The 144,179-nt window shown below is 35.6% G+C and overlaps 3 protein-coding genes and 1 non-coding gene across 5 annotated transcripts in view; 3 read left to right on the forward strand and 1 right to left on the reverse strand.

Moving 5' to 3' along the window:
• The first annotated feature begins 1,460 nt into the window (after window positions 1-1,460).
• Window positions 1,461-51,861, forward strand: LOC117316586 (E3 ubiquitin-protein ligase UBR5-like). 2 transcript variants are annotated; one of them, XM_033871249.1, is made up of 48 exons: window positions 1,461-1,649; window positions 3,478-3,604; window positions 4,046-4,119; window positions 4,692-4,817; window positions 7,078-7,255; window positions 7,870-7,929; window positions 8,508-8,742; window positions 9,133-9,350; window positions 9,663-9,785; window positions 10,779-11,047; window positions 11,599-11,725; window positions 12,088-12,233; window positions 12,669-12,802; window positions 13,569-13,690; window positions 14,359-14,475; window positions 18,191-18,457; window positions 18,957-19,148; window positions 20,698-20,779; window positions 21,234-21,356; window positions 22,665-22,824; window positions 23,225-23,518; window positions 23,735-23,975; window positions 25,738-25,829; window positions 26,266-26,412; window positions 26,806-26,993; window positions 28,755-28,881; window positions 29,705-29,810; window positions 32,054-32,220; window positions 32,445-32,625; window positions 33,490-33,663; window positions 34,115-34,358; window positions 34,638-34,787; window positions 35,628-35,741; window positions 36,251-36,501; window positions 37,132-37,363; window positions 37,657-39,067; window positions 39,904-40,062; window positions 41,040-41,259; window positions 42,211-42,390; window positions 42,737-42,806; window positions 43,797-44,098; window positions 44,362-44,492; window positions 46,065-46,289; window positions 47,367-47,595; window positions 47,841-47,966; window positions 49,441-49,585; window positions 51,197-51,282; window positions 51,640-51,861. In XM_033871249.1, exons 1-48 carry the CDS (start codon window positions 1,588-1,590, stop codon window positions 51,850-51,852), a joined length of 9,147 nt encoding a protein of 3,048 aa, XP_033727140.1. In that variant the 5' UTR covers window positions 1,461-1,587; the 3' UTR covers window positions 51,853-51,861. The 2 variants fall into 2 exon arrangements, with proteins under 2 accessions (XP_033727140.1, XP_033727141.1); XM_033871250.1 differs by having other exon boundaries at window positions 26,806-26,927.
• Window positions 20,181-20,453, forward strand: LOC117317210. Its single transcript, XR_004530151.1, has one exon. It is a non-coding gene; the product is annotated as a small nucleolar RNA U85 (small nucleolar RNA).
• Window positions 51,862-58,036: 6,175 nt separating the features above from the next.
• LOC117316593 (probable peptidyl-tRNA hydrolase 2) lies at window positions 58,037-69,098 on the forward strand. Its single transcript, XM_033871257.1, has 6 exons — window positions 58,037-58,191; window positions 61,530-61,665; window positions 61,991-62,083; window positions 63,778-63,989; window positions 64,998-65,112; window positions 66,409-69,098. The coding sequence occupies exons 2-6, from the start codon at window positions 61,546-61,548 to the stop codon at window positions 66,493-66,495; spliced, it is 627 nt and encodes a 208-aa protein (XP_033727148.1). The 5' UTR covers window positions 58,037-58,191; window positions 61,530-61,545; the 3' UTR covers window positions 66,496-69,098.
• A 2,787-nt stretch (window positions 69,099-71,885) lies between these two features.
• Window positions 71,886-144,179, reverse strand: part of LOC117316587 — a gene marked incomplete at its 5' end in the record, with an annotated part of 91,067 nt that continues 18,773 nt past the window's right edge. Inside the window, 19 exon segments of the mRNA XM_033871251.1 lie at window positions 71,886-74,591; window positions 75,622-75,735; window positions 77,595-77,664; window positions 78,590-78,675; window positions 79,235-79,327; window positions 81,499-81,623; window positions 81,974-82,070; window positions 82,536-82,655; window positions 83,280-83,380; window positions 83,720-83,822; window positions 84,666-84,867; window positions 85,539-85,573; window positions 85,575-85,659; window positions 85,882-85,988; window positions 86,541-86,705; window positions 87,484-87,701; window positions 89,762-89,800; window positions 122,988-123,056; window positions 126,691-127,677. Of these exon segments, the coding sequence (XP_033727142.1) occupies window positions 74,460-74,591; window positions 75,622-75,735; window positions 77,595-77,664; window positions 78,590-78,675; window positions 79,235-79,327; window positions 81,499-81,623; window positions 81,974-82,070; window positions 82,536-82,655; window positions 83,280-83,380; window positions 83,720-83,822; window positions 84,666-84,867; window positions 85,539-85,573; window positions 85,575-85,659; window positions 85,882-85,988; window positions 86,541-86,705; window positions 87,484-87,701; window positions 89,762-89,800; window positions 122,988-123,056; window positions 126,691-127,677 (2,948 nt within the window).

Consider the following 144,179-nt stretch of genomic DNA (forward strand, 5'->3'; position numbering starts at 1 on the left):
GACGCCATATTGGAGAAAACTTGAAAACCAGACACATAATTATCGATAATTTCTATTTGAAATCATCACCAAGATCCAATTATGTGCTTTAATTTTATTAATATCAAAGTGCAGAAGTGTCATCAATATGAAATATATCACAATTTGCTGTCCAAGTGTTTGTATTTTGAGTATGAAAGTCAAGCACAACGCAGGAAAGATCGGCGGGAATCTCCAATTTTCGAAAAGTCCCTGGGGTTTTCGAGAATACGGATAAATGACAACAATGTGCGTGATAATCAAGACCACATTCCATAAGTATGATAGTTTTTGGTTAATGTGGTAACTTTTGTAGTGGCCTAGATAAAACAATGTGCTTTTTGTGTGCGTTTAAAATTGACGATGTTTTGGTCGGACGTAATGGCTGCTTAATTACAAAACTTGGACATGTCGAATAGGACCCAATGGATTTTAGAAAATACGGATAAATGGAAACAATGTGCGTGATCAATAAGACTATATCCCATAAGTATGATAGTTTTTGGTTAATGTGGTAACTTTTGTAGTGGCCTAAATAAAACGATGTGCTTTTTGTGTTCGTTTAAAATTGACGATGTTTTGGTCTGACGTAATGGCGGCTTAATTACAAACTTGGACATGTCGAATAGGACCCAATGGATTTTCGGAAATACGGATAAATGGCAACAATGTGCATGATCAATAAGACTATATCCCATAAGTTTGATAGTTTTTGGTTAATGTGGTAACTTTTGTAGTGGCCAAAATAAAACGATGTGCTTTCTGTGTGTATTTAAAATGACGAGGTTTTGGTCTGACGTAATGGCGGATTAACCAGAACATGTCGAATAAGTTCCAATACTACGATACACACATGCGCATAGCCCGATTTATCTGCGCTCGCGTGTGTTTGATAGGAGACAGGACGCTCTCGATAAGGGATATGCTTGAGTGGTCACGAATAAAGGGAGCCACTATGTGTACGGGGAAATAGCGATGTTACTAATCTCTGTATATATGTCTCTGGTCGAACACATTGTATAGTGTCGCAATATTTTTGTAGGCTTTCACGTGTCTCCTTTCACTCTGTGTAGGAATAAACATTTCATCTACATCAATATGTTCTATAACTAGACAGATCTATTTTAGTAATAGCTATAGGCCTACGGTTTATATGATACAAGATTCATTACGTCAGTCAGAGACGTATATACCAAGTCTCTGCGTCAGTGGTTGCTTAATACAATATAACCTTTATATTTTAGTTTAAACAACTTTTATCATATCTAAACCAGAGACTTATAAATCACCTAGATTTACCATGTAATGTCTCTGTTGAACTTGTCCAAAAAAAAACAAAAAAACAAAAAAAAGTTGCAAGACTGATGATAAGAGCACATGTTGCTTCTATTCGGAACATTTCGGTCATATCGCTTTCAGCAATAGTAGACCAATCAGAATGGTCTTCACCATCGGAAGACGGCAAGATGGCGCACATGTTAGTGTGGCGTCGAGAACATTAATTTTATATCACTTAATTATCATATTTCTAGACCATTTTAACATTCAAGATTTAGCCGTTTTGTAAAGATGACTTCTGTCCATTGCGTGGTGCATCCATTACCAGGCACCGACGACCAGCTTAATGACAGGTATGAATTGAACGCAGGCGTTTCAATGGCGATTCTTTGTATAATTTTATCAATAATATGTCTGGGCAAAACGATCAGATGTCGTTGAAAGAATAGGAGGAAACGCGACAGAAACTTTATTTAGTTTGTATCTATCCGTCTGCTGATTAAATACGTGGTCGACTTGTTGAGATTTTGATCTTTCTGGTGTTAGAAACGTGCTTACAAAATTATAATAAGTGTATGGGGTCAAGTGCCAATGGAGAAATTCAAAATGGAGTATCCATAGGAAGAAATAGTTTAAAAATTGTTAATCATTCAAAATAAACATCAGTTGAAGAGTTATCCGAGAATGTATGAAATGTCTCGAAACCCAAATAATTACCAAATAATTAAGTTTAATGAAGATCATTTTCAAAAAATGCTATGGTGCTGTATATCAATAAAAAATCAATTCAATTAAAACATATTTTTACAACATGTACAGTAGATTATAGATGACAAAGAACACTGATCATACACTGAAAGGGGTTCTATTTAATGGAAAATCCCAGTTGGACTAGCTCGGAAGTGGTCCACAAAAATTGGAATAATTCATTCCCATGATCTGATTTATTGCCCCGAGTCAGAATGAAGAAATCTGAAATGAAAAAAAATACCTTCATGGCTTGGTGTTACAATTGTCAGTTTTTAAAAAGATTTTTGAAAATGATGGATAATGAAGAATTTTTCTTTTGTCAAAATGATAGGGATGCATGTGAAATCTGGTAAACAGATTTCTGCTGTAATTGGTACAAGTTTTAATTTTTACTCACTGTGACACAACTTACAATCAAAATTTTGTAGCCAAAAGCATATTGAATTTAATTTATTTAAATGCCTTCACAAGGGAGCTGACATCTGGATTACTTGTCTAGTCCGATCAAGCTAAAGGGAGCAGTATATTGCGGCTAATATTTACCAGGGTCACAATTTGATTGAATATATTCAATCAAATTGTGACCCTGGTAAATACTATTTAATATTTATATATATATAAATTGCACATACAAATCTGTCGTGTGTAGGCCTAACATCTAAAATGAAAATCTTTCATTGGATGCTGTATTGGCAATATGAATCACAATTCTTTGACTTTGTTCATTGCATTAGAATATTGTCTTTAATTTATGGAATGGGAAGTTCAAACTGCCCACTGTCTTCAATTTATTGGAATGGAAGGTTCAAACTGCCCACTGTCTTCAATTTATTTGAATGGGAGGTTCAAGTCGCCCACTGGAGCATTCCGCTGAACATGCAATGATAAATTTGCAGGATTCAGATACCAATCCACATTTTCCCTTGTTGTTTTTCTGTTGGATCAATATCACTTGGTTTCAGTGAAAACATTAAAATATCTGTTAAAAGCTAGAGATTTAATCATTGTTATTACTACTAGTAGTAAATTGATATCTGACATGTAGTACAGGGAAATTATCACATCCACTTTTAAAATCACAAGTTTGCTTGCCATGATTTGTTGTAACCAACCAATATTTGTACAATCTTATTAAGTTTCCATTTCTTAAAAAGTTGCTGATGAGCTATAAAAATTATGACAAGTTTTGTGTAAATCTTGTATGAAATGGAGTTAATGGACACACATTGATTCATTGAACTGTACTACTGACATCAAAAAATCTCCAGCTGAAATGTGTGTAAAGACGTATTGGAAATTTAGAAGTCACTGGATCCAGATGATTCAAGCTGAAAACATGTACAACATTTTCCATAAGAAATCCTGTTTCGCCATGATCTGTAAGAATTGTTCTAACTGCAGGTTTTACAGTCTGTTAATATTCTGTTGTAGATTACGAGAAGTAGCTGAGAAGATCAGTCACCATGGCTTTTCTAGTCCACTGGCATTTTCCGCCATCAGAAATCTGACAGTTGTACAGTGTGTAGTTGGACCAAACTACATAGCACTACTACTTGAGGTTGGTGAAGTTTTAAAGAAATTTTATTTAAGAGTGAAAATCTGGTTGTGCTTCAAGCTGATCTGTTTTCTAGCAAAAATGCTGATGATAATTTGTTGATATTTTACTTGTCAAATGTATTTTTGAGTCCAAAATGGAGATAGACATTTTTGGATGTTTTACTCAGGTATACATGTATTTCATGTCCAAAATGGTGATGAATATTAGTTTACATTTTACTTGTCAAATATAATTTTAATTATTAATATCATCACAAACACCTAATCTTGTGAAAAAATTTCAAAAGGTTGAAATAATATTTCCGGTTAAGAAAATATGGCAATTCTTGAATCACCCAGGATAACAATGATGTTGTAACGTTACAAATTAATGTAGTATTATACTATACTGTGAAAGAATACCTATCACTTAAACATGTTTTTTTTTAAATCTTTTTTTCAGGATGGAAGAATTTGTCGTATTTCTTTTGCCGTTGTCAATGACCGATTGGATCTCAACAAATCTGAAAACAAGCCGTAAGTATCTACTCAACATCATACTATTGAATTATTTGATTTCCATTGATTTTTCTAGTGCAGAGGTTGTATTAAAGGCACTCCTTTCCAAAGTTGCCAAACAATTTCATTAAACCTTCCTAAAGCAAATCGGTACTACTGAATGTATAAAACGTTTTCATTGATGTTTGCAAATGATTGGAAGAATGAAAGGAGAAAAGATAAACTTACTAGAGCCCATAAAGATCATACAAAGAGATTTTATGGGTTTTTTTTCCCCAGAAAGACTACATGTTTTAGTCTATAATCCTTATTTATTTACCTTAAATTTGATTTATTTTGATATTTTTCTGGGGGCTTTTTGGGGCCGATAATGGGCCCCATTGCCAATTGAAATTATTTCCTATTTAGGCCAAATTCCCAAAATTAGCAGTTTACTCCTGAAAAACTCTTTCCCAATTCACCAATTTTCTTCCCAAAATGAGGCAAAAAGGCCCCATCCCAAACTTGGGAGAAATAACCCTGCAATTAAGTTATGTTGGAGTGAGTTAATGAAAATAATGTCATGGTGACAAAAGTTTTTCTGTTTTTAGAACGACAAAGGTGAGTCGTCCTGAACGTGAGAGGACATCGGTGCCTAGAGCAGGAACACATGTTGTCGACAGTCCCATGGTACTGGTGTCGGATGTCCTCGGATCCAATGCTGAACAGACTGCCGGGTAGGATTTTAAAAGAATTGGAAAGTCATTATACATTTGATCATGATCAGTGAATAACAGAGATATGACTCACATTATTCATTTTATCCTTGACATGCTCGTAATTCAAAAACTTCAGAATAGAATCGATTCTCAACTATTACAAGTCTACCTTCAAGATACTTATTGTGTTGACTTCTAGCAAAAAACTTTTGCATAAGCTACCATTGCATTATATAGGGATATGCTAAAGGTATAAGTTTCATTTCTAGTAATTTTGTTTTAAGATATATTACATTGTATCGGTATCTGGTAAAAGGTCTTTGATGCTAAGTTGGATATAAATTTTTCATTCACGTCTCATTAGATCTATGATTGGGGATTTACCCTTGGAATGTTGATCCCTAGTTGTGTGTAGTTGGGTGTATCCTATAGTATTCCAATTGTTTCCTGTGGGAGGTAGATTCAGAGAAGGAGGGGTCTGTCCCGACTGTTAATGGTATTCTACATCCTGTATTGAATGTGGTTGGAGGCTAAAATTGAATACAACTCCTGAACTCTCTCAGGGCTTTTCCTGTTAAACATCTACCCCCACCCCAGGACTCCAGGTTAAGGGGTACCAGTACCACCTATAGAATGTATTTAATAAATTACATAGAAGTAATAGGAAGGCAATCCAAACATATACAGTGGACCCGCGATAATCCGGACGCCGATAGTCCGGAAAACTCACAGTCCGGACGGAAATGCACGGGAACGGATTTCCGTAACGTTATTTGTACTCACCAGTCCGGAAATTCGGATTCCGATTCCGGAAGCCCATTTTTGGAACGGAACGTACTTTTCATTAGTAAATTTCCCTCAATAATCCGGACGATTTTTTCACCACGAGGAGAAAAAAATGTCGGGGCAAGTCACCCGTGTCGACAGCTGTACAGACTATCGCTTGACACTGTTCGTAGTCATAGCGACTGCTGCCAGGTCATAGCCCCGGGTGTTTACCTGTGTTACAATGTGTAGCTTTTGTTTTTATAACGGTACATTGCTTTTTCTCTACGACCTAAATGTTACAAAATTTATGCACAAACATACAGTACGTGATACGATAATTAGTCAATCTCAAATACATGTAATAGATTTATGATCGGTAATTAACACTTACTTGTATTGGGTAAACACGGATATCGGCTTTGTAACACCGTTACGTGAAACGACGACTCATTGAAAGATGCATGTTATTAATTACATACACATTTACGTATTAAGCAGTGATTACAAGAACTGGGTTGATAACACACAAATTAGTCAATAGTCGTCTGATACTGAACTAAGCGTCACATTGTTAAGTGAATACGGGTTTAATAATTATCGGACATCTTTGGTAGTTCTCGCTGGTGTCGCGTACTTTTAAATAGATAGCTTGGGGTTTCTGGTACGTAAAAATCATAAAAGAACATGGTCTGACGGTAAGTTGTAAAATCCGGGTATTTTATTAAAGGTATTTAACGTTTGTAATTTCTACTTGTTTGTGAACCTCCGGGACGTGACACATGTGTGTTGTTTGTAGGTCACATATGCCCGCTATAAATAAAACAACTTTCACTTTACATGTTCTTTTAAAAACATAGTTTATTTTTTACTTTCTACAAAACAAAACAAGAATCATATCAGAAACATAAGTATATTTATTGTTAAAAAGTCTGACAATTAGACGTGTTTATGAAACGTCCCGGATTGTATATAATCAAGGGAGATAACTCTTACACGACAATTTTTTTGACCTGGTAGACGAAATTCAGCAGTCCGGAAAACTCGTAATCCGGACGGTTTCGACTGGGAACGAAGGTGTTCGGATTATCGAGGGTCCACTGTATAGAAGTAATTTATTGTGCAGTCCTGGGGACAGGTAGACATTTTAGTGGAATAGCCCTCAACATTTTCTAATGTCCTGTATGCATTTCTTGATTGGAGAAGAAATTTGATTCTCATTAGATCTAGTTCACATTTACACCAAGTCATAACATCAAGTTTAACACCTGATCATATTCTGGTGGTCATTGATAAAGGTTTGTAGTATCAAAGGTCGTACTTTACCACTTCCTCAGAAAAAGTTATTATGGTATTTACAATTACATACAATGTACACCATTTACTGATGACATTGATAGTGATGGGGTATATCCATCTGAGCCATTACTCACTTTCCTTTTATTGGATACGGAACAGTTTGATTAAGTTTAGATTAATGTTATAATAATTTAATAATCTTACAACTGTACAGACGCTGGGGCACTGCAGTAACTACGGCTGGTGGGGCGGTGTCGCGCAATAACAACCAACAGGCCTACAGTCGCATGCAGAGAGCGGTTCATGTAAGCAGAGGTCGGAGGTCAGGGGTCATCGTAGGGACACGACCTCTAGTCCCTGCTTCTGTCGTCCCAGAAGACCTCATCAGTCAGGCAAGTTTTTTCTTTATCATAAATAGGAGTCTTAAATTATTAATTCAGTATGACATGGTCACGACTCATGAGTGTAAGTTTCTATCGCATAACCCATATTGATGGAAATATAAATTAAAACCCTCAAATTGATTCCTATGACAGCCAAATTTTGTAAGAAGTATGTGTTTCTCTACAGATACAATCATCTGACATATTTTACTCTGACAGTATGTGTTTCTTTATAGATACAATTGTGTGTCATATTATGACATTATTTATGACGCCATGATAGTGGTATTACACTAATGTCGCCAATATTTATGACATGGCCGTATTACATAATAGAACAGGCCAGTTATGTGATAAAGCATTTTTGAAAATTTATGTAATAGAATGTTTTTTATTCTAATTTCTGCTGTTGATTGAGAGCATATTCCTTGGTCTTGTGGTAAACAATTAGTTCAGGATGATATGTGATACATTAGTATATTGCTTTGATGACTGCTAAGGAATCTGTAAGAATAGATTTGTTTTGGGTTTGTCATCCTTCCAGAAGACATCATAACAGTGGACGTGTATTGTTTTGTAGCACAACAGTATTTGTCAGTAATTTTATACATTCTTTTTTACAGTGTCAAGTGGTTTTACAGGGAAAGTCAAGAAACTTAATTATCCGAGAACTTCAGAGAACAGTAAGTATTAAGGTTTTAATGTAGTGGTGAGTTAAACTTCACATCACAATTCTTCAGTCTCCATATTACAACAGCGAATACAATTAAAGTTGATATTAATCCCCAGTAATTCATTTTGATAAAAAAAAGTGTGTTAGAAAAGATATTCAGAATCCCTTAAATGTTTCAATGTATTTGAAAATCTTATCATGGAATATTCAAAGTTAGAATTTGAATTAACACTACAGAATTGTAGTATCTCCCCTAAAACACTTTGACACTCTTACATTTAAAACATTTAAATATTGGAGTTTTTGTAAACTGTAGGAGTTTAAATTCAAATACATTTGCACATTAATATTAAGAAATTCAGATACATTGTACTTTAAAAATACAACAAAGCAAGTATTTCAATTTGAAATGTTAATGGTTATTACGTTTTGACTCTTAACTACAGAGTTTTGTTCTGTTTTGATTCCAAACTACTGAGTTTGTATGTAAAAACATTTTGTATTTAAACATTACAAAATGCTATTCTGAAGTGCTTAAATTATCAAATCATTATATCAGTTTGTAAGAAGAGATGTTATGTGTTGTAGAATTTAGATGTTAACCTGGCCGTAAACAACTTGTTAAGCCGTGATGATGAGGGAGAAGCGGATGATGACGACAGCCAGGATTCGTACATGCCAGATGATCTTATCTCTCTCCTTGACTCGGGGATACATGCTGACCATCCAAGCGTGATCATTGATGCGGACACCATGTATAATGAAGATGTGTTTGGGTACTCCACTCTCCGTACCAGGGGCTCGGGAACGAGATCGAGGCTAGGTATAATCTTGAATATATCTAAAGAATAAGGTCTCACACCTTTTCGAAATATATCATAGTGCCAAATTTAACTCACTGTACTATGTTTATCCAGCAATAAGCCCAGGGCGCAAACACATTGACTCTGATTCCAAGGAGGGGTGGGTCTATTACATGACTATGGGACTCTGATTCCAAGGAGGGATGGGTCTATTACATGACTATGGGACTCTGATTCCAAGGAGGGATGGGTCTATTACATGACTTTGAAATAGTATTTGTTTGCATTTCGCTGTTAGATCTGCGATAATCATGCATTGGCAGGCTTACTACCAGACATGGGCTAATTGCCTAAAAAAATCAACATTGCTGTTAACTTTTATTGAATGGTAAATGATGATTACATTTAAGGTGACAGAGAAAGAGATTTGGACCGTGACAGAGAAAGGGAGTCAATATTCCGTATCCGTGACCGACGACGACTTGACACCACTTTACGTGATGAGGCTCTGAAAGCACTAGATCGTGACAAGGCAGAAAACATGGAGGCAGAAAATCTGAAGAAACAGACTTTGACCGGTCAAAGCCCTGTCGCTTTGGGTGAGGAGCTGCAATTCTGGACTGAAAAGGTATTGTATAAGGTTGGAAATAGATTTCTCTGGTGAAAAATTATTTACGCAGTATAGCACAAACAAATGTTTCTGGGCAGAATGGGATTTGGCATGACTTCCGAAGGGGGAGTTATTAGTGAGTCATCCAGATATCAGTTTAGTTACTCTTTGTCAAAAATGTAACACCTTTTAAATGAACTTTCACTTGTAAAAGATTGGATATTTTACAGCTAAAAATGTTTTACTTTCTGTAAAAGAGCTATATTTTAAAGCTAAAAGATCAACTATGATCAACAGCAATGCATTTTATGTTGACCTGTATCATTCCAGGAAGGAAATTGTCCCAAATTTTCCCACATTGCTGCAATGCACTCTGAGCTGGTTGCTGTAGGAACTAATGGACAGCTCTACAGCTGGAGATGGAATGACCCTGAACCCTACAAAAATCTAGATGTAAGATTTCTTTGGAATATTGTAGCTTGTTCCAACATTTAATTAGAAAAGAAGAGAGAGAAAAGTTATATATATTGTGTACCCCGATATTGAACATTTTAGTCATCTTTGAAAAATAATTAAATTTAAGTTATTACTTCTAAATACTGTAACATACTTAATTTGAAACTCAAATTGTATAGCCTAGCCAGATTAAAACAGATTCGTAGAATGATGATTTAGCTCTCCAACAATGATTGTCATAGAAACCAATGTAGATAAACTACAATTAGCACATAATTTGCATTGGCTGAGTGCAAAAAAGCTAAAATAAGCTTACTGCTAAAATTTACAGTTGGTCGTACTTTAAGGAAACTGTTGGTGCAGTACTCTGTTTACTCTTGGTATAATACTGGAAGTTACCAGAGTAGACTGCATCTAAAGACCAATTTTAAGCATAGGTCCCGTTTAAGGGGTAGGCCATGACTTCAGTAATGGTTCAGTAGGTTCATTATATCCCGAGCTTGGATACCCTTCAGTATGCAGGGCGATTGAGGAATAGGGACAAACTAAGCAAAAAATACTCGATTGTAACAAGCTTTGGATAAGTTAGGTTTTCCAATTTTTATTACTGTCGACCGTTTCGCCCGTACAGAGGGCTTCTTTAGGACAAAGATTTGGATATTTTAAAGTATTATTAGAAATGTGGGCCCATATGCATTTTTAACCGTGACATCAGTTATAATTTTAGACATTGTGACATCATCAACAATGGATAGTATAGTGATGTCACCAACAATAGATCATAAATTGACCTACAGTTTGCTTAAAGACAAAATTAATTTGAATTATTTAAAGGAAACTAGAAATTCAGAGATCTGCACAGAGAAAACAAATGTAGATTAAGAATTACCTCAATGACCATGAAACAAATTATTTAGATTTTTCAATATAATGTCTGCAGGTATTTGCAATGGAATATGTTATTATTCATAAACGATTTGAATTTTATAGAACCCAAACCTGAAACACCCAAAGGTCACGTCTCTGTGCTTAGTCAACGAGAAGATTGTTGGTCTGTCAGCATGCAATGTACGTGCATCTGTGTTCACCGAGTCGGACAAAGTTGCCACCTGGGTTGACGAGACTTTGAACACTGTTTCATCAAAACTGGAGCATGTTGCTCAGACATTCCCAGAATTCACCACAGACAAAATCGTCTCGCTTCACACATGTTCACTCTACACGTGTGCCAGACTGGAAAGTGGCGCCCTCTACTGGTGGTAAGTAGGAATTCTCGCTGATCAGGTGCAGACAACTTGTATATTATTTCTGTACTTGTTGACAAGAGGAGTTCAAAGTCTAGATGAGTTTCCAGATTTCTTTACGATGGCAGTAGATGATCAATATTGTGTCTAGGGCTATACTATTAAAATACCTATCTAGTGGAAAGCCCCAGCTTTGTCAAACAGAAACCACTGAAAGAAGTGATTCCGTTCAAACAGTACTATACAGGCACAATTTCTCCACCGCCCAGAGAATTTCTTTTATTTTTGAAGTTTTTCTGTAGGTTACATATTTTACTGTGATAATCCCTAACAACTGTTGAAAACCCCTAACAACTGTTGAAATTCACCTCATTTTCAAGTAACACAGTTATATTTCATACACCACAAACCTTAATATCAATATAGTGAAGCTCCTGGCTTAATGGTGTAATGCCTAATGTTTTTGTGTTAGAGGAACCCACAATGTGTGACATATGGTTTAATTCTATGGCAATTCAATTGTGTAACATCTTTTTGACTCTACCAAAACCATGTCTTCCATACAGGGGCGTCATGCCATTTGCTCAGAGGAAGAAGTTGGTGGAAAGGACAAAATCTAAGAAAAAGAAGACAAAAGATGGCCCAGCTGCCGCATCCTCTTCAGGGACCAGTGATATTGTCACAGGAACATTGGTGAGATTGGGTAGAATACTAGCTGAAACATGTTTATTTTTGTCTTGACTATGTATCAGTTAAAAGTGATTCATCTCTAATGAAGAGTGATTTAAGAATGATTGAAAATGTGAGTAGACAGTTGTATACCCAAAGTTTTAGATTTACCGCTATCACCACCCTCTACGTTCAGCCCACTAGGTTTGTTTTGTACAAGAGACATAGCTTTGTCAATCATAAATTTTTAGATGACACACTTTCACAAATGTTTTGCGATATAGGCAGGACTTAAAGTGGTGCCTATTTTGGTGGCCATGGTGCCTTAGATTCACCATTGGCAACCAGTAATTATGTAACGGTTGATAACAAAGTTTTAATTATAGGTTTGCCTGCGGAGTTCCCCAATGTACCATGCTGGTGCACTGGCATTTGCGACAATTGATGGTGTGCCTAAGGTTGGTCAGTTACTTGGATCTGCCTGGTCACTGAGCGATACCTGTCGATTCAAACTCATCAAGACTCCACCTAGGTAAGTCCACATAAATGAATGCAAACACAATTAATGTTCCGGGTATACTGTTAGAAGGATGGCAGGATATAGCAGGCTAGCTAAGGACAATGGAACACCTAGGGGATATACACTGCCATCTGTAAAACACTTGTCACACTCCTTTGACTTGTTGGTATATAATGACTGCATAATTATGAAAATATCCAGTGTTATTGGATTTATAAATAAATTTCTTTAAAAAGTTCAGATTCATCCACTTGTAGTGACCATGCTAGTCAGCCCAGCTTCACTCAGTTCAACTATGATCAACAGCGATGCATTTTATTTCGACCTGTATCGTTCCAGGAAGGAAACTGCATACAAAAATATCCTGTGTTATTTGATTCATAAATGAATTTCTTTAAAAAGTTCTGTTTACTAGTGTATCTTAAAGTTATGTTTTGTGTTTTTTAGTGAACCTAAACCAGAAGTGAAGATGGAAGTGAAGGTCAATGAGAGCCGCATGGAAATGCCGCCTCCTCCTTCTCCAGATTCCTCCACATGTAGTGACCACAGTGGCCCCACGCTAGTCAGCCCAGCTTCACTCAGTAAGCACTTGTCATTTAATGGTCAAATTGTTTATGTCTTGTCTCAAACAGAAAATAAGTCCCGGAAATGATACCTCCTACTAATTAAGGGGTGTGACCTACTTATTAAGGGGTGTGACCTACTTATTAAGGGGGTGGGACCTACTTATTAAGGAGTGGGACCTACTTATTAAGGGGTGGGACCTACTTATTAAGGGATGGGACCTACTTATTAAGGGGTGGGACCTACTTATTAAGGGGTTAGAGGGAGTTTTGTAGTAATCACATTGTGCGTCCATGCATGATAACCTTGTGTACACCACTCATATTTATTAAGGGATGGGACCTACTTATTAAGGGATGGGACCTACTTATCAAGGGGTGGGACCTACTTATTAAGGGGGTGGGACCTACTTATTAAGGGGTGGGACCTACTTATTAAGGGATGGGACCTACTTATTAAGGGGTGGGACCTACTTATTTAGGGATGGGACCTACTTATTAAGGGGGTGGGACCTACTTATTAAGGGATGGGACCTACTTATTAAGGGGTGGGACCTACTTATTAAGGGGTTGGAGGGGGTTATGTAGTAATCACATTGTCTGTGCGCCCATGCATGATACCCTTGTGTACACGACTCATATTCACACGATAGCACCACACTATCATGTACCTGATTAGATTTTGGTGGTCATCAATTGAAGTACCAATCCGCATTCAACTTTGATAATCTGCGATATACTTAATGTATCCATGAAATCATTGTCTTTATTCTTTGTTAAACAGAGAGAAAGAAAGCTCCAACTCCAATCAAGGAGGTAGAAAAGAAGGATGAAGAAAGCTGGCCTTTAAAGAATGTGATATTTGTTGAGGATGTGAAAACTGTACCTGTCGGAAAAGTTCTGAAGGTATTTAGTCGTAACATATACAGGAAAAAGACAAAATAGTCCAGCTCTGTTATCTTGAAGTCAGTTGGGTCATTTATATAGTTGTAGATAGCCTGAGTATTCAAGGTAACTGAGTATATTTTATATAGAATTTTTACTTTTAACGAATTTTTATTTTAACTGAACTTTTACTTTTAACGAATTTTTACTTTTAACTGAACTTTTACTTTTAACAAATTTTTACTTTTAACTGAATTTTTACTTTGTGTTAAGCAGGGTCTTTGATTTATCAGTTTGACATATTAGTTTTTAATGAAAATTAGTTTTTGTTATAACACTTTGTTAAAAACAGACATGGTAAGGGCGATTCCATTAAAATATCTACCTGACCCCAGGACTCCAAAATAAATCACTTATATCCATAATTGGTTTTCCTTCCTATAAGTTCTTTGTAATTTATTAAATAAATTCTAGGGTTTGGCATCCCTTAACAAAACCTGTAGTCCTGGGGTGGGATAAATGTTTTCCTGGAATAGCCCTCAATTGTATTTAATATATGTAAAAGGAAAGTAACTCCATGTTTATTCATACTTGATTTCCACCTTTGTGAGAAGTTCACCTTTTTGTGAGAATGTCACACCTGTCTATAAAGACCACTAGTCTGTGAATGTCTACGGTCTATTTATCAGGTTGATGGAGCGTATGCTGCCGTGAGGTTCCAGGTGAAGGACAACCCAGAAGCAGGGAAGGAAGACCTGACCAGTCTGCTTCAGGACTGTCGACTTCTCAGGAAAGATGACCTACAGGTGTGTGGTAATGTTTGGGCGATGATGGGATAAACTTGATTAACCCTTTGCCACATGTAAGCGCCTCTGGACGCCTTTACCCCTTGCCACATGTAAGCGCTTCTCGACGCCTTTGCATTATCTCCATGTAAGCGCTTCTCGACGCCTCTACGTTATCCCAATGTAAGCGCCTCTCGACGCCATGCCGGTTCGGTAAACTTAGACATGGAAAATCCCGTGATTGAGAGCGACACCTATCTGGAAATCCCTGATACTATTTTAAGAAGATACCAATGCATCGACCAATCAGATTTGTACACGTCATTCATACGAAAGTTTTTGAATAAATTAACCTAGAAAGTGTGAGTCATGAGTGTAGAAAAGTGTGACAACAACGAGGCGTGATGGCGGCTGTGGCTACGATTTTGCGCGACGTTTTTGACGACGATGATGATAATTTAGAGTTCGATGGTTTTGGACCTGAATACATTGAGTCAGATATTGATCTTAACGATGTTCTAAATGAACTGTCAACAGATAACGAGTCCGAAAATGAGGACGAACGGCGACTAGTTGTACTGCCGCCATTACGTAATGTTGATCGAGATTTTTCGCCGATCACAGTAAATGATTTTGTTAGGGAAACGGGGCCAGTACTTCCAGAAACTTCTGATGTTGATACTGCAAGTCCCATTGATTATTTCTACCTTTTCTTCAATGAGAATCAGTTTTCCACCATAGCTCGACACACTAATAACTACGCTCGCTGGCATTTGAAAAACGAAGGTAGATTTGACCCAAAATGGTCGGACACATATTCCTTCGTCGCGACATCGGATATAAAATATTCTAGGCTTAAGCCTGAACTGTTGAAATGTTCTTGTGAAAACTTTGAAAATTCAGTTTGTTTCATTTGGGGGTTAATGTTGAATCATTTCATGTACAGGAATTCAATGAATTATAAATTACATTGTCAAAATATTTTGAAATTTGTCTGTTCTGTTTGTATACAGCTGATTTCGTGGTTATGTGTTGTTGGTTTTATAAAGAAAATAGCACAGAATTAAAATTTAAGAAATTCTGAACATAATTCTAACTTACTAAAAATGTCTAAAACAACTATTTCACTTTCAAAATTAGGTTTAGAAAAATTAATCAAAACAAAGCTTGATTTCTCAAAAACTGCCATTGAGATGGTGTATGTATATTTCAGTCAGCGCAATAATGTTGCATTGCAACAATGTATCTTTGCACTATTGGCACAGAGTGCTGAAGTGTTATAACCTGCATGTGGCAAAGGGTTAATGATCATTATTGATCTCCAGTATATTGCTGATACCCTGTGTTTAAGATCAAAAAAATTTTGACAGCCCATATATAGTATACATAATAAAGAGGTCAATTGTTGACACGTTTCATATACAAATTCTTGGTAAGGTCAGTATTTATAGATGCGGTGCAACTTTATTTGTATATATGAATTTTCATATATGTATATATTTGTAGTTTTCTTTTAGGATTTAAACACACAGCAGATTATTTGATCTATTAATTTCAATCAATGGCCATTGATCGAAATTAATAGATCAAATTTCTGGTCATAACCATTAATCTATAGTGGATTAGAAACCTTGCGTCCCATTACACCAATAATCTATAGTGGATTAGAAACCTTACGTCCCATTACACCAATAATCTATAGTGGATTAGAAACCTTGCATCCCATTACACCAATAATCTATAGTGGATTAGAAACCTTGCGTCCCATTACACCAATAATCTATAGTGGATTAGAAACTTTGCGTCCCATTACACCAATAATCTATAGTGGATTAGAAACCTTACTTCCCATTACACCAATAATCTATAGTGGATTAGAAACCTTACTTCCCATTACACCAATAATCTATAGTGGATTAGAAACCTTGCGTCCCATTACACCAATAATCTATAGTGGATTAGAAACCTTACGTCCCATTACACCAATAATCTATAGTGGATTAGAAACCCTACGTCCCATTACACCAATAATCTATAGTGGATTAGAAACCTTGCGTCCCATTACACCAATAATCTATAGTGGATTAGAAACCTTGCATCCCATTACACCAATAATCTATAGTGGATTAGAAACCTTACGTCCCATTACACCAATAATCTATAGTGGATTAGAAACCCTACGTCCCATTACACCAATAATCTATAGTGGATTAGAAACCTTACGTCCCATTACACCAATAATCTATAGTGGATTAGAAACCTTGCGTCCCATTACACCAATAATCTATAGTGGATTAGAAACCTTACATCCCATTACACCAATAATCTTTAGTGGATTAGAAACCTTACGTCCCATTACACCAATAATCTATAGTGGATTAGAAACCTTGCGTCCCATTACACCAATAATCTATAGTGGATTAGAAACCTTGCGTCCCATTACACCAATAATCTATAGTGGATTAGAAACCTTGCGTCCCATTACACCAATAATCTATAGTGGATTAGAAACCTTACGTCCCATTACACCAATAATCTATAGTGGATTAGAAACCTTGCGTCCCATTACACCAATAATCAATAGTGGATTAGAAACCTTGCGTCCCATTACACCAATAATCTATAGTGGATTAGAAACCCTACGTCCCATTACACCAATAATCTATAGTGGATTAGAAACCCTACGTCCTATTACACCAATAATATATAGTGGATTAGAAACCCTACGTCCTATTACACCAATAATATATAGTGGATTAGAAACCTTGCGTCCCATTACACCAATAATCTATAGTGGATTAGAAACCTTGCGTCCCATTACACCAATAATCTATAGTGGATTAGAAACCTTACTTCCCATTACACCAATAATCTATAGTGGATTAGAAACCTTGCGTCCCATTACACCAATAATCTATAGTGGATTAGAAACCTTACTTCCCATTACACCAATAATCTATAGTGGATTAGAAACCTTACGTCCCATTACACCAATAATCTATAGTGGATTAGAAACCCTACGTCCCATTACACCAATAATCTATGTGGATTAGAAACCTTGTGTCCCATTACACCAATAATCTATAGTGGATTAGAAACCTTACGTCCCATTACACCAATAATCTATAGTGGATTAGAAACCCTACGTCCTATTACACCAATAATCTATAGTGGATTAGAAACCTTGCGTCCCATTACACCAATAATCTATAGTGGATTAGAAACCTTGCGTCCCATTACACCAATAATCTATAGTGGATTAGAAACCCTACGTCCCATTACACCAATAATCTATAGTGGATTAGAAACCTTACGTCCCATTACACCAATAATCTATAGTGGATTAGAAACCTTGCGTCCCATTACACCAATAATCTATAGTGGATTAGAAACCTTGCGTCCCATTACACCAATAATCTATAGTGGATTAGAAACCTTGCGTCCCATTACACCAATAATCTATAGTGGATTAGAAACCTTGCGTCCCATTACACCAATAATCTATAGTGGATTAGAAACCTTGCGTCCCATTACACCAATAATCTATAGTGGATTAGAAACCTTGCGTCCCATTACACCAATAATCTATAGTGGATTAGAAACCTTACGTCCCATTACACCAATAATCTATAGTGGATTAGAAACCCTACGTCCTATTACAAGTGGTTAGATTTTAAGGAAGCATTATAACTATATAACTAACACATATTTTGATATACTGATTTTTTTCAAACAGGTTGTGAAAAGTGCGAGTGCGCCGCGGCTGCCAGATTGTTTCCAAAAGACACCTAAGAAAGTAACAATCTCTGAAAATGGTCAGATCTTGGCAGTGGCTGTCGACTGTGATGGGATCCATGTCATCTGTCGATCTGGGGCTCGTCTTAGTTACCTTGTGTATAACCTGACGACAGGCAAGGTTGAACAAGACTCAGTGTTCCCAACAGATGCTCAAGCCTTTATGGGTAGTCACCGAAGTGACATTACCCTACATAATACAGGAGATGTAAGTACTGCAGGATTGCAATTAGTGATGTGGCTATCATTCAAAGTAATCATAATTTGAAAAAAAAAAATCCCAAAAACTTTATTTACAGTGTTCGGTGATGAACATAAACAATTAACATAACTTTGATCCTAAGTATAAACAATTAACATAACTTTGATCCAAAGTAAGGACTTGGTTTAATACAGGATGAGGGAAAGCACCTTTTAGAATTCCTGATTAATTGTACAGTGGTATATTTCTGCCATCTTGTTATTTTAGGTTGCATTACCATAACGAGAATATTTTTAGATAATTATTGTTACAATCTTAAGTATCAGCTATAAATGAAGAATGCTCCTGGGTATATAACACTAGTGACATCATCAAAAAATTTAACATAGGGGAATTCACTAGAAAACAGGCCGATTGTTTGATAGAAAATATTTATAGTGTATTCAGCCAAAATTAAACGAACATTTCCCATGATTATTAATAAAAATGGTTTATTTTGCTACAGGAGCTGCTGGTTCAGCTACAGGACGGAAACGGCGCTATCTATCCACTGGCAAAGGATTGTACAGAGGGAATCCGCGATCCTCTCTGGTTAAACCTACCTCCAGTCCGATGTCTTGGAATGCGAGTACAATCTCTAAACAACATGATACCCAACATGAAGAACAAGGCAGCTGTACTAGTGCTTGCTGTCGAGGTAAGGATGTTAGTGTGTGTCATTTGATTGTGTAAATGACACACAAATGAATTCCATCTTTAAATATAAATTAATATTCAGCACAAGTTGGAAAATTTCTGGCTTTCCAATACCTTTTAAGATTAAAGTCAGCATCAAAATATCTTTCTTGTGGTTAGTGTTGACAAACAAAATTGGTGGGAATAGCCCCAGCCAATTTTAAACTGGATCGACTAAATACAGCATATTGGGGGATAGATTTTATGCCAAGTGTTTTGGGTTCAAATACACAAATGTGTATGCTATCCACTTATATTTTCTGCTGATATCTTACTTTATTTGCTTCGTTAAGCATATTTCCTGTTGATTTTATGATGTGCACAGATATTAATTTTCAATCAGTGCAATGTGAGCCTGATTTTGTAAATCAATCCCACTATATCTATAAAGAATTCTAATAAATTAAATAATTTATGTTTGTTTATATGGTAAATTAATTGAGGTGATCAATTACCATGATAACAGAAGTATGTATATGCCTTTGTGTCAATTTTATTAAAAAAAAGTAAAATGAAATCCTTTGCAAAATATCCCTTTATGTAATGGATACAGTATTATTAAACCAAACTGTTCAGTGATTCTGGTGACATCATACAGCTGTTTTGTCCTTCAGGGACTTGTCAGTGTTTCTGGGGACCCAAAAGTGAGGAAAACCAGAAAGAAAGTTCGCAAAAAAATAAAAATTGTCTGAACAAATGTTTGAATATAGAAGGGGAGGTGCATTAGATTTAATTTAATTTTTGTAATTCTTTGGATATTGGATAATTTCCTGAATCTGTGTCAGTATTCATAAGAATTTGAATGTTGTATGTAGGGTAATAGGACCATATGTAAGTATCGAAGAGGAGAAATATAAGGCTCATAATCTGCACTCACAATGCATGTGTATATACCAGGTATGGGTAGTGTCATGTGTGATATAATTTGTACTAGTTGGGTCATGTTATGCTTCATAAAATTTGAAGATGAAAGTTTTCTTAAATACAACTCTTCGTCAAGTGATGAAAATCGTGCGTTATGAGGTCCACTGGAAGTAAACCAGAGTATTTCATTTTGTCTGTAATCTTGATGAGTATGTCGCAGACTGCATACTCATTGTAAGGCCGGACATAGACTAAGGGGGCAGGATTGCGACCCCTGGGTCGTAGGTATGACCCTGGGGCATCGCCCCTAGCCCAACAGAGATGGGGGGGGAAACGGGTGGGGATTTTTTTTTTTTTTTCAAACCGGTGACCTATGACCTTCATCTTTAGTAATCTGATGACAAGAGTTGTTTTAAGGGAAAACTTTGTTTTAAAATACTTGTTATTATATATATTTAACAATGTACTTAGAATACAGTTAGTAACAAAATACTGAGTAACAAAATACTGATTAACTTATTCAGGTATCATATAGGGTTGTCGATTAAAAATCTGCCTTTTATCTTGAAATATTGTTGATCTTTTGGGGCCTTGTGTAGGTCAAATTGATAAAAAAAAACTTGAGACTGACTTTTTTTCTGCCACAGCTACAAGTCCTGATTCCCCACATTCTCCGCTGTAACCTTGAGAAAGTCAAATCTATTCTTGCTTCCCTAGAGAAAGAACCAGGTGAGTCAAAATATCCAAATACATTGTAAAAAGTTACATAGATTTAGGATTCATCCGACCATGAAAAAAAATAAAGAAAATCACTTTTTCTATTTTAAATGCTTGTCACAATTTCTTCAATGATCGATAATTGATTATTGATCTGTCATGAACAGAAAGGGATATTATTCACCAAAACATTCATAAAAATGGGAGAATAAAGGTAAATATGTCTTAGAAGTATTGTTTTAATGCCGTTTAAATGTTAAGTTTAATAGATTTTGTATTTGACCATTTATTCACATATTAAGTCTTAAGTAAAATCTCAATTACTCTTAAAAATTTTCAGGTTAGAGTTCAAACATGATTATAAAAAAATGATTAGTCATAGTCCGAGGTAAAAATGACTGATCATTGAATAGTTGGAGCAGCACAGTAAACATTGGTAAATTTTGAATCTAATTTGATGTTTCAGGGACAGCGTCAAGTCAAAAAATGTTACAAGATGTGCTCCGTGAACACTGTGATGGTAACAGAAACATCATGCACACGTGTGTGGCAATGTGTGTTCCTACGTCAAACAAAGACTATGACAATGGTGAGTTTTACAATGCAATGAACGCCGATTGTGACATTTGTAGCAAATATTGATTTTGGATTACAATATAGGTTTATTTTTGAAGGGTGGTGTTTTTCTGTATTTCAATAATAGAACAAAATTGCCAAAGAATGGATACATCAAAGTCTTCAAAGTTTTTGTGTTAAACTCTCCAAAAATATTTGAACCTTACAAAGGAACATTAGGCCATACGAAATAAATCAATTGGTTCTCAGGCCCACCCACATCCAAAAACTGTTGCCGCATTATAAATTTTATCGCAAAACCAATAAAATAAAATTGTCCTAATGCCCCATAAATGTGGGGGGGGGGAAAACCCGGAAAAAATTGTTCTGCATTCCGGTTTGCGCTTTAGTCTTGTCAATATTTCAAGTGTTTGAACGAAAAGCAGTTACAAGCGCTAAAGATACCTAGGTGATGGAAACGGCTGACTACGGATGATGGGTTTGTTATCCGTGCAGAATCGGAAAGGATCAACAATGATACTGCCATGGAATATGATTGGGGGATTTTCAGAAGCTTTTACGATGGCAGAACTATACACTTTGATAAAGGATTGGTCCATGGTGATTGCGACAGGAACGTTTCCCGACAAACTGAAAGGATGTCATGTTTTGTTTTTGTAAAAAAAATTTTGCTGTTTCTTGTTGAAATTAATTAACACAGAAGTTGTTTTTGTCCAATAAAATCATTAAAAAAATACTTTCATCCCTCATCTATTTTTAAAAAAAATGGCCTGAGAACCAACTAATTAATTTTAAATGGCCTTACATGTATTTCCTACAAACTTAAAAATGTGACAAAATTTTTGGGAAATTCCTTTATAAGGAGGATGATTAGAAACACATCAATAAAAATTTAGAAGGACTTTGTATAAAAGTCTGAGTCATTTGTATTATACACCTCTGTACTAATTATTCATAAATTTTAAAGATATGACAGGACATGTATCATGTCTTCCCATTAAATATGATATGGAAATGCTTTAAATGTCAAGAGTCTTGTAATAGAATCTCCAGGTCACAATATAGAAAACATTTTGATAAAAGCTGAAATATATTTGCATCACTTGAAGAATGTATATTTTATAGATCACTCTGACCTTTATTGCTAAGTACAAGGTCACATGAGTGCATGTCAAATTTACACTTAGTGTTTGCTAAGTAGAGGAGATAAAATAGACATAGGAATATAGAATTCAGCATCAACAACATTTCCTTTGAGAAAATTTTTTTTTAATTAGTTGTGTGCTGAATAAATGAAGTGTGTTTGTTGTTTTTTCGATAGATACTGCTGCAGCTGGGACGACAACAACTACCACTCCTACCACCACTACAAGTACCAGTGCCTTCACATCTGCTCTGGAGGCCATTAATGCTGTTAGCAGCGCTGTCGATGCTCTCGCTGCCATACAGTCCCGATCTACCACCGACCCCAGCTCTCGCAGGTAAGCTCCTGCATTCTCACAGAAAAGCAGAGAATCATCAGTAAATTGAAAAGTGGCTAGACTTTCAACAGAATGAAAATTTTACGACTTTTTGTTTGCGTGATTTGTAGAAAAAAATGTTATGGAAAAGTATGATTTTTTTACCAGAATAAAAGAAAGAAAAAAAAATTATGGAAAAGTATGGGTAATCTGATTGTGAATATCCAGGCTATTGGCTTTGTGCTTCAGTAATGAGAGTGTATGTCCAGTTGGATAATTGAGAATTCATTTTTTTTGTCATTTTGTAATTTGCTTTCTCGGCAAGTAAAAGTTATTAACTAAAAGAAGAGATTTAGATTAATCTACACTTAAGTAGCAGTAGTACCAGTTGTACATTTCAAGTCTCCTGTGTTACTGACAGTGTGACCCTGCGTGAGATGATGCGCCGAGCTTCATCTGCAGCACGAGCTGTGAGTGGTATGGAAGTCAGGGAAAGGGAAGAAAGAGATGAGGCTACCATAGCAACACCAACCATTTCCTGGAACCCTGACCCGCCCCCTAGCTACGAGTCACTGTACCCTGAGGTTAGCACCATCTCCATGGCTCCAGTCAAGCTAGAGGAGAAGGAACGCCGCACCATTGCTGTTCAGATGCTGCGCCTTTTGTGTGATTCACCCGCTCTGCAGCCTCATCTTCGGGATCTCCTCTCTGCTAGGTAAGTTTTCAAATGCCTCCTACAACTTTTTTACTAGAGTGTACTTGGTGGGGGGGGGGGGGGCATGTAGAAATACTGAGGGGTACATGTGGTGGGGAAAGGAGACACAGGTTTTTGTATCACTTAATTCCACTTAAAGAATCAATTCTCTTGTTTGTGTTAACTAATGTTCTATAAGATAATAACAAGCTGTGATTTTATCATTGGTTATGACAGGAATGCTGAGGGATGTACACCATTCATGCAAGCCGTGAAAGGATGTGCCTATGCAGGGGCCATTACATTATTTGAATGTGCAAAGAAGATCGCTAGCTGTGACTCAGGTGAAATTGACAAACCATCTTTGATGAGTATGGTCTACCCGACAGGATCAAGTCTAGATAATTCACCGCTACAAGTGTTGTGTTGTAATGATACCTGTAGTTTTACCTGGACTGGCCGTGAGCACATTAAACAGGTAAGACTTTCACTTAAACTTCCCTAGATGCCTAGACCATCTCTCATTGTAAGGCTTGATATTGTCAGGGAGTTGAGTGGTGCCTTTCAACTAGGTGACTAGGGTTTCATTCCTAATTCAAATTAAAATGGTTCGGGGATCACTTGCTCAACAACATGGGTTTTCTCTGGGTATTTCGACTTTGACATGACCCCTAGTATATACAGTCAAACCTGTATTAAGTGGCCATCCAAGGGACCGACAGATATTGGCTGCTTAAGACAGGTGGCTGCTTAAACCAGGTTGGCCAGAAATGGCCTGTTGCCCAATTCTTTTTTCAACAGTTTATTGAATTTATCATTATAATGCACTTATTGATATTGATAACAATATACCATGTACAATGTATTTTGAAATGAAAACCAACAAAGATCAAAGTTTTGATGAATTTGATGAAAATACCTGGCCATGTGATCATATTGGATGTCTACTTCAGGACAAAATGGCCGCTTAATACAGGACGATACAACGACTTGGGGTAGATTTTTGTGGCCGTTGGCCACGTTAGACAGGTGACCGCTTATTTAAGGTTCATTATATAGTGTTTTCCATTGGGCGGACCACAGACTGGCCGCCTAACGGAGGTGGCCGTTAGGGACAGGTTTGACTGTACTTGCATTCGGACCAAGAAGAATGATTATATAAAGTTGACATCATTTTTTTTGCGTTATGATTTTATAAAGTATATAAAAAATATTGATAGTTTTCTGTAGACTTTTGGGAGTATTGTATTTCAGTCCAAAAAACTGAGTTTTGACTCGGGTTTGAATGGACATGTTAATTTGATGTTTAGGGGTTTCTAAGAAACGATCAATTTTACATAATGAAATTGCTTAATTCTAAGTGTCAGCTGAAGGATACATGATTGTTAGCTGACCTGGTCAGAAGGACCAAGGTGAGAGCTTATGGCATACCATGTCGTCCGTTGTCCAGCGTCTGTCCTTCAACAATTGACTTCTTCTTAACCACTGATCAGAATTTAACCAAATTTGATAGGAAACATCTCTATTTAGCTGGGATTCCAATTTATACAAATGATGGGGCTGACCTCCCAGGGGCCTGAGGGGCAGGGCCAAAAGGGGTTCATTCGGCAATATTAATAATAACGACTTCTTCTCTGGACCTAAGCTATGTATGAGATTGATGTTTTCCCTAGGAGGCTGGGATTTAAATTTATACAAATGATGAGGATGACCCCCTCAGGGGTCTGAGGGGCAAGGCAAAAGGGAGCAATTTGACTATATTGCTATTTTTGAAGCTGTTGAGATCCCCACCCCTAACCATATATAGCATTTCTGGGCATCAAAAGATAAACACATTCATGTTGTAAATATTGGCCCTGGAGTCTTTCTCCATCATTGAAAACTTATTTCCTTTGTTATATCTTTGAATCTGTTCCAATCCCCACCCCATAACCATATATGGCATTGCTGGGCATCAAGAGATAAACACAATCCTGATGTAAAAATATGTCCAGGGATCTTTCCCCACCTCAAGGGACTTAGTTTCTTTAAACACAACCATGTTGAGACTGGACTTCGTTTCTGGGTCATATCTTTGAAGCAGTAGAGTTCCTCAACCCATAACCATATATAGCATTGTTGGACATCAACAAATAGCTCTTATTGACATTTGGTCAAGTCAGCCAGGTGAGTGAAACAGGCCCTTTGGGCCTCTTGTTGTATTGTGTGGCATTGTATAATATTGTATGTTTGCTGTGTAGGACATCTTCGAGTGCAAAACCTGTGGACTAACTGGGTCGCTGTGTTGCTGTACAGAGTGTGCCCGAGTTTGTCATAAGGGCCATGACTGCAAGTAAGTATTAAGCTGGTCGCTGGAAAGTCAACCAATTTTTTTTGGTCATTTGTTTGCATCCCAAACATGGAAGTAAAGGACTTTCAACAGTGTTGACCAAGAACTAGGGACCACTAAGTTTAAGTAAATAATGTAGTCTGTTAGTTCATCCTCTAGGCTTCAGGAGGATACACAACAACTCCTGATGCCAGGTTCCAAGACAATATTCTGCCTACAGGTCATTTATTACTTGGTACAGGATGTTGGTATTTTGCATGAAAGTTGAAAAAACAAAAACAAACGGGAGAAATACCTCTCCTCTCAGAGTCTCCCAAGAGGGATAGAGAGGGATCTACAATGTGGACTGAGTAGATTCAGCTTTTTCCTTTCTTCATTCTTTTGTAGATATTGTGTACCTGGAAAATCTAATTTAAAACAATGAATTTACTTTGTACAGGATGAAGAAAACATCACCAACTGCATACTGTGATTGTTGGGAAAAGTGTAAATGTAAGGCGCTCATTGCTGGACAGCAAGGGCCACGCTTTGACCTCCTCAACAGACTCTTGTCGGAGACTGACCTTGTTGTTCTGCCAAACAGCAGGTATGTAAATAATAAAAAAATATATATTTACAGGAATAACAGCATAACCAAATAATAGTTATTGTTTTGGATGGTCCAAATTTTCCAAAAGTAAAGGACTTAAAAATATTTCATTTTGTTTCCGCTAACATGCCAGAAAAAAAATAGTGTAGGTGAGTGGGGAAATGTTATTTTTGAGAGAGTTTTTACTAAGGCTATATGGGTCAAGAGATTTGTTAATACTTTGGCTTTTTATATTGATTTTCTTTATGGGAAGAGGAAGTATTTATGGTAATTAATATCTTGTTGAGTTACTTTCTATTATTAGATCTGTTTGCTATGAAGGAAATTTCATTCATATATTTGTTTGAATCAAGACAGTAGTACTCATATCATTCTTCAATGTTCATACAGGGGAGAGAACATTCTATTGTTCCTTGTGCAGACCGTGGGCCGACAGGTTGTCGAGCAGCGTCAGTACAGGGCATCACGGCCTCGAGTTCCAGCCCCCCGCAAGCCGATCCTTCCCGACATAGGTCAGTGGACCCCAAGGCCCACTGGACACAAATATAACAAAACTAGCAAATCCCAGCAAGCCACAAGTAATAAGTATTCCATTTTTCATAGGGCCATGCCCACATACACTGATATTTATACTAGAATCTGACATTAACACAGATTCTAAAGGTAGTTTTTGACATTTGCAACTAATTCTACTTTGATGTATACTATCTATAACAATCAATAGAGCTGAAGAGTGATTTTATCTGCAACAAAATTTAACATTTCTACTTTCATTTTAGGTATAATTTGCTTTAATAATGATTTTGTTTTCTGCATGACAGGACGTTACGCCTGCCCTGTACATTTCTATGTACAATGCTTTCCGTATCTAGATTAAACACTCTATTATATATTGTGTGATGGTTGTTCAAACAGATCATCTCCAATTGCTCTGTTAAATCCTTTGTTGATAAAACTTGGTTTTCCGAGATGTAAACCTGTCTCCACTGTATACTGGTGAAAGAGCTACACTTTATACCGTATAATGCTGTAGGTCCACCATGATTGTGAGCAAATCTAACACAAACATATCGGCTTTGTATCAATAGACTAATGATCAAATTAATGACTAGCTGTTTACATCTAACTAAATTTTCATTAATTAACAGTCAACATTTTACATTACTTTATGGGAATTAAGACCTAATGAACTCAAACCCCAGTTTTATTCTTAGAGTTTTGAAAATGTAGGGAGAAAGCTATGTGTTTCGATTCTTTTCCTCTTGATAAAATAATATTTGTAGCTATACTTTGCTTCATCAATGATTTTTAGACCTAGAAATGTAGACCTAACTTGCTTATATTATATGCACAGTAAAGTGAAACCTGTCTTATCTGAAACCTGAGTAATTTGACAATCTTTTTTATTCAACATGACACTGTCATTCATTTTATAAGGAAAATCAGAAATAAGTCTGGTATTTTGACAATTGTTAAATATGGCTATATTATATTATGCTGTGTCTGATTAAATATTTTTCACTGAAATTTGTGTCAGACTATGCAGTATTTAACAGTTACTTGTGTCACATTATGCAGTTTTCACTGTAACTTGTGTCAGATTTTGCAGTGTTTAACTGTTACTTGTGATAGATTATGCAGTTTTTCACTGTAACTTGTGCCAGATTACAGTTTTTCAAAAATAGAAAAAAAAATTCCATCGGGACCCGAGTTGTTCAAAAGGTGATTAGCTTTATCACTAAATTAGTGGAAAAACCATTTTTCCTTCACTTGAAAACATATGCTTGTGTATTCCTTAAAACAGGCAAGTAGGAAGAGACTAAAGAGTGCTATAGAGTTTCATAAAAAAAAAATTATTTAAAAAAATTTTTTTTGTCAAATTAGTATTACCAGAATTTTTTTTATCTGGATTTTACAGTTGTTGTTGAACTGTGATTAGCCTTATCACCTCTTGAACAACTGGGCCTGGACAATTTGAGTTTAGTTAAAGTTTTGTTTAATCAAGATGTCTAAAGAAACATTTGTTCCCTAAGCGGCATGGTAACAAAAGCTCTGCAGAAGTTATGCTGATTGATGATCTTGTAAACAACGTTATATAAATGGACATTACTCACAAAATATTTATAATAGACCACCTAATGAGTGCATACTACATCATAGAAAAGATAACCATTTTATCAATATATTCAGTGAAAATGGAATATGGTGATAAAAAGATATTTGTCAATGTCTATTGTCTGAAAAGTATTATGCAGAAAATGATGAGTGTTGAAGGTTTCATTGTTCAAATTAGATGTTAAAACATTGAAGTTTACTGATCATTACTTGTTTCGTTTCAGATGTTGAAATGCCTGAGCATGACCTTGACCCTCCACGGTTCAGTCGACGTGCACTGGAGCGGATCCTGAATGACTGGACAGCAGTCAAGGCTATGATCCTGAGTGGGAAGAAACAATCCAGAACTAGGTATGGAGTCTACAGTGACTACTCTACATATAAAGAAAGAAATTGTAGAAATTCTTGCGGTGTGATATTTGTTTTGTCTATGATGAAGTCGCAAGGCAAGACTGGCGTTACTTTATTCAACCAGTACAGCATTGTCACCAGCATTTGACTTTAAAGTTTTGCATTTAGATCCATTGCTCAAAAGTATATGTCTGACTTTAACCAAATCTTTGTATATAGTTGGATCTCATAGTGGAAATCTCAACACAGCCTTCAATTACACAATATCATCAAGAATGTATGGTTCAGTTACTGGAAATTAGGGCTGTTGGGAATCTGGATGTTTAAAGTTTCTCAAAAAGTCTTAATGTTAATTCAACCAAACCTGGAATTTGCATTTGAGTATAACCATCTAAACACACCCTACAGATTACATGAATTGTAGTTTAGTGCTGTATTATTTGGCTTCACACCCTTTTATGATTTTTCATAAAGAAATGTATTTTGAGAATTTTTCCAGTGCAATAAAGACATGAATGGTTTCAAGAATTGAGGCTCTGGTATATAACCAGAGTTGTTTTGTTTATCTCTGTCCAAACAACTCCAGTGGTTAGAGGTATTAAAGTTCCAATGATTATGTCATAAAGTCCAATGATTATGTCATAAAGTCCAATGATTATGTCATTCTTGATATACTTTTAAAACTAGAAGATTGTGAGTAAATGTCTCATGGACTCCTAGACAGATTTATTTAGTTGGTGACAGTGGGGAGATGTATTCATTTGAACACCTGCTTTGTTTTTACTTGTAAATTTAAGCATTGTGTGTACTATTGTTGTTTCAGTTCCCCGGATCTGATGTATGAGGACCAGCTCTATCTTGACAGTCAGAGTGGCACTGCCAGATTGGACAAGTTCACTCACAACCTCCTGGTCAAATGTAGTACAGAGGTAAGACTGACAGGCCACGAAACAAAAGTTCTTTATATATACCTCTCTTTATCACATCAATATGGCAATCTAGAAATTCTTAGATCAGTGTCCTACCATGGTGTCTCTGTGTTTGTATTGTTAGATCAGCGTCCTACCATGGTGTCTCTGTATTGTTAGATCAGTGTCCTACCATGGTGTCTACGTGTCTGTATTGTTAGATCAGCGTCCTACCATGGTGTCTCTGTGTCTGTATTGTTAGATCAGCGTCCTACTATGGTGTCTCTGTGTTGTTAGATCAGCGTCCTACCATGGTGTCTCTGTATTGTTAGATCAGTGTCCTACCATGGTGTCTCTGTATTGTTAGATCAGTGTCCTACCATGGTGTCTCTGTATTGTTAGATCAGCGTCCTACCATGGTGTCTCTGTGTCTGTATTGTTAGATCAGTGTCCTACCATGGTGTCTCTGTGTCTGTATTGTTAGATCAGCGTCCTACCATGGTGTCTCTGTGTCTGTATTGTTAGATCAGTGTCCTACCATGGTGTCTCTGTGTCTGTATTGTTAGATCAGTGTCCTACCATGGTGTCTCTGTGTCTGTATTGTTAGATCAGTGTCCTACCATGGTGTCTCTGTGTCTCTGTATTGTTAGATCAGCATCCTACCATGGTGTCTCTGTGTCTCTGTATTGTTAGATCAGCATCCTACCATGGTATCTCTGTGTCTCTGTATTGTTAGATCAGCGTCCTACCATGGTGTCTCTGTGTCTGTATTGTTAGATCAGCGTCCTACCATGGTGTCTCGTGTCTCTGTATTGTTAGATCAGTGTCCTACCATGGTGTCTCTGTATTGTTAGATCAGCGTCCTACCATGGTGTCTCTGTGTCTCTGTATTGTTAGATCAGCGTCCTACCATGGTGTCTCTGTGTCTCTGTATTGTTAGATCAGTGTCCTACCATGGTGTCTCTGTATTGTTAGATCAGTGTCCTACCATGGTGTCTCTGTATTGTTAGATCAGCGTCCTACCATGGTATCTCTGTGTCTGTATTGTTAGATCAGTGTCCTACCATGGTGTCTCTGTATTGTTAGATCAGTGTCCTACCATGGTGTCTCTGTATTGTTAGATCAGTGTCCTACCATGGTGTCTCCGTGTCTGTATTGTTAGATCAGCGTCCTACCATGGTGTCTCTGTGTCTGTATTGTTAGATCAGCGTCCTACCATGGTGTCTCTGTATTGTTAGATCAGTGTCCTACCATGGTGTCTCTGTATTGTTAGATCAGTGTCCTACCATGGTGTCTCTGTATTGTTAGATCAGCGTCCTACCATGGTGTCTCTGTGTCTCTGTATTGTTAGATCAGTGTCCTACCATGGTGTCTCTGTGTCTCTGTATTGTTAGATCAGTGTCCTACCATGGTGTCTCTGTATTGTTAGATCAGTGTCCTACCATGGTGTCTCTGTATTGTTAGATCAGCGTCCTACCATGGTATCTCTGTGTCTGTATTGTTAGATCAGTGTCCTACCATGGTGTCTCTGTATTGTTAGATCAGTGTCCTACCATGGTGTCTCTGTATTGTTAGATCAGTGTCCTACCATGGTGTCTCTGTATTGTTAGATCAGTGTCCTACCATGGTGTCTTTGTATTGTTAGATCAGCGTCCTACCATGGTGTCTCTGTGTCTCTGTATTGTTAGATCAGTGTCCTACCATGGTGTCTCTGTGTCTGTATTGTTAGATCAGCGTCCTACCATGGTGTCTCTGTATTGTTAGATCAGCGTCCTACCATGGTGTCTCTGTGTCTGTATTGTTAGATCAGCGTCCTACCATGGTGTCTCTGTATTGTTAGATCAGTGTCCTACCATGGTGTCTCTGTGTCTCTGTATTGTTAGATCAGTGTCCTACCATGGTGTCGCTGTGTCTCTGTATTGTTAGATCAGTGTCCTACCATGGCGTCTCTGTGTCTCTGTATTGTTAGACCAGCGTCCTACCCTGGTGTCTCTGTATTGTTAGACCAGCATCCTATCATGGTGCCTCCTGTAGATGCCTCATCCTGTTTACTGATAATAATTTATTTGCTTTGATAAAGATTATTTAATTTGCTGGGTTAAGTTGTGTTTCCTTAAAGAATGTAAAGGAAAATATTGTATTGGAATTTTCCCTAAAAAACTTTCCTGTAATATTGCACGACTTCTGCCACAGTGTTGTTTTAAAAAGGGGGAAAAAACAAAACTACTTCTTGTCATAATATTACATGCTGTTTCTTTTAATAGATGCTTGACACCTTGCTCACAACGTTGATTCGGGAGATGCAAAATGACAGTGTTGAGGGTAGAAAGGCTGAAGCACGCACCATCGCACAGAGATTTCTACGCTCCGTTGCCAGGATCTTTGTTGTGTTCAATGTAGAAATGACGCCCTCTACTAACAAGAAAAAGAGGTGAGTTTTGCTAGGTGACAAATATTACTTGTATTAATTACATTTGAAGGTTGGAGGCATCTTTATAAATATATATTGAAAAAAAATGACTCTACTCCCCCATTTGGTGAATTCTGAAATGGTCATAAATATTTATTCTTATTGATAACATATTTGGACCATAGATGTGGCCGACATTAAAACTCCATTCCTATATCTGATACATTAATGATTGTATTCCACAGTTCCACCTTGACATCCTGCCAGCCCTTGGTGAAATGTAAGCGAGCATTCCAGGCTTTGATTAACATTGCTATCGAGGAACTCTGTGAGATTGCCAACTCTCTGATTGCACCTGTCCGTATGGGTGTCACGCGACCCACAGCTCCATTCTCCCTTGTTTCAGCGAATGGGGAAGCAATACAGGTGAGAGTTAAGGGACGTGTAGTCTTTGTTGTCTAGTGATGGTTATTATACTCCCCACTTAGTAAAGGGTGGTAATATTAAGTAATCACTTAGTGTAGATACGTATGTGTCAATTAGCATACATATGTATGTGTGTGTGTGTGTGTGAAAGCATTTATCTGTTTGTGATATACTTGTGTACACCTGGACAGATTTAGTTCATATTCATACCATAACATCACAGCAAGACATTCTACACCAGATTAGCTTTTGGTTGTCATCGGCCAAGGTTAAAGGTCAAAGGTCACAATTGACTTGCAGAAATTTCTGGTTGTGAATCAGACCAAGCACAGAACCATATTTTGTAAGATCAGAGTTTGTCTTAAAATCATTTTATCCCCTGTCCTTGATTGAAAATTATCGAAAAGAAACTTTGGTGATGTTTATTCAAAAACAAATGTTGTATACCTCAAATGGGAAAAGTTCTGACATCCTGTTTTGAACCTTTGAATTTTTAATTGAATTTACAAAGATAGCATGATAAATTATTGATTCCTGAATATAATGATTCAATGGATCCAATCATTTTCTTCTGCAATTTATATAGAAAATTATTAATGGTCCATTTCATAGTTTTTGCCTATTCAGTTTATACCTCATTGCCTTTAAACTTTTGTTAGAACTGAAGATTTGTACCATCAGCAATCCATGATAATTCTTCCTCAATGGTTTTAGATACTCAGACAGAAAAAATACTTTGATCAGGTATTAATATTGTATTGATAGTGTAATAATAAATATGATTGTATGCCAGTACGGTTATGGAACTTGATTTCCATTTCACTTATTGAAATGTTTAATTGCATTAAAACTTTGGTATAACAGGGAAGTGAGGAGGTCTTTAATGTCGACCCGATCCCTCCGCGGTCAGAACCGTCGGACACCGACACGCATCCTGTTACAGCCTACATACCACACCCTAGCCAAGCACGCCGCCAGCCAGCCCATCAGAACACTGACCGCGATGATGATGATATCATGGCCGCAGATGTTGAGGAGGTAAGGCTCATGTTACATTCCAGGATAGATACTAAACAGTGAATCCTGTCTTAACTAATATCCTGGAGTGTCCAGATTACATAGGCTTTGTTTCAGACATGTTATACAGAGTTCAGATCAGAAAAGTACCTTCACTTATGTGAATTTTAAGTAATTTTGAAAGTCCTAATTTAAAGTTCTAAAAAGTCTACCATGTTACATGTAGTCTGCAAGATAAATGTTCTTGTTGTAAAAAACCATAAATTAAGAAGACGACTATCAAAAATATTTTTTAATGTCAACTAAATTAATGTCACCAGGAATGATGGAAACTTTGAAAGTGTTAAGACATGAACAAATTTATTTCTAATCATTTATGCTCAAAATAGAAATATCTTAGACGGTAATAAAAATTCTTGATCAGCTTGATCAGCCAGATAAATCTGTAAATACTGTGATTTGTTGTGTACAGGTTGAAGTGGTTGATGGAGGAGAGGATGAAGGTAGTGACCATGATGACCGTGATGATCACCAATCAGAGCACTCGGATGCAGATCATGGCCAGGCTGAGCAGGAGGAAGGTGTTGCGGAGAGTGATATGGATCTTGACCTCCTCGCCGAGTCAGATAGCGACAGTGATAGTAGTCATAGCAACCAGGATAACGTCAGTGTACAGCGAAGTGCTGTGACTGCTGCAACAGCAGGCTCAGATGCTGGTGTGTATGATTTCAGACAAAAAATAATTTGTATGTTTTTATGGTTTAAAAAAAAGTTAATGTCATTTGGGATTTCTGTAAATGTTCTATTAAAGCTATCTCAATGCTTGAGCATTAATGCAATTGGAGAGTGTCTGAAACACAGAAAAGGGCCACTTTGAGAAGAAAATAGAATTTGCTGTGTACAGTTTTCAGTTCTCTTAGCCTGAGAGTGTTGATCAGTGCAAATACAAAAGGTATTCTAGTTGTCTAAATATGTTGACCTTTGACCTGATTTAGGCCTTGGTAGCTTGGCTCACTTCTCGGAGGATTCGGGTGAATCATCCAATCAGGAGGACGACTATGAGAGCGACGGTGATCAGAGTGACCAAAATGACGCAGATGACATGAATTATATTGATGAACAGCTGGAACGATGTAACACCTCAGGTAATTAGTCAATTGTCATCAAGGGTCATGTCTGGTTATTGTAAACAGTATGTGTCGTCCTACCTGTCAACAACCAATGTCGTTTTGAAGCAGGTATTTTTGGAGTAGGGTGTCTAAGGAAATCTTAAATGAGAGGTTTGATGGGATATAACCACAACAGTATATAACGGTCTATGGTCCGTTTCCTGTAAACTGCACCATTAAGTAAAGATTCAACTACATAGATCCTAAAAAAAACGTAGAGCATGTTGATAGATTGTTCAACACAATGCATTCCATCTCTGCTGCACCCTATCTAACTAATGCTTAAGACATAGATATATACAATTGATACTGTCAATATCACAGTGAAGAGTTTCCAGAAGCTGTCTTTGTTATGCAGTCACATGGCATCTGTATACCATATTTATTCGCAAATAAGCCCCTTCATCTTCGTAGGATTATCAATTTTAGAATAATAAGTTAAAAGTGGTTTACAAAGAATGTCTCCTCTTACTTAAATACTACACCCTTACACTAGCTGAGGGACTTACTTAAATACTACACCCTTACACTAGTTGAGGGACTTACTTAAATACTACACCCTTACACTAGTTAAGGGACTTACTTAAATACTACACCCTTACACTAGTTGAGGGACTTACTTAAATACTACACCCTTACACTAGTTAAGGGACTTACTTAAATACTACACCCTTACACTAGTTTAGGGACTTACTTAAATACTACACCCTTACACTAGTTAAGGGACTTACTTAAATACTACACCCTTACACTAGTTGAGGGACTTATTTGAGAATAAATACCGTATATATATAGTAATATATGTATCTTTTCTAGGTACTCATGGTCAGAGAACTCTCCAGGCTCCTCAGACAATGCAATGGGCCATCCGACAAAGGGAGGCAACCACAGCCCGTCCTCCACCTGCCACGGGTACTACCACAAATACAGGTAAAATATTGTGGTCCTAACAGTTTGGCTGAAATCAAACCTTTTGGTCTATGTTGCTTTCAGGTGAGCCGGAAACTGCTTTTGGGGCATTTACAGGGCTATTATGATTCATGCCTGAAATGTTACCTTGAACAATCGACAAAACGTTTTTGTCTGCATTTAACACAAAAGCTTCCAAACACAGCTCAACTTCCTCTACTACATTCACCAATACTTCGCAATGTGTAACTGAGAATATAGTTTATTTGAAGCAAATTTGGGGATAGAAAAAATAAATGAAGTGGTAACATAAAATTCATAGCAAAACTAAAATGGAAACATAAAAAATGTACGGATTTATGAAAAATATGTGGATTTGCATAGCAAGAGTCAGATTTCTAAAATATACAAAACCCATATTTAAAGGACATAATCATTTTGTCAGATTCTTAAAAGACTAACTGAAAATTTTCCAGATTACAGAATATGAAGATAAAACGTGGTTAAGATGAATTATTTATGTCTTGAAGGAGGAAGTGGAGGCTTAATATACATTGACCCAACAACTCTTAGACGAACAACAACAGTCACTACAACAACCCCAGCCGTACAGGATACAGCCGTCACCATGACAACCACAGCTAGCCAGTTGGCTCGTGCATTTGGGATTGTGGTGCGACAGATCGCCGACCTACTAACAATGTTACAGGATTATCATGCACTGGCGCCCAGTTTACCACGTGTACTCGATATAACTGATCAGGACTCTATTGACCTGCAGGTAAATCGTGTTCTATAAATTTAATAGAGTGTTTTATAGATAGAAAATGGTGTTCTGTATTTAGAAACTGCTTTAACCAAAGTTATTTAATTTGGGAAAAACAAAAAAAATTATCTATCATTCATCCCATCCCTGGTAATGTGCTCACTGATTTCTATTGCAGTTATTTTAAAAAGGCTGTCAAATCTTTATCATTGTCCTGCAAAAAGCCATTCTCTCCTTTGTGTAGTCAAAAATGACCATTGTTGTGGACTGACTGTTAAACTTAATCAATCAAACCTTTCTGTGAATTTTATGTGTTGCCATCTGAGCTTATACATTGCACTAACAGTTAATGGGGACATATATCTCTTTGTGAATCTGTGTATCTTTGTATCAGTCCAGGTAAGATCGCGTACAAGATATCTCAGGTACGCCTTTACAGATTTAGTTAATAATCACATCAGAACACCACATAATCCAAGTTCAAAACCTGATAAGATTGTGGTGGTCATCAGGCAAGGTTACAGGTCAAAGGTTACACTTGACCACTTGTAAGAGAGGATAGGGATATATCTATGTCTGCCGCCTCTCACATAGTCTGTACTGCAGGATACATGAAGTATCAGAATATTGTCTATTCCCTTTCAGCTCTACACAGAGGACCATCTGAAGATTACATGGGAATGGTTAGTAGATGTTATGGATGCCACTGAGGCACAACTACGGTTTGGCTCAGCACTCAGCCATACCACTGACCCCGCCAACCCAGGTCATCCTCTCCATAGTAACTACGTTCGTACCATGCGGGACCGCACGACCCGCGAGGAGAACCGTATATTACAGGTCCTGGACAGACGCCGTGCACGATTTGGAACCATAGGTAAGTGCAAGTGCTATTCCGGTAAAATAAAAATTTGACATTGTCTGCAAAATGACCACTATATTGTGGTTTCTGATTGGTTGAACTTTAGATATTGTCCAATTTTGATGGAAAATTATATGGAATGTACAGTTTAAGACCAGAAACACAATACTGACATCTGTGTTGTGATTGTCAAAAAAGACTACAGGCTTCTGATTGGTCTGATTAAGATATCGCCTATTTTAGATGTGTTATGACACTACAAGCAACACTTAATGTCCATTGATGTAGTTCTATTTTTTGTTTCACAGGTTCTGATGGAAATGTTGCACGACGGGACTTCCTCAACTATGCTTTGTCCCTAATGAGATCGCACAATGATGAACACTCAGACACGCTCCCTAGTCTCGATATATCTGCCATGCGTCACGTTGCATATGTCTTTGATGCACTGATTTACTACATGCGCAGTAGCACTGACACAGACAGTGAGGTGTTCCGTGATGGAATCTCCGTAATTTCCTGGGACCATGATGAGAATGAAAATGAGGAACATGAGGATGAACCGGTAAACAACAGTCTGTCAATGGATGCGGAGAGTGTTGATGGTGAAAGTGATGTAACTGCAAAATCTGGACGAAAACATTCATTCTTCCATCGAACTGACTCAACAATTTTCCTGGGATGTCCACCACCTGACCCTTTCCAGACACCTCTTGTGGAAGCACTGCCATTAGCTGATCAACCCCACCTGCTGCAACCTAATGCACGCCGTGAGGACATGTTTGGTATGATACACCATTCCGTTCCGCCACACAAAGGGAGCGCCGATTCAGGCGCTTCACAGTCCTCGCCACATCGAACTCATTTTGATAAACTTCCGGTACGAATGGGATTTGCTAGTCGTTTGTCCGAATCATCTCAGACAGCCGGACAATCAAGTGGACTTGTGTTTTCTGCAACAGGAGGTGTACAACAGCCATCCTTGACCCCTGACCTGGGATTTAGTAACCCAAGTGTAATTGTGAAACCATCTAATGCATCCAGTGCTGGGGCCACACCAGTGCCCATGGATACAAGCAACAGAGCTAGCGTTGAAACGATCGTTCAACAGGCTACCAATATAGTCCTACAGGGCAGTTCTTCACTGGGGTCAAGTTCTGGAATCTTGGGGTCAAGTTCTGGGGTCACTTCTGCTCTGTCTGATATGGATACAGAATCTCCAGCATCACCAGTCTTATCTAAAACAAAGGTTGAAAATTTGGGTCAAGGCCAACAGGCAAGTGTTATTGTTCATGCTAGCTCGTCCTCATCCCAAACTCCCATGATGGCCCAGCCTCCATCGTCGCAAGGTGTTGCACTGTCACATGATGTTCTCATGATTCCAGCCAGATCGGACAGTATGACGTTTGGTGCAGGGAACCGTAGCAACCCAATTATAACTTCGGCAAGTAGTGAACTTACTCTGACTGGACTTAGCAATCTTGATCAGGGGTCGTCATCTTCAGGTCAAAGGTCATCAACCCAGAGTCAAAGTTCAACCATGGATATTAGCACCAGCATGGATTTGTCACAGGGGTCTATGCTTCACAGCGGAGAAACCTCATCTGCCCCGACAGGAAGTAGTCTATCAGCTCCTCCTAGTGGCAGTTTGTCAACAGGACCCAGTATTCCATCATCTGGATCCCTCTCGACTCTTCCGTCATCTTCCATTGGCACTAGGTTTGAGAGCTATTTCAATGTCATCTTGAGATTTTATTGTGATGATCATTTTACTTAAATTTCATAATGGAACAGGTGTATATATGTAAATTTTTAAGCATTGATGTTATTTTTTTTTAGTTTCATCCGGGTATGAAACAAATTTTGTTTGCAAACTGTATGAATCCGCCTATGATTACGCGGATTCTTACAGAAGTTTGCAAACAAAATTTGTTTCATACCCCGATGAAACTAAAAAAAAATTGACATCAACGCTTATAATTAATTTTTGAAAATGATTTTCTAATTTAAAACATGTTTTAAGTATAATTTTACTGGTTTTAAATGGGATTCTTTTTCTCAAATCAATACGCAACGTCAATTGTTGTATTGTGACGTCACATTTTTCACGCCATTCTCGGAATTTCTTTCATAGAAGAATGAAAAGAATTTTTGGACCAATCAGATTTGAGTATTTACCATGAAAACAAAGAAAAAATTAATTATATGATAATGAATTGGTAACAGAATTCATTTTAAAATAAATTGGTAACAGTCTTTGATTTCAAGATTTGATAATGAAATTCTCTGTTTTGCGTAAATTTTACAAATATTGTACATTTTTTCTTGGGCTCACATGTACATTTTATTTTAAGATTATTGTTTATTTACTTCACATAGACCCCCGATATTCTTATTACACCACTTCCAAGTTCCTTTGTCCATGGTAGATAGTACTATTTCACTTAAAGTAGATCTGTTATCTCTCTGTAATCTTGGTGACACGATTTGAAGTTCCTGTCATGACACTCCATTTGATATATTTATACAATACTTTGACCTCTATATTTTTGTAGTCTTGGTGACACAATTCCAAGTTCCAGTCTGGACGCGCCAGTAGATATTGTTGGAGCTCATGAAAATGTGTCCAACACAGTTGTTGTGGAGACCTCTCAGACTGGAGTACCTTCCCCTGCCACAGGAACACAAGCTCCTAACAGGCACCAGAGTAATGAGTAAGTCAAGACTGAATTATTTGTGAAGGAAAAGATAATTATGCCCACACTTATTAAAGAATTTGGTTTTGTGAAAAGCCAGGGTCAATTAAGCAAATGCCAGGTTTTGGAGGTGGAGGAAAGCTGAAGTACCCGAAGAAAAACAACCGACCTACAGTCAGTACCAGACATCTGCTCATCCTAGGTTCCAAACTTGCAACCCAGAAGTGGAGGGCAAGTGAAAAAGTGTCACGACACCTTAACCACTCTGCCACCGCAGACCGCAGTGAAGGAGGGGAAGGGGTTATGTTGTAATCACTTTGTGCATCCATGCAAAAATTGTGTACAGGGTATCTCATTAAATCCTCGATAGATTTAGTTCATTTAAGCATTGAACAGCTTTCAGTTGCCATTCATATTGACTATGAATGGCAACTGTAAGCCGTTCAATGCTTATATTTACCATCTGCGATTTTTTATTTGTCGTGCGATTTTTTTTTTTAATTTTCAAATTCAAATTTCAGTTGGCAGTTCATAAGCTGGTGAACTCGCAACTGAATTGGTAGGGTTATATAGTGGCAGGGCCATACAATGGTAGATATATTCCCTTAATAACATAACACCATCAAATTTTACTTCAGATTAGAATTTGAGGATGATCAGTCAAGGGTAGTCATTGAGTTCCAATATATACCTGAATAAACACTGATAATCATTGGTCAAGGTATCAAGGATAAATGTTGTGCTTCAACACTTTCAAGACTGTGTACCTGCAAACATTCAACAAAAGATACCTGATGTTGATACCATAACATCACACCAAGTCCCATCAAGGTTAAAGGTCAAATGTCGCTTGATCAACGTTAAGGGGGTTAGGTTGGGGTATATATATGTAATAATCCGCTCACTTTTTTTTGTCTTTTTGGGCAGTTTAGAAAGTCCCCACTACATTGTGTAATGTTTATATTGGTAACATTCCAATCTTTTAAATTCTTCAGGCAGATGTATATTGGTCACATGACACTGGTGTCACATGACGTATTGCTGGGACGATGGCGTCTGGCCCTGGAATTGTTTGGTGGTGTATTTTGTGATGATGTGGGAGCAGAGCCAGGATCTGTCATCAGCGAACTCGGAGGATTCCCAGTCAAAGAGAGCAAGTTCAGGCGTGAAATGGAGAAGATACGAAACTCACAACAGAAAGATCTCACATTAGAGGTAATTATGATAGAGTGTAGCTGCTGTCACTCTCTCACAGAGATTTCCTGTCTCTATATCCTCTAGTTTGTAAAAACAATTAAAAAGTAAAAAGATTTGCTGACCTTTTTTTTCTGATATGTTGTCAGAAGCACATGTATTATATGTTTAGGCTTAGAATGTGATACTATACAGTGACACAAGTTAGGGGAGAATCGTCTTTGGTTTTGAGAAACGGTAGGATAATAACTTGGTTTTGCAAGAATTGATAATATGAGGAGAAAAGAGCTGTTACTTTGTGAGAAATGACAAGCTAGAAAAAAATTTAAAAGATTTGAAATTGTGATTGCCAAGAGGGGAACTTTGGTTTGTGAGAACGGACATGATGAGAACTTTTGTTTGTGAGAATTTTACAAGATTTAAACTTTTTGTCCTGGAGAATTGACAACATGAGAACTTTGTTTTGTGATTTTTTTGTGAGAATTAACATAATGAGAGGATGTGGTTTGTGAGAATTGACAACATGAGAACTTTGGTTTGTGAGAATTGACAACATGAGAACTTTGGTTTGTGAGAATTAGCATGAGAGCATATGGTTTGTGGGAATAGACAACATGAGAACTTTAGTTTGTGAGAATTAATATAATGAGAGCATATGGTTTGTGAGAATTGACAACATGAGAACTTTGGTTTGTGAGAAATGACAACATGAGAACTTTGGATTGTGAGAAATGACAACATGAGAACTTTGGTTTGTGAGAAATGACAACATGAGAACTTTGGTTTGTGAGAAATGACAACATGAGAACTTTGGTTTGTGAGAAATGACAACATGAGAACTTTGGTTTGTGAGAATATTAATTGACAACATGAGAACTTTGGTTTGTGAGAATTGACAACATGAGAACTTTGGTTTGTGAGAATTGACAACATGAGAACTTTGGTTTGTGAGAGCCTGACTCTTTGTCATAGGTGGAACGAGACAGGAACCTGTTGATTATCCAGGCCTTCAGACAACTCAATACGCTCTTCAACCGACGCACCAACAGCAACAGTCAGCCATTAGCTGTTCACCGGGTCAAGGTCACATTCAAAGACGAGCCTGGTGAGGGCAGCGGTGTTGCCAGAAGCTTCTACACCGCCTTGGCTAATGTGAGTTGTCTCCCCTTAGAAAAATCTTCTGTGTACAACAATTCAGTTTGGATTTGTATATAAGCATTTCCCAAAATATTTGTAGAATGACAATTTTGGAATATTGGAGACAAGTTTTGAAGTATATTGATTGTTTTTACAAGATACAACTGTCACAGTAACCCAAAGTTTTAGAATAAAATAAAACCAAATGTCTTCAGACAACACGGTCTTTAAAGTAAGAGGACTTAGATAATAAAGTAATACAGAAAAATAGTTTGTCTTGGTGTTTCGTCAATATTGATGAAAGCAAACCCATTTTATACTTGGTCTATCTTATCAGTTTTGATAAAATTTGTGTTTGTAGGCGGTGCTGTCTCAAGAAAAACTTCCAGCGCTGGATGGTGTAATGGTTGGAGGCAAGAGTCTACAGTACAGTAAGTACCTGTACTACTTTTACGTTTACCATCAGGAATTCCCATTCATGTAGATCTTGCTGTCTGCAACTAGTTATCTCAATTATCTCAGAGAATCAATTGTACAATTCATGTCATTGTGATCCTTAAGAACCCAAAAAAGAAGTTACAAATAGTCTGGTGTCGCAGTGGTAGCATGCTGGCATTTCATAAAGACGTCACTTTGATATTCTGATCAGATGTTAAAAGGTATAGGGGTCATCTGCCCAACCATGTGGGTTTTCAAATGGGGTCCGAAAGGCAAGTGAGTATATGCCATGGCATAGTGCTGCAACGATATGTATTCACTCGCCGAATACGCTTCTGTTGCCATGATGGTTTTGGGCAATACTTAATACAGTGCAGAAAACTGGAAACGGCCTGATCCAGAAAACCTTGGGCGTACCTTGATGCGAGAAAAAAATACCATGAACCGAACCGTGCCATTTACACTACGATATATATTTCCCATAGAGGCCCTGATATTGAGACTGTAGCATGCTGGGGTGAAGGCTTATCAAGTTTTTTCAAATGAATGATCTTGACTTACATTCAAGTCATGGGGTGAATGTGCTAAAATCTTTAAAAAGGTTCTTATCAATAGCAAAAATGTCCAGAGACCTGATCTTGGGCATGCTAGGATGAAGGACTTCCAAATGTGTTTAAATGAATGAACTCGACCTACATTCAATGTCACAGACATCAAATTTGTCTTAAAGGACAATTTTTCAATGACCAACATATCCAGAGACCTGATATTGGTCCAGTAGTATGCTTGAAAGAAGGGCTACAAAATTAATTCAAATCAATAAACCTAGCCTACTCTGAAATTTGAATAAAGTTGTAATCAGCTTAGTATCTGCATAAATGACCTAGATCAACTTCAAAGTTGGATCAGAAGCAGATAAGCAATACAGGCCCATTGCGGCTCTTGTAGGTGTTTCTCCATGTATTTTATTTCTTTATTTTCAGGTTTGATACAAAGAGCTCGGTCGCGTGAACGTGAACGAGACCGACAGAGAGCGGCCGTCCAGCGACAGAGAAGTCGAGACCGTGAGACTCGACGTACACTCTCCTATGATGCCCCACCATTCTACATGCCAGCTGAAAGCGCCACAGCTAATCCTGCGACCACACCCCCTAGTGTTGCTGTACCAAACCCCACAGAGGGGGCAGGGGTGCCCCCTCCCGAGGGCAGCAACAGTGACACCATATCACAGTATCGCAGACAATTGGGTGAACGCTTGTATCCAAGGGTTAGGGTTTTACAGCCAGTAAGTCAATACCGTGAAGTTTATTAAATTATTTCGGTAGATAATTAAATAGTGACTCTGTAGTGAAACGCGAGATATATAGCATGACAGATAGCCACTCTTAAGGTGATGCAAATTATATTTTGTAACGTTGCATTATGTCTGAAGTTTATTTTCTATTCGAACTTGAGATATTAAGATATTGATATTAACCTTTGTTTCGTAACATTGTCAATACTTTGGTTTCTTGTGAACTTTCATATATCTTTTGACCTGTATTTCAGTCACTGGCCCCCAAAGTCACAGGAATGCTGCTGGAGTTATCCCCGGCCCAACTTCTGTTGATGCTCACATCAGAGGAAACACTACGGCAACGTGTGGATGAAGCTGTCGACATCATCCTCTCACACGGCAGGTTAGCAAGTGATTCTAGAATAAAATTAATGTGTCAAAATGTTAATTAACTTTTATGCGCACATCAAATTTCCACGGATGCGCCATGGTATACTGTCTGCATCCCTCCCTTAACAATTAGTTAAAACTTTGAGGAAATTTTTTCCTCCGTGGGCTACAGTTAAATATGATATGTGTTATCGTCCCAATTTTTGGCATAAATGGTCTTGTGGGTCTGACAATTATTGTATGGATTCGATTTGTAAAACAATTTTGACATGTTGGGGCTACTCTTTGATATTACACAATGTATTTCAATAGGGCCAGATGGCCATATTATCCATCCATTTGTAGTGCTTGTTTTAAGACTTTTGAAATTAGTTTAAGGTTTATGAAACATGTTCCCAAGTAGATGGCTGCTGTAGCAGGACCCAAATGTTCTTATCTTGCTTTGTGAAACCTGCCCAAAAGGTCACCTGCACATAACAAAAACGTCTTATAAAGGTTACCTGTCCTGTACTTAACAAAACCTCTATATAAAGGTCACCTGTCCTGTACATAACAAAACCTCTATATAAAGGTCACATGTCCTGTTCTTAACAAAACCTCTACATAAAGGTCACCTACACATAACAAAAACTTCTTATAAAGGTTACCTTTCCTGTACTTAACAAAACCTCTATATAAAGGTCACCTGTCCTGTACATAACAAAACCTCTATATAAAGGACACCTGTCCTGTACATATTATAACCTCTATATAAAGGTCACCTGTCCTGAACATAACAAAACCTCTATATAAAGGTCACCTGTCGTGTACATAACAAAACCCCTATATAAAGGTCATCTGTACATAACAAAACCTCTATATTAAGGTCACCTGTACATGACAAAAACCTCTATATAAAGATCACCTGTCCTGTACATAACAAAAACTTCTTATAAAGGTCACCTGTCTTGTACATAACAAAACCTATAGAAAGGTCACCTGTAGTGTACATAACAAAACCTCTATATAAAGGTCACCTGTCCTGTACATAACAAAAAACCTCTATATAGAGGTCACATGTACATAAAAAACCTTCTATATAAAGGTCACCTGTATATAACAAATAACCTCTATATAAAGGTCACCTGTATATAACAAATAACCTCTATATAGAGGTCACATGTACATAAAAAACCTTCTATATAAAGGTCACCTGTATATAACAAATAACCTCTATATAGAGGTCACATGTACATAAAAAAAAACCTATCTAAAGGTCACCTGTATATAACAAATAACCTTTATATAAAGGCCACCTATGTATAACAAAAACCCTTTTTTTTTTTTTATAAAAGTCACCTGTACATATCATCAAAAACCTGTCTATGAAGGCCACATGTTTTTGGTCTTAATGTAATACGATTTACTGCTGAAGAATCTCTATATAAAGGTCACCTGCCTATTAAGGCCATGTCTCTCTGTTCCCTTGAGGTTTGACAGTATTTTTTAATCTTTTGTTAAACAATGCTGTAATAGTTTTAAATGAAAATATTGATTTGGTTTTTGTCTTTCAGAGAACTTAATATTTTTATTTTTTATCTTTCAGAGAGCTTAGTGCTGAAGCACTACTTGACCTAGATATATTTAATTTATCCTCATCTGACAAGAAAAAGAAATCAACCACATCTGATCGTCGTAGCGATGTCGAGGAAGAAGATGATTTAGAAGATAGTGCCCCATTATTCTGGCAACCAGGGAAACGAGGATTTTATTCTCCAAGACCGGGAAAAAATACATCTGAACGGCTGAATGCCTTTAGAAATGTTGGACGGTATGAATTCCACCTCAAAATATCTTCTTACTTTGAAAGTAATAATACACAAATATGTTAAATGAATTTCTGAAATCTGACTAATATTTAATGGAAATTGGCTTTTTAACTTTGTAGAAGACAGGATATCAGAATTTTATAGGGAGGTGTCATTATCTTTTAACTTTGTAGAAGACAGGATATCAGAATTTTATAGGGAGGTGTCATTATCTTTTAACTTTGTAGAAGACAGGATATCAGAATTTTATAGGGAGGTGTCATTATCTTTTAACTTTGTAGAAGACAGGATATCAGAATTTTATAGGGAGGTGTCATTATCCCAGATTGCGTACTTTTAATTGTTCCATGGATTTCTATTTGCTGTTTTGTCTTACTTGAGATGGACTCGTGAAGCGAGACATAGGTGTTACTTTTCTGGCGAAGCCGGCGGTATCAGAACTTACCACAAAATACTGTTTTAAATCTATGTATATAAGCATGAGCACTCAGCACATGGTTTCTATTATCATTGTAGCTTACACTTGATTGTTAGACTTTTCTAGTTATCAAACCAATGTTCAAGTTTCTGTTTAGCTGTCTATTGAGCTAAATTTCTCTCGAAGTAGGTGTGCTGTCATAACCAAATCTGGGAGATACTTATATCTGTGTATGGCAATCCCAACAGATAATTCATATTCTGAGTTTTCATCAAAGTTTAGTGTTAAATAAACTTAGAGATGTGGGGACAAGCAAGACATATATTATTACATGTCATTCATGTTTTCATTGGTATTGTTTTCATAATGTTTTTGTTCTATCAAAGACAATACTGTCGACAGTAAAAAAAATTGTTTTTTACAGTACAATGTATTCTTAAAATTATATTGATATGCTCAATGTGAATTACCAATAAGCTCAAACTTGTTACTGCCGGTGAGTCCTTTCATTTTCCAGTAATATTGTGTGTGATAAATATCTCTTTCATTTAGAACACTTTGTCTTGTTCTTGACTGTTTTGTTACGATGTTTTTATTAATTACCTGGCAGATATTTCTACAATCTTCGTTGTTGTAATGAAACTCCTTTTTTTGTTCACAGGGTACTCGGTTTGTGTCTATTACAAAATGAATTATGTCCACTTTTCCTCAATCGACATGTTCTGAAATACATCTTGGGGCGTAAAATCGGCTGGCACGATTTGGCATTTTTTGATCCTGTCATGTACGAGAGTCTACGCCAGCTCGTCCAAGATTCTGAGATGAGGGATGCCTCTCTTCTATTCACTGCCCTCGACATGAACTTCTGTGTAGAGCTGTGTGCTGAAGAGGTAGGGGTTCTGTCAAGTATTCAAACAAAATAGAAATTTTGGAATCAATAGACTTTTTATTATAAGGCAAAATTATTAAAGCACTGTGAGGTGCAAAAAATATTAGAAATATGTCTATATCTTTTTTGTTCAATGAGATAGCCACCAGCTACTACAATGGAATTGATAGCTAATTTGATAGAGAATTAACATTGTAATGTATATCAAATAGTAACTAAGATATCCTTTATTATGTATTATAACAGGGAGGGGAGCAAGTTGAGCTGATGACGAATGGGTCGGATGTTGAAGTGAATGCTCAGAATGTACATGACTATGTACGACGTTATGCTGAATATAGAATGGTTAAGGTGGCCGATAAGGCACTCAAGGTGGGTCTTTTTAATGTTTCATTTGTAACATGTTGCTTTGCAAAATCACAAATTCTTTACAAGTTACATAAATGTAGAACATACAGAATCAGATATAGAAGCAAGTATTATATGTACTTTAACGTAATATTTGAAAATAAAGGTTTCTCATCGTTCATAAACTATATTATGTATCTAGACCATAATCAAGAAGGTTAAAGTTCATTGATGTTGACAAGCCTTTGTTTTATTATGTTCACCACGTAGTCATAGACTGGTTTGCCTGTTGTCAGTATAATGGGACTGTGAGTGTCCTACTGGATGTCTTCTGTAGTTTGCTTCAGTGAGGTAGCACTTTAGAGTCAACATCAGTTCTGCACTATCACTAGGAGAAAAACACAAACACTTTGCAGCCTTACAAAACACAAACACTCTGCAGCCTCACAAAACACAAACACTTTGCAGCCTCACAAAACACAAACACTTTGCAGCCTCACAAAACACACACACTTTGCAGCCTCACAAAACACAAACACTTTGCAGCCTCACAAAACACAAACACTTTGCAGCCTCACAAAACACAAACACTTTGCAGCCTCACAAAACACAAACACTCTGCAGCCTCACAAAACACAAACACTCTGCAGCCTCACAAAACACAAACACTATGCAGCCTCACAAAACACAAACACTTTGCAGCCTCACAAAACACACACACTTTGCAGCCTCACAAAACACAAACACTTTGCAGCCTCACAAAACACACACACTTTGCAGCCTCACAAAACACACACACTTTGCAGCCTCACAAAACACAAACACTTTGCAGCCTCACAAAACACACACACTTTGCAGCCTCACAAAACACACACACTTTGCAGCCTCACAAAACACAAACACTTTGCAGCCTCGCAAAACACAAACACTCTGCAGCCTCGCAAATCATACACTACATGCATCTCGCATGGGAGGCTGTGGCCATCCTTAAATGACCATAGTAGTTGATAGGATGCTAAAGAGTACAAAACCAAACCAAATATAGTCACATACCAATTAGTTAGGATCTCTGTTGAGTACCGCTAGGTATCCATCCAAGGATATTACCGCTAACGACAGGAGTGTTGGCTCTCCTACCTCTTATAGTTTCTTATGTGTTTTTCATAATGATGATATCCATATGGTATGAATTTTGTTATGTCATCGTCTGAAAATGGTTTTTGTGTGGAAAGAAAATCTTAATATGTTATGTTGATGATGCATACAATTTCTACCTCAGAAAGTACAGTGTCCGTACCAAGTATTTTCTCCATATGGAGGTAGGGAAGTGTTTAGAAGTACAGTGTCCGTACCAAGTATTTTCTCCATATGGAGGTAGGGAAGTATTTAGAAGTACAGTGTCCGTACCAAGTATTTTCTCCATCCAGAAGTACGGATTTTGCTATGTCAGATTGAAGAAGTTTTTTTTTCATTCTATATTTTGGGTTATCTTATATAGAACCTGCGCCTTGGTGTATTTGACGTAATACCATCCAACTCCCTAGAAGGACTTACATCAGAGGACCTGCGTCTGCTTCTAAACGGTGTTGGTGACATTAACGTGCAGACTCTCATCAGCTACACATCGTTCAATGATGAGAGTGGTGAGTGAAATAATGAATTATTGCTGTACCTTTATTATGATGTACTGAGAAGAGGAAATACTCATCAAATATGAAAAAATCTCTTAAAACTATTAGAAGAAGGAATACTTATCAAATATGAAAAAATCTCTTAAAACTATATATGTGTACTGGAAGATGTTCAACTTTCACAGGTAAAATTTATATTTTCACAGCTGTGTATGGGAAAATGGCTGTGAATTGGAAATTCACCTTTCACAAGTAAAATCTATTTCCACAGCTGTCAGGGTTGCCACCTCTCACGTCCTGGGTTGGAGACTCGCGATATTGAAAGCTTTCTCCCATGAAAACCTCACTCATGCGACGTGAGACAAAATTTCACGTTTTTCAAAAATTTCTCCCTCCATCTCACATCAAGCCATTACTAATGTACCAAATTGTATGGCATCCATGCAGTGCCTACTATTGTCAATCATGTCCGGTCCTTATCAATCAGAACACCAGAGCTGTGTTTATGTATACACAGTAGGGGTGAAGGCAATTAGTCTGACATAATTAGGAGTAGTTAGTCCGTAATCAGGCTGGCTCATGTGTCAAGTCTCGGTCCCTTTGGTCATTTAAGCAATGACATGGTTAATTAATGTTTGTGATAAGAATTACAGGCCATCACTTCAAAAATAAATACTTATAACGACTGACAATGATTTACTCACATGAAAATGACAAGAATGTGAAACATTGTACTGACTGTAATAAAACATTTGATCCACCGCCATCTTTGATTAAGTAATAGTAAAGCAAGAGCCGGAAGCTGCTTTAAAAATTCCCGATTTTATATATCGTGTTTAAATAGAGGGAGTAGATTTACAAATCAATTAGATCGACATATAAAAAAGAGAAAGAAAAAATACATTGATAAATTAAAATAGATAAAATAATTAAAAAATCATTAGACAAAAACCAAAAATGAAAAATAGATAAATAAAAAAAAATCATGTAATATTTGATATAGATACTTGTATGTAACTGCTTTGGGTCATTGAATAAGCATTTCTCAATTTGCTTGAATTTACACTTATATTTTAAGGTGAAAATTTTAGGACAAAATGACTTTTTTTCTTCATATCGCTTGTTCACTTACCATATGGCATCCAGATGTGTATTTTAAAATGTTTAATTCTTTATCGTGTAAGACTTAATAAAACAACATAGGGTACTTCATGATGAAAATCACTGCACAAAAACAATTTTGTGTCCTAAAAATGTTGCTGTGCTAAATCTCCCACTTTGAATAATCCCTTGGTTGGAGCTCTCCCTTTTTGACATCTCAAGAGGGTTGGCAATCCAGAGCTGTGAACAGGAAAATTTTACCTTTCATGGGTAAAATCTGTATTTCCATGGCTTGCATACTGGAAAATTTTCATTTCACAGATATAATCTCAATCCTATTTTAACACCGTTGTTAATTTCACCTTTTAATGTAGAAATATGAAAATGTACCCAATGAAATAGAACTCTTTCCAGTAAAAGGAAGCATAATCTAGCTAGCAAGTGAGATTTGTTCTTATATGAAATGTTGTAATATTAATAACTTACCTTATACATGTATTAAAGTGAATTCCTGTGTTTCAGGTGAAAATAACGATAAAGTACAGAGGTTCAAGCGTTGGTTTTGGTCAGTTGTTGAGAAGATGAACAATCACGAACGTCAGGACCTGGTAAGTATTTGGACATTAGTCTGCAGGGTGCAGAGTCTTTAAAAAAATCCTTCAATTTTGCAATGACACTTCAAAAAGCCTTGAGTTATGGTCTTGAAAATCCTTGAAGTTAAAAGACTGGCCTTGATTCCTGACTGATTTCTTTACCATTAGGGCAGGTGCCTGATTTCTTTCATATCAGAAATGGGCTCAATTTCTTTTGAATGGAGAACATAAACTTTATAATTTCTTTAGTATCAAGAACGGGCGCTCATCTTATAAATCGGTAACAGAAACCTGTGTAAACTATGGTTTTATGTATGTAAAGAATTATCTGATATGAACATCAATGTATGACATGACTTTTTCTTTCCCTAGGTATATTTCTGGACATCAAGTCCTGCATTACCAGCTAGTGAGGAAGGATTTCAGCCGATGCCAAGCATCACAATACGACCAGCAGACGATGACCATCTCCCTACGGCCAATACTTGTATCTCACGTCTCTATATCCCTCTCTACTCCTCCAAGCTCGTACTTCGTAGTAAACTTATCTTGGCCATCAAAACTAAAGCGTTCGGATTTGTCTGAGATGGACAGGAAAAGTTAAGCAATTTCCTTCTGATTCTGGTATGGAGACAACTTGCCAACTTTCTCGGTTTTGGGATGAATTGTCTTTTTCAAACTTATGTTGGCCATCCAAACTAAGACATCGGGATATGTCTGAGATGTAATGAAAAAGTTTACAATGTATTCCCAAAATTTCCTTCAGATTCTGCTATGGAAACAACTTACAAACATTCTTGGTTCGGGATAATTCATTTTTCCAAACCCCAAGATATCGGAGAAATGTCAGAATTATGAGATTATATCATAAGATATCTGTTTGTTTGAGAAACTAGATGAAATATTCGCAGAAATTCCGATTGGAATGACAACACTAAGTCGTCTTGGTTACCTTGAGTGTTTAATTTAAGATGCATGGATGTAAAAACTAAGATTTTCCATTGCAAAACAGGAGATTTCATCTTGTAGACCTCATCCAGCTGAGGGTGTTGCATCTTCGCAGTAAGCCACACAAGGAAAAACTTCACAAACCTATTGTCTGCCAGATATTGACTTGTCAAAAAATTGGTCTATTTTATCCTGGTAAATATGCTTGTATTAACAAACTTTGATTTATGATTATCAAAGAAAATTTTCCAATTTTGCACTCCAGTGCATCATGGTGTTTAGCTGCCAGATTTTCTAAGGTGCTTGAAAAATACAAATAATTTAATATGTTAACAACTAGAAAACCACTGAAAAATAGGAATGGTGATTTTATTATCAGAAAATGATAGTTTATAATATTTAGTTCTCATGAAGGTTCTAAAACTTGGATTGTTTACTTAGTTTGGATGTCATTTGTATGAAATACTTTAGGATAAAACCTAAAATTTAAATGTATACACTTATGCTACTTCCTGTATTCCAGTATGCATTTTATGTTTTGCATTCATGATGAAATGAATGCTATAAATTTCTCTCTTCTAGAGATAGGTTAATGTATTTAAATCTCTGGCTCATGAATTTATCAAAATTTTTGTTGCTCATGAATATTCACATCCTAATATTAGCAAATTTTTCAGAATCTTTTTGGTTCGTGAATATTTAGTACTAGAGATAGGTAAATATATTTAAATCTCTGTGACTTATGAATAATATTCACTGCTAGAGATAGGCAGATTTATTTAAATCTATAGCTCATGAATATTAATAAGTGCTAACTATTTAATTATTAGACTGTTTAAAGTGAACAGTGGCAAAAATGATAATCAATCCTTGTCTCGAGCATTTACTGTAATAACATGATTGTTTAAACAAAAATTTCAACATTTTTATTTCAATGGAGCAAATCAATTTTGAGTAGTTTCAAGTTGATTCTTCATGTCTTTGATAATTTTTTTTTCTAAATAGTTCCTTTGCTTTCAAAATACTTAGTTCCGTTTTCAAAATATTTTGGTCATGTTTCTATGTGTCAGTTATATAATATTTAACATTGTAACTTGTTTTAATAAAGACATATATGTTGTGGCTTTAAATCATCAATTCACTGAAAGTGTGTTTGTAAAAACCTGTTACAGTTAGAAAAGGGTTAACTTTTACCAGATTTTACACATAATGAGACCGGAAAGGGTTCCAAAAGTAAGGAATTTATATGATGAATTTCCTTGCAATAAACTTGGTAACAGTATTTTATATCTAATACTTAGGATTATATCGAAGATCAATTAAGGAACAATTTGTTTTATTTCAATGTCTCATGGTCGGATAAGATATTTCCAACTGTTAAGTACTCCCTCTCCCCGTAGTTATATGCTGCAGATTTCAAAGCTTAATGGATAAGAATTATGTGTACCCATTGTGACACATAATGTACAGTACCATATTTATCCACAAATAACTCCCTACCCCGAATAAGCACATGTCGTTACTTTTGCAGAATCATCTTCATGTATTTTGAAACAGTATGCTAAAAGAGGTTCACTTAAACTCTCCCCAGACTTTGATACTAAAGTTTTACACTAGGGAAATATTTGAGGATAAATACGGTACTTGGAATAGTGTATTTTAGGTTTTGAATTTGACCCTGTTTTAGGTTAACTATGTATTTATCCTGCAATAAGCCCAGAAAACACACAAGATGTGAGTGGATAAGCTATTTACAAGGCGATGAAGATTGTTGGCATTTCTACAGAATTACAGTAGATATGAGTGGGCTTATTAGCAGGCATGGATTTATTGGAAGATAAATGCAATAATGATGATCGTCATATGTTAGGATTTAATGGGCCAGTGAGACATCCAAGTGTGGTTTTGTTGTTTTCATGTAAATTCTATATGTGAGAAATGTGAAAGATCTTGTGCGTCAGAGGAAAAATGGATTATTGAATATATTTAATAGTTTGTTTTTTTTGTAAAAATGTATTTAATACTGCAATAGATTCTCAAATGTTTTTGTTTTTCAATTGAGCAGTTCAAGCTAACATGTATCTTTACTGTTATCATGAACCTTTTATAATTTACAAGTACTTTATATGTCTCAAACTGCTGTTGATCCAAATAATTGAATCATATTTCTTGTGATAATATTTTAAATGCTAGATATATTCCATGCCGATCAAGTTATAAATATGCTTAAACAAGCGAGACATACATGTATTATAAAGTATGATTTTTTTGAGAAATATGTAAAATTCTACATCTGAATTTGTATTTCTAATATGTAAAGGTGATAAGTTAGGTTCCCTGTACATATTATTTTAATTTTGGATTGAAATTATTTGAAAGTATTCCTTGATTTAATTTTTGCATAACTTGTTTGGAAATTATACTATGTTTGAACAACTGACATTCTTTTTACCTTACAACAAATATCAATAATTTAAAATTGCATTTCACAACTATCATTGAAGCCTAGCCCTACACAACTTAAAAGTACACTAAATACAATAGGAGCCTTTGTGAAGGGCATTGTAATTATGGCTATTAAGAATTTCAAACATTGTTTTAAAAAAGGTTAATCAGTCATAATTTGTTCATAATATTAAATGATAGGCCTTTGATTTTTTTCTGTATCCCCCCCTCCCCTTCCTGTTAGGTAAGTGATATTTTCTTTTACACAGGAAGTGTAAAAAGAACAATAAAAGTGTATTGATTAGGTAAATTGAATTTGAAATTAAAAACAATAACAAACAAAAAAACCAAGTATCTATTGTGGAGTTGAAAGTTCAGAGTAGGAGGAATGTATGTTAAGTGTACACGGGTTTGAGTGTGGAAGTGATTTATAGATACAAATGTGTGATGGAATATCATTACAAGCTTTTACTTCAAAGATTAGACCTTTGCTTATTTTCTGATGAAGATAGATTTACTAGCAATAATTCTATTGAAACAATCTTTTCCAATGTCGCTGTATGCTGATTTTTACTCCAGGATTATAATAGTTGGTCAGAGAGCCTGTTCAGATGGTTTTTGAGCTTAAAAATTCTGAACATTTTACATTGCAACCACAAAAGTATGTGTTGAAAATATCTACCATCAAGATATGCATAAGAAATGATCATATCAAAGTTGGTCATTAGAGATTTCTTGTGTCACTGGCAAAAAATTGAATAACAAACACTCTTTTGACAGCATATCTATACAAATGATTTTCTGTGGTTGATTTTGATATGTTGAAATTTGAAGAAAAAGAGTTGTAATTTGGATTTAAAATTTTGATATGAGAGATTTTTCTACCTTTAAATATAATTTGAAGTTGGAATTCTATAAATCATTTATCAGAAGTAGATTTGAAATAGACATGTGTCAATAATCACCAAAAGAAAAACAGACCTACACAACTTAAAATGCGTGAAATACGTTGACAGAAAATTACATCAATTTTGATGAAGGATCTTCAGGGGATATCAATAAAAAATTGACAGATGACAATGGGGTTTATACTTTCCCCACCTTTTTGAACTTAATTCCTTCAGGTTTTGGAGGAATGCGACTTGTGCGATTCTGTACTACGGGAGAAATTGAGTGTAATTGTTTGTGTGATAGTATCTAATAAAAAGATATCTGGAAAATAAAACTTGTTTGTGTTTTACTTTACCACGCTGTATTCAACTGTCTTTTTTTACGAAAATTTCACAAACTGTCAATATATATACACAATTGATTAATTTAAATGCATTAAGGCAGAGATAATAAAAGAGTTTTGTAATTACTTTGTTTATTTAAAGTCTATACATACATGTACCTATACTGATGATATATGTGCAGCTAATCCTTGATTGTTTTCAATTTCTAATTACAACCACAATATTATTAGATGCTTTATGGAGTGAAAATGAAATAACTAGTATAAGTCTGTTTCACAAAAGTTATAATAGAGCTGAGTTCGAGTAATAGCTGTCTGCAATAATAACAACATAACAACCAAAGTACCAAATAATTTTAGAAAGCATCCACTCTCTATGCTGTTGTGATCGATACACTTTAATTGAAAAGTTATAACAGATTCAAACCAATCGGACCAGATGTAAAGTTGTTTTATGGAAATCATGAAAAGCATATTTGGCTATAACAGTTAATGTAGCAAAGATAAATTAAACTGGAGGTTTTATTTTTGAAACCTTCATCAGTCTCATAGTATTGCAGAACTTAGAAAATTGAAAAGATTTTTGTAAAATTACAAATTTTGTAACACTGAAAACTAACAAAATACCGGTATGATGGTAAACATCAAAAGAGTAGACAAGATACATAGGTACATGTACAATACATTGTGAATATGTGGGGAAATGAAGACAATTTATATGGATAGATAAGACAGAATGTCAACTAATGTCAATATTGTAACTAACTATTTCTCATTTTCTAAAATTTGTTTTGAAATATGGACTTTCACTTCCATAAATAATCCGAGATCAGCATTCTGGCAGCTTTATAATAGATGAGGATACAGAAACTGGGCCTTCACTAGTGAGAAGGCATGGCCAGTACTTATTGATCGTAAACGAAAGTTGGACCCGTGTGGCATCAAAGAATAATGCAATAGTATTGGCCTTAATCTTGAAAATCTTGTTTTAACTACTTTTAAACAAAAAGTTTGGACTTTCACTGATGAGTTTTCTACATAACATTGTCCACTGGTTGTTCTAAATGAAATTAATTGACCTGTACCAAATTCAAGAAGTCTGTTATCTTGTATTAGATCTGTGATTTGTGAATTGACTGCTTCCCAGGAAAATTGCTAGAATATTGAAACAAAGCCAGTCAACAGTCACATCCAAGATGACAAACAGACTTGGAGAAATGATATTGTGTGAGTCGGTAGTATGCTGGGACGAAGAGATACCAAGTTTGTTGACATGAATGACCTTGACCTACTTTCAAGGTAAAAAGGGTAATTATGTGTTAAAAGAGGCCCAGAGACCTGATTGGATGATGGGCTACCATATGTTTTGCACAGGAATGACCTTTACCTAATTTCAAGGTAATATATAAATTGTGTTAAAACATTTTAAGAATTTAAGTTCTTACCTGGTAATAACAAGGCATGAAAGATATATACAGAATTCCTGAAAAAAAAATTCTGGATCACCATCAACTTTTATATTACAGACCCATCGAGGCTCGTTGTACTTGGAACAATTATAAAGATTACTATCAATTGAAAAACATACATTGATCAATGTAAATGGAAGAGCTATAGAGTACTGTTTTGGAAGGTGTAACTAATTCAGTGGTAATGTAGTGTACATGTACAGATGACATCAAACAGAAAGTACAGGATATTATACTATTTCATTTTAACCATATTATATGCATTAAAAATCTAGTAAAACAAAAAATCATATACATTGTAATATGAATGAATATGTAAAACATTTTACTCAGGTTGCTCTGGGTAATATGAGATGGAGCCCTCACGTATGCTGTTCTTTGAGTTGACCACCAGCTACTACAATTAAGCCATGCCTCAAAATTTACCATGGCTTTTCATAAGGATATACATACTAGGGACGATTGGAGGCCCCAAACAGAAGAAGACAATTATCGGCCTGTGGGCAATTACCAAGTTACGCAAACATGGAATTTTGTATTAAAAAAAAAAAATGTAAATTGTTAATCACTTATATAAACTCATAGGTCGGAACAACAAATTTGATCTTATATTACATTCCGGAGCGGAGTATGGTTCGTGTCCGTCAACTGGTGCTACATTTAGAAGCGACAATAATGGCCGCCGCCTGTAAAATGGAGTGAGGATGACGCATGTCGGTGAATCGGACATCCTCTCACGATTTATTTGACGTTGTGTCATTGTGTGAACAGAACAATTAGTCCAGAACGAGTCATTCTCATCACATACAGTATTTTGGCATTTACAACGTGAGGAAATTGATTTATTATAAATATATAAGTGTGATGTAATGCACATTAGGCTTAGCTATATTTGTGACTACCCGTGTTACCAGTTTTGACGATAATGTAGACTGTTATGTGTAAAGCTAGCTATATTTCAAAGATTTTCGATTGAATAAAAATAAAACAAAGCCACAGTCCAAGGCAGATTTTATTCTTGTGGTATCTTAAGGAGCGGGTCGGTGTGGCCTGTACATAAAGTGTTACTGTTAATACGGTTTGTCAATCAGCTCGAGCATGTTTCTTTGGCTCCTAAAGGAGGTAGAGCCGGGGATTATTATACCGGAGAACGGGGTTCGAATCCCGCTGACGTTGAACTACAGAGACCGGACAGAAGTATTCAGACAAAATGACGTTGCGTTATAACGTGCGGTATAGTGTTGCCTAAATTAAAACCGCCATATCTGAAAAACCTGTTTGTTTTACTTACTTAATATTTGGTAATATTGCCCTTTGCTTTCCTGACTTCCTTCAGACGGTCTGGGATTGTGTTATATAAACTCTGGATGTATTCCGTGTCCAACGATCGCCACACATCCGTGATAGCCTCGTACAGTTGGTTTTTATTGTTGATGTTGTGTACCATCGATTTAAGTTTTATTTTAATCTTCAGCCACACATTTTCAATTATATTTAAATCTGGGCTCTGTGGAGGCCATTCTAATGTTGAAATATTGTTGTTTTCAAAATATTCCGACACCACACGGGCCTTGTGAACGGGGGCATTGTCTTGTTGAAACACATACCTGTCATTTGCAAAGTGTCTGGCAATTACCGGCCAGAGATTATCTTCTAAAATTTGGATATATTTTACAGCATTAATAGTACCGTCAACACAACATATGGTTCCAACTCCATTGTAAGTAATGCACCCCCAAATCATCACCGAAAGTTTCCTTTGTGACCTGGGACAGACACAATCCGGGCGGTACCCCTCGTCCTTTTTTCGCCATACAAAAATCCTGTTGTCATTACCAACAACAATCTGGCTCTCATCGGAAAATATAACACCTTTCCAATAATTATCCACTGTCAAATTTCTTTTTTCGTAACAAAAAGATACTCTTTTCCTCAGGTTAACCTCTCGAACGACCATAGTTTTCTTTGTAATTCGTCTAGCGTAGCCCTCAGACTTTAAAAACCTGTCAATAGTTTTGGAACTAACCGGAGCATCATTTACAATGGTCCTAGAATTATTTACTTTGCTGGTTATTTCGGCTAAAGAATTTCTTCTGTTTTTTCGGACACAAAGAATAACGCGACGCTTCTCACGCTCGTCCAGAAATGGCGTCCTTCCGCATCGAGGGTTATTAACAACTGTTCCACGGGTTACATAACGTTTCCAAACATCTGAAATGGTAGATTTCGAGACACTTAAAACATCCGCAACCACTGATTGCTTGGTTCCTGCCTTAATCAATTTGATGATAGCTTCCTTTTCACCAACCGTCAGTTCAACACTTCGCCGACCCATCTTTCTTTAGCAGACTGTCAGAAAACATCAGCAGATGTCACGTACGTTTAGTGACGTAGATGACGTCAACAGTGACGTCACCTTCCCGCTGGTGTACGGTAATAAGCGAACAAGTAACCTATTAAGATTTTATCCGGTTTTTTGTGCGCCTCACGGTAGTCGACGGCGCTTAAGATTAGCCATTTGTCCGAATACTTCTGTCCGATCTCTGTACAACTTGCTTGTTTTTTTATATTAAATTACGAAGTGTACAAATTAGGTATTACTTACAGCAAATGTCATTATGTTTAATTCAATACATAGTATTAGGGCGAATTTGTTCTCCTAAAACCAGTTTTAGTTTCGAACCGGTTCTGTAAACTTTCCATTTGTTGAGTAAACCAGTTTCAAACCACATTTAAACTGAAACCGGTTCATTCATTTGTTTCTGATAAACCTAAACTAGTTTATTAAACCATTCAAACCACCACCGGTTGTGGTTTGGAAGGTTTCGTTTCTGAAAACAAGATGGCGAATGTTGTCAACATGCAGAATGTGCTCTTGAAGTGCGCTACGTACTCCAAACTTGCCAGCTATGGCTTGTAGTGTCATTTGACTGGACAAATAAAATATAAATTATAAATATTAATAATTGTTTTCCCATTGGTATGACAGTGTTCCCTTGTGTTTGTCATTGCATTGAATTGTGGAAGTATGTCTTCAACATAATTTGGGATTCGGGGAATTTTTGTGCGTTCAGGAGGTATTAACGTTTCAAATACTGCTCTGAAGCTTTTCTCCCAAAGACACCATATTGAAAACTAGAATTTCGCATTTGTTTCTCAAGAGCAAACCAGTTTTAGTTTACAAACCGTTTTGAAAACCAGGTTTAAACCATAAACCCAAACCTAAACCAGTTTATTTGCAACAAATTTGCCCTTAGTTCTGTTTATGATGTATTTTGACATCATCACAACACCCTGGGTCATATGGAGACGGATTTGATTTTGTTTATGTTTTATAGTAGGAGTAAGTGAAAACTACCCTGCCCACTTTGGGACTCAAACTGGTGACCTCTCACTCTCAGTCAAATAGCCCACCACTAAGCTAACCAGAATTCCTCACTAGTCTGAGCTATTAAAGTGATATGGTGCTCTCTACTTTTAGAACACGGTAAGGTCACTTAAGGAGGGTATCCACAATGATGAGGCAACTGACAGACACTTTAGTAGTGCTATCATACTGAAATGTCACACCTAGACACAGCAGCATAACACACCAATTGGGTACATTATACTGACACAGAAGAATCTGTCCCTACTGCAAACTTTAAATCTGAATGTCAATCATAGAACAGCAATTACCATATTTATTGACTCGGGGACAGAAGTATTGTTTATTGCATGTCACATAAACCAACGGGTACTAACTCAAAATTTGTTGTGCCTAAAATCCTCAAAATAAATTATTGCAGTTATTGCCCTGGTCAATAATGTCGTTATCACCCTTATATAAAACCTCCAGCAAAAATAATTATGTAAACTTTCCCTGAAAGTTTAACCAGGCCTGTTTTTGTTTATCCTGGTCCTAATGGTTGGACCACACATTGTATATGAAATAAGGACAGACAGTGATTTTTTGCTGCCTTCAGACAACAAAGACAAGATCTGTATAAGAACTGCATGTCTCTCAAGACTTATTCCTGAGATGTTGCATTTTGAAGAAAAAAGAACCGGTTTGTCCACATTTGGAAATAACTGGGGTCCTAGGTAAAAACTTTATCAGGAAACCTTTTTGGGATGGCCTTAGTACTCCTATGCAATTAAATTAATTCATATTTCTTGTCTTGTAGCCCTGTCGGCGTAGTCATGGATACATCGGTGAAATCCAGCGAGTCGGAGGACAGCAGTCCTGCCTTCAAACCTGATGAGTCTTTAGTGCAGGTTCTCGTCCAGTCTCTGGCATTTAGCAGGAATGCTGCCATCAAGGTTAGAGTTACTTCATGGATGTTTTTCTACTGTTTTTTTTTAAGGGTCTCCATGAAATTAATATTTTTTTGATATTTTGCTGTCGTTTAATCAATTATGGGTTAGAATTACAGTTCTGTTTGTCGATATTCTCTTCTGGTTTTCATGAGACATTTGTGACTTCAGGAGTAACTTTGGGGACAGGAGTAACACTACAGTAATTATTGTCCAGAACACCATTTCCAAAATTTTAGTGAGTTCCACAGAAAAAGCATGAGTCCAGGACACAAATATAGATATCTGAGTTCCCCAAATTACTCTTACATGTACAACTTGTTATTGCTAGGGTCTGTATTACACTGGAAACTACAATGCTGATTTGGCTGCAGCTTGGATTATGGACAACCAGGAAAAGCCAGACCTTGACAGTCCACTTCAGGTAAGACATGTACACAGGTAAGACATGTACACAGGTGAGACATGTACACAAGTAAGACATGTACACAGGTGAGACATGTACACAAGTAAGACATGTACACAGGTAAGACATCCATACAGGTAAGACATGTACACAGGTAAGGCATGTACAAAGGTAAGGCATGTACAAAGGTAAGACATGTACACAGGTAAGACATGTACACAAGTAAGACATGTACACAGGTAAGACATGTGTACAGGTAAGGCATATAAACAGGTAAGACATTTAAACAGGTAAGACATGTACACAGGTAAGACATGTACACGGGTAGGACATGTACACAGGTAAGGCATGTACACAGGTACGGCATGTACACAGGTAAGACATGTACACTTGTAAGACACATATATGTCGTACTCAAATTTTAGTGCATATGGCATTAATAAGCAAATAAGCCCTGTCCACAATAAGTTTTTTCTTAAATTTTACAATATTTTCTATTTGAAAACATTATGCAACATGTGATTTACAAATAAGTCATATTATGCACTTGGGTAGAAGATTCATTTGAGAAGAAATATGGTAATACAAATTAATGATGAAATGCTGCATACACAATAGGTTGCCATAGAAATCAATATACAGAAATTGCAAATTGTGTAAACATAATTTAGCAGAATGCTTTCAGGTCAAAAAGTGTTAAGATTACCACTAAAATAATATTACTACTAAAATAAGATTACCACTGAAATAAGATTACTACTAAAATATTCAGGTTTAGTATCCTAATTTTAGGTTTAGTATCCTATATCTAAGTCAGGGATTTTCCTTCAATAGAATCTTGGTCTGTTAGAAAGACTGATTCCCCTAAAGAATATCTTGTAAAAATTTCAATTTGCCACTGAAAGTTCCCAAAATAAAGATAAATTTTTCAAGATTGAATATGCTTGGTGTGTAAAGACCTCAGGCAATTTTAAATAAATAACAGATATATATACCAAATGAAATAAAAAAAACAATAAAGGTAATATCTATTAACAAGAACTTGAATTTGTTTGAATTTCGCTTTCCTCTGTTTTCCTCATTTCACATTTTGTTGTGTAGAAAAATCTCAATTCAATAGACGCTGGACCTGGATGAAAAATTGTAGGAAAATCCCTATTTAAAGTACTTTTTGTACTTTTCTCCAATTAAATCAAATGTAATGTTTCAGATTTACTTAAAACTATCTCCTTTTCTATGATTCACATTTCACAGCAAAATATTTTATAGCAAAATTTTAGAAGGATGAATATTTTCTGAAATGTATAAAATGCATTTATCACTGGGCTGTTTTGCCTGGTAATAGAGCCTTATCATAGATATTGTGATGTGAAGTAACACATTTGTGATGTCATGGTTGTCATTGTCACAAAAATGTACCGTCAGAGTTGAAATTCACCTGTCTTAAATTAAGATAAATAGAAATAAATTTTAAAGTTAATGTAATGTTATAAATACAAGTTATGTCATAAACAGAATCTAGCACTCCTGGCAATGTATATAGAATTTATTATACTCTAATAACTTTATATGCCACGAGCCTAATTACTGAACACGTTTAATAAATTCCATATGACGTAGCCACTCATGTCAGATACTCTATGTATAGATTCTGTTGATGAAGTACAGCTGGAGATTTATATATTTTATTTTTTCCCTTCTTTCTATCATAGGAGGATGCAGGTGACTCGGATGACAGTGAGGAAGATTATTTTCCAGAGGGCGTTGATTTCTACAAGATGGTATTTGTCGTAAACTCGGAGTTGAACATGGGCGTTGGAAAGATAGCTGCCCAAGCTGCACATGCGGCCCTTGGACTCCACAGAATCCTGTTGGAGACACCACAAAAGTTTGGACAAATGCTCATGAGCTGGGAACAGTTTGGGTAAGTTGTTAAGGCCTGCAAGAAAGTAAAATAAGATCACAAGGCCTGACCTTATTACATGAAAGAACAACCATTTGGGAAAAAAAACTAAAAAAATTAGATCCATTGGTTTTGTTTGTATGATGATAAAGCATGTTTATTAGCTTATGGTAAATGCAAGGACTTTGAGAAAAGCCTTCTGCACTGTCCATCTATTGTAGACACTTAAAAAATCTTAAAAACAAGTGGAAAATCATAATAAATAATCAGTCTGTAACACAAATTTGAAAGCATGTTATATCAATGTATATTGATCACTGTTGTTAGCCAGGATCCTGGACACACAGGAGTCGTGCTCTAGGAAGAAATCAGAGAACATGGAGAAACTTATACAGTGGGGCATGTGACCCCATAACTTTTCAGATAAGATAAGGATAAAGCATATGCCTAGATATTAACCGCCAGGGTAAATGTTTTTTTAGGTCACCTGAACTTTGCTCAAGTGAACCTTGATCTGACAGTTCTTGACCTCTATCTAACAGTCCTTGACCTTGATCTGACAGTCCTTGACCTTGATCTGACAGTCATTGACCTTGAGCTGACAGTCATTGACCTTGATGTAACAGTCCTTGACCTTGATCTGACTGTCCTTGACCTTGATCTGACAGTCCTTGACCTTGATCCTACAGTCCTTTACCTCAATCTAATAGTCCTTTACCTTGATCTATCAGTCCTTTACATCTCAGTTTTTACCCTTACTCTAAACTCTGACCATACATACTACTGCATAGCAAAATTTATAACAAGGCAATAAACACAATCCTAAAAAAAGGATTGATCTCACGTTACCACTATGCATAACATCATTATAACCGACAGTTATCCGAGAAATTAATCTTGTGTGTACAATTTTGAACTTTAGTAGTAAACATATTTGTAATGCTGTCCTGAAGAACATGCACCAAATAAACTTTTGATAGAACTTACTCAGATGCAGTCGTTTTTGAATCTTGTGGTTTTTTTTACCAGAGAAACAAAAATTGTCCTGAAGGGAGACAACTCCACACAGCTGATGGACCTAACGAGTAAAGCTGAAGGCCTTGGGCTTCCCAACTATCTAGTCCATGATGCTGGCAAAACACAGGTTACAGATTTCTTTCCTTTATGCTGTTTTAACTGTAATTAGTGTCCAGGGTGCTTAAAATATGGTTACAAAGGGGGTGCTTATTAAGGTAACAAAACCTATGTTATGATCAAGAAGTCTAAAAAGTTAGTAAAATAGTTTGATGCATTGTGACCAAGTATTTAAGATTTAGCAGGAGTCTAGCTTAGGGCGTTTATATAATATCAATTTCCTTGCTTGGAAAGGGGAAGGGGTGCTAATTGTGGTGAATAGGGTAATAACTTTATTCTGCCTGTTTCCCTTGAAACTTCCTCACTTTTGGCCTTTAGTTGAGTGTTTTCCCCTGTGGGGAAGGCTTTGGGTTCTGTCCCCTGGCCGAGACATACCAGTGTCTATAAAAATGCTTAGTGCTCAGCATTTTTTAGGAGTGAGACAACTGGTTGTCAAGGGGACTAGTGAGGTATTCTGCTGGGTATCAGTACCTGGTATGCTTCAGTGAGGTAGCACTATAAAGTCGGTATCAGTTCTGTGCTCTCACAAGGAGGCAAATATGAACCTACCACAGCCTCCCAAAACACACACACATCCACCACAACCATTGTATCTGCCACACAGGGGAGACAGTTTTGAAATGACCTTTGATGTTGGTACGACGTTAAACAATAATAAACCAAACCAAACCATAGATAATTGATGCCAATTAATATATATGGTACTGCTTGACAAAGATAAAACACATACTTTCCCAGTCATATTTGTCCCCAGTATATAGGAATTAATTTAATGGTTTTCCATTCATTCTAATAAGTGTGTGTTGTGTGATTAAGAGAATCTTAAGAGATTTATTAACTCGTTAAATAAATTCTGTATGGCATAGCCACTCATGTAAGATTCTCCATGTGTAACAATTTAGTCCAAATGATGTAGATGTTGGACTCTGTGGTCATTCTGTTCAAGGTTATCATTTGAATATTTGTTTGCTGGGTTTGAGAGTGAAACCCCCCCCCCCCCCCCCCCGGGATCTTCACCCTGAAGTTATGTGGTTCACTGTCACTCTAAAAACATATTATCATGAGGTTTCAGAAAGATAAGACTACATATAATTGGTCATTTGTCAAAAATTATTTATGCAAAACTTTTTTTTAAATTCCTTGATTATTAACCTGTTATTATTGTGGTAATTACCTTCCTTATAGATAGCCTCTAGGACACCGTGTATCAAATACGATGATTAATAAAACAAAGAGTCAATAGAATGTTTTATGCACCAATTTTCTTGTCAAGATCTTCAGTCTGTTTATTTCTGTTTCATAACAGATTGCAGCAGGATCTGTAACAGTCCTGGGAATAATGGGAAAGATCGACGTCGTTGACAACGTGACAGGCAGTCTCAAGTTGCTTTGAAAATTGACGTAGGATCCTGGTATGGAAGCATTAATTGCGTTTAACCGTGATGGCCTTGCTTGCGCTGTGATAATCATGTACAAGACACTGATGCTAATAAGATCTGAATCATCAGAAAGCTTATAAACAGAATAGCTACTTAAACACGAATTTTCAAAGCACCTGATGAAACTTTAAAATTTGAGTGATTTTTATTGTATTTTTCAATTTTGATACATGTATTTGATTTTAAACCGAGTACAATCTGTCAAAACTGGATACTTGAGGGACCAACCAATTTGGCCAGTTAGGAGAAAATCCCATATTGTAGATTCTACTAAATCAAAAAATTAAATTATACATTGATTTTTTGGGAACAAGTGCTTTCACTGGTTTAGACAAAATTTGGTTTAGAAAGATCACACTTTTTAGAATTAAAATGTACTAAGAACTGTAGAATTTAGGTATTGGTTCTGTCATGAGAAAACACACTGATCCAGAGCAGATCATAAGTGGAACCCTGGGATTTTTAACCACTACCAAAGCATAATGGAAAACCCTTAGAAAATTGTAGTCATATACTGTATTATCCTACAATAAGCCCCCTCCTCTAGTAAACAATTAGTATTCAAGTTTGGGAGGGCTATTTGTGAACCAGTTTTAGCTTTCTATTTTTCAAAATTGATGATTCTGCAGAAATGAAGAAGGGGGTTATTTACAGATATGGTATGATAACCAGATGATTGTATGATTGGTTACTGGCCATCGTATTTTGTATTTTAGTCCCATTTCACAGAAATGTAGTCAGTGTTTTGTAAAACTGTTTTTTAGCTCACACTGATCCATAGGATTGCTGAGCTTATGATATTGTTTATTTCTGCAGTTTTAGGCATTACATGAATTTATCAGTTGTGAATGTTGTCACATTTACTCACATTGATGGAAAATTGTGTATTTCGCTTATATTTGCTAATATAATTTATCCAGTATTTTTTCACTAGTCAAGCTGGTAAACATGTTTGGTACTCCAGGGGTTATGTTCACTTTCAATCCGAATTCACTACACCCCTGGCATATGTCATGGTAAAATTGAAGGCTCGATCACCGTCATCTTATGAATTAAACAAAAGTCCAGTTTGATTATTTGATACACAGCAAACAAATCTTAAGGTCAGAATACTGGTTGTCACCCCTTTGTGACCTTGCAAAGAAAGGCATCAGCCTTGCAATTGATCAGGTTGTTTTCCTGGCACCTATCAAATAGCTAGTTTGTGCCTTTTTGATTTTGCCACACTAGGGTCGCAAAGAGTGAAAATGAACATAACGATCCTGGAGTATTAAGGATGGGTATTAAAGAGCTGTGGATGAAAAGAATGTGAAATAGGTTCTTTCAGACTTGAAGTAGGAATTTAAACTGAATCACGGTTTTAGCATGAATTTGGTTACATGGATGCTGGCTAAGGGTGTAATTGTCATGAAACTCCAGCCAGAATTCTTGTGTCACTATCTGACCATTTTTCTTGTAACTAGTCAAAAGTCTTGACATTTAGAATGGTGTGTTGCTTTAAATTCTGTCTCAAGTTCATACATGTACGTGTAATCCAAAATGATGTGAGACATTTTCTATCACTGAAATGACGAGTCTGGCATGGGCAGGTTATAAATTTGAGAAAAAGACGTTTTTCCTGAATGCAAACTTGTGTGTTGAGTGTGTGGATCACTTAAACATTTGTTATGATAAAGAGTATACTATTTGTATCATGCTTTAAATTATTGTTGATATATCATACTAGTATGAGAGTTATTATGTCCCAGGTGAAAACTTAATATTGTTTTCCACATTTGATGTCGTGTATATTGAAGTAGGCTTTAGATGCGATGTTTGCATATTTATAAATCATCATGCTTGTCCCATCGCATGCTTTCAGAAACCATTTAAAAAGAGAACTATCAATCAACATATTCATACTAGTCAAAATTTTATTCTGTTTTTAAATTTATGAATAAGATATTCATAATTAAATATTTATGCTGTAAAATATTGAAGAATGATAGCATTAAAACATTTAAAATTTTGCAGGCTAATTGTTTTTCTTAAGAAATATTTTCAGAAGTAGATCTAGCTGAAACATTGAAATTTTTTTTATATAATTGCATTAAATAAAATGCAAATTTTATGGGCTGTTTTTCTCAAGTAACAATGATCTTCAGTCCTTGAAGTTTAGTTTTGTTTTATTAGAATAAGTCATTATATAAAATGTAATTTTTGGAGAATTTGTGATTATACATGAGGATATCAGGGACTTGGCATAAGTTTCTGACCCACAGTTCATATAGATGTATTATGCATACATTTGTTCGTATCACTGCATACATACCCTGAGCTAAGACACATACAAATGTATATGGGCTGTGTAATGGAAAGTCGTGCCAAGTCCCTGTGTATAGGAATAGCTACGGTGTATCTCCACCAAGTACAAATGATTTTGTAGTTCTCTTTTAACAATTTTAAAAACTAACTGGTTAATTAATTCTGATTTGTCTATAGTTGGGACCAGAGTATTTGAAATGTTTCACATATACCTAACATTAATTATGAATTTCACATCATGATCTAAAAAAAAGAGAGATATTTTTTGTTTGTATTGACAGTCTTGATATACATATGTATGTGTTTTGTTTTAAAAGATGTTGTATTGTTCTGCAATGTCGCTGAATTTGTGGATTTATAATTGCACTATGATAAATGTGGTCGACACCTCATTAGATGATGAATTTGGAAATAAACATTAAATATTTAAAGTGAAAAATGCGTTATTTGTTAATTATTCATACAGTCATGTCATAGGTATAACCAACTAGAATCAGCCACAACAAGACTTACTGTTGGGGTTGGTATATTCATAGATTAAAGGAAATTCTTTAATTAATAATTTCCCATAGGAAAGCTTGATTTAAGGAAATTTCCTTTATTTAACGTAAGTTTTTCCCCCTTTAATCCAATAATGCTTTCCGGTATCAAGTTCTGTGAAGATGCCACATCTCTGGACAAAAAACGAGTATTTAAGAAAGAAACAAGAATAGACTGGTGTACATTTTTAGCCCACCATCATCAGATGGTGGGCTGTTCAAATCGCCCTGCGTCCGTGGTCCGTGGTCCGTCCGTCCGTCCCTCCGTCCCTCCGTCCGTAAACAATTCTTGTTATCACTATTTCTCAGAAAGTACTGAAGGGATCTTTCTCAAATTTCATATGTAGGTTCCCCTTGTTGCCTAGTTATGCATATTGCGTTTTGAGACCAATCTGAAAACAACATGGCCGACAGGCAGCCATCTTGGATTTTGACAATTGAAGTTTGTTATCGCTATTTCTGAGAAAGTACTGAAGGGATCTTTCTCAAATTTCATATGCAGGTTCCCCTTGGTGCCTAGTTATGCATATTGCGATTTGAGACCAATTGGAAAACAACATGGCCGACAGGCAGCCATCTTGGATTTTGACAATTGAAGTTTGTTATCGCTATTTCTGAGAAAGCACTGAATGGATCTTTCTGAAATTTCATATGTAGGTTTCCCTTGGTGCCTAGTTATGCATATTGCGTTTTGAGACCAATCTGAAAACAACATGGCCGACAGGCAGCCATCTTGGATTTTGACAATTGAAGTTTGTTATCGCTATTTCTGAGAAAGTACTGAAGGGATCTTTCTCAAATTTCATTTTGAGGTTCCCCTTGGTGCCTCATTATGCTTATTGTATTTTGAGATCAATTGGAAAACAATATGGCCAACAGACCGCCATCTTGAATTTTGACAATTGAAGTTTGTTATCTCTATTTCTCAAAGTACTGAATGGGTCTTTCTCAAATTTCATAAGTAGGTTCCCCTTGGTCCCTTGTATTGCATTTTTGGACCAGTCTGTCCTGAAAACAACCTGGCAAACAAACAGCCATTATCGTTCAATCTCAGATTTCTTATATAGCTAGGATTCCCTTGTTTGAAAAGTACTGGATGGATGTCTCAATTTGCACAGATTAGTAAAATGAAGGGAAAAGTAGAGAAAAGATCAATCTGACATGGAACCTATGAAGATCATTCAATGGTGGGCGCCAAGATCCCTCTGGGATCTCTTGTTAGTAAAATCATTGAGAAAGGATTGTAAATTCATCAGGAACCTCCTCAACCCTGATCTAAACTTCCTCTCCAGAGTTTAAGTAGACCACAACAAGACCCCTGGCAATTCCATGATTTTCGTTAGCTTGATGTTAGTTTCTTCAGAAAACCATCTAGTAATTCTTAAATAGGAGCTTTTGTTGGGGAAGTTCTGAAATCAGCTGCTGGGCAGCTTGTCATTGTTTGTGTAATTCTGAAATCAGTTACTAGTCAGCTTGTCATTGTGTGTAATTCTGAAATCAGTTACTAGTCAGCTTGTCATTGTTTGTGTAATCCTGAAATCAGTTACTGGGCAGCTTTTCAATTTGTTTGTGTAATTCTGAAATCAGTTGCTGGTCAGCTTGTCATTGTTTGTGTAATTCTGAAATCAGTTGCTGGTCAGCTTGTCATTGTTTGTGTAATTCTGAAATCAGTTGCTGGTCAGCTTGTCATTGTTTGTGTAATTCTGAAATCAGTTGCTGGTCAGCTTGTCATTGTGTAATTCTGAAATCAGCTGCTGAATCACTAACAGTTTCAGAATTTCAGTAATCTTTTCTTAATCCTCCTTCCCATTATGTTCCAAGAGAGAAAGAGAACTGTTGGTCTCGCTGTGAATCCATACGATGTTGTCATTAATTTTGTCAACAGTCCTCGGACAAAAAGGAAGCAGAAAATAAGTTAATGATGAACCATAAACCAGACCATGTCTCTCTAGTAGAGAGCCTGTCATTGTTGGCCCCTACTCCAACAATATTAGAGGTTTACACGGCAAGATACTTTTGACAGGCACTGTGTAACGCAGTTGGCAAAATCTGTCATATCCGATAGAAAAAGGGCTGACCAGCAGCCTCTTATGTTATAGGAGTATGTTGGCCCCCATCAGCTGTAAAAGTGAAAGGGTTCCAACTTTTCCTCATGAACCATCATTCAATCTACATGAGTAACATCAGTGACTCCTCAGAATGCCAATGTATCAAGTCAGTGAAGTTATGGGGAGAAAATGAAATAACAGACAAGACAGATGGACAGACAAGATGATGTTGTATATATAATGAAAGAGGCCTGTTCCTGGCGCACCAAAAGGTCACAGGTCAAGGTTCAGAGTACATTATTTTGCATAATTAGTTTATCTCGTCTTTGAACTTCCTCAGTCATTTTGAGAGAGAGTATGTCTCCTTTGTAGTAACTGGTGGTTACCTCAAATCAACCTCAAATGCTAGATCAACCATAATCAAAAGTGTAGTAATAAAGACAGAAAACAAACTATAATATTAAATCATTTATTTCCAAATATTGCATGTTGTGAAAAAAATTGCATTTCCTAACCAGAAATAACCGTGTATATAAACATTTCTCGGTGATCACACAGTAATTAAACAAAACAAAAACAAAACAACAAAAATTTGATGAAGACTTAAGATAATTATTTACTGACATATCGGCGGGAATTTTGCATGCTTTTAAAAATATAAATGTGAAATAAACTTAATATGTTAATGTGACCTAATCCCTGGATACTTTAAAATCTGATCTTTACTTGAACATTCAATTTTTAATTTTCAAGTCTAGAATTTTTTGTTTTCAAACCTTCAAGACCACGTGTCTGTAAAGTCCATCTACCTATTTGTACCATCTTACTTGTATACTTCGTAATAACCTGACCATCTGTCTATGCGAAATGGTTCAGTTATCTCCCTTGGAAAGTTAGTGAATGACTTAAAGTGAAATTGTGTTGCTGTTACCAGAGACGTGTATATCACCGATATACTAAACTAGTACACGTCTCTGCTGTTACCAGAGACGTGTATATCACCGATATACTAAACTAGTACACGTCTCTGCTGTTACCAGAGACGTGTATATCACCGATATACTAAACTAGTACACGTCTCTGCTGTTACCAGAGACGTGTATATCACCGCTATACTAAACTAGTACACGTCTCTGCTGTTACCAGAGACGTGTATATCACCGCTATACTAAACTAGTACACGTCTCTGCTGTTACCAGAGACGTGTATATCACCGCTATACTAAACTAGTACACGTCTCTGCTGTTACCAGAGACGTGTATATCACCGCTATACTAAACTAGTACACGTCTCTGCTGTTACCAGAGACGTGTATATCACCGCTATACTAAACTAGTACACGTCTCTGCTGTTACCAGAGACGTGTGTATCACCGATATACTAAACTAGTACACGTCTCTGCTGTTACCAGAGACGTGTATATCACCGATATACTAAACTAGTACACGTCTCTGCTGTTACCAGAGACGTGTGTATCACCGATATACTAAACTAGTACACGTCTCTGCTGTTACCAGAGACGTGTATATCACCGCTATACTAAACTAGTACACGTCTCTGCTGTTACCAGAGACGTGTATATCACCGATATACTAAACTAGTACACGTCTCTGCTGTTACCAGAGACGTGTATATCACCGATATACTAAACTAGTACACGTCTCTGCTGTTACCAGAGACGTGTATATCACCGATATACTAAACTAGTACACGTCTCTGCTGTTACCAGAGACGTGTATATCACCGATATACTAAACTAGTACACGTCTCTGCTGTTACCAGAGACGTGTATATCACCGCTATACTAAACTAGTACACGTCTCTGCTGTTACCAGAGACGTGTATATCACCGCTATACTAAACTAGTACACGTCTCTGCTGTTACCAGAGACGTGTATATCACCGCTATACTAAACTAGTACACGTCTCTGCTGTTACCAGAGACGTGTATATCACCGCTATACTAAACTAGTACACGTCTCTGCTGTTACCAAAAGGTATTAAATTCCTACCAATAAGACTACTGTTTGCAGTGCAGTTTGAAATTGAGCAATAATTTTTAAAATCCAATGCTTGCACAGAAAAAATGTGTCAATAGCGGTAAAACTATCTTGAAGATGAAAAAAAAAACAACTATTAAAACATATTGACACAAATAACAAATATGTTCATCACATTGAAATATAAACAAAAAATAACATGATGCATATGAAATTAACAATGGCAAATAAAAAATATCACAGATCGTTTAATAACATATTATTATCACAGTATAAAATTGCTCTTCATCACATTTTAGATATTAAAATTAATTATTACATAATTCACATGAATATAATTTAATTTCTTTCAGCCATAATCATGGCTTTTAACGGAACAATTCTGATATATGGATAATATATCATCTGAATAATTATTGTGAAAGTTTTAGAAAATACAATTATAACTACTATACGGTGACTTCAGGGGTATACATATATATAATTATGTGCTGTTACCGTGATATTAAATATTCTAATGGGGGTGCAGTGATATAAAAACATCATATTCAGAGAATGAATTTATAATTAACATCGATCCGCATCTACTGCAGACTTTTGTGTGGTTGCGGCACTTACAAGAGAATAAATATGTAACGGTGTCACCCTAACGTCAAACAGTAGAGTGACCTCGATGGACAGTCGCCATCAAATGTCTTCAGTAAACTTTGAAAATTTGTGAGATAAACAGCAGGTAGAATCTACTTTTATACTGTATATACACCTGTATGTATCTTTTTATCGAGGATTTTTGTAGTAAAACAGGGTTATAATTCTTATACCAACAAATGTTCAAAATTTACTGAAATATTTAAGGTGTCGGTATAGTTTCGGTATTTATTCTGGTCCCATTAGGACACTGAAGGACAGAATATAACTACGGGTGTAATACCATTTTAACAGCCATGTATTGATTTGAAAGTAAACTCGTGGATGTTGTTTTGTTGTTAATTTTCCATCAGATGGCCCTTTATATAACACTGGATCATCATAATGTAAATTTGACATCAAGTGGGTTTTGTACGATACGTTCATGTATTTCTATAAATAGCGGGATGTACATGACGAAGTCCATGAAGTCAATGTATCCACTTCCTTCTCTGTTGAACTTGCTCAGCACCTGTAATGATGAAGGTCGACAGATAATTAAACAGACAGTTTACCTGTGATGATAAAGGTCAATAGAGAATTAAACAGTCAGTTTACCTGTCATGGTAAAGGTCAACACAGAATTAAACAGACAGTTTACCTGTCATGGTAAAGGTCGACAGAGAATTAAACAGTCAGTTTACCTGTAATGATAAAGGTCGACAGATAATTAAACAGACAGTTTACCTGTCATGGTAAAGGTCAATAGATAATTAAACAGACAGTTTACCTGTAATGATAAAGGTCGACAGATAATTAAACATTCAGTTTACCTGTCATGGTAAAGGTTGACAGAGAATTAAACAGACAGTTTACCTGTAATGGTAAAGGTCAACAGAGAATTAAACAGTCAGTTTACCTGTAATGTTAAAGGTCGACAGAGAATTAAACAGGCACTTTACCTGTAATGGTAAAGGTCGACAGAGAATTAAACAGGCACTTTACCTGTAATGTTAAAGGTCAACAGATAATTAAACAGTCAGTTTACCTGTAATGGTAAAGGTCGACAGAAAATTAAACAGGCAGTCTACCTGTCATGGTAAAGGTCGACAGAGAATTAAACAGGCAGTTTACCTGTCACAGTAAAGGTCAACACAGAATTAAACAGTCAGTTTACCTCTAATGGTAAAGGTCGACAGAGAATTAAACAGGCAGATTACCTGTAATGGTAAAGGTCGACAGAGAATTAAACAGTCAGTTTACCTCTAATGGTAAAGGTCGACAGAGAATTAAACAGACAGATTACCTGTAACAGGGGATATATTATCAGAAGTCTCTAAGGAGATAATTATTATCAGAAGTCTTTAAGGAGATATATTATCAGAAGTCTCTAAGGAGATATATTATCTTATTTATTATATTATATTATATTACATATAGCAATTTCAGCCTTGGTTGCTTTATGTAGCCAAGTCCCATGAGTAAACAGTCCAATGTTATACTCAGTCTTGGTCAGTCTACATACAACTTTACAAATAATGAGCCATGGTCAGTCTACATACCACTCTAACATGTTCTGGTGTCAAACCTCCAGCGGTCAGTTCTACTGCCAAGTTGGATGCTGTTGCGTTTCCTCTTGGTGTTGGTTCCCCATCACATAGCAATGCGAACAAGTCCTGGAGTATACACAAACCAATCAATAAGGCAATTTTAAACACAAACTACAGATATCTACAAATCTACAAGGATATGGGTGAACAGAATTTATCCTCTTCAAATAAGCCCCCTCTCCTAGAGTAAACAAGAGGCCCAGAGGGCCTGCATTGCTTACCATTAATGTTAGATCTGTTCCCATTCAGGGCCTGCATCGCTTACCATTAATGCAAAATCTATTCCCATTCCACTAAGAATGTTTCCGACCAAATTTTATTGAAATCCATTCATAACTTTTATAAATTTATGACTAGTAGCGATTTAAAGAAATTACCTCTATTTCCCCTACTGGGCCCCGCCCTCTGACCCCTTGGGGTTAAGAATCCTCATTAATGCAAAATCTGCTCCCCTTCCCCCAAGTATCATTCTGACCAAATTTGGTTAAAATCAATTCATTATTTTATGACTAGTAGCAATTTAAAACAAGTGTTGACAGATGACAGATGCCGCACCATGGCATAAGCTCACCAGCCCTTTGGGCCAGGTGAGCTAAAAAATAAGTGTTAAAGTATGGGGAGCCACTTTATTTGTGAACCACTTCCTGGTTTGTATATCAACTAATATTTCCCTCTTGTTTGCCCAGATGGGAGCATCATGCAGAGGAATATGGCATATATATCGGAAGACTGGTGACCGGGACCGTGACCCCATAGCTTTCCACATCCATCGCACTACCTGACCACCGAAATGAATATACATGTATATGAACAAGAGGCCCATGGGCCTTAACAGTCATCTGACAAACATTTACAGCAGGGACACACCCCTCAATCCAGCATCATTACCATAAATTGTCTGTTCGCATTATGTTTCAGATCAAATTAGGTTTTTATCCATTTTGGCTTAAAGAAGAGTAGCATCTTAAAGCAAAATTTCAGCCAAGTTCCCATTTTGGGGCCACGCCCCTTTGTCCCCATGATTCGGACCAGCCTTATTTATATTAATTAGGATTGCCCTTCCCTAATGATGTTGTAATCACGCAATTAAGGCATTAAGGAGGAGTAGCGTTTTAAAGCAATATTTAACCTAAGTTCTCCTTTTGGGGGCCCTGCCATTCTTTCCCCAGGGGTAGGACTTGACTTGTTTATATAAATCATGATTGCTGTCCCTTATGATATTTCAAACCAAATTTGGTTGTAATTCATTAAAGCATTAAGTAGGAGTAGCATTTTAATGCAAAATTTCAGCTACATTCCCCTTTTTGGGCCTCATTCCTTTGTCCCAAGGGGTCACACCAGCCTCATTTACATAAATAATGATTGCCCTTCCCTTACGATGTTTCACACAAAATTTGGTTGTAATCCACTCAACGGTTTAGGAGGAGTAGGGTTTTAAAGCAAAATCACAGCAAAGTTCCCCTTTCGGGGCCCCACACTAGTCACACTAGCCTCATTTATATAAAATAAGATTTCCCTCCACCAATGATGTTTCACACCAAATTTGGATGAAATCCACCAAAGGGTTAAAGAGGAGTAGGATTTTAAAGCAAAATTTCAGCAAAGTTTCCCTTTTTGGGCCCCGCCCCTCTGGCCCTAGTGGTCGGACCAGCCTCATTTATATAAAATATGATTGCCCTCCCCCAATGATGTTTCAAACCAAATTTAGTAGTAATCCACCCGAGGAGGAGTAGCATTTTGAAATAAAAAGTCTTACGCACGGCGGACGACGATGGACGGAACATGATGGCTATAGGTCATCCTGACCCTTTGGGTCAGATGACCTAAATACACAGCTGTCTCCAATTAAGACTTCAAAGCTTTCACGTTTGGAAAGGTTGTACAGTTTAAAATGAAATTAGACAACATTCTATAAATAGACTGACCTTTGACCTGTTCATCTTATGATCCAGGGCATGATAGTCCATCTTGTTTATCAGCTTTCGGACAACAGGGCTGCAGATCAAAACAAAAAATAAACAAGATGGTGACTATTGATTTCAATCAACATGTATAATACAAGTAGATTTTTGTTTCAATACGAAATTTCAAAGATGTGGATCACACATTAAAATATTTTCAATTGTGAAGGCTACATATTTTGAGGTATAAAAGCTAATTTAGCACTTTTTACACTAAAAGCTAAATTACAATGACAGTGCTGCACCTTTGGTCATGATTATAGGTTTCTGTGAGTGCTTATTTGTCGGTTTGGTAAGTGCTAAAACTAATAGCAAAAATATAAATATAGAGATACAAGATACTTTTATTATGTAATGAAAACAAAACAAAATTTGTTTTAATGTAATGAACATGTATAATTTTTTTTGCAACCCCCCCCCCCCCCCCCCCCCCAAAAAAAAACCCCAACCCCACAAGAGGCCCAATGGGCATGTATCGCTTACAGCAACTTAGAAGTTGATCTAGGTCATTTCTGCTGATAACTATGTTGATAACCACCTAAATTTTCTAGCCCTTCATTCCAGCATACTATTGGCCTAATATCAGGTCTCCTGGCTATCGAGAAATCATTGTTTCAAGATTTGAACCTATTTGACTCCTGTGACCTTGAAAGAAGGTTAAGGTTATTCATTTGAACAAACTTGATAGCCCTTCACCCCAGCATGCTACAGGCCTAATATCAAGTCCCTGGGCCTCTTGGTTATTGAGAAGAAGTCGTTTAAAGGAAAAAGTTGACGCCAGATGCTGCACCAAAGCATAGGCACACTGGCCCTTCGGGCAGGTGAGCTAAAAATATGCCAAACAGCCCAACTGTTAATGAATGTCTTAAAAATTTAAGGTTTTATCCACAAATTAGCTGATGTTGTCTTAAGAGTCCAATTCCTATGACCTGCACACTGGGTCACTGAACTAAACTTACTCCATCTGTGTGACTTTCTCTGATAACGCTGCCACAATGCTGAACAACTTAAAATTTAGCTTCCTCCTCCCAGGTAAATTAAGAACCTGAAAAAAACAAATAAATACTAATAAATTGCTACATAATTTGTTATTTTTCAATTATATCCTTTGACATCATAGTTTTGTATTCATTTTATAAATTATCAAGATTGATGATTGTTTTTGTCTCAATTAACAATTTAAATACAGATGTACTTGAATTCCAATGTATCTTTCGTAATGTATTTTTTGGTGATATCATTTGTTTAATACAAAAATAATTTTAATCAGCAAATATTACTCCACAACTGTTGGAATTTTTTATTGTTTTAAATTTTTGATAAAAAGCTAAGCATGAATATAAACAAAATTTTAAAAATTTTTGCAGCTAAAGTTCCAAAGTTATTTCTGCACATGACACTTTATCCCATCCGCTCCGGATAACATGTGACAGGCCTTCTGTACGTTGTTCATTGAACTAGCCACCAGCTACTACAAGGATACTCTGCGACAAAATTAGCCTGGCTGTTGACAGTTCAGTTAAGTAGCCACCAGCTACTACAAAATGACCCTGATTTATGATGGGGTGAAAACCCAGCAAACAAATGAACCATTCAGTACTCACATGAAAGAGGTATTCAAACTCCTTATTTGAGAGGAGATTATTGTTGATGATCTGGAGGGACCCTTCTAGTTCGTCCACATTCATTTCAATATCCTGAAAAAGTAGTAAAGAATAAAAATCTGACATTACAAATATGAAAGCACCTTTCAATACATATCCTTTATGTGCCAAGCCCAATGTGTAGATATCTAGGAATGTCAACATCTGGATGGGGAGGTCAGTTACCCATTAAAGCAATAATTTCTTTTATGATTTTCAATTGTATTGAATTTCGAAAATCAATTACACTTGCATATTCCAAACCGTTCGAAAATTCATGTGAATTAAAACACAGCAGGCAGATTAAAACAAGCCTCGGGACTGAAGTCCACCAACAGTGTCTACCACCTGTACGATAAACCTTGGGGACTGAAGTCCACCATCAGTGTCTACTATCTGTACGGTAAACCTCGGGACTAAAGTCCACCATCAGTGTCTACCACCTGTACGGTAAACCTCGGGACTGAAGTCCACCATCAATGTCTACCACCTGTATGGTAAACCTCGGGACTGAAGTCCACCAACAGTGTCTACTGTCTGTACGGTAAACCTCGGGACTGAAGTCCACCATCAGTGTCTACCACCTGTACGATAAACCTCGGGACTGAAGTCCACCAACAGTGTCTACTGTCTGTACGGTAAACCTCGGGACTAAAGTCCACCAACAGTGTCTACTGTCTGTACGATAAACCTCGGGACTGAAGTCTACCAACAGTGTCTACTGTCTGTACGATAAACCTCAGGACTGAAGTCCACCAAGTGTCTACTATCTGTACGGTAAACCTCGGGACTGAAGTCCACCATCAGTGTCTACTGTCTGTACGATAAACCTCGGGACTGAAGTCCACCATCAATGTCTACTGTCTGTACTGTAAACCTCGGGACTGAAGTCCACCATCAGTGTCTACCACCTGTACGATAAACCTCGGGACTGAAGTCCACCAACAGTGTCTACCACCTGTACGGTAAACCTCGGGACTGAAGTCCACCAACAGTGTCTACTATCTGTACGGTAAACCTCGGGACTGAAGTCCACCAACAGTGTCTACCACCTGTACGATAAACCTCGGGACTGAAGTCCACCAACAGTGTCTACTATCTGTACGATAAACCTCAGGAGTGAAGTCCACCATCAGTGTCTACTGTCTGTACGGTAAACCTCGGGACGGAAGTCCACCATCAGTGTCTACTGTCTGTACGGTAAACCTCGGGACTGAAGTCCACCATCAGTGTCTACCACCTGTACGGTAAACCTCGGGACTGAAGTCCACCATCAGAGTCTACCACCTGTACGGTAAACCTCGGGACTGAAGTCCACCAACAGTGTCTACTGTCTGTACGGTAAACCTCGGGACTGAAGTCCACCATCAGTGTCTACCACCTGTACGATAAACCTCGGGACTGAAGTCCACCAACAGTGTCTACTGTCTGTACGGTAAACCTCGGGACTAAAGTCCACCAACAGTGTCTACTGTCTGTACGGTAAACCTCGGGACTGAAGTCCACCAACAGTGTCTACTGTCTGTACGATAAACCTCAGGACTGAAGTCCACCAAGTGTCTACTATCTGTACGGTAAACCTCGGGACTGAAGTCCACCATCAGTGTCTACTGTCTGTACGATAAACCTCGGGACTGAAGTCCACCATCAATGTCTACTGTCTGTACTGTAAACCTCGGGACTGAAGTCCACCATCAGTGTCTACCACCTGTACGATAAACCTCGGGACTGAAGTCCACCAACAGTGTCTACTGTCTGTACGGTAAACCTCGGGACTAAAGACCACCATCGGTGTCTACTGTCTGTACAGTAAACCTCTGGACTGAAGTCCACCATCAGAGTATACTATCTGTACGGTAAACCTCGGGACTGAAGTCCACCATCAGTGTCTACCACCTGTACGGTAAACCTCGGGACTGAAGTCCACCATCAGTGTCTACTGTCTGTACGGTAAACCTCGGGACTGAAGTCCACCATCAGTGTCTACTGTCTGTACGGTAAACCTCGGGACTGAAGTCCACTAACAGTGTCTACTGTCTGTACGGTAAACCTCGGGACTGAAGTCCACCATCAATGTCTACTGTCTGTACGGTAAACCTTGGGACTGAAGTCCACCATCAGAGTCTACTGTCTGTACGGTAAACCTCGGGACTGAAGTCCACCAACAGTGTCTACTATCTGTAAATTGTACAAAAGACAGATTAGATATTGGTGTTAATACATACTGGAGAGGGATGAACTTTGTTGTAGAGGGCACTTTGAGCTCGGCGAAATTCCACAGGCTTCTGATTATTTAACTGTTCCAGGAAATACACCTCCATACAGTACATTCCTAGGATGTTCTTCTCGCCTGGACAACAGAAAGGTCAGAGGTCAGGGTCACTTTGAATAAATCATATGTGTTACATCAATGGTAAGTTAGGTATAAAGCCAATGGCAGAAAACTGGGACTGCTTCACAATTGTCTGTATGGGATGTGACTACCACCAAAATCATTATTACCCGGGTATATGGAAAGTGTACCACAAATACCTCAGGTATCGACTCTGAACAAAGCTTCATTAAAATTTGGTGAGAAATTGAGGAATTCACCTTTGTCTATCTTCCATCTACAATGATTCCAGAATTACTCCGCCACCCGCTACCTAACTTCGTTTGGGGTGGGGGACAATGAACCTCTATAGAATTTAAGTTTATTACCATCCAAGTGCAACATCCTCTCCTCTATGTGATCAAGTTTTTCGTTACATCGTTCCATTTCCAGATTAATTTGACAGATATCTGCTTCCTTAGACAGCTGTAATGTAAACAGGTTACATTATGTTAATCATTTTATAAATATTTTAGCAATTTACTTCATAACGAGAGGCATTAGTTAATTAAACCATCCATTTTAATGGATTTTTTTTTCCACTTCATTATTCAAATATTTACATTTTGGGCTGTTTCTCTTGAATTTCAGACTTAATATTGAAAACAAATGCAAAAAATAAGAATATACATTTATTTCAAAACAAGTTAATGATCATAATTCATGTACATTTCATATGAATTTCATGTTTACCTCATATGAATTTTGCATAAAATCCTAAGAAACATAGCACAGGTTTGGCTGTGCAGTATTTGCTACCTAGAAACTTCATACATTTTGCTATTATTATTTCGAAAAAATAAAATCTTTGAGAGAAGACTGTACTGCTATCAGTTAGAAACAAATCACTTAACAATTTTTAAATTCTAAATTTTTTTTGAAGCTACATACCATTTTCATAGTTTTTTCGTCAATTCTGCTCACGATGATTTCATCTGTGATGTCGTTGAGTGTGAGACGAGGGGTCGGCGCCTCAGGCTCCTCCGTGGACTGTTGTCCCTTCTTTTTCTTCTGTCAAATGAAATGTATGATTGCAACTTTTGTCATCAAGTCTTAAGGACCCATGATGACAGCAAACATCTAAAATTTGATGAATCTTATACTTTTCATAATGCTTGAAAATTTTTGTTTGCCTAGTGTTAAACTTTAATTTGGCATTGTTTACTGTTTTTTTCTTTTTGTTTTTTTTTGCCTAGATAAAATATGTAAGATTGATACAGCTGGGTCTTACGCTTTTTGCTTTTGATATCAGTACTTTGAATTAGAAACTTAGGAATCTGACACTAGATTACAATTAGTATGACATGAAATGGTGGTTGTGTTATAATGATTCATGAGGAATCGGACACTAGCCTACAATTAGTGTACTGTACGTTTTTATGGTTGCTATCAAATACTGTTGTATTTATTATTGTAGCATGTGTGAACTAAGAAAGTTGTTCCCACAAAATAATTTGAGAGCTCCAAACCACAAAAGAAAGTTCACATGAACATTATATGTTATACAGTAATTAGGTACTTTGATTCAAAGGGAATTGATAACTAAGATTAAATCAATATAATATTGATCAGTGATCTATTGATAATCATACAATAGAAAATCACAACTACAGCACTATTCTGTACATATTTTACCTTTTTCTTTCCTTTCTTTGGTGCCTTTGGGGTGAAGTTTGGTTTGATGATATCTTTGATAACCTCTTTGGCCTTTTCTGCTAATTTCTTTATCTTTGTTGCTGAAAATAAAAAAAATCAAAAAAAAATCTTTAAAAAAAAAAAAAAAAAATCTTTGAAATTACTAACACCAGCTACAATATTTTTTCTCACATATATTTTCAATTGTTTCACAACTCCTGATTAATCACAAGGTTTATATTCAGTTATGTGTTGGACTAACTTATACCCATTGCACTGCATCTATTATCAAAGTTTGAGAACAACCAATCGGTTATACTCCAGTTTTTGCCAGATACACCAGAATAAAGAAATGAGTATTCAGAAGTTTGTCACCGGCATTTAGCCCAGTCTAGTTCTACCACTTCTTAATAATACAAGTGTATATGTGGAATACCTACATTCCAGTTCACCTAGACACGCACAGATGTCCTTGCGTTTGTCTGTTAGAATCTCCAGTGTGTAACAGATCTTCTCCAGGTACTGCTCCGGAGGACTCAGGCCCTGTTAGGGTAAGAAAATAGTGTATCTGGTGTATAAAAATAGATTTATAAAATAGTGTATCTGGTGGATAAAAATAGATTTATAAAATAGTGTATCTGGTGGATAAAAATAGATTAAAAAAATAGTGTATCTGGTGTATAAAAATAGATTTATAAAACAGTGTATCCGGTGTATAAAAATAGATTCATAAAATAGTGTATCTGGTGTATAAAAATAGATTCATAAAACAGTGTATCTGGTGTATATAAATAGACTTATAAAACAGTGTATCAGGTGGATAAAAATAGATTTATAAAATAGTGTATCTGGTGTATAAAAATAGATTTATAAAATAGTGTATCTGGTGTATAAAAATAGATTGATAAAATAGTGTATCTGGTGGATAAAGATAGATTTATAAAATAGTGTATCTGGTGGATAAAGATAGATTTAGTCTTTGAGTGGCATGGTCCACACATGTTGGATATATCACTGGATTCCTTCCAGTGCAACAGAAATGTAACTACCATCTTTCTGAATGATATCAATAAACACTGCAAGTTATCCCCCTTGTTTATCTCCATTCCTAATTAAGATATGATATGTAAATGAGATCATAGATCAATGCTTAACTTTAACAAGAGGCCCATGGGCCTTAACAGTCACCTGAGATGTTTAAGTCTTTCAAATTATTGTGCTTTAGCTTTCCACAGCATCCAATAAATCTACCTATAAATATCAATTTACTTTGCCTGGGTGGATTATCTCCATGAAATTAATTTTGCGCTCAGTGGATTATCTCCCTTCAATGAATTTATCTCCCTTGGCAAACAATTAATGGCCCTTATCCAATGAAATACGTACAATTTTGTCTGGGTCCTGTCCTCGACTAATAACAACTAGGTCACGAAACATGCTAAGTTCATGTTTTCCCCACTGAGGCATTTCTGACTGGGCCAGAGGCATTCCTGTTCGAGGGGACAAGGGCTGTACTCGTTCGTATCGTGGAGTCTGTGTTTCTACAACATTACTGAAGATTCTCTCATAAAAGGGTAGACGGTCCATGCTGAAAGAACAATTATCTGACATATATATATGAAGGCTTCTATATTTTATTGGAAATACATTCATTAATTAGTCTATAGAGAATTAATATTTGTGAAAAATGTGTTCCTCCTCCTGCTTTGATGGAAAATAGATCTAAATGCAAACGTTAATAGCATGTTGTTGTTGGAATTTTCCCCCCACTTTGACTGCACATTTATGATGTCAGCTGCGTGGAAACACTGCCTGATATCATCATTCTGTCACTATTAAAGTGTGACAGCCGGAGAACTCTACGAAACAAAATTTGTGGAAGGACAGGACAAAGGGTAACATTATACTTCAAATAGACTGCAGACTTAAAACACAATCAGAATTTTATTTCAATACTGGACAGATTTAAGATGATGCCAATAACTTATTTTTCTTTTTAATGAAGTTTTCATGTACAAGGTCTGGAATACCACAGCCATTTGTAATTATCTTTAAATTTTTATTGAATTTGTTAGACTAGGTGTTGCTCACTGGTCACAAGATACAACTGACGAGCATTTTTGGCAGTGAAGCAGAAAAGAATTTTGAATACCCTTTACTCTAAAGAAATCTTGTTCTGAAGTAGACTGATTTTCAAAATCTTGATTGGAAGGAATCTGTGATAAAGTCTGTTCATAGTCTTGAAGACAGATAACGTACTGTATTATGCAGTATTTAGTGAGAAAATCCAGTGGGATCGGTCATATCATTCAGTTCCTCCTGCGTAACTGGTGCCTCCGCTGATGGCACGCGGGTCTTTTTCTTCGGTCCTGTTTTAAGTCTATAAATAGAAATTGAACAGATTCATAAAATTTATAGTAGATTGACCAATGAAATGATGTGTTTGATTTTTAAATGATTCAAGATGTTCCTTGTAACCAGAAAACCTATATCATAGATTGACTAATGAAATGATGTGTTTGATTTTTAAATGATTTAAGATGTTCCTTGTAACCAGAAAACCTATATCATAGATTAACCAATGAAATGATATGTGTCATACACCGATTTCTTGGGTCCTTTAAGTGTGGGTGGGGGAGGGAGCTTTGCCTCTTTAGGTTTGGGCAGTGGCTTGATGAGGGTTCTTTTATCCTCCTTCGCCTTTACTTCCTGAAAACATGAACAAAATAAATGAATAAATAAACATCACTATATCTTCTTTCTTTTAGATTTAAGTATTTACATTTTTTTCAAATGTTGCAATTACAGAAAAGTCATCCATAAAAACAAAACAAATATAAAATGTATATAAGAAAACAAGATCGTTTTAATTGGTGACCTTCTAAAACATTTTCTATTGATTTTGAATAGTTATTTGTTTCGTTTTTTTTTATTATTCTAAGTAATATAATAACAGCTATGGTAATTTAGAGAGGGCCTCCCCTCAGTGTGCGAGATGCATGCAGCATAATATGTGTGTGTGTTTTGGGAGACTGAGGAATGTTGGTCTCCTTGTGGTAGTGAGGAACTGATACTGACTTTATAGCACTATCTCACTGAAGCATACTGCTGAAGACATCCAGCAGGACACCCCACCCAGACACATTAAAATGACAACAGGCATTTTGACCAGAAAATTGTTCACAGCAGGTTGGAAACTTCACTGCCTCTAAAACAATCGTAACAGGATCAATGAAGAGTATTTTGTCAGCATGTAAATACCTTTTTCTCTTCCACATATTCTGGAAGTGGGGGGATTTCCATGGGAGGTAATTCCGGTGACTCGATGTGTCCATTTGTGAGGGGAGGTAACTCATCATTGCTACTGATGAGGGTGACTTCCTGTTCCTGCTCCACATGTACTTGAGAAAAGTCATTGCTTTCGGTCTACAATAAAAAAATATTTACTTTCTTTCACCACATTCCTAATATAGGCACTGTGTACTTAAAACAAGAGCCCAATAGGCCCAAATTGCTCACATACTATCTAGTGATCCTTTTCCATTTTCCTTTTCTATATATAAACATAATTAAGAATAGGTGTATCAGAGACCATATATAAGATCTCAGGTCCTCGCAGTTATTTGAAAAGGTGCCTTTTCAGTATTTTGGTCAATTTAGCTCTTTCAAACTTAAATTAAGATCAAGGCTAATCATTTGAACACACTTTCAAGCCTAATTCATCCAAGCATGCTACAAGCCAGATATAAGGTCTCAGGACCTTTCGTTTATTGAAAATAAGTTGTGGAAATATTTAGCCTATTTGACCCCTGTGACCTTGAATGTTAGTCAAGGTCATTCATTTGAACAGACATGGTAACCCTTCATCCCAGCATGCTACAGATCCAATATCAAGTCCCCAGGCCTCTTGGTTATTGAGAAGAAGTTGTTTAAAGATTTTAGCCTATTTGACCCCTATGACCTTGAATGAAGGTCAACTTCATTATTTGAACATACTTGCCCTTGGGCAGGAGAGCTAAAAATCAAAATACCCTAGAGAAACACTTCAAAAACAGTAATTAATTAAAACATCTAAAATTTTGTACCTCAGTAGTTTAATTCACTAACAACCTACACATATCAGTTTATTGGCTTCTGAAGTGGTTTGACCTTTTGAACTCTTTAAACTGGCAATGCAATTGAGGAATTTGACCTTTCAACATACCCTGTCTCCATTGACCAGTTGTCTTTTCTCTGTTTTTTCATGGTCTTTGACCTCTCGTCTGACCTTCTTAACCTTTTCCTTTTTAACTGGTGGTGGTCTTTCTGCAATATGAGGTAGCACAGGTGGGGTTGTGACCTTCGACCCAGTAGCAAACTTTGACCAGGTCAGGATATCTGGTGCCAAACTGAGAGGACTACTAAGGGGAGATGACTCTATTTCTACAGACAAACAGAAGCAGAAAGAAAACCCACACCAGATTATAGCAAGCACTACACTGCAAAAAATAAACAAGGATGTGCAAAAGAAGCAATAAATATATGTACCATATTTATCTTGCAATAAGCCCATGCCCGGTAATAAGCTCGTCCATATTCTTTGTACTGCTGTGAGACAGTATGCTAAGCAATGCTTGTTTATTGTCCTGCAATATACCAATCCTTTATTTTCAGTCACACTTATAGGTATCTGGGCTTATTACAGGATAAATATGGCATGCAGATGCAATGAAAACAATAAATAACATGTAACACCCAAAGAACTGTAACCTAGAGGATATATCTCGTACTACTCATTAGGCTATTCAGGAAAAGCAACAGAATTTCCATTTTGAGGCTATGACTTAATTTAACCTGGTTTGACCTAGATTTGTATGACAGGTGTGGATACTGAAGTAGATTTAGAAGACGCTTCCGAAACACCTGGTCTTATTCTCGTCGTACTTTTTCATGCAAATCTACATTTTGTTGATATTTTGTCCTTAATCTGATCGATTTGAGCTCTAACTATGGTTATATTTTCATGTCAGTATTCTCTGTTTTGATTTAAGTTTATTTCAGTGAAGCATAATGACAGAAAAATATGAGGAAAGGGTAAACAATGTTTATTTACTGAATATATAGTTTGAATGCTTATACTCCTGAATTCAACAATGTTTTTATCATCCCTGATTGTAATTTTCATTACACTAAGTTACATTTAAATATAAACATGCTGTTAATACATTTGGTTAATACTACATATGTTTATCAACTCCAAGACACATAAGAAATTTACTCATTCAAGAGCAATCTTTGAATCTTTGGGCCAGGTGAGCTAAAAACTCTAGTTCAATTTCTAAATAAAAAGTTGAAAAACATGAAAACGAATTCTAGCAAAATCAATGCTTGATGGGATAATACTCTAAAACAGAAATGCCCTTTCTATTTATAGATATGAATGAACTTCACTCAGGTATTATGTAATATCAATGTAAACATATATCACATGGCCAACCAAAGACCAGGAAATAGGAAAGGGATCAAAATTACCTACTGCATCAATTCATTTTTAATGCACTTTGTTTCAAATGAAATAAATAAATTCAGTACCTTGGGGTTCATTTTAAACAGCAAATGTTTTACTGTATGAATTCTTCGAGTTATTGTTAATAAAGTATTCAAGCCTGAATATCAAAAGCAGAAATCTAGGACCAAGGATACTATTATTAATTAGATGCAATTGGTCTAAAGGGTTCAGTTGCAGCAAGCTTCATTTTTTTTCAAGATAATTTTGATTTTCTTAATAAGTGATAAAATCTTAATCAGTTAAACTTAAAAGAAACAAACATTTCCTTTAATTTGAATTATCACCTGAAGGTCTCATATTTCCTCAAATTATCATAAATAATTAATTCTCAAAAGTTTTAATTTATGAAAATATTATGTGAATAATGTGATGAAATGTTGGACATACTTGTTTTTTGAAAGTAATGTATACATGTAGTTGTGATTTCTCGATAAATACAATATTGTATTATTATGCTTCGAAACTTGATACAACTGTAACCCAGAAATCAAAGATTTTCAAAGCTTGCATCAAATAGTTTTACTATGCTATATTTAATCAGTTAGTAAAGATATAAATAATAGTCAAAGCAGAAATCTAGGGTCAAAGTTCAGCTGACTCGGGGTCGAGGTCATAGAGAAGGAGAAGAGTTAAAGGCCTAGAATTACTGGTAAACAATTTTCTAAATAAATTAAAATTAAAATATATTAATTCATATCATCTTTATCTTCATTGACAAAAAGCATTAACATATATATTAATTAAATTAGAATGTAAACATTATTGAATTTATTTACTTAATTTGTTTTAATTTGAGTATAAGTAATATTATATGAATATATCACAGAACCAACCATGCATTTTAACCCAATTTAAAGTTACAATTAATATTACTTTTTAATTTCATTATCATATTTAATAAATGTAATATCAAAAGAGAAAAAAGTTAACATACCTGTTGCTATTCGCTGAGAAGATGGTGTAGAAACCAGCTCTGCAAAAACAAACACATTATTATATGAAATTTTACGATGTGCAATATATGTATTGTATCTAATATCTCACAAAAAATGAAAAAATATAGTGAAATAAGGAACTTGGAATTATTCATTGCACACAAATTGTACCAACAGCTATCCAGTAGCATACAATTTGATCACTTTCATATGATAGGGAGAAAGTCTGGGATAGAAATTATATCATTATCCCAGGGGAGATAAGTATTTCAACCATTCTGAAGCTGTCACACCGCATTTTTTGTTCTTTTTTCCACCTTCAGATTAAGTGACACATGCTATACATTTTATAATCCATCAATTATTATTATATGAAGAATTTTGAAAAACAATAAACATTCACTTGGTGAATTCAAATATTTCAATTTTGTATAAGCTGGTTTCACCCGAGTTGTGCACACAGAAAATTTCTGTTAATCAATTCAGTTGAATATTTTGATAACTGCATTTGAAATATATAAAACTATTTCGTATTTTTGAAAAAGTGTAAAGCAAAAGTATTTACATATGCTAAACCAATAATTCAAACTGAAGAGACAGGAGAACAGACTTCGTCTCAGGTGACCTAAAAACCCCTTCACCATTCTTCATGTCATCAAACCATCACCAATGTAGCAAACAAATGAAAGTGTTTAGCAAAGTAGATTAAGACAAAAATTTAATAACTCTCTACAAAAATATTCAATGGTCCAAAAATTACACTTGATTACATTCAATGTATGATGTGACAGGCAAATAATATGCTAAATGAATTGTGATTAAAAAAAATATCTAAATTGATCTCAAGTTTCCCCTTGGTAAACAATTTTGTTGAACTTTGACCTTTACCTTGTCCATGACCTGAAATATTCCATACCTGGGAAATTTTCTCAATGTCTTGGGATCAACTGAATATAGGTAAACAATTGAATGGTTTGATAGGACATACTGAAGCAAATAAACTGATTTATTCATGTTTCTTACTTTAATTTTCAGAAATGTTGCTGTTGATAGTCCTTAAACTAAGTAATTAACCAGAAATGTCTACCTTCCTGCATGTACTTTTGGAAACATCAGCAGAAAAACAGTTTCCCTGGGTCTCTTTCAGTATTACCTCCTGGTTTTAGTCCAATATGATATTGTTAGAAAATCTTTAAGAATTAAAAAAAATAAATGAATATTTCAGGCCCAGACAAAAAAATCTGGATTTTTGTATTAAAAAATAAAGCCAAAGCCTCCTTAATGCTCATCAATACAAAAAATACGGCCCAAGCCTCCTTAATGTTGATCAATACACAAAATATGACCCGAGCCTCCTTAATGTTGATCAATACACAAAAGTAAACAAAATAGGTGGTCTTTAAATCGGCATGACTGAATCACTCAGAGCATGGTTAGCTTTGTTAGAATTTACCAATTCAATCTTAAAAAAAAATAATTAAAAAAAATTCATAAACTGCTTTGCACTAAAAAAATCTGTCATCTGAAGACAAAAAACATATTAATTAAACTTTTGATTTTCATGATGTTCAAAGAAACAATTTTAAAGAGTAGTTTGTAAAGTGTAATGCTTGCAACTATTGGGTCCTGGCCTTGTCACATGTAGATCAATATTCAAGATCATTTATCTTGTCAACACACCTGGTTAACCCTCTGTCAATACACTTTGCAAAGTTAAGTATCTCGGACTTGTCAATAAACACATGTAAATCAGACACGCTTACGAGTCATGACTCATAGTTATAAAATTGTAAATATGAATTCACATCAAACACATTTACGGTCCAGAAAGCTATAGGTAGATTCTTCCTATTGGTAAATATACTATACATATATGTGTAAATAGAAATCTGTCAGGACGCTTTTCAATGACATGTCATTTATGGCAGTTTCATGTAAACTGGTTGGAGTGACAGTCTTGACCTTTCTATAAAGGCAACCTGTCTATAGTGACCGTATTTCTGCCTCCCCTTAGGCGGTCTTTATAGACAGGTTTGACTGTAGTTCTATGAACTGACAAGGTCAGGGAATATTAATATGAATGAGAGATAAAGATAAACATCTTAATATGATCATTAATCCTTGTGAGGCTAAAAGACTATATCTGAAAAGTCTTATACCAAAAAGGCTGTGAAATACAAGTCTTGTCTGCTAATTGTTTATATATCGATACACGATCTGAATGTGTAAGATATGGTTCTACCTGAACCATCAGATTGATTATAATGTTCTCATGTAAATCCTAAATAAACAGGGGAAAATATTTCATGCCATCTATACCAACTCCAGGAAAACTGATGTCAAAAATAAACAAAGGGCCATAACTCTGTAATATATTTATTTGGGCACCAAGCGTGTATGCGACATTACCATATTCATCATCAAATAAGCCCTCTCCTCTAGAGTAAAAGTTTAGTATTAAACATTTCAAAAGCGTTTTATGAGTCCACTTTTAGCTTACTATTTTTAAATTGATGACTCTGTTAAATGCAGAAAGGGGTATACTTGTGGGCTTATTTACAAAAAAATATAGTATATAACAACAAGGCATTTCAGACATAGCTTGTCTTTAAAATCTTACTGGATGAATTTACTTATGGAAAACTTATCTTTTTGAGCTCCTGAACATGAATTAAACTGTTAAATTGTTTTTGTTTTTATCATTACCCAATTATTTCCAAACAGATGAATTTGTAGGAAAACAATCAGACCAACCACCATTTCAGAATCCACAGGAAGTCCAATCACACTTTAATCATTTTACCTTTAAAGGTCAAATGGGTCACTAAATGAATATTAAACCAATCTTAGTATATATAACATTTATAAATATCAACATACATCTTTGATATCCAATTCTGTTAAAATAACATCCATTATTCTTCAAAGCTTTGTTAGCATATTTTCTAACTTACTGAAAATATTTCATCTAGAATATTTTTCAAAAACTGAAATTCAAAACTAAAGTCATTTAAATCAAACCAAATTCTTCAATATAACTGAACAAGTAATTATGATAAAGTGGAAGTCTGAGGATAGAAATAATTCAGGCTAATCAATCTTATTATAATCACTTTATACGCACTACAATGTCTTCATACCTGTCACTGTGGCAACCTCATTTTTCTCCAAATTAAGACTGTTATTTGTGACTTCTGGTGTCAATTGCCAAATATGCATAGACTTATTCATTGCACTTCCTGACCTCATTTTGGAGGCTGAGCCCGGCACAGCTGTTACCATGGCACTTTGACTTGGCTCTCGCACAAAACTCAATTCCGATGCTTGTCTTCTGTTGGCAAGATTGCCGGAATTTGGCGTCTGAACTTGTGACATTTTTCAATCCAACTAGGTAACCTTCCAATTGTTTCCCCCTTTTAAACAGGATGTAGTTGAATAACCTCCAAATCACACTTCAAAAATTCAAAAGTTCCTTTTAGGAAATTTTTATCTGTGGAAACCAAGCTGTCTTATCCAAATTATTTAATGTCACTCTCAGCACAGATATTTCGTCTCCAAAATTTACAAAATTCCATGATGTAGTTTCCAAGAAGCAGGCAGTAAACCTGAGAGGCAAACTACACTTGTTATGTTTTGGAATGTTTATAATGGACTCAGGTTTCCTTGAATAATAATGAAAAAAAAAATCAAAATGAAATATGATTTCAGATAATTTATGTCACTCATTCCACTTTGAACCTAATTAAGATCAGATAACAGGAGGAAGTTTTAAAGATCTGCATTAAATATGTTAACACTTACGTGTAAGTGGATATTGGTTGATTTTGAACCAATCAAATTAGAATTTTCTCATGACTGCCAAGAAATAAATTCGTAAATTTTTAAAATCTAGAATTTCATTAGATACAGAATTACTTATGGTGATGAAATGGTAGATTTATATCATAAAATAAAACTATAATCTTACTTTGAATGACATGTTATTAATCAACTTAAAACTGTTAAATCAGACTGCTTTTCTCTAAAACAAATTCCCTTTTCTCTCTCTCTCTCTCTCAAGCTGCAAAGATTTTAAAAACAAACTTCAAAATTGAATGAAAACTTGTGAAACACTTTGAAACCAACATATACCAGTAATAAACTTAAAAATCTTGTATCAGACAGCCTATCACCTAAACTTTTCAAGACCTTCTGAACAAAGAACCAGTAGCTAAAACTGCAATACACCTCGGATAGTACCAATATGTCTTCAGCCACCATTGTTAATCCAATCAAAAAACCAAATCCATGACAGTTTGACCAGATGTGAAAAAAATGTGTTACTCGTAGATATAAAATTCACCACAATTGAATGTATCATATTCCTCAAATATTGACTGATGCCAGAAGGTCAACAAATGCCAACTGTCGCAGAAAAACAAAAGACCACAAGTACATGCTTCATTATTCTGATTCCAAATGACAATCAAAACAGAATTTGGCAAACAATTATAGGTATCAAATTCCGACCATACATCACGAGAGACAGGTCACCCAGTATCGTCTGTCCTGAACTCCTCAATGTACTTACTAGGACCTAGCTATATAGCATTGTTAGGATAATATTTTTCAAAATACATACTTATCTGCACTATTAAAGCTTGCTCATTAAATTTTAAATCTTTTTTTTTTTTTTTTTTTTTTAGAAATATTGTGAACTAAAAGCATAAATTTCAGATTTTTATAATTTTTAACTTGCAGCAGGCAAATTCTTTTCAAAATATATACCTGGTAATGACTGCCTCACAATTATTCCAGTGTCATAAGTTAATTCAGCATAATTTCTATTCTAAAAATTTTATCTCTGTTTAAATTCATAAAAAAATGTAAAAATAGATATTACATATGTCTTGTTTTGAGTTTTAATTCAAAATGGTTTTATAATGAAAGCAAAATTTAAGTTCAACAAAATCCAACAGATATGTAAAAAAAAAAAATTCTAGCTGACATAGCTTTAACAACAGAGGAATCAGATTGTCGGATGCCCAACACTACTGGCAAGTTACTTCTTACACATTTGGGTCACTGTCAAATTCCTGTCGAGTCATGCAAAAAAGACATCATCTTATTTCTGTCCTGTCATACCAATGCTTGGTTTCTATACAGTAGCATAAACACAGCCTGCAATTCACAGTAAGGTACCATACACCCTTAATGAAGATTTTAAGCCACAGTAAGGTACACTGCACTCCATGTCACAGTAAGGTACACTGCACACCATGTCATAGTAAGGTAGTATACACCTTTAAGTCTGGCATGTCATAGTAAGGAAGCATGTATTCTTAAGTCTGCATGTCATAGTAAGGAAGCATGTATTCTTAAGTCTGCATGTCATAGTAAGGAAGCATGTATTCTTAAGTCTGCATGTCACAGTAAAGTAGCATACACCCTTTAGTCTGCATGTCACAGTAAGATAGCATGTATTCTTAAGTCTGCATGTCACAGTAAGGTAGCATGCATCTTTAAAGTCTGCATGTCACAGTAAGGTAGCATACATCCTTAAGTCTGCATGTCACAGTAAGGTAGCATAATCCTTAAGTCTGCATGTCACAGTAAGGTAACATACAGCCTTAAGTCTGCATGTCACAGTAAGGTAGCATACAACCTTAAGTCTGCATGTCACAGTAAGGTAGCATACATCCTTAAGTCTGCATGTCACAGTAAGGTAGCATGCATTCTTAAGTCTGCATGTCACAGTAAGGAAGCATGCATCCTTAAGTCTGCATGTCACAGTAAGGTAGCATGTATTCTTGAATCTGCATGTCACAGTAAGGTAGCATGCATTCTTAAGTCTGCATGTCACAGTAAGGTAGCATGTATTCTTGAATCTGCATGTCACAGTAAGGTAGCATGCATCCTTAAGTCTGCATGTCAGAGTAAGGTAGCATACATCCTTAAGTCTGCATGTCACAGTAAGGTAGCATGCATCCTTAAATCTCCATGTCACAGTAAGGTAGCATGCATCCTTAAATCTCCATGTCACAGTAAGGTAGCATGTATCCTTAAGTCTGCATGTCACAGTAGCATATATCCGAGTAAGCTAACTTATAATAACAATTGTATATTGTACTTGTCATGTAATGATCATTGTCATGAGTTAAAACAAGGAAGTAATGGACTGACAACTGAATATTCACATTTTTAAACTGTTTAAAAAAAATAATTTAAGGAAATTATATACAAATTTTTGAAGGATATAGATCACAAGTTTTAACATGTTTGATTTTATTCCCTTAAATTATTCGTATACCTAAAGATCATATATTTAAACTATTCATTTGACAAACACCTATAATAAATATGTCCAGTATTTAATACCTGACAATTTTAGAAAAAGGTGCCATTTTATTATACATGGAAGTAGTATATCAAAACTCCTCTTTCACTACAGCAGAATTGTAGACGATTCCATACACAGTATTTTGAAATTTCTGAGCCCATTGTCTGAATTTGTATTATTTTCACGAATACCAGGTTAAAACACTCCAAATTAGACTCATTTCCAGCCCTTAACACCAAATTTAAATGCCTGCGGTGAAATTTGAGAGCAAGCCTACGACTCTCAGGGATCTCCCAACACTTTAAATTCCCTATGGTCCCCGTCAATGGATTTATGTATTGCCTTATCTCAAACTTGCAAATGAACATAAAGACCTTTTATTTATCTTAAGTCAACAAAGTCCATATATATTACCTCTTTATGTTACAAGTAGTTCTCAGTTGCATATTAAGTATCACTACGAAATATATTTCAAATCGTGCAGCGACTCTGATTGTATACAGTATTCGAAGGAAATATTTTGATAAAAAATATAAAAAAAATCATTACACAGAACAAAATACCATGTGGTAAAAAATGTGAGATAAGTTTTAGGCAGTGGTAAATGATAAGGTTGGGTAAGATGAATGTCAGAGGGGTGGTGGGGTCAGAAAGGGAGAGTGACTAGGGCTGTTGGGGTCGGATTTGGTTTGTTTGGTTTGTTTTGTTTAACGACCTATTAACAGCCAGGGTCATTTAAGGACGTGCCAGGTTTTGGAGGTGGAGGAAAGCCGGAGTACCTGAAGAACAAGGGCCCAATGGGCCCAAATCGCTCACCTGCAATGCAGTGATCTTTTCATATATGGATCCTGCAGTTATTTGAAAGCATGCTACAGGACCAATATAATGTCTCTCTGCACTTTGGCTTTTCACTAAAAGTCATTTAAAGATTTAAGCATACTTGATCGACGTGACCTTGAATGAAGGTCAAGGTCATTCATTTGAACAAACTTGGTAGCCCTTCACCCCAGCATGCTACAGACCCAATATCAACTCCCTGGGACTCTTGGTTATTGAGAAGAAGTTGTTTAAAGATTTTAGCCTTTTTGACCCCTGTGACCTTGAATGAAGGTCAAGGTCATTCATTTGAACAAACTTGGTAGCCCTTTACCCCAGCATGCTACAGACCCAATATCAACTCTCTGGGACTCTTGGTTATTGAGTAGAAGTCGTTTAAAGATTTAAGCCTTTTTGACTCCTGTGACCTTGAATGAAAGTCAAGGTCATTCATTTGAATAAACTTGGTAGCCCTTCACCCCAGCATGCTACAGGCCAAATATTAGGTCTCTGGGACTCTTTGTTATTGAGAAGAAGTCGTTTAAAGATTTTAGCCTTTTTGACTCCTGTGACCTTGAATGAAAGTCAAGGTCATTCATTTGAACAAACTTGGTAGCTCTTTACCCCAGCATGCTACAGGCCAAATATTAGGTCTCTGGGACTGTTGGTTATCGAGAAGAAGTCGTTTAAAGATTTTAGCCTTTTTGGCCCCTGTGACCTTGAATGAAGGTCAAGGCCATTCATTTGAACAAACTAGGTAGCCCTTCATCCCAGCATGCTACAGACCCAATATCAACTCCCTGGGACTGTTGGTTATTGAGAAGAAGTCGTTTGAAGATTTTAGCCTTTTTGACCCCTGTGACCTTGAATGAAGGTCAAGGTCATTCATTTGAACAAACTTGGTAGCCCTTCACCCCAGCATGCTACAGGCCAAATATTAGGTCTCTGGGACTCTTGGTTATTGAGAAGAAGTCGTTTAAAGATTTTAGCCTTTTTGACTCCTGTGACCTTGAATGAAAGTCAAGGTCATTCATTTGAACAAACTTGGTAGCCCTTCACCCCAGCATGCTACAGACCCAATATCAACTCCCTGGGACTCTTGGTTATTGAGAAGAAGTTGTTTAAAGATTTTAGCCTTTTTGACCCCTGTGACCTTGAATGAAGGTCAAGGTCATTCATTTGAACAAAATTGGTAGCCCTTTACCGCAGCATGCTACAGACCCAATATCAACTCCCTGAGACTCTTGGTTATTGAGAAGAAGTCGTTTAAAGATTTTAGCCTTTTTGACTCCTGTGACCTTGAATGACGGTCAAGATCATTCATTTGAACAAACTTGGTAGCCCTTCACCCGAGCATGCTACAGACCCAATATCAACTCCCTGGGACTCTTGGTTATTGAGAAGAAGTCGTTTAAAGATTTTAGCCTTTTTGACTCCTGTGACCTTGAATGAAAGTCAAGGTCATTCATTTGAACAAACTTGGGAGCCCTTCACCCCAGCATGCTACAGACCCAATATCAAGTCCTTGGGACTCTTGGTTATTGAGAAGAAGTCGTTTAAAGATTTTAGCCTTTTTGACTCCTGTGACCTTGAATGACGGTCAAGGTCATTCATTTGAACAAACTTGGTAGCCCTTCACCCGAGCATGCTACAGACCCAATATCAACTCCCTGGGACTCTTGGTTATTGAGAAGAAGTCGTTTAAAGATTTTAGCCTTTTTGACTCCTGTGACCTTGAATGAAAGTCAAGGTCATTCATTTGAACAAACTTGGGAGCCCTTCACCCCAGCATGCTACAGACCCAATATCAAGTCCTTGGGACTCTTGGTTATTGAGAAGAAGTCGTTTAAAGATTTTAGCCTTTTTGACTCCTGTGACCTTGAATGACGGTCAAGGTCATTCATTTGAACAAACTTGGTAGCCCTTCACCCGAGCATGCTACAGACCCAATATCAACTCCCTGGGACTCTTGGTTATTGAGAAGAAGTCGTTTAAAGATTTTAGCCTTTTTGACTCCTGTGACCTTGAATGAAAGTCAAGGTCATTCATTTGAACAAACTTGGGAGCCCTTCACCCCAGCATGCTACAGACCCAATATCAAGTCCTTGGGACTCTTGGTTATTGAGAAGAAGTCGTTTAAAGATTTTAGCCTTTTTGACTCCTGTGACCTTGAATGAAGGTCAAGGTCATTCATTTGAACAAACTTGGTAGCCCTTTGCCCCAGCATGCTACAGACCCAATATCAAGTCCCTGGGTCTTTTGGCTATTTAGAAGAAGTCGTCTAATTTTTTTTTAGCCTTTTTGACTCCTGTGACCTTGAATGAAAGTCAAGGTCATTCATTTGAACAAACTTGGTAGCCCTTTACCCCAGCATGCTACAGACCCAATATCAACTCCCTGGGACTGTTGGTTGTTGAGAAGAAGTCGTTTGAAGATTTTAGCCTTTTTGACTCCTGTGACCTTGAATGAAGGTCAAGGTCATTCATTTGAACAAACTTGGTAGCCCTTCACCCCAGCATGCTACAGGCCCAATATTAGGTCTCTAGGCCTTTTGGTTATTGAGAAGAAGTTGCTTTAATGGAAAGTTGACGCCGGACGGACGGCCGGACGGCCGGACGGCCGGACGGCCGGACGGACGACGGACGGACGACGGACGCCGCGCCACGGCATAAGCTCACTTGCCCTTCGGGCAGGTGAGCTAAAAACCACCGGCCTACAGTCAGTACCTGGCAACTGCCCCACGTAGGTTTCAAACTCGCAACCCAGAGGTGGAAGGCGAGTGATAAAGTGTCGGGACACCTTAACCACTCGGCCACTGCGGCCCCCTGGGGGTCGGAAGGGGAGAGTGAGGGGCCGTGGGGGTCTGAAGGGGAGAGTGAGGGGACACATGTTTGGGTCAAAAGGGGAGAGTGAGGGGGCACAAGTTTGGGTCAAAAGGGGAGAGTAGGGGGTCACATGTTTGGGTCAGAAGAGATAGATGGTTGGATGAGAAAAGGGGGAACTATAGATGGGAAAGCATATCAGGCTTTGTTTTAGATAGAAGAGAAGATATCATGAGGGAATGACTTTGGTTTGAATATGGAAACGCAAGGAGATATTGTTTGGGTCAGTGAGGGGAGGGTTATTACAGGGATGGAAAAGTGGGGCAGCAGGTGTCTATATTGTTTGATTGGGAAATAGGAACAACAAGTTTGGGGTTGGGGAGGTTTGGATGGAAAGCAAGAAGGACGATACTGAGGGTTGGGGACAGTTGATAGTTTATCTGTAAATCTCTAATAATAAATTCGCAAGAATTGTTTTTATGTAGGTTGATTTGAATCTAGTTCACCTTTACCTAGCTGTTTTATATACACAATTAATCTTAAATATTCTAAAATAATCAAACAACAATTAATGTTTTGTCTGAACTGGAACTTGTCTAAGCCTTACCTAATAGTGGACAAATTTTTCATATTTAATTAAAAATACAATATCTAATTGAAGCATTTGATTATAGATTGAGTTTTATGTCAGTAATAATAGAAGTTAGGAGTTTACTTTAATCCCTATACATACAAGTGTGATCAGAAACTCAATGAACTTCACACAACTATCTCATTTAAAATTTCCACTACATTCAAAGACAGAAATAGTTCAGAATATTTCACCAGCTGAAAGGATTGTGAGATTTTTCTATAACCTAAGTAAGTCCAAAATGAATTTCATTTTACCAAAATGATAAATTTAAAGGCATTTGTGAATAGCTCCTGACCATCATTTAATTAGATAAAATTGTTCCAAGGCAATATTTCAATCCTATTCTATGGCCCAATAAATTGAAATGCTATATCAAATCTTTATAAATCTTTTAACTCCCTAGAAAATACATGTGCTTATGGTTTTATAATAAAAACGTGTATAGGCAGAAATTCTCACTCCTCCCAGTTTGTCTGATGCCATACTGACAGCCGATACAATAAAATGATCAATTGATTTTTAGAAATGGTTATGTGACATTAGACCACCTTCTCAGATGTAATACAGTTTGTATGTGTTTTCTACCTGTGCCAATCTGAGATACCATATTTGGTTCAATTAATAAATCCCTTCAATGAAATGATTTAAAACATTTAGTTTCACAAGATATAAACTAAAATTGGAAACTATTTCATTCAATGTTAAAATACATCTATATTTGTTTGGATTATTTAAATCAAGTTCATAATTATGTAGTTATTTTAATATTATTTTTTTTCGTATAACTTAACTTCCAGTGATGGCAGCCGTACAAACTTGAGGGAAGTATAAATACAATAATTCGTGTAAATCCGTCGGCACTATTCATAGAATCAAGGATTGTATTCCTTTTACATGTTACCTTATCATTATTACAAGTTTTCTTTCAATGCTTTGTGTATATACAACACGTGAAGGAACCAGCACAATTTTTTTCTGAGAGAAATATGAATAAACTATTGTGAACAATCGTGATTATATTCAAGCAAACATGTAATTATTTATTTCATTATTTGAACTACATTCTGTGGAAATTGCCTGCTTACAAGATTATAGCATTAAATTTGAACTCCAGCTATTTACACTGTTTACTATATGTAAGGAGGAATATAGAAAATTCTAGCATTATTTCCTAAAATTAACATCACTGGAAAGTTGAGGTATATGTCACATACCTTTTGGAAAAAAAAATACCCTTAACTTCTTTTAAATGAAATATTCTAGCCTACATATTTATTAACAAAACTAACACTTTTTCAGAATTGAACATGCCTTAAAATGTGTATTTAAAAAGAAATCAAGTTTTCAAATTAAATATTCCTTAAAATGATATAGATTTTTTCAACTTTTATCAGAGAGAGCACACCTCTATGACATCATCACCAACACAAGACTACAAAGAATTTTGCTGTAATTAATGGACCATGTATCTTGATACAGCCTATTATTAACCCTATTTTATCGAATATTAACTCCAGAGAGTTGACGGAGATATGACGGTTGACGCCATTAGCTAGTTGTGATAAGCTCAGATGTCAGTTCCAACTCAACATAACAAGCAATCTTTTCCTGTGAAGATAATTACTCGTTTATCTTTAGGAAACTAGAGAAAATTTCATCAATATTTGTTAACTCTAGCTGCCCAGTATGTTTAAAGTTGACTCTCAATTCCATTATAACAGTCTCTTATAATCAAAACAAAGGAAAATGTAATTCTGATAGAATAGATCGGTTTTACTTGACTGAACATAACAAAAATCCTTAGAATTTCAAATAATTTCCAAAGCTGTTATAACTTAATTTACAGGATGGAAAATCTTTTAAACCTGACTGCATGGAATTAATTTCAAAACTCTAAAAACTTCTATTAATTGGAAATCACAAACCCTTAAAACTTCTATTAATTGGAAATCACAAACCCTTAAAACTTCTATTAATTGGAAATCACAAACCCTTAAAACTGAACCTTGCCCTTACAACTTGAGTGATCATCACAAAACTGTAAACTGTTGCTGGACATCACAAAACCATTAAATCCTGTCTTAACATCACAAACCCTTAAAATTGAATGTATATCTCAATACCTTTAAACGTTAGCTGGATATCACAAACTCTTAAAACTTGCTTGGAACTTAAAAAACCCTTAAAATTAACTGTACATCTCAATAAGTTACCTTAGAATTTGATGGTCATCATAAATCCCTCAACACTTAGTTCATCATAAATCCCATAAATCTCTCAACACTTAGTTCATCATAAATCTCTCAACACTTAGTTCATCATAAATCCCTCAACACTTAGTTCATCATAAATCCCTCAACACTTAGTTCATCATAAATCCCTCAACACTTAGTTCATCATAAATCCCTCAACACTTAGTTCATCATAAATCCCTCAACACTTAGTTCATCATAAATCCCTCAACACTTAGTTCATCATAAATCTCTCAACACTTATTTCATCATAAATCTCTCAACACTTAGTTCATCATCAATCCCATAAATCTCTCAACACTTAGTTCATCATAAATCCCATAAATCTCTCAACACTTACTTAGACACATCTCCTCAAACCATTTACACGTGACTGTACCAGATACAAACGAAAGTGACTGATCATTCCTTTCTTGTAAACATCAAATTTCAATCTGAAGACAATATTTAATCTAGAATCACCATTGAGTGACAAAATGATGTCATTTATAATTCTATAAACCCTCAGCCTAGCCTTACAAACAACTTCCTGTTATATAAACTTGTGTATACCAACCTGATGATTTTGTACACCAATTCACACCAGTTTCCAGTTCAACATGAAATTATTACACTTTTTTTTTCATGAAAAAGATTTCTTCCACTAATCCATCACAATTTCACAATCACTATATATAGTGTGTGCTTCAGCCACAATAACACATTGGAACACAAAATCCAGTGTATACAAATGACACAATACACTAACAGTGATTCCAAGTATGTAATTACACTTTTAACAAGTTCTGGTTGTATTATGTGATCCAGAATCTACTTTCTGACACCACTCAACAATTCCTATCAAATTGTAGGTAAGGTGTTCACAAATATCACCATTAAAGATACGAGTAACCGACGTCGGTAACTCAAAAACTTTCAGTACATTAACTGGTCTCCTCCTATAAGGTAAATGATGATAGGAAAACGCAGCGAAGATGACGGATTGATTGGATTCGAATCAGGAAAATCTACGTTGAAACACTGATAATCGCCGCATCCATTACACCCACCTACTAATGCCTACACAGTGTAGACACAAGATTTACACCTCGAACAGAAGTCAATGAAATAAAATCAATTTAAAAATCGGGTCATGCATTCCATACACAGGTAAAGTACTTCTTCCCAATAGAGTTGGCAGGGTGGCACAAAACTGGGGATAATAAGCGTTGAGTTTCTTTAAAGACAGATGCCTAATTTAACTCCAATGCAGACAACAATACAACCGTCAGCAGGTCCATTTGATGAAATGACAATGACATTTCAAAACGATTGTCTGAAAAAACAAAATATAAAAAACTTGCCAACATACGCGTGCTAGTGGTATCTTAGTCGATAAGGTTGAAAAGATCTAATCTAGTTGTAACGATACATATTGAAGATCACCATCGAAGAAGTATATCAATTTTTGATATTTCTACGGATGGATGATTCAATTCAATATATAACTAAACATTACCATGAAGTGTAGGAAATGCTCTTAAATTTTGATGTCAGCAAAACCTTAAGATATTGAAGTCTTACCCCGGTGTCATACTTTTACAAAATTAAAATATAAATCTTTAAATTAAGGGCTGTTATTTTTTTTTAATTCTCATTTATGTTAAAATGAGATGAAAACCTGAGGCCCAGAGCCTTAACTGTCACATGAGTTCTGATGTCTACACAGATGGATTTTAACAGTTCGTTAAAGTCGTTCATTTGAACAAACTTGGTGGGCTTAAAGGAATGAGGTGTCTTGATTTACATACATTGATATACCCTCGTCAAATGCAGTTCAGAATGAGGTGTCTTGGTAGATTTACATATACAGAATGTGGTGTCTTGGCAGATTTACATACACAGAATGAGGTGTCTATAGATTTACATACACAGAATGAGGTGTCTATAGATTTACATACACAGAATGAGGTGTCTCGGTAGATTTACATACACAGAATGAGGTGTCTATAGATTTACATACACACAATGAGGTGTCTTGGTAGATTTACATACACAGAATGTGGTGTCTATAGATTTACATACACAGAATGAGGTGTCTATAGATTTACACACACAGAATGTGGTGTCTATAGATTTACATACACAGAATGAGGTGTCTATAGATTTACATACACAGAATGAGGTGTCTATAGATTTACATACACAGAATGTGGTGTCTTGGTAGATTTACATACACAGAATGAGGTGTCTATAGATTTACATACACAGAATGAGGTGTCTTGATAGATTTATATACACAGAATGAGGTGTCTATAGATTTACATACACAGAATGAGGTGTCTTGGTAGATTTACATACACAGAATGAGGTGTCTTGGTAGATTTACATACACAGAATGAGGTGTCTATAGATTTACATACACAGAATGAGGTGTCTATAGATTTACATACACAGAATGAGGTGTCTATAGATTTACATACACAGAATGAGGTGTCTATAGATTTACATACACAGAATGAGGTGTCTTGGTAGATTTACGTACACAGAATGAGGTGTCTATAGATTTATATACACAGAATGAGGTGTCTATAGATTTATATACACAGAATGAGGTGTCTTGGTAGATTTACACACACAGAATGAGGTGTCTTGGTAGATTTACATACACAGAATGAGGTGTCTTGGTAGATTTACATACACAGAATGAGGTGTCTTGGTAGATTTACATACACAGAATGAGGTGTCTATAGATTTACATACACAGAATGAGGTGTCTATAGATTTACATACACAGAATGAGGTGTCTATAGATTTACATACACAGAATGAGGTGTCTATAGATTTACATACACAGAATGAGGTGTCTATAGATTTACATACACAGAATGAGGTGTCTTGGTAGATTTACGTACACAGAATGAGGTGTCTATAGATTTACATACACAGAATGAGGTGTCTATAGATTTACATACACAGAATGAGGTGTCTTGGTAGATTGACATACACAAAATGAGGTGTCTTGGTAGATTTACATACACAGAATGAGGTGTCTATAGATTTACATACACAGAATGAGGTGTCTATAGATTTATATACACAGAATGAGGTGTCTTGGTAGATTGACATACACAGAATGAGGTGTCTTGGTAGATTTATATACACAGAATGAGGTGTGTTGGTAGATTTATATACACAGAATGAGGTGTCTATAGATTTACATACACAGAATGTGGTGTCTTGGTAGATTTACATACACAGAATGAGGTGTCTATAGATTTACATACACAGAATGAGGTGTCTTGGTAGATTTACATACACAGAATGAGGTGTCTATAGATTTACATACACAGAATGAGGTGTCTATAGATTTACATACACAGAATGTGGTGTCTTGGTAGATTTACATACACAGAATGAGGTGTCTATAGATTTACATACACAGAATGAGGTGTCTTGGTAGATTTACATACACAGAATGAGGTGTCTATAGATTTACATACACAGAATGAGGTGTCTATAGATTTACACACACAGAATGAGGTGTCTTGGTAGATTTACATACACAAAATGAGGTGTCTTGGTAGATTTACATACACAGAATGAGGTGTCTATAGATTTACATACACAGAATGAGGTGTCTATAGATTTACACACACAGAATGAGGTGTCTATAGATTTACATACACAGAATGAGGTGTCTTGGTAGATTTATATACACAGAATGAGGTGTGTTGGTAGATTTATATACACAGAATGAGGTGTCTATAGATTTACGTACACAGAATGAGGTGTCTTGGTAGATTTATATACACAGAATGAGGTGTGTTGGTAGATTTACATACACAGAATGAGGTGTCTATAGATTTACGTACACAGAATGAGGTGTCTTGGTAGATTTACATACACAGAATGAGGTGTCTTGGTAGATTTATATACACAGAATGAGGTGTCTATAGATTTATATACACAGAATGTGGTGTCTATAGATTTACATACACAGAATGAGGTGTTTTGGTAGATTTACATACACAGAATGAGGTGTCTATAGATTTACATACACAGAATGAGGTGTCTTGGTAGATTTACATACACAGAATGAGGTGTCTATAGATTTACATACACAGAATGAGGTGTCTATAGATTTACATACACAGAATGTGGTGTCTTGGTAGATTTACATACACAGAATGAGGTGTCTTGGTAGATTTACATACACAGAATGAGGTGTCTTGGTAGATTTACATACACAGAATGAGGTGTCTATAGATTTACATACACAGAATGAGGTGTCTATAGATTTATATACACAGAATGAGGTGTCTTGGTAGATTGACATACACAGAATGAGGTGTCTATAGATTTACATACACAGAATGTGGTGTCTTGGTAGATTTACATACACAGAATGAGGTGTCTATAGATTTACATACACAGAATGAGGTGTCTATAGATTTACATACACAGAATGAGGTGTCTATAGATTTACACACACAGAATGAGGTGTCTTGGTAGATTTACATACACAGAATGAGGTGTCTTGGTAGATTTACATACACAGAATGAGGTGTCTTGGTAGATTTATATACACAGAATGAGGTGTGTTGGTAGATTTATATACACAGAATGAGGTGTCTATAGATTTACACACACAGAATGAGGTGTGTTGGTAGATTTACATACACAGAATGAGGTGTCTATAGATTTACACACACAGAATGAGGTGTCTTGGTAGATTTACATACACAGAATGAGGTGTCTTGGTAGATTTACATACACAGAATGTGGTGTCTTGGTAGATTGACATACACAGAATGAGGTGTCTATAGATTTACACACACAGAATGAGGTGTCTTGGTAGATTTACATACACAGAATGAGGTGTCTTGGTAGATTTACGTACACAGAATGAGGTGTCTATAGATTTATATACACAGAATGAGGTGTCTATAGATTTATATACACAGAATGAGGTGTCTTGGTAGATTTATATACACAGAATGTGGTGTCTTGGTAGATTTACATACACAGAATGAGGTGTCTTGGTATATTTACATACACAGAATGTGGTGTCTTGGTAGATTTATATACACAGAATGAGGTGTGTTGGTAGATTTACATACATAGAATGAGGTGTCTTGGTAGATTTACATACACAGAATGAGGTGTCTATAGATTTACATACACAGAATGAGGTGTCTATAGATTTACATACACAGAATGAGGTGTCTTGGTAGATTTACATACACAGAATGAGGTGTCTTGGTAGATTTACATACACAGAATGTGGTGTCTTGGTAGATTGACATACACAGAATGAGGTGTCTTGGTAGATTTACATACACAGAATGAGGTGTCTATAGATTTACATACACAGAATGAGGTGTCTTGGTAGATTTACATACACAGAATGAGGTGTCTATAGATTTACATACACAGAATGAGGTGTCTATAGATTTACGTACACAGAATGAGGTGTCTATAGATTTACATACACAGAATGAGGTGTCTTGGTAGATTTACATACACAGAATGAGGTGTCTTGGTAGATTTACATACACAGAATGAGGTGTCTATAGATTTACATACACAGAATGAGGTGTCTTGGTAGATTTATATACACAGAATGAAGTGTCTATAGATTTACATACACAGAATGAGGTGTCTTGGTAGATTTACATACACAGAATGAGGTGTCTATAGATTTACATACACAGAATGAGGTGTCTTGGTAGATTTATATACACAGAATGAAGTGTCTATAGATTTACATACACAGAATGAAGTGTCTATAGATTTACATACACAGAATGAGGTGTCTATAGATTTACATACACAGAATGAGGTGTCTTGGTAGATTTATATACACAGAATGAGGTGTCTTGGTAGATTGACGTACACAGAATGAGGTGTCTTGGTAGATTTACATACACAGAATGTGGTGTCTATAGATTTACATACACACAATGAGGTGTCTATAGATTTACATACACACAATGAGGTGTCTTGGTTATTTACATACACAGAATGAGGTGTCTATAGATTTACGTACACAGAATGAGGTGTCTTGGTAGATTTACATACACAGAATGTGGTGTCTTGGTAGATTTATATACACAGAATGTGGTGTCTATAGATTTACATACACAGAATGTGGTGTCTTGGTAGATTTACATACACAGAATGAGGTGTCTTGGTAGATTTACATACACACAATGAGGTGTCTTGGTAGATTTACATACACAGAATGTGGTGTCTTGGTAGATTTACATACACACAATGAGGTGTCTTGGTAGATTTACATACACAGAATGAGGTGTCTTGGTAGATTTACATACACAGAATGAGGTGTCTATAGATTTACATACACAGAATGAGGTGTCTATAGATTGATATACACAGAATGAGGTGTCTATAGATTTACATACACAGAATGAGGTGTCTTGGTAGATTTATATACACAGAATGAGGTGTCTATAGATTTACATACACAGAATGAGGTGTCTTGGTAGATTTACATACACAGAATGAGGTGTCTATAGATTTACATACACAGAATGTGGTGTCTATAGATTTACATACATAGAATGAGGTGTCTATAGATTTACATACACAGAATGTGGTGTCTATAGATTTACATACATAGAATGAGGTGTCTTGGTAGATTTACATACACAGAATGAGGCGTCTTGGTAGATTTATATACACAGAATGAGGTGTCTTGATAGATTTATATACACAGAATGAGGTGTCTATAGATTTACATACACAGAATGAGGTGTCTTGGTAGATTTACATACACAGAATGTGGTGTCTATAGATTTACATACACAGAATGAGGTGTCTTGGTAGATTTACATACACAGAATGAGGTGTCTATAGATTTACGTACACATAATGTGGTGTCTATAGATTTACATACACAGAATGTGGTGTCTTGGTAGATTTACATACACAGAATGAGGTGTCTTGGTAGATTTACATACACAGAATGAGGTGTCTATAGATTTACATACACAGAATGTGGTGTCTATAGATTTACATACACAGAATGAGGTGTCTATAGATTTACATACACAGAATGAGGTGTCTTGGTAGATTTACATACACAGAAAGTGGTGTCTTGGTAGATTTACATACACAGAATGAGGTGTCTTGGTAGATTTACATACACAGAATGTGGTGTCTTGGTAGATTTATATACACAGAATGAGGTGTCTTGGTAGATTTATATACACAGAATGAGGTGTCTTGGTAGATTTACATACACAGAATGTGGTGTCTTGGTAGATTTATATACACAGAATGAGGTGTCTATAGATTTACATACACAGAATGAGGTGTCTTGGTAGATTTATTTACACAGAATGAGGTGTCTATAGATTTACATACACAGAATGAGGTGTCTTGGTAGATTTATATACACAGAATGTGGTGTCTATAGATTTATATACACAGAATGTGGTGTCTATAGATTTACGTACACAGAATGAGGTGTCTATAGATTTACATACACAGAATGAGGTGTCTTGGTAGATTTATATACACAGAATGAGGTGTCTATAGATTTACATACACAGAATGTGGTGTCTATAGATTTATATACACAGAATGAGGTGTCTTGGTAGATTTACAGACACAGAATGAGATGTCTTGGTAGATTTACGTACACAGAATGTGGTGTCTATAGATTTACGTACACAGAATGAGGTGTCTATAGATTTATATACACAGAATGAGGTGTCTTGGTAGATTTACGTACACATAATGTGGTGTCTATAGATTTACGTACACAGAATGAGGTGTCTATAGATTTACATACACAGAATGAGGTGTCTTGGTAGATTTACATCAATGAGGTGTCTTGGTAGATTTACATACACAGAATGTGGTGTCTATAGATTTACATACACAGAATGAGGTGTCTATAGATTTACATACACAGAATGAGGTGTCTATAGATTTACATACACAGAATGAGGTGTCTTGGTAGATTTACATACACAGAATGAGGTGTCTTGGTAGATTTACATACACAGAATGAGGTGTCTTGGTAGATTTACATACACAGAATGAGGTGTCTTGGTAGATTTACATACACAGAATGAGGTGTCTTGGTAGATTTACATCAATGAGGTGTCTTGGTAGATTTACATACACAGAATGTGGTGTCTATAGATTTACATACACAGAATGAGGTGTCTATAGATTTACATACACAGAATGAGGTGTCTTGGTAGATTTACTTACACAGAATGAGGTGTCTTGGTAGATTTACATACACAGAATGAGGTGTCTTGGTAGATTTATATACACAGAATGAGGTGTCTTGGTAGATTGACATACACAGAATGAGGCGTCTAGGTAGATTTATATACACAGAATGTGGTGTCTATAGATTTACATACACAGAATGAGGTGTCTTGGTAGATTTACATACACAGAATGTGGTGTCTTGGTAGATTTACATACACAGAATGAGGTGTCTTGGTAGATTTACATACACAGAATGAGGTGTCTTGGTAGATTTACATACACAGAATGAGGCGTCTAGGTAGATTTATATACACAGAATGTGGTGTCTATAGATTTACATACACAGAATGAGGTGTCTTGGTAGATTTACATACACAGAATGAGGTGTCTTGGTAGATTTACATACACAGAATGAGGTGTCTATAGATTTACATACACAGAATGTGGTGTCTTGGTAGATTTACATACACAGAATGTGGTGTCTTGGTAGATTTACATACATAGAATGAGGTGTCTTGACAGATTTACATACACCCCCTGCGAGATGATATTCATGAGTTCATGAATGTTCATGAATCATTCATGAACTTTCAAGAATACTGTAAGTTTTTGATTCATGAAAAAATGTTCATGAATATTCATCAAATACCTCTCATGAACTCTTCATGAACTTTTATGAATAATTTTACAAATTCATTAAGATTCATGATAGTTCATCATATGTGATTATGAACTATTCATGAACTTTCATGCATAGATGTTATTCATTAAAATTCATCAAAATGAATGAAATAGTAAAAACAGTTGATAATGAATTTTGAAGAACTTTAATGAATGAGAATTTTATGTGATTATGAACTATTCATGAATTTTCATGCATTGATGATATTCATTAAAATTCATCAAAATGCATAAAATAGTAATGAATTTTGAAGAATTTTAATGAATGAGAATTTGACTTTGAAATTGAACATTTTCTTGAATAAAAAAATACCTTACATTTTAAATTGAATAACAAACTTAATATCTAAAAAGTTTTAAATTTAATTCCATGTCTATATTACAATTTTGATGTTGGCTTAAAGAAGAATAAGGAAACAGTAAGAAAACTTCAAATTTCCCGCCAAATTTTCCCGCCAAATTTTTCCCGCCCAAAAACTTCTAGCAGGAGAGTTCCAATACATGGCAGCCATGAGGCTTTTCTCACAGAGATGAATAACATGTTATTTTACAAATGAAGGCAAGTATTTATCTTTCATACCTGCTTCATGATCAATACAACACTACCAGGAAATGAAATATTCAACTCTGGAAATATGTCAACCTGTTTATAGGTAAGAATTAACTTAAAATCAACCACCATGCATGTGACCTAAATTTACATAGTGCACATAATATTCAAATAGCTTTGGCATTTCTTAAATTGCATTGCCCATTTAACTAAATTGTTCAAACACACATCATATGTGCAATTAGAATTAATGCAATAATGAAAATAAATCACTCTTATCTGAAGAATATTAAAAGGATTTTCTATCCAAATGATTGTGTAAATATACTCATTTCAAGCAGTTATGAATTTTGAAACAAGTGATGGATCCATTTGAATGCAATTTTTAATGGATTGACTACAAGGATATTGTCAAACATGCAGAGTGATACAGTTCATGACAAACTTTGATGAAATTAAGTGGTAAAATGCATGCAAATTCATTTTCTAAATAAGTTCATAACTCATGAATTAATCATGAATTATCATGAATAGAATAGTTCATGAATATTCATGAAATATGATGATTTTATGAATGAAAATCTTGATTTCAGGGTTAATGAATGTTCATGAAATATTTCATTCATGAACATTCATCATAGTTTTAAGTTCATGAATATTCATGAACTAATCATGAATTGTCATGAATGAAAAAGTTCATGAGTATTCATCATAGTTTTAAGTTCATGAATATTCATGAACTGATCATGAATTGTCATGAATGAAAAAGTTCATGAACATTCATGAACTATGATGATTTCATGAATGAAAAAGTTCATGAACATTCATGAACTATGATGATTTCATGAATGAAAAAGTTCATGAACATTCATGAACTATGATGATTTCATGAATGAAAAACTTTCTTACAAAATTCATGAATATTCATGAATATAATTTGAAAAAAAAATGTTCATGAAGTTTTAAGTTCATGAATATTCATGAACTAATCATGAATTGTCATGAATGAAAAAGTTCATGAGTATTCATCATAGTTTTAAGTTCATGAATATTCATGAACTAATCATGAATTGTCATGAATGAAAAAGTTCATGAACATTCATGAACTATGATGATTTCATGAATGAAAAACTTTCTTACATAATTCATGAATATTCATGAACATAATTTGAAAAAAATGTTCATGAAGTTTTAAGTTCATGAATTTCATGAAAATATTCATGAATAAATCAAGAATATTCATGAATTTTGTTCAAGAATAATTCATGAACTATTCATGAATGTTCATGAATTATTCATAATCGTTTCACAGGGGACAGAATGAGGTGTCTATAGATTTACATACACAGAATGAGGTGTCTTGGTAGATTTACATACAGAGAATGAGGTGTCTTGGTAGATTTACATACACAGAATGTGGTGTCTATAGATTTACATACACAGAATGAGGTGTCTTGGTAGATTTACATACACAGAATGTGGTGTCTATAGATTTACATACACAGAATGTGGTGTCTATAGATTTACATACACAGAATGAGGTGTCTTGGTAGATTTACATACACACAATGAGGTGTCTTGGTAGATTTATATACACAGAATGTGGTGTCTATAGATTTATATACACAGAATGAGGTGTCTATAGATTTACGTACACAGAATGAGGTGTCTTGGTAGATTTACATACACAGAATGAGGTGTCTTGGTAGATTTACGTACACAGAATGTGGTGCCTTGGTAGATTTACATACACAGAATGAGGTGTCTATAGATTTACATACACAGAATGAGGTGTCTTGGTAGATTTACATACACAGAATGTGGTGTCTATAGATTTACATACATAGAATGAGGTGTCTATAGATTTACATACACAGAATGTGGTGTCTATAGATTTACATACACAGAATGAGGTGTCTTGGTAGATTTACATACACAGAATGTGGTGTCTATAGATTTACATACACAGAATGAGGTGTCTTGGTTGATTCACATACACAGAATGGGGTGTCTTGGTAGATTTATATACACAGAATGAGGTGTCTTGGTAGATTTACATACACAGAATGTGGTGTCTATAGATTTACATACACAGAATGAGGTGTCTATAGATTTACATACACAGAATGAGGTGTCTTGGAAGATTTACTTACACAGAATGAGGTGTCTTGGTAGATTTACATACACAGAATGAGGTGTCTATAGATTTACATACACAGAATGAGGTGTCTTGGTAGATTTACATACATTGATATATCCTCGTTAAATGAAGTTCAATGAAGTTCTTCAAATATTCATTATATTTAAGGTTCTTGTTTTCAGCTGAAAATCTTTACTTTACAGATATCAGAATTAAAGGACATTTACCACAGTAAACTGACATATATACCTGTAAACAGAAGTTCTATGGTACACATTTGTGTATAATGGAGAGGCTATTCAAACAGTTTCATTTCTCTAATCCTCATCTTATCTCCAAAGTCAACAAATGTTTCGCAGAAGATCCAGACTGTTTAGGACACGTGTTCAGTAAATAAAACAAATATGTTTCTAATTTCCTCTTTCTGTCCAAAGTAACAATGTGTGTACGAGACTTGTATGGAGGTAATATTAATGATGACAACTTTCAGTGAAATTGACAAAATATTAAAAATGATCACCACTTACATGTCAAATTTATGTACTTCTAAAATTGATCATAATATGAAGAAAATGTTAACGAAAATATTGATATATAATTATGAATTATTAATAAAAATTTTCACTATATAAAAATGTCATATGCCATGTTGAGATCTAAAATGGACATGGTAGACAGAAAATTTTGCAATTGAAGGTCTAAGACACGAAATGAGAAATGCCTCAACATGCAAAATAACAAGGTCCCCGGGAGCTATATTACACAACAATGCAAAAATGTCCCAGGTTATAAGGAGTGTCTGGGAAATGTCCGAGGTTATAAGGAGTATCTGTGATATGTCCCAGGTTATAAGGAGTATCTGTGATATGACCAAGGTTATAAGGAGTATCTGGGATATGTCCCAGGTTATAAGGAGTATCTGGGATATGTCCCAGGTTATAAGGAGTATCTGGGATATGTCACAGGTTATAAGGAGTATCTGGGATATGTCACAGGTTATAAGGAGTATCTGGGATATGTCCTAGGTTATAAGGAGTATCTGGGATATGTCCCAGGTTATAAGGAGTATCTGGGATATGTCACAGGTTATAAGGAGTATCTGGGATATGTCACAGGTTATAAGGAGTATCTAGGATATGTCCCAGGTTATAAGGAGTATCTGGGATATGTCACAGGTTATAAGGAGTATCTGGGATATGTCCCAGGTTATAAGGAGTATCTGGGATATGTCACAGGTTATAAGGAGTATCTGGGATATGTCTCAGGTAATAAGGAGTATCTGAGATATGTCCCAGGTTATAAGGAGTATCTGGGATATGTCCCAGGTTATAAGGAGTATCTGGGATACGTCCCAGGTTATAAGGAATATCTGGGATATGTCCCAGGTTATAAGGAGTATCTGGGATATGTCACAGGTTATAAGGAGTATCTAGGATATGTCCCAGGTTATAAGGAGTATCTGGGATATGTCACAGGTTATAAGGAGTATCTGGGATATGTCCCAGGTTATAAGGAGTATCTGGGATATGTCACAGGTTATAAGGAGTATCTGGGATATGTCTCAGGTTATAAGGAGTATCTGAGATATGTCCCAGGTTATAAGGAGTATCTGGGATATGTCCCAGGTTATAAGGAGTATCTGGGATACATCCCAGGTTATAAGGAATATCTGGGATATGTCCCAGGTTATAAGGAGTATCTGGGATACATCCCAGGTTATAAGGAGTATCTGTGATATGTCCCAGGTTATAAAGGGTATCTGGGATACGTCCCAGGTTATAAGGAGTATCTGGGATATGTCCCAGGTTATAAGGAGTATCAGGGATACGTCCCAGGTTATAAGGAGTATCTGGGATACGTCCCAGGTTATAAGGAGTATCTGGGATATGACCCAGGTTATAAGAAGTATCTGTGATATGTCCCAGGTTATAAGGAGTATCTGGGATATGTCCCAGGTTATAAGGAGTATCTGGGATATGTCACAGGTTATAAGGAGTATCTGGGATATGTCCCAGGTTATAAGGAGTATCTGGGATATGACCCAGGTTATAAGGAGTATCTGGGATATGTCCCAGGCTATAAGGAGTATCTGGGATACGTCCCAGGTTATAAGGAGTATCTGGGATACGTCCAAGGCTATAAGGAGTATCTGGGATATGTCCCAGGTTATAAGGAGTATCTGGGATAAATGCCTCCCTGGTAAGTACCATTACTGGACTGATTATAAAGTTTCCCACACTAAGTTAACCAGACAGCATACTATCTACTAGATATCTGTCTCCACACAACTTATCTTTTATATCCTACATGTGATCTTTTTTCACGATCTTTTCTCACACTTAGAATTAATCACAGACATCTATTCTGCTCATACCAATGATCACCACAGGCTTGATTTGATCCATATCAAAGAAAATCACATTTATTTTAAAACCCAATGCAGGATCAGATAATTATATTATATTGTATGTCAAATCCAATCATGATGATTGTTTCCTTCATATTTTCTTAAATTGAAATAAACCTATATCAATTAACTTATAATATGAAAAAAATCATAAATGTCATTGCAAAATCTTCAAAAACACCAATTAAAACTTGAATAACTTTGAAGTCCTTTTTGTTATTATTTTTTTTTTAATTTTTGTTCGTCAAATATTTAGACCTTTTTCAACTCGAACATACTGCAGCCTCCCAAATCACACATACGCACTCACCACACGCATGCATGTCGCACGCATGGGAGGCCGTCCTTAAATGACCTTAGCTGTTGATAGGACGTTAAACAAAATAAACCAAACCAAACCAAACCTTTTTTAACTGAATACATTTGATAAATTTCTGGGATTTTAAAAATGAAATACCGTAAAATTTTGACCGATGCCGTTTATAGGCAAAGGTTATGTTTTTGGTTTTATTACCACAATTGTTATAAAATTGACATCTACGACTACAGTAAAGTAATGTGATTCATTTGGTGATGCAATTTGTAAGGGAGGCAACTAATTTATAAGTAGAATATACAAGATAGTATACAGCTTTAAGTTAATTGTGCTTAATAATGACAATCTGATGATCATCATTAAAGCTCTGCTTTTTATGTAACATTATTTTAAAGGAAACAAATAATATAAACTTATAGGAAGAATATATGAGGTAGCATACAACCTTAAGTTAAATGTGCTATGACAACTTGGTGCTACTTTTGACCATAAAATACTGATGTTCAAGGGAGACCAATGATATCTTGATAGGTAAAATACATGACAGTCTTAAGTTATTTGTGCTTGGACAATCTGGTGCTACATGTTACTGCTATTTATCCGATTATATACACATAACCTATAATTACACCTGAACATGACAGTTATATATATAGATATATATATATATTGGATGTGATCACTGACCCCGATAAAACCAAGGGAAGCAACTCTATAACATATATCTATATGACCTTTCTAATCATGGGGTCAAACCAATTACCTATCGTGGTCTCATGGAGCGAGGTATTGATAGTTCATTCAATACAATAAGTGTCACAGTGATTCATACATGATAAAGTCACACCTTGAGTTTACAATATAACACCAGGTATTTAAAGACACTTTAAACTGTTAGATTTATGTAACAAGTTCAGCAGAGATCGTTACAGAACTCTACACATTCAATGCTTCTTTTAATCTCCAACAAATATCACCTATCTTTTCAATAATTCTCTGTTTAGATCTAAAGTTGTATCACCACAAATTATCAACCCCCCTAAATAATCCACATTTAGTCAGCCTAATCATACTGAGTGAACTGTATAAGTGTACAGACTAGGTCGTTTAGTGTACACTGGTATACTAACTTGTTGTTTAGTGTATTACAGGTATACTAACTTGTTGTTTAGTGTACACTGGTATACTAACTTGTTGTTTAGTGTACACTGGTATACTAACTTGTTGTTTAGTGTATACAGTATACTAACATGTCGTTTAGTGTATACTGTATACTAACTTGTCGTTTAGTGTAAACTGGTATACTAACTTGTTGTTTAGTGTACACTGGTATACTAACTTGTTGTTTAGTGTACACTGGTATACTAACTTGTCGTTTAGTGTATACTAGTATACAAACTTGTTGTTTAGTGTATACTGGTTTACTAACTTGTTGTTTAGTGTATACCAGTATACTAACTTGTTGTTTAGTGTATACTGGTTTACTAACTTGTTGTTTAGTGTATACCAGTATACTAACTTGTCGTTTAGTGTATACTGGTATACAAACTTGTCGTTTAGTGTATACTGGTATACTAACTTGTCGTTTAGTGTATACTGGTTTACTAACTTGTCGTTTAGTGTATACTGGTATACTAACTTGTTGTTTAGTGTACTTGTATACTAACTTGTTGTTTAGTGTATACTGGTATACTAACTTGTCGTTTAGTGTATACAGGTATACTAACTTGTTGTTTAGTGTATACAGGTATACTAACTTGTTGTTTAGTGTACTTGTATACTAACTTGTTGTTTAGTGTATACTGGTATACTAACTTGTTGTTTAGTGTATACTGGTATACTAACTTGTCGTTTAGTGTATACAGTATACTAACTTGTCGTTTAGTGTACACTGGTATACTAACTTGTCATTTAGTGTATATACTGGTATACTAACTTGTTGTTTAGTGTATACTAGTATACTAACTTGTTGTTTAGTGTATACTGGTATACTAACTTGTTGTTTAGTGTATACTGGTATACTAACTTGTCGTTTAGTGTATACTAGTATACAAACTTGTCGTTTAGTGTATATACTAGTATACTAACTTGTTGTTTAGTGTATACAGTATACTAACTTGTCGTTTAGTGTATACTGGTATACTAACTTGTCGTTTAGTGTATACTGGTATACTAACTTGTCGTTTAGTGTATACTGGTATACTAACTTGTTGTTTAGTGTATACTGGTATACTAACTTGTCGTTTAGTGTACACTGGTATACTAACTTGTTGTTTAGTGTATACAGGTATACTAACTTGTCGTTTAGTGTAACCTGGTATACCAACTTGTCGTTTAGTATATACTAGTATACTAACTTGTTGTTTAGTGTACACTGGTATACTAACTTGTCGTTTAGTGTACACTGGTATACTAACTTGTCGTTTAGTGTACACTGGTATACTAACTTGTCGTTTAGTGTATACTGGTATACTAACTTGTCGTTTAGTGTATATACTAGTATACTAACTTGTTGTTTAGTGTATACAGTATACTAACTTGTCGTTTAGTGTACACTGGTATACTAACTTGTCGTTTAGTGCACACTGGTATACTAACTTGTCGTTTAGTGTATACCGGTATACTAACTGGTCATTTAGTGTATACTGGTATACTAACTTGTCGTTTAGTGTATACTGGTATACAAACTTGTCGTTTAGTGTATACTGTATACTAACTTGTCGTTTAGTGTATACCGGTATACTAACTTGTCATTTAGTGTATACTGGTATACTAACTTGTTGTTTAGTGTATACTGTATACTAACTTGTCGTTTAGTGTATACTGGTATACTAACTTGTTGTTTAGTGTATACTGGTATACAAACTTGTCGTTAAGTGTATATACTAACTAGTATACTAACTTGTTGTTTAGTGTATACAGTATACTAACTTGTCGTTTAGTGTATACTGGTATACTAACTTGTCGTTTCGTGTATACTGGTATACAAACTTGTCGTTAAGTGTATATACTAACTAGTATACTAACTTGTTGTTTAGTGTATACAGTATACTAACTTGTCGTTTAGTGTACACTGGTATACTAACTTGTCGTTTAGTGTATACTGGTATACAAACTTGTCGTTTAGTGTATATACTAGTATACTAACTTGTTGTTTAGTGTATACAGTATACTAACTTGTCGTTTAGTGTACACTGGTATACTAACTTGTCGTTTAGTGTATACTGGTATACTAACTTGTCGTTTAGTGTATATACTAGTATACTAACTTGTCGTTTAGTGTATATACTAGTATACTAACTTGTTGTTTAGTGTATACTGGTATACTAACTTGTTGTTTAGTGTATATACTAGCACATGTATACTAATTTGTTGTTTAGTGTATACTGGTATACTAAATTGTTGTTTAGTGTATACAGTATACTAACTTGTCGTTTAGTGTATACTTGTATACTAACTTGTCGTTTAGTATATACTGGTATACTAACTTGTTGTTTAGTGTACACTGGTATACTAACTTGTCGTTTAGTGCACACTGGTATACTAACTTGTTGTTTAGTGTATACTGGTATACTAACTTGTCGTTTAGTGTATACTGGTATACTAACTTGTCGTTTAGTGTATACTGGTATACTAACTTGTCGTTTAGTGTATACTGGTATACTAACTTGTTGTTTAGTGTATACTGGTTTACTAACTTGTCTTTTAGTGTATACTGGTATACTAACTTGTCGTTTAGTGTATATACTAGTATACTAACTTGTTGTTTAGTGTATACTGGTATACTAACTTGTTGTTTAGTGTATATACTAGCACATGTATACTAATTTGTTGTTTAGTGTACACTGGTATACTAACTTGTCGTTTAGTGTATACTGGTATACTAACTTGTTGTTTAGTGTATACTGGTATACTAACTTGTTGTTTAGTGTATACTGGTATACTAACTTGTTGTTTAGTGTATACCAGTATACTAACTTGTTGTTTAGTGTATACTGGTATACTAACTTGTTGTTTAGTGTATACTGGTATACTAACTTGTCGTTTAGTGTATACTGGTATACTAACTTGTCGTTTAGTGTATACTGGTATACTAACTTGTCGTTTAGTGTATACTGGTATACTAACTTGTCGTTTAGTGTATGCAGGTATACTAACTTGTCGTTTAGTGTACACTGGTATACTAACTTGTTGTTTAGTGTATACTGGTATACTAACTTGTCGTTTAGTGTATACAGGTATACTAACTTGTTGTTTAGTGTACTGGTATACTAACTTGTCGTTTAGTGTATACTGGTATACTAACTTGTCGTTTAGTGTATGCAGGTATACTAACTTGTCGTTTAGTGTATAACGGTATACTAACTTGTTGTTTAGTGTATACTGGTATACTAACTTGTCGTTTAGTGTATACTGGTATTCTAACTTGTCGTTTAGTGTATACAGGTATATTAACTTGTTGTTTAGTGTATACAGGTATACTAACTTGTTGTTTAGTGTACTGGTATACTAACTTGTTGTTTAGTGTATACTGGTATACTAACTTGTCGTTTAGTGTATACTGGTTTACTAACTTGTCGTTTAGTGTATACTGGTATACTAACTTGTTGTTTAGTGTATACTGGTATACTAACTTGTTGTTTAGTGTATACCAGTATACTAACTTGTTGTTTAGTGTATACCAGTATACTAACTTGTTGTTTAGTGTATACTGGTATACTAACTTGTTGTTTAGTGTATACTGTATACTAACTTGTCGTTTAGTGTATACTGGTATTCTAACTTGTCGTTTAGTGTATACAGGTATATTAACTTGTTGTTTAGTGTATACAGGTATACTAACTTGTTGTTTAGTGTACTGGTATACTAACTTGTTGTTTAGTGTATACTGGTATACTAACTTGTCGTTTAGTGTATACAGGTATACTAACTTGTTGTTTAGTGTACTGGTATATTAACTTGTTGTTTAGTGTATACTGGTTTACTAACTTGTCGTTTAGTGTATACTGGTATACTAACTTGTTGTTTAGTGTATACTGGTATACTAACTTGTTGTTTAGTGTATACCAGTATACTAACTTGTTGTTTAGTGTATACTGGTATACTAACTTGTCGTTTAGTGTATACAGGTATATTAACTTGTTGTTTAGTGTATACAGGTATACTAACTTGTTGTTTAGTGTACTGGTATACTAACTTGTTGTTTAGTGTATACTGGTATACTAACTTGTCGTTTAGTGTATACAGGTATACTAACTTGTTGTTTAGTGTACTGGTATATTAACTTGTTGTTTAGTGTATACTGGTTTACTAACTTGTCGTTTAGTGTATACTGGTATACTAACTTGTTGTTTAGTGTATACTGGTATACTAACTTGTTGTTTAGTGTATACCAGTATACTAACTTGTTGTTTAGTGTATACTGGTATACTAACTTGTCGTTTAGTGTATACTGGTATACTAACTTTATATAATATGTAAATGGTAGTTATGCCTATTGTCTGTAGAAAAAATTACAAGTGTTTTTTTCTCTCTCTTGCAGACTTCAGAGAGGGTATAGATAGACATTTGGCAAGCATTAAGATGTAAAAAGAATGAATTGTTTCTGTGACAGCAATGTTTGTGTGTTGCTTCCGGTATGTCATACAAATTGACTCTTTTTCTCAAAAATTGAGAGTTAAATACATTCATCTTAATTTGCTTAATTGTTAATTCTTAAGTATGTTCTCACAACGTAACACCACAATGGTTACATTCCAAATTTATATCTATTGCAACAGATTACCCCCTCCCACCTAATTAATTCAGACGTACCTGTAGGCAGCTGCAAAGAAATATGATTTTTCTTCCCCAAATACATTATCATGTTATATGGTTATAGAAATAATAACCATATTCATCCATCAATAAGCCCACTCATGTCTACTGCATGAAGTTCAGTGGAATTGATAAAATAATACTCTTCCATTGTTCAGCCATACCTTCCTTTGAATCACATTACATGGCCCCCTGGTCTTATTAGAGGATAAATACGGTGTTAAATTTAAACTTACGCGGTTTGGGTTTTTCTGGAACTAGTGTTGGTGGCATCACGCTCTCCTGATCGTCTTCCTTTACAGATTCTGAAAGATAAATAGCGATCTTTATAAAAATCTTTTGTGTAGATGTATTTTGCAGATCTGACTTTAGTTAAGTTGATACCGTAGGTTAAGTAAGAATGCTATGTATATTTTTTGTGTAAATCTGTATTTCTCAAGAGATATTTAGAATGAGGACATTCTGAAAGAATAAGAGTTACATGTAATTCAAGTCAGATAATACATGTTATGTATTTTACTACATAGACAATATTGTTAAAATACTTACCAACATTAACGAAATCATTCCTATAGCCATTTTCATGCAAATACAAATTACAAATTAATCTTACTTCTGATAACCAGTTACTGGAAATGTTCTTCAATCAGTGAGCTCAGATTTTAGTGTATTTACAAATTATGGTAATGATGAATTAATTGGTGTTTCTGCAATCTCTGCTAATAACAACAAGAGGCTCATGGGGCCTAAAAAGTCACCTGAGTTCTACTATATAAATAAATACAGATAGTCAATTTTTGTTTTTAAAACACAAATAAAATATCTGGGTCCTTAATCTTAGCCCTTTGAGGTCAGTTACTGATATATGTTTAAGTCAATTTCAATGGAAATTCAACAAATGAGAGTAAATATGTGCATTACAATATGTTTGTGGATAGGCATCAATGTTATATAACTTGAGGATAAACATTTTAATTATCTGTAATGTAAACCAAGCTTGTATGTTTTCATGGTCCTACATAGATTAGCAAGAACCAAAATAATTTTTTTACAGATTTTAAACAGTTGTTTTAAAATGTCACCTAGTGATGGGAATCCATTTTAATATCAGAATCGATAATCGGAATCTCAAAATTGATCAATTATCAATTAAAATCAGTTTTATAAATTAACGCAGAATTACTCAATGGTAGAAATTTATGTACATCTCATGTGCATTTATTACAGGTCTTAGTCTTAGTTAATGTTTTTTAATACTAAACACAAACAAGGCATTTAATGGTTGTTATTATAGTCAAATCTCCTGAATCGCTTGTAAACAACTAATGAATATATCACTAAAATATAAGTTCAAATACTTCTTGGTTTGGTAACATTACAAAAATACATGAAGCCAAAGATTTACAAACACTGAAAAATTTCCGATTAATTGCCTTTTCAAAATCATCATTGATGATCATTTTCTTTTTAGACTAATGTTCAATTATTTTTTATCATCAACCCACCATTAATGTCACCAAAACCAATTACCTTTTATACTCTGTTCTAGTTTTCAGCTCATTTTACATTAATTTCACAGTAATATAAATATATACGAAACTCACCTTATAGTGTTGATTTAACAAGAACATTTAATCAAACTTTAGAAGTAACCAAATTCTGGATCCTTAGAATCATGAATTAGCTGTATATAATTCCTCCATCAATTCAAACGTTTGCCTGATGTTACACTGTGACTTGTAATGTTTATTATAGAAAATTCTTCTGGAGAGTTCAATAGAAAACAGCTACTTGGTAACAAGGATTGGAATAAATTACAACACGCAAATCATCCAATAAAATCACGAAGATCGTAGATTTATAATCATTATTAATTTCCTACTTTGCTACCCTACACACTTGAGACACAATAATCTATGAAATTTATCTGTCTATATATCTCCTTAAACTCGTCTAACCACTGTCCTATTCCAATCTTTGTAATATTAAATTGGCGATTGAAAGATAAATCTTATTACTCAGAAGTAAAGACACTCTCATTTCCTACCAGGATTACGATGGTGTCCCTGGAACTGAGCTTGATGTCAATGAAAATGTCATTTATCTTTTATCTGTTAAATCTTAAGATTTGTTGATTTAATTTCAGGATAAACTAGCTCAGTTTATATACCCGAGTTTAGTACAGACCTAAACCTTACTGTAACCATACACATATTCGTGGTAATTTATTTCACCACTTTTTACAACGTAAACCCCCCACCCCGGCTAATTATGATTATATTAATTGCTGTAGGCTCTGTATACTGTTTTCTAAGTGAATTCATCATTATGCATCTTATAAGTTCAGTTATGCACTGTCATTTGACACCATCAAAACAAATTAGTTATGTATACTCTGGTACCACTGATTAAACATTTGTAAAGTGGAATTTAAATCTGCAAATTTTTCCCATTAGTTTTTATTTATTTTTGTTTTGATAATTTCTTAACAGCTCATAATACATTTACAATAAATTGTTCCATACATACACACACTCATTCCATTCCTGGTCATTATAGCTAAAAAATTTAACACTATATTAGATAATGTTATATTAATGATCTATCGTGTAAATGCTTATAGTTGTATTATGTACTGTTTTACCAGGAATATTTCAGCCAGTGTAGTTATTAAAGTAATCTGCTATCCCCAGCCTCTAAACAAACTTCTGTATCAGATTTGAACAAAGGGTCATTACTCTGTTTATTTTAGAGCGTGATAATTAAGGTGTCACTCCACCATCCTCAGATGTTTAGACATGTAAAACTTGGGTAATGATAACTTAAATTATATATATGACTAAGGACACCGATATATGTACATAACACTCGCCTTATGTAACAATATACACGGAAATTTACTTGTTGAACAACGGGAGAAAACTCTGTATTAAGTGTTTTATAAGACCTGATTGGTAATTTGAAATATTTATTCATCCAAACAGGTGTTTGCATGCAAAATTTGCAAATTTATGCAAGACTTGGGTTTCAGTGTACAGACTAGCGAATGGACTGAAAACCAATGTAGCTTAAGTATTTTGTAAAGTATAATTTCGGAAGTAAAAGCTACATATCTTTTTAAACAGATCAGGTTTCTGGTGATGGCTTTTTATTTTCTGACTAATTATCATAAGCATGCACATATATATATCATCAAATATCTTCCATAGCAAATATAAGCCATCATATTGAATTAAAGCAATGCATATCTAATATAGCAAGATGATATACCCATATATATTTACACACTTATTTCTAAAATACAGTATATATATGCATAAAATGTGAAAAAAAACACACAAATCAAATACAATCATTTGTAATTAAAATAATGGGTGAAAGTTCATGCACATGAAGTGATTCATGCTTTTTTTCAATTATTTATTTTTTATTTATTTAATGAAACAATCTATGATATCATCAGTCAATTACATGCGGTGAAGTGATGTTTTGGAAATATTTCAATTGATATAATCGGTGAGTCAGTGACTATTGGTGATAATTAAGTGCTAATTTCTTTGTATTCCAATCACATACCATGTTCTGCATGTAAAAAACAACACAAGCATTTCTTTACTCTATTTTCAAGAAAATATTTGAATTAATTTTTATAACAGTATCATACACAACAATCTTTCTCAAAGGTTGACAATTACTGATACAAGTCTGTGAACTTAGGTAAATTGAAATCATAATAAGAATATGAAATTCAAAAGAATGGAATCCCTTCAAATGTTTTTTCACTTGTGAAACTGAAGCAGAAATGCATGAAATCTCACAAAACAAACGCATGCAGCTGTAGTTGTTTAATCATTTCAATGTCTGTAACATCATTAAAAAAAGAAGCCATGCCATGCAAAATCAACTTGGTTATACAAATCAAGCCATTGTGAATAATACCTCCAAAAGATCTGATATGCAGACGTAAATCTGAATCTCGTTCAGGACCTGGGTCAAAGGTCAGATCCTGCTGAAGTGCACTATGGGAAAAGTCACATGTTGCTGTGGTTGAGTTGCATTCCTGTCTTTCTTCATCCGATGAATTGTTTGTTTTTGTCTGGCTTTCAGTCAAAACCCCAGAATTTTCTGAATATACCAGGTCTCTTAATTCTTCTGAAATGTTTTGGATGTTTTGCTTGGAATATGCCAAATTGGTTAATATATATTCATTGTTTGTTGCATTATGGGTATCGACATCCACTGAACAACACTTATTTGATGTACTGCTGGTTTCTGATACAGCTGAACCTTTAGGTCTAAGTTCTTTTTCAGTTACAATTTTCTGTGATGCATTGTGGATATAATTAACAAAATCTTCATATTTTTGAGAAACAGAATCTTCGAATTCTTTCAGATCTGAATGAACAGCGAGTTCAGATTGACTATCATGCTTTATATCTTGGGACAAAGAATCTGCATCATTTGAAAGCTTTGAAACATGGTCTATTTGAAAGCTTTCCTCTACTACATCACTATGGCTGTTCACATCCAGATTTGTAAACTCGGATGCATTGTGAGTAATCCCAAACTTTTGCTCCCAAGAAGAAATGGAAATAGAGTGTTGAAGGAAATTTTTCTCCTCTTCCTCATGAGAAACATTCAAATCTTTCCCTTCAGCTGACACATTCAATTGATTTTCTGTATCCTTGGAAACTGGACTTGTGTCTTCAGATTCCTTCAAACTTTCCAAGAGCTGCTCTTCTTCCACCACTGGCCTTGTGTGGACAATTTTGCCTGTGACGTCAGTGTCTGATTTGATGGTTGACATGAAAGTGAGGACTTCATCTTCTTTATTTGCATATTCATCTGCATCTGGAAAACTCTTGAGCTTTTGTCTGTCCTCTGCTATTCCTTCCAAACGTGTAGTGTCATTTCCTGTTTTTGTTCCTAATTTTGATTTTGAGAGAAACACAGAAAACAAAACAAGAGATTATATATATATATACACGAGTAATTAACAAACCTGGTAATCTTTTTTTTTCATTTCTATTCAGCCAAATTAAGGTGACAGTACTTTGAACCATGGAGATTGTAAGAGCTGGCTATTCATCTCCACCACATTTCCATTAGCAGTTTTTAAATTACACTTGGGTATCAGTCATCATCTGGAGTGCAAGGAACCAGTGTATATCACTGGAAATGAGAAAGACAGCTGACAGAAAAATATAGAATACGTAAGTAGAGGATCAGAATAAGGAAGCAACTAAGAAAAACAAGAGGCCCATCACACCTTTATCATTTACCTGGATTTTTCAGCGATCATGGCAAAACAAGTTCCCTTATTGGGCCCTGCCAATCTTCCTCTAGAGGTGGGGGACAGAATTTTCTACTATTTGGCCCCACCAGACCCTATGTTTGTACATTTTAGATTGAGTCGACTTTATCCAATAATGATGCTGACCAAATATGGTCATAATGCCTTTATACACACAGAGTAAGAAAGATTTTAAAATTTACATCTATTCCACTATTTGGCTCTGCATTTCTTGTAATGGAGGCCGTCAACTGTAGCTCTCATTCCCAATACATAAGGTATTGGAGGCCGTCAACTCTAGCTCTCATTCCCAATACATATGGTATTATGGAGGCTGCCAACTCCAGCTCTCATTCCCAATACATAAGGTAATGGAGGCCGTCAACTCTAGCTCTCATTCCCAATACATAAGGTAATGGAGGCCGACAACTCCAGCTCTCATTCCTAATACATATGGTATTATGGAGGCTGCCAACTCTAGCTCTCATTCCCAATACATAAGGTAATGGAGGCCGACAACTCTAGCTCTCATTCCCAATACATAAGGTAATGGAGGCTGTCAACTCTAGCTCTCATTCCCAATACATATGGTAATGGAGGCCATCAACTCTAGCTCTCATTCCCAATACATAAGGTAATGGAGGCAGACAACTCCAGCTCTCATTCCCAATACATAAGGTAATGGAGGCTGTCAACTCTAGCTCTCATTCCCAATACATATGGTAATGGAGGCCATCAACTCTAGCTCTCATTCCCAATACATAAGGTAATGGAGGCAGACAACTCCAGCTCTCATTCCCAATACATAAGGTAATGGAGGCCGTCAACTCTAGCTCTCATTCCCAATACATAAGGTAATGGAGGCTGCCAACTCTAGCTCTCATTCCCAATACATAAGGTAATGGAGGCCATCAACTCTAGTTCTCATTCCCAATACATAATGTAATGGAGGGCGTCAACTCTAGTTCTCATTCCCAATACATAAGGTAATGGAGGCCGTCAACTCTAGTTCTCATTCCCAATACATAAGGTAATGGAGGCCATCAACTCTAGTTCTCATTCCAAATACATAAGGTAATGGAGGCCGTCAACTCTAGCTCTCATTCCAAATACATAAGGTAATGGAGGCCGTCAACTCCAGCTCTCATTCCCAATATATAAGGTAATGGAGGCCGTCAACTCTAGCTCTCATTCCCAATACATAAGGTAATGGAGGCCGTCAACTGTAGCTCTCATTCCCAATACATAAGGTAATGGAGGCCGTCAACTGTAGCTCTCATTCCCAATACATCAGGTAATGGAGGCTGTCAACTGTAGCTCTCATTCCTAATACATAAGGTAATGGAGGTCATGAACTCTAGCTCTCATTCCCAATACATAAGGTAATGGAGGCCATCAACTCTAGCTCTCATTCCCAATACATAAGGTAATGGAGGCCGTCAACTCTAGCTCTCATTCCCAATACATAAGGTAATGGAGGCCTTCAACTCCAGCTCTCATTCCCAATACATAAGGTAATGGAGGCCATCAACTCCAGCTCTCATTCCCAATACATAAGGTAATGGAGGCCATCAACTCTAGCTCTCATTCCCAATACATATGGTAATGGAGGCTGTCAACTCCAGCTCTCATTCCCAATACATATGGTAATGGAGGCCGTCAACTCTAGCTCTCATTCCCAATACATAAGGTAATGGAGGCCATCAACTCCAGCTCTCATTCCCAATACATAAGGTAATGGAGGCCGACAACTCCAGCTCTCATTCCTAATACATATGGTATTATGGAGGCTGCCAACTCTAGCTCTCATTCCCAATACATAAGGTAATGGAGGCCGACAACTCTAGCTCTCATTCCCAATACATAAGGTAATGGAGGCTGTCAACTCTAGCTCTCATTCCCAATACATATGGTAATGGAGGCCATCAACTCTAGCTCTCATTCCCAATAGATAAGGTAATGGAGGCAGACAACTCCAGCTCTCATTCCCAATACATAAGGTAATGGAGGCTGTCAACTCTAGCTCTCATTCCCAATACATATGGTAATGGAGGCCATCAACTCTAGCTCTCATTCCCAATACATAAGGTAATGGAGGCAGACAACTCCAGCTCTCATTCCCAATACATAAGGTAATGGAGGCCGTCAACTCTAGCTCTCATTCCCAATACATAAGGTAATGGAGGCTGCCAACTCTAGCTCTCATTCCCAATACATAAGGTAATGGAGGCCATCAACTCTAGTTCTCATTCCCAATACATAATGTAATGGAGGGCGTCAACTCTAGTTCTCGATCATTCCCAATACATAAGGTAATGGAGGCCATCAACTCTAGTTCTCATTCCCAATACATAAGGTAATGGAGGCCATCAACTCTAGTTCTCATTCCAAATACATAAGGTAATGGAGGCCGTCAACTCTAGCTCTCATTCCAAATACATAAGGTAATGGAGGCCGTCAACTCCAGCTCTCATTCCCAATATATAAGGTAATGGAGGCCGTCAACTCTAGCTCTCATTCCCAATACATAAGGTAATGGAGGTCATCAACTCTAGCTCTCATTCCCAATACATAAGGTAATGGAGGCCATCAACTCTAGCTCTCATTCCCAATACATAAGGTAATGGAGGCCGTCAACTCTAGCTCTCATTCCCAATACATAAGGTAATGGAGGCCTTCAACTCCAGCTCTCATTCCCAATACATAAGGTAATGGAGGCCATCGACTCCAGCTCTCATTCCCAATACATAAGGTAATGGAGGCCATCAACTCTAGCTCTCATTCCCAATACATATGGTAATGGAGGCTGTCAACTCCAGCTGTCATTCCCAATACATATGGTAATGGAGGCCGTCAACTCTAGCTCTCATTCCTAATACATAAGGTAATGGAGGCCATCAACTCCAGCTCTCATTCCCAATACATAAGGTAATGGAGGCCATCAACTCTAGCTCTCATTCCCAATACATATGGTAAAGGAGGCTGTCAACTCCAGCTCTCATTCCCAATACATAAGGTAATGGAGGCCGACAACTCTAGCTCTCATTCCCAATACATAAGGTAATGGAGGCCATCAACTCTAGCTCTCATTCCCAATACATATGGTATTGGAGGCTGTCAACTCTAGCTCTCATTCCCAATACATAAGGTAATGGAGGCAGACAACTCCAGCTCTCATTCCCAATACATAAGGTAATGGAGGCCGACAACTCTAGCTCTCATTCCAAATACATAAGGTAATGGAGGCCGTCAACTCCAGCTCTCATTCCCAATACATAAGGTAATGGAGGCCTTCAACTCCAGCTCTCATTCCCAATACATAAGGTAATGGAGGCCATCAACTCCAGCTCTCATTCCCAATACATAAGGTAATGGAGGCCATCAACTCTAGCTCTCATTTCCAATACATATGGTATTGGAGGCTGTCAACTCTAGCTCTCATTCCCAATACAAAAGGTAATGGAGGCAGACAACTCCAGCTCTCATTCCCAATACATAAGGTAATGGAGGCCGACAACTCTAGCTCTCATTCCAAATACATAAGGTAATGGAGGCCGTCAACTCCAGCTCTCATTCCCAATATATAAGGTAATGGAGGCCGTCAACTCTAGCTCTCATTCCCAATACATAAGGTAATGGAGGTCATGAACTCTAGCTCTCATTCCCAATACATAAGGTAATGGAGGCCATCAACTCTAGCTCTCATTCCCAATACATAAGGTAATGGAGGCCGTCAACTCTAGCTCTCATTCCCAATACATAAGGTAATGGAGGCCTTCAACTCCAGCTCTCATTCCCAATACATAAGGTAATGGAGGCCATCAACTCCAGCTCTCATTCCCAATACATAAGGTAATGGAGGCCATCAACTCTAGCTCTCATTCCCAATACATATGGTAATGGAGGCTGTCAACTCCAGCTCTCATTCCCAATACATAAGGTAATGGAGGCCGACAACTCTAGCTCTCATTCCCAATACATAAGGTAATGGAGGCCATCAACTCTAGCTCTCATTCCCAATACATATGGTATTGGAGGCTGTCAACTCTAGCTCTCATTCCCAATACATAAGGTAATGGAGGCAGACAACTCCAGCTCTCATTCCCAATACATAAGGTAATGGAGGCCGACAACTCTAGCTCTCATTCCCAATACATAAGGTAATGGAGGCCGACAACTCCAGCTCTCATTCCCAATACATATGGTAATGGAGGCAGACAACTCCAGCTCTCATTCCCAATACATAAGGTAATGGAGGCCGTCAACTCTAGCTCTCATTCCCAATACATAAGGTAATTGAGGCAGACAACTCCAGCTCTCATTCCCAATACATAAGGTAATGGAGGCTGTCAACTCTAGCTCTCATTCCCAATCAATTAGCAAGGACATCCTCAATCATTGCAAAGGTCAATGATACATAATACTATATATGCCACAGACTATTATACCTGCTCATTGACATGAAAATATATGCCTACTGTATCTTTCAAGGTCATGTGCACTTCTGATTTTTCACCTTTATGTTTAAATTCGAAAGATCAGCAAATTCTATTAAACTTACTAAACTCTTCAAGTTAGTTTAATTACATATAGATAACTTGAAGTATACAGATAGAACAAAGGAACATTGAAATGTTTCTCAGTTTTATAATACCTATTGTTTTGTAATGCATTGTTATATACCATATGTGATATGTATTGTGTGCTTTCATCCCTGGCTAAATTCAAATATAAGTTGATTAAACTTTTTGGATAATTTCCTTAATTAAAAAAAAGTTAATTATTACAATTCTGCAAAAATACTCAAACATTCATGCAAATTAATGAACTGTTAAACTTATTTTCTCATGCCTTAAATATTCACACTACAGCTGAATACTGTACCTTGAAAGACGAGATGAAATTAGCCATTTGTATTCATAATCACAATATGGGCAATATAATCCTGTGAAACTTTTTAAGAGTGGTTGATTTTCTCAAATAAAAACCTGGCGATCTTCAAAATGGACAATTTTGACCACACAGAATGACCATTACAATCCTAAATCAAATTTTTATTCGAGTTGTATGTTGTAACATATGAACCCAAGCGGTATAACCACCTGGCGAGTTCGCTACGGAGAATTGCTCCGAAACAATACACTGTCTAGAATCAGCGTGTATGTCATCGTAACATGATATCAGTCATATGATATGTTTTACTGTGTAACAATCACAGATCACTGAAGCTCTGCCGATTTGATCTTATAAATTCTCGTTCCTACAGAATATTTAAACTACATATACACATACAAAAACAGACTAATTCATATACAAAATTGTTTATTCACAGAGGTTTATTTTTAAAGAACGGAATCAAATTGAAAATCACTTAACCGGATTGTTTGTTTACAGGTTGTTTTAGAGTAAACAAATATACAACAATGTATAATGTTACTACTGATAGAATATGTTAACTTTGGCTTTAAAAACACAAGATCACAGAAATGTTTGAGATACAGTAAATATTCAATTATGTAAGATTTAGAAAAATTATTATAGAAATGTTTAAATAAAAAATACTGGGGAGTCTTACATATCATACCTGTTCAATATATAAGACAGCATGTTCAACATATTTATTTGATTAAAAATAGGCTACTTTGCAGAGTTAATTTAATTATAGAATCAATTAAATCAATATATTGATTGAATTTCTCCAAAAATCAATAAAACTATTAATAATTTAAGACGTTGCCTTAATGTTTCTCTTTATATCACATCTCCACATTAAATACTGTTATATTCATTTTATGTTATGTGAAGTTTGCTTTATGTCAGATGTTGTTTTATATAATGATTCTCTTTATATCACATCTCCACATTAAATACTGTTATATTCATTTTATGTTATGTGAAGTTTGCTTCATGTCAGATGTTGCTTTATATAATGTTTCTCTTTATATCACATCTCCACATTAAATACTGTTATATTCATTTTATGTTATGTGAAGTTTGCTTCATGTCAGATGTTGTTTTATATAATGATTCTCTTTATATCACATCTCCACATTAAATACTGTTATATTTATTTTATGTTATGTGAAGTTTGCTTCATGTCAGATGTTGTTTTATATAATGATTCTCTTTATATCACATCTCCACATTAAATACTGTTATATCTATTTTATGTTATGTGAAGTTTGCTTTATGTCAGATGTTGCTTTATATAATGTTTCTCTTTATATCACATCTCTACATTAAATACTGTTTTATCTATTTTATGTTATGTGAAGTTTGCTTATTGTCAGATGTTGTTTTATCTAATGTTTTCACATCTCTGTAAAAAAAAATTTATTCATTGTAATTTGAATTCTGCAGCGAATGACTTTCAACATATATTCGAATCAAATTATGCAAATGATCACCAAGCTTGTGGCATAATCTTTGATCCATTCCCTGTGCATCACATTGAAATTTCATTAACTTTAGTACTCAGAAAACTTTAGTACTCAGAAAACTTTAGTACTCATACTTTCCCACTGTTTCATCCCCCATCTGTAATTTGTTCTTTGTATTCTAGAACAACTACTGATTGAAACTGATTTTAAACAAGAATATGTTTCATGTATCACAATTTTTGATAAATTGCATCATACAACAATTATTTATTTCATCAAATTTGATACAATTTAAGAGTCACGGCTTCAGACTAATATTCCAAACTTCTCAGGTGTGATTTTCAAAGAATCCTGTATATTCCTTTATGGTATTTAAAGTTACAAAATTAAAATAACAAAAATGATCCATAAAATTTCAAAACAGTAGTGTAAACTAAGATTTCACATTCTAAACGAGTATCTATACTCTGTTTAGTGCAGACTAGCTCCACAAAGTAATTCAATTTAGGATGCATAAATTTAAGTTTAAACTTCAAATGTCCTCTGGATAACAAGGAAATTTTATCTACAAGAGCTAAAATGTCTATCTATTTACCATAACAGGTTTAAATGTCATTCAATCGAAGTACAATTCCAAGCAAATGATTAAATATTGTAGCAGCAAGTTACTGCCAGATACAAGTCGTGTGTATCAATTTGATGGGGAAACCATTAACATAAATTTTATGTTTATCAAAATTTTGAAACATTTTGATCAAACAAAGATAAATGTCTGCCAAAAATTTCATTGTTTTAATTAAATTCTTCATATTGTCCTAGTAGCAGTATGTTGTCCTGCAGAGAAACTTTTGTACATGTATAAAACAAGAAACAAAGGGCAATAACTCTGAATAATTTACAGTAATATACAGCGAAAAATGCCATTCTAACTCTGCATAGAGTGGAAGTGGAAACCTAAGATAGAAGTATGTCACATTCCTCTATCAATAGGATTTCTAGTACAAACAAGATTGAAGTGAAAAAACATGAGATATTCCAAGGTTTTCAAATAAATATCCCAAAATATCAATATGAAGAAATAAATCTCATGAAAACATGAAAAATGAAAATTTTACAAGAGAATGCTCATAAAAAAATCTATGCAATAAAATTTGAGAGAATAAGATAAATTATTTAGCTCAGGCTAACAGGTATTTTTCCCTTGAGCCTAGAGGTAGGCTGTCCGTGAGGAGAGTGGGAAGTTTTAGCCAAAACTATTTTTAAAGCTTCTTTCTATAACACAGTTTTAGTATTGCCAGAGCTTGCCTAATGTTATACTGATTTATAATCATAACTATTTCTTTACAAAGATTTACAAAATAAATAAAATATACACCAATAAACACTTGTATATGTTTGTGCCTATATTAAAGTTCATTCTCAATGTAATAAGAGATCTATAATTATGTACTGTCAAAGTACAGGATCTTAATTGATTTACGCTAATTAATTAGGGTTTTTATACCACTAATAAAGACATTAAAAGCTTAAACAATTAAAATAAAATGTTATCATCAGGATCAAAAAGCTAAAAGAACAGTTAGCTTCATGATTGGTAAGAAAAATACTTTTAATCACATAGTTTTCATAAATATTGAAGAAATTTAAAAGAAAAAATATTTTCAGTCAACATAAATAAAGCTTACAACACTTGAATTTGACCACTTTTATATTTACTACACTCACCACTGACAAAAATCTTTAACATCTACGAACAGCCGAGGATTTTATTTTTAAGATTTGAAATAAAAAAATACTTTAGATAAAATTGTAATTATTGATGATTGGAAAGATGAAAAATATCTGATTTTCTTTTAAATATGTTTGAATCAAATAATTATTGAGATAAAAATGTAATTATGAATGATTTGAAGATACAAAATACATGCATGTTCAATTAAATCATTTTTGGAAGTCTCAATAATTTTGGACCCTTTGTCATAACATTTGATAAAATAGATATTTTAAAACAATATACCATTTTACGACACAAGGCTTAGATAAATAGTTAGTTTACAGTTCTTTTCTTTTGAATGCCCAAGACATTTTGAGCCCAATTTTTTTTTTAAATTTAAGTACACTCTCAGATCAGCATTTGGTGTTTCATAGAGAAATCACAAAAGTTAAACTTTAAATAAATGTCTTCCTGGATTATAAACCCCGACTGATTTTAATGTAAAAAAAAATCTTAGTTTTTTGGCTTTTACTGTATTCTCAGCAGCTTTAAAGTACAGTAATACCCATTAAAGTACCATTAAACCCATTAAAGTACCATTAAATCCATTAAAGTACCATTAAAACCAGTAAAGTACAGTAATACCCAAGTATTAAAAAAAAATAATGAAAAAACAGGTCACACAAACTATCAGATAGGTTGTGATAACTTTTGTCTGATCCTTTTTTGTATTGTTTACACAGAAAATTGATCTAAATTCAAAAATCAGATTATAATATGCATTGTAAGTAACTGAATAAGTTATTAAGCATTCACCTGCCTTGGTATTTATAGTTGGTATAAATGACAGAGATTCACTGGCAAACATCATATTGCATGTTAGTTTAATATGTTTGCTTGCATTTATAACGACTATAACTGTCATAGCAAGTTGACATCTACCATGTAAGAAATCAAAATATTTCCTGTTATACATACATATTATAACAATTTCGGTCCATCCATTACCTTCAGAGTGGTGTAGATTTTTCCTGTATTCATTTGGACGGATTACATCTTTCTTCTTTTCCTTCTTCACAATGGCTCTCCTTTGTTTTGGAAATTTATTAGTATCTTTTTCCGTCATTTCAGCATTTTTCACATCCTCAATGACTTTCAACTTACTTGCTGTGTTCTGACAATCTTTGTTCTCCAAAATAAGGAATTTTGTATTCTCCTTTGTAAGACCATCCAACTTCTTTGAGACCATGGCATTCCTCATTTTTTTGTTTTGCTCTGTTGCCATCATCATTTCCCTCACTCACAACATCTGTATCTGGAAGCAAGTTGCATACAAATTTCTCTGTTATTGTTGAATTTTCTTCATAAACATTGCTCAAACTCACTACCTCCTTGGTGAATAGACTCACTTTTAGAAACAGCTTGCATGTCAACATCATAACTGTCTTTCTCGAGTGTAATTTCCTCATCCAGATTTCTCTTATTCATTCTGTGTTTCCTTCTTTCTCTTTCCTCTCTGTTTTTCTTTTGATGTACTTCATCCATGTTCTTGTCAACATCATCTCCATTGCTTACTTTACATTCTTCCAGATGACCTTGAACTTTCTCGAAGCTATGACCTTGACACTGATCAGTTTCTGACTTGTCCAATTGTGACCTGGAAGGGGCTGATATGTTGTATGCCTGATGTTGTTCAGGCCACATCTCTTCAATAAGATACTGAATCTCTGCCCCATTGTCCAATGTGTTCTGTTCATTATTGTTCATATTGGACACTCCTTTATTTCCAAATTCGTCTTCCATTTTGTAGAAGGGATCTGAAAAGATTTTCCTCTCCGAGCTGTTTTCCCCAAGCATATTTTGCATTGCCTGGTTTTGTGTGAAATAGAAATCCTGATGAAGTTTTCCTCCCATCATACTTAGGTTGTCTCCCCTTCCTCTGCTAAGGTTATCTCCCCTTTCTCTACTTTGGTTGTCTCCCCTTCCTCTGCTAAGGTTATCTCCCCTTTCTCTACTTTGGTTGTCTCCCCTTCCTCTGCTAAGGTTATCTCCCCTTTCTCTACTTTGGTTGTCTCCACTTTCCATACTTTGACAGTCTTCCCTTTCTCTGCTAAGAATATCTCGCCTTTCTCTACTTTGGTTGTCTCCCCTTCCTCTGTGAAGGTTATCTCTCCTTTCTCTACTTAGGTTGTCTCCCCTTCCTCTGCTGAAATTATCTCGCCTTTCTCTTCTTTGGTTGTCTCCCCTTCCTCTGCGAAGGTTATCTCGCCTTTCTCTTCTTTGGTTGTCTCCCCTTCCTCTGTGAAGGTTATCTCTCCTTTCTCTACTTTGGTTGTCTCCCCTTCCTCTGCGAAGGTTATCTCTCCTTTCTCTACTTTGGTTGTCTCCCCTTCCTCTGCTAAAGTTATCTTGTCTTTCTCTACTTTGGTTGTCTCCCCTTCCTCTGATATGGTTGTCTCCCCTTCCACTAATAAGGTTATTTCCCTTTCCACTATTGAGGTTTTCTCCTTTTTCCATACTAAGTTTGTCTCTATCTGCTTTGCTGAAGTTGTCTCCCCTTGCCTTGTTGATGTTTTCTCCCTGCCCATTCCAGTTGTCTCCCCTTCCCCTATTCAGATTTTCTCTACACTCACTTTCAGATTTAGATGGTATGTCATCACTAGAAGAATAGCAATCTTGATTCTTCATTCTCGGTTTCTTTATGTCTGAAATGTTCAGTGAGTGCCGACGGCCATCAATTTTTACTAGAATTGATGTCTCGTCATTCCCTCTGTCACAGGTATCCTGATTTTTGACAAGAACCTTATCTGCTGGAATGTTTTGACAGCTGGTATGATTCAGTTCCTCAGCAGCAATACCTATAGATACTAGGTTTTGTGGTCCTTGATGCAGATTTACACTATTATCATCATCATCTGTCTCCCATATATCTTGACGGTTCTCCACTTTTCGTCTTCGATGTTTATGCCATTTGTATTCAGCCTCTTTATCATTTCCAGAAGGGGATTTCTGACAATTGAAGGCATTCTCTCCAGAATAATCTCTTCTTGCCTTCCTCTTCTTCCTCTTGTACTTCTGTCTTCTTAGTTGCATTCCTGAAGCTGGAAATTCCTCCCCAGTGGAATTATCAACCTCATTCTCGATTATAAGGCTTGACCCAATCTCATTGTTGTCATAATTCCTTTCTGATTTTTTCTTCTGGTGATTATTTTCATTATCAAAAGATGTTGCCTCAACTGGCTGCCAGACTGAAGTAGAGTTATCTCCCCCTCCCATAGTTCCTGAACAAATCAGATCGCCATCATTACGGAGTTTCATTTTCCTGTTTTTCTTCTTATGTTTTTTTTTACCCTTTTTCTGAAGTGAACAAATTTCTGGAAGATCCTCGATGAAAAAATCAAATTGATCTAGATCAACAGCAGCATCAAAATTAAGGTCAAGGCTGGGTTCAGCTGAGGTCAGCAACACTCGTTCAAGGTCAAGGTCAATGATTTGATCATTTTCTGAATCACTGTCTTCGCTGTATTTCTCCTCTGAGTGTAGTGGAATATAAACATCCACCTCCTTGATATGTGTTTTGGGTATTGGTGTAATTGAATCACAATCTTCAGATTCTATAAAGTCCCAAATTCAAAAATATAAATTTGTATTATTATGAATTCTACATATTCAAACCATGAGAAATGTGATATATTACATCTCTTGGACAAGTATTACAATCATGTATATTTATATCAAATGACTTTGTTATTCTTCATTATATTCATGATGTGAATTTTAATCCAAGTTTTTTTTTTAATTTGGTTATCATTGTATCTATTTTCTTTGTTTTTTATATTCCCCTTTTTAAAACTTAAAACATTTCCATAATTAGACCATAGACAAATAATACTTTATCAAATTTAATACATCAAGACAAAGTAGTAGCATACTAGTTAAAACTATACATATATAAGTAATATAATAAAATTAACTTTTGAAATTATTTAATTTTCATCAATGCTTTTTTTTAACTTGTTATAGATTCACCACAAGCCCAACAGTTTAAAGGGAAATAACTCCATAATGTTTCAAACCACTCTATTATAAAAATTAAATATGACTTTAAATCAAGGAAAGGTTATATGATCACAAAATCAAATCAACAAAGGGCAGGGTCCAAAACCTCATAAAAAGCATGCAGTTAAAAGTTAACTTTGAGGGTTTAAAGAGACTATAACGATGGTTGAAAACAAGAATAGTTGTATATCTTATAGAATACCAAACATTACATATCTAATGCTATAGTTATTAAATTTGGTAACAGATGCTAAATGGTCTACCTCCTATCACTTGTTACTCCATTAAACATTAAATTGTGACAGTCACTAAACATCATATTGCATGCTTATGCAATTGTTCTGTGATGTCTAAAAATTTAAGCCAATCAAATTTGCTAGACACATGTCTTAACAAGTTGTATTATCAAAGATGCAGTATTTATGATGCAGTATTCATTAACTGAAAACAAATTTCCACATTTTTCTAAATATTTTAAAAATATGAAAACATGAAAACTAGTGGCTAGATTTCAAAGCTAACCAAGGAATGATGATATATTCCCATTAGTTATAATTTAGTGTATATATATATATTACCTGTTCAGATCCTGATTAATGAGAATCACTTTCCAGATCAGGTTTTACAAGTAAACCCAGATAGGTGATGAAGGAATGCTGATAAGTCCTACAGATAAATCCTGTTAAGTCCTACAGGTAAATCCTATTAAGTCCTACAGGGAAATCCTATTAAGTCCTACAGGGAAATCCTGTTAAGTCCTACAGATAAATCCTGTTAAGTCCTACAGGTAAATCCTGTTAAGTCCTACAGATAAATCCTGTTAAGTCCTACAGGTGAATCCTGTTAAGTCCTACAGGTAAATCCTGTTAAGTCCTACAGATAAATCCTGTTAAGTCCTACAGATAAATCCTGTTAAGTCCTACAGGTAAATCCTGTTAAGTCCTACAGGTAAATCCTGTTAAGTCCTACAGATAAATCCTGTTAAGTCCTACAGGTAAATCCTGTTAAGTCCTACAGGTAAATCCTGTTAAGTCCTACAGGTAAATCCTGTTAAGTTCTACAGGTAAATCCTATAAAGTCCTACAGGGAAATCCTGTTGAGTTTTGAAGGTAAATCCTGTTAAATCCTACAGATAAATCATGATTAAATTTTACTGATAAATCCTGTTAAGTCCTACAGATAAATCATGATTAAGTTTTACAGGTAAATCCTGTTAAGTCCTAAAGTTAATTCTGACGAGTTTTACAGGTAAATCCTTATAAGTTGTACAGGTAGATCCTGATTAAGTCCTACGGTTAATCCTGGTCAAGTCAAGTTATGCAGGTAAATACTGATAAATTTTACAGGTAGATCCAGGTAAGTTTAACAGGTAAATCTTGATTTAATTTTACAGGTAAATCCTGATAAGCCTCTCAGGTAATGAAACACCTGTATATCTATACTTTAACTAAATTTCATACAAAATTAGAAATATATTCCCACCAACTTAATTACACACTCGGTGATAAACATCAATCTACTTAACATAATTACAATAATTCTATAAATTTATGTATAAAGATGATACTTTAGAAATATACCATACCTGGATCAGGTAGTCAGTAATAACCACTAATAAACAGTAGTATTATCCTCAACCTCAATTACAGGTACCACTCCTACAGCAAACATTTACCCTAGTACCACACAGCTCTCAACAAAGAGGCAATTCTCTCCAGGACAATATTTAGTTTATAAACCAAAAATCAATAATATGTAGTTTATAGACCTATAGGGATAAAAGTTTACCAGTCATCAGCAACCAGTATCGGAAATTTTCAAGCAAGATATTCAATGATCCATTATATTCTTTGTATTCCTTTATACCATAACTTTACTTTTGAATTCAGTTGTATTAGAGGTGGGTGTAAAATTTATATAATCAATATATTTCTTTATCATGGCTGAACTAAATGATAATTTATCTTCCCAGTTAAGAAGCTCATACATTTATGTACCTCCATTTAAAAATAACTTTATAATCTGACAAGTATTTTTTCGTAAGAAACACAAGCCACTGTCCTTCATTTTCACATTGATTAATTGTTTTACAATGTAGCACCTGATTTTTAAAATTTACAAAAAATATTTTCAAAATTTCAATACACATACATTGTACTTCAAATACATTAGTTTGTAGGTGAATAATGAATTGTTTTCCTCTGTCTATTAACCTTTATACAAGTAAAAAGCTCCATGCATACGTCCCTTTATTTCCTTTTTAAAAGGCTCTTTTTGATAAATCATTCCCGCAAGAAGTCTGCATGATATGGATTAATATTGAGAAAGTTTGCCCAAGGTATTTTCTGAATTAAAGTGTTTCCAAACAACTGCCATTATCTGCAGTTTAAAAATCCATTTTTTGACACAATCAACAGGGCAAAAATTCATTTAAGCCAGCATTTAGCAAAAAACTCCTGCTGCAAATAATTATACAAGTCAACACCAGCTTGGTTTTTCTTCAATGAATAAGATGATAACCCTTTAAACTAAGCCAAAATAGGTGTATGCATGAAGAATTTCTAGGGGCTGCAATCGCTTAGTTGAGAAAAGGCCGGCCTGTACTATCATGGCTATGTCCTTATGGTAGGCAAGGTTTTTTTACAGCATGCTCCGTTGAATGGAACAGCCACAGTAAAGTCAGAAAGCATATCATCGTCATCCCTAAAATGTCTATAATTACAAAATCCGTCTTGAAATGACACTTCTTTCCCACGAGTTGCCAGGGAAATTTGAATATAATATAAATACATTATACTATAGATGTGCATGAAAGGTTAGGGGTCACCGGTAACACAGGTCTCCTCCGAAAACCCTGTTTTCCTCCCTTTTATGAAATAAAGTTTAAATGATTGTGATATGTACATTTCTGGTAATCACAAATAATTACACTGCAGTACTTTACTTGTCAATCAAGCAACCAATCAATGGCTTTAGGTAACTGCTACAGATGTACACTGCCCTGCCTCTCATTAAATGTAAAATAATGTTTTTGTTCGTACCTCGACAGAGCAATTCATGATATCTTTACCTTGACAGAGCAATTCATGATATCTTTTAACATGTTTAAGTTATCTATATAATTTAAAATTTCAAGAACTTGGAAACATCACCAATAGATAATGGAATACCATGAATATGTAGATGAGGTGATTTATAATTAACTTTACACACACTCCATTAGTATATCACTCAGACAGCTTGGTTTATTAATGTGGAAAATGCGGTCAGCATTTAAGATATTATTGAGGACAGTGCAGGTCAAAGGTTAAAGGTAAAAGGAAAGAGGTCATGAAGAACAGTAACCAAAATAGTCCAACATATACATTCACATACATATAATTCTATGGCATGCTGCATGTGAAGGTCATCAAATGCTAGGTGAAGGTCATCATTCTCATAAGGGCAAGGTCAACAACACAAAGGGCTACAGAACTGGACAGAATGGCTTGGGATGTTTCAAAACATACCACACTTGTAAGGGAAAATTCATTCTCAATAAGAACATAAATTCAAAGATCATCATTCCCTGAAACGGGACAAAACTGTCATTCATGCTTATATAACCTGCATGAGCCCAGGCACTGGCATGACTTATGTCATACAGAATAGGAGATATAGCTCCAGATTCCGTCCGCAACAGAACAGGTCTCGATAGTTGCATTGCCAAGGTTTTCTCTGTGTCCATGGTCTTCTGCTCAGGTCCATTATCTTTCCATTTAATTTTGCCCTTCTTTTTACCTCCTCTGTTCATGCTTTGCTGTTCTGTCTTATAAATTTCCTCCATCCTAGTTTTAGATGTTTTACTAGGCAAAGACCTTGAGTGATTTTTGATTTCACCATTTTCAATATTTCCACGAGATGAAGCATACTTGTTGTACAAGATTTGAAGATTTCGCATTTTGTTGCCTTCATATTTTGTAATGTATTCTTCACATTCAGT

The sequence above is a fragment of the Pecten maximus genome, chromosome 18 (genome assembly GCF_902652985.1).
Source record: "Pecten maximus chromosome 18, xPecMax1.1, whole genome shotgun sequence".
In the NCBI taxonomy this organism is placed as follows: Eukaryota; Metazoa; Mollusca; class Bivalvia; order Pectinida; family Pectinidae; genus Pecten; species Pecten maximus.

Excerpts from the sequence above, each read along its gene's own strand:
- LOC117316586 (XM_033871249.1), top strand. The coding sequence starts at position 1,588 with ATGACTTCTGTCCATTGCGTGGTGCATCCATTACCAGGCACCGACGAC. Across the intron at positions 28,882-29,704 it reads AAGAAACAATCCAGAACTAG|TTCCCCGGATCTGATGTATG; the intron begins GTATGGAGTCTA and ends TTGTTGTTTCAG. Across the intron at positions 34,359-34,637 it reads AACAGCAGGCTCAGATGCTG|GCCTTGGTAGCTTGGCTCAC; the intron begins GTGTGTATGATT and ends GACCTGATTTAG.
- LOC117316593 (XM_033871257.1), top strand. The coding sequence starts at position 61,546 with ATGGATACATCGGTGAAATCCAGCGAGTCGGAGGACAGCAGTCCTGCC. Across the intron at positions 61,666-61,990 it reads GCAGGAATGCTGCCATCAAG|GGTCTGTATTACACTGGAAA; the intron begins GTTAGAGTTACT and ends TGTTATTGCTAG. Across the intron at positions 62,084-63,777 it reads ACCTTGACAGTCCACTTCAG|GAGGATGCAGGTGACTCGGA; the intron begins GTAAGACATGTA and ends TTTCTATCATAG.